The sequence below is a fragment of the Melanerpes formicivorus genome, unplaced genomic scaffold (assembly GCF_026170545.1).
Source record: "Melanerpes formicivorus ecotype bairdi unplaced genomic scaffold, bMelFor1.0.p_v2 SCAF_93, whole genome shotgun sequence".
NCBI classification, from domain to species: Eukaryota; Metazoa; Chordata; class Aves; order Piciformes; family Picidae; genus Melanerpes; species Melanerpes formicivorus.
This window is the reverse complement of record NW_027142445.1, coordinates 1830164-1968566: the sequence shown is the minus strand read 5'-3', so window position 1 is coordinate 1968566 and position 138403 is coordinate 1830164. Positions and strand designations below refer to the sequence as shown.

General features: G+C 53.3%; 2 protein-coding genes and 1 long non-coding RNA gene across 5 annotated transcripts; 2 read left to right on the top strand and 1 right to left on the bottom strand.

Annotated features, from left to right (window-relative positions):
- Positions 1 to 26598: 26598 nt before the first annotated feature.
- LOC137455237 (uncharacterized) lies at positions 26599 to 28019 on the bottom strand. The gene is made up of 3 exons (XR_010990806.1): positions 27952 to 28019; positions 27078 to 27337; positions 26599 to 26950 (listed from the first exon to the last, which is right to left on the bottom strand). It is a non-coding gene; the product is annotated as an uncharacterized lncRNA (long non-coding RNA).
- Positions 28020 to 30213: 2194 nt separating this feature from the next.
- LOC137455211 (spermatogenesis-associated protein 16-like) lies at positions 30214 to 55251 on the top strand. Of its 3 annotated transcripts, none has more exons than XM_068165823.1 (8): positions 30214 to 30465; positions 38019 to 38103; positions 40304 to 40451; positions 43677 to 43820; positions 44307 to 44419; positions 49817 to 49981; positions 51779 to 51859; positions 54747 to 55251. In XM_068165823.1, exons 1-8 carry the CDS (start codon positions 30413 to 30415, stop codon positions 54867 to 54869), a joined length of 912 nt encoding a protein of 303 aa, XP_068021924.1. In that variant the 5' UTR covers positions 30214 to 30412; the 3' UTR covers positions 54870 to 55251. The 3 variants fall into 3 exon arrangements, with proteins under 3 accessions (XP_068021924.1, XP_068021925.1, XP_068021926.1); XM_068165824.1 differs by lacking the exon at positions 30214 to 30465 and adding an exon at positions 36671 to 36743; XM_068165825.1 differs by lacking the exons at positions 30214 to 30465; positions 38019 to 38103 and adding an exon at positions 39081 to 39167.
- An 11428-nt stretch (positions 55252 to 66679) lies between these two features.
- LOC137455230 (hydrocephalus-inducing protein homolog) lies at positions 66680 to 125927 on the top strand. Its single transcript, XM_068165851.1, has 63 exons — positions 66680 to 66799; positions 69640 to 69756; positions 71205 to 71339; positions 72399 to 72598; positions 73956 to 74080; positions 74765 to 74966; positions 75957 to 75968; positions 76294 to 76453; positions 77379 to 77478; positions 79220 to 79338; positions 79997 to 80220; positions 80347 to 80414; positions 81534 to 81769; positions 82382 to 82482; positions 83225 to 83360; positions 84018 to 84182; positions 84853 to 85005; positions 86344 to 86582; positions 87836 to 88091; positions 88707 to 88850; positions 89746 to 89889; positions 90885 to 91198; positions 92090 to 92261; positions 93474 to 93671; positions 94846 to 95055; positions 95664 to 95801; positions 96069 to 96246; positions 96656 to 96786; positions 97497 to 97630; positions 98624 to 98760; positions 99579 to 99706; positions 99815 to 100006; positions 100374 to 100523; positions 101563 to 101802; positions 102371 to 102539; positions 104042 to 104212; positions 104781 to 104959; positions 105442 to 105585; positions 106740 to 106923; positions 107345 to 107486; positions 108069 to 108174; positions 108877 to 109401; positions 109854 to 110036; positions 110301 to 110503; positions 110652 to 110834; positions 111043 to 111162; positions 112353 to 112512; positions 112627 to 112799; positions 113222 to 113420; positions 114021 to 114120; positions 114622 to 114721; positions 115798 to 115966; positions 116527 to 116765; positions 117614 to 117686; positions 117950 to 118154; positions 118508 to 118746; positions 119392 to 119543; positions 120712 to 120904; positions 121734 to 121839; positions 122426 to 122689; positions 123306 to 123448; positions 123981 to 124199; positions 125714 to 125927. The coding sequence occupies exons 1-63, from the start codon at positions 66680 to 66682 to the stop codon at positions 125882 to 125884; spliced, it is 10692 nt and encodes a 3563-aa protein (XP_068021952.1). The 3' UTR covers positions 125885 to 125927.
- Positions 125928 to 138403: the final 12476 nt, after the last annotated feature.

Genomic DNA, 138403 nt, shown 5'->3' with positions numbered 1-138403 from the left:
TCTTTAGTCCCTCTGTAACGAGGCTATTACACAGCATCACTCAGAATGAGGTTGAAAATAATGCAGCTGCTCTTGCAGCTGCAGCAAGAACTCAGAGAAGCCAGGATGCAAAGCAGGCCTTGCTCAAAGTCCCTGCCTTTGGCCTTCTCTTGTGGGCTTTTTCTTCCCCTTATTTATTAGCTTCATTCCAGCAGCCTCTGAGATGATGTCTTGCTGGAAATAACTGAGGGGTAAAGCTTTAATGGCTTTACTTAGCCTCACCAATGAAAAACCTGAAATCTACTGCTTTCTGCAAACTCTGACAGCAGCAAGTGCTGGGTTTGTTGGGTTTTCTTCCAAAATGAACTCATCAGGGTTAGGTCACAATAAGACAGTAATGGTCAAAACTAAAATACAGCCATAAAAAAGGCAGCAAGGTATTTGACAGTTAGGTATACAGGTATGCAAGAGCACCTTCCTGCTCCTGGGATTTAAAAAGACATTTATGCCCTTGGGCAGGAACTGATGAACTGTTGGGCTTCCACCTCAAAATGTTTGTCTGTCAGGTGGCTTGCAGGCAGGTTTGCAGAGAGGTACAAGTGCAGCACTCAGCCTTAGGCTTCCTTTTCCACAACATATGGAGGGTGACAGGAATGAATTGCAGCAGCAGATGGCTGAGCCCTGGCTAAAGCCACTTTGGGATTTTGGTAACCCCAGAGAGATTTACAACAATCCTCACCTTGTTTCCTAACTCTCAAGTTTGGGGTGAATAACTGACACCTTGGTTCTTGTTGGTTCTTTCATGGACAGGTTGATACTGGGTAAAAGCAGTTTTAAATCATTTTGAAACAAAGCTTTGCACATCACTGAAAACCAAGGTGAATAAATGACGTCACCCAGCCTTTCACAGACACCTTGCAAGACCTTCAGAAGCACAGCTCCCAGGGCAATTGACAACAGCAGATGATACAAAGAAGTAAAGCACCATCATTCATCTCCCAAATCTGGATGTACCATAGCCTGTTAATTCAATAGATCTGGTTAGTGGCCCAAAGTGACACATCCTCAGGATACAAAAGCAATGGTAAACCTTTCCTCCTGTTCAAATCTAAATTTCAGAGCTAAGAGAACCCCTTGGAAGGTCTCTTCTAATGGCAAGGTTCCTAACGGGATGTTTGCATCCCAGATGGACCATACCAAACAATTCCCAAGTTTCTCCTGCCACAATCAACTGGATCAAAGGAATTTGAGACAGTTTTCTTTCGACTGATGTAACATCTTCACCACCTTCATACACATCAATATTCAGGGTGCAATACCTTGCATCCATTGGAGCTTTGCAGAATTTTCTCAGGGAGGTCATAAAAGCAAACATGAGAGTAGTGTAACTGAAAGGTTACAAAAGCATGGGCTACAGAATCAGCGTTGGTCTGTGACAGCATTGGCTCCTGCCCCAATGCAGTTTACAGGAAATAAAAGTGAGAAGCAACCACACATTTCATCACATGAACAAAAACATCTCAGAAGCAGCTGCTGGATCAGACTTTTTGTGGTTGTTTTTCCAGGGGCTCCAAACTGCCACTGGGTTTCCCTTAGCTGTCACTGCCCTTACAGATGTCTGCTGTCACATATCAGCATGTCAAAGCCCACATTTGCTCACATATCCTGAATGGGAAATTTGTACCCACAGCAATGGTGCTATGGACCTTTCTATTCATCAAGGGAAGGAAGAAAAACTTCCTTATTGTTCCTGTAGCACTCCAAGGTTAAATTTCATATAGACAAAAATAATGCAGCAGAGGTAAGAAACATTGCCAGAGATTACAATCATTGCTCAAAGGGCAATTTCTTCACTGTAAAATGAAGACACCAAGCTGAAAGAAGAAATTAAACCCAGAAGCCATACTAAAAAACCAAAAGCTGCCAAAGAACTGCCTTGAATGTTAATCTTGAGCTATTTCAGCCAGTCCTTTTTCACAACCTTTTCTTTCCTGCTAACTTTTATGCTACAGCTCTACTGCCTGCACAAAGTTGCTGAATTGAAGCTCTGCCTGTCAGGAGCTCTCATCTGTGCGTGCTTTAGCTCTCAGTTGTTAGTGGATCTGCTTCAGCTTCCACTATTAAACCATTGCATGTCAAATTACAAAGCCATTAGGGTGAAATGCACAGTTGTAATACACAGCTTAAAAAAACCCATCAGAAACCTCTCTCTACATTTTCTAGGTTTGGAATGATGACTTTGGAAAGGAGTAAAATATCTTTCCAATTAATATAACCCTCCAATTACTGACATGTGCTTCACCTGGTGTCACAAGTGTTTTATCTTCCCTCCTTTCTTTTTTTCCCCCTTCTCAGGCTTTTTTAGCCTAGGAATATTTCAAGTTCATCATTCTACATGGTGAGAAATGGAATAAGCTTGAGTATTTGCTAAAGCAGCTAGTGAAATAAGGAGGTGGAGAGATTAACTATCCAAATGACTTAGCATTTATTCTGACCCCAAAGTTTGCCTCATTCTGTCTAGCAGTATGGCAGAAACACTGCACCTAAACTAAAATCTTATCATGCCATTAACAGAAGGCAATCATAGTGGTGGTATGAAGAAGAGGAATGTAGCGGACAGGTCAATGAGAGCTGCCACCATTGTGCTCTGAGTCAGGAGCCAAAGAGGGACTGATGCACAGTCATGACTAATTCCTTTAATATCTCTGCTTAGTATCTCTGTGTCCCAGCGGGACTCCTAACATTTAATTACATATCTAATGGGAAATTCACCCTCACCCTGTGAGGTATTGTGCCTCCTCAATTTCTCTCACATTGTAGAAGCACAGCACTTCACAGAACTAGTCCCTGCCATGAAAATTAATTAGTTTATGCCTAAATGGGGCTTTCAACATACAGATCATTCTGTATGACAGAGTAGCATTAGATAACAAACCAAGTTATTCAACTGAATTATGGAGCCATAAGAAAATTATTGTCTCTTATTTTCAATCGAGCAGACTCCATGCCAGATCAGTCCCTGATGATGATGCTTAGGCGGTTTCAACAGGCTTTACTGCCACCAGAGAAGTTTACTTCTCTTTCTGCTCCTGTGCACTCTGCAGTTTTCACTGTTGTGCATGGATCTGCTCAATAAAGCCAGTTCTAGGTTTCAGGTTAGCCCTTACCTTTAGTGCACAGCAACTACTAAGACAGCTTGCTGAAGGCAAACAGACAGCCTTGTTGGGTTTTGCACAAACATCTGCTTTAACCATCACTCACTGCAGAGATACCCAAGTCTAGAAACAGCTCTGAAACTTTGAGAGAACTAAGCAGCAGCAGTTCTGCACTTTTTTCCCATGGCATCAGAAAAATCTCAGGTTACAGATGTGTGTATGATTTCACAGACTGTGCATGATTTCACATGCCTGACTGCTTCAGTGCCCTCCCACCAGCTATCAGATTCTTTATTAGCATCCATAACCCAAGCAGAAGAATTTCAATACTGTTTTTAAGGGTCACTTCAGCAGAAACTTCAAGACAAGTTGTTGGCATCACAGACACTCTGTAGCTAACTTGGCAAAAGAGAACTTGGTTTTGTTTCCTGAGGTATAGAGGTATATTGTTTGTGTGGTTTTCTTTGCAAAGATTAATTTCTGATCATAGGAACCTGTTTGTAGTCAAAAGCTTAGAAGAGAATCATTGAATGATGAAGGTTGGAAAATACCTAAGATCAGCAGTGATCAGTTTCCACCTTTGCAGACTTGCTAAAATCTTTGGGACAGTGTAAATTTATATCAGTGGAAGATCTGGACTAGGCCTTCAAGATTCCTCATTACTCATTTAGCTGTGGTCTCCACGGACCCCTGCTGCAAGAGCATCCTTATTACATGACATCATCACGCAGAGCTGAAATGCCTTCCCTGCTGTCTCTTTTGTCTCAATAATTTTCTCCCACACTTCTGGAGGAAGTATTTCACTGGGAGGGAGTGCAAGGAAGACAGCTGCACAGTGCCTAAAACAACATATGCAGAAAACAACCTCAATTTCTCTCCATTTTTTCCTTAGTCACTCTAGTTACCAACCACATACTCTGAGCCCTCACTATGTACTGCATTCTCCTTTTCTATCTTCCAAGCCGAGACCACTGATGACTCTTCTGTATTTGCTTTGCCTCACTGTCCTGAGATAGGCTGCTGAGAAGATTCTGTCTCCTTCTTGAGTTTGAATTCTAATTCTAGTTGTTAACCTACTCTCCTTTTAAAGCTCTAATGTGTTGGGGTTTATTTCCCAAAGAACTTGTTAGTAAGATCCATGTGCATCTCTACAGCAATAAATATCTACCTGAGGTGCTTAATTGTGTGTTAAATTGCTTGCAGTTAACTATATTATTATCATCATAGCAAAAAAGTTTTGAAATAATACTTTAAAGAACACATGGAGGGGAAGAACCTCCAAAGAAATGGGGGGTTAGCTCTCTTGTGAGATTGGCTCAGCTGTTTCAGTGAGTACTAAAACCTTTTAAGATGCTGCCTTAAAGCTTCAAACAACTGCCTTCATGCTGGTTAGAGATTGGCAGCCATGTGCCAAAGCCCAGTCTTGACTAAATAAATGTCTATGATGGGATTTCTCCAGAGAAGTCAGGAAGAGCAAAATTTTCCATGTTCTGCCCATCTTTTGCTCCTTTCCTGTGCCTGACATATTGTGTACTCCTGGCTCATGGTACCTATTTCCAGCCCTCTTCAGTGCCTAATGAAATGGATTACCTCAGACCCCAGGTATTTCTGTGAAACTGCTTACCCTAAGCTGGTTTAGTGCACAGAGAAATGCAGTAGGAGCTGGAGAAGTAGAGGAGAAGGGTGGCATGGACCAGCTGGGGGAAGCAGCCTCTTAAATCACTCAAGCTAGATCTATAGGTCCAGGGCTGTCTATATCCTTACTTCAAGAAAGGCAAGCAAGAAGAGTAAGACAGACAAAACATGGAGTGAAGAATGGGAAAAGATTCAGCAAAGCAAGGAAGCAGAGCTCACTACTGTTCAAGACTACCCAAAATTGGCAGATACAGGCATTTATCTATTTTCTTCCCCCTCTCCCCCAAATCAATGCCCAACTATTTCATGGAAGACCTCCTGGACAGAGCAGTGATCTTCATGCTGGTCTTTCTTTCCTGCATCTAAGCAGTGCTCAAGAAGGAAATAACGACCACTTCATTAATGTCTTGTGAAAACTTCTCCTGATTATTTTAATTGCATTTCCTATTTCTTTTTGCACATTATCCCTACAGACATTGTGTCTTTCAACCAAGATTTGTTTCTTACATTGTGTTGCTGTCATATTTGGCCTTCATTCCAGTTAACTTCCATAAGCTATAGAATAATAGAAAACAAAGAGTGTTGTGTTACTCTGAACAACAGCAAGCCAAAGCTTACTGTCTCTGTGTAAGTGCCCAGGGAACTGCTTATCTGATAGCTGTGAACAGTAATTAATAATACAGTTTAAGATTTCTCTTATGTCTATAGCCTAATGAGATTAGTGCTCCGTGGTACTCAGCACCACATAAACAATTAAAATGTTGAGTTTCAGCCTCAAAGAGCAATTAGGACTAGATGGTTAAATCCCTGCAAAGCACTATGAATAAACTGCAATTACCCTTGCCAAATTTCATCCCAGAACCCAACTGATTATGATTGTTTTTATAAACAAGTTAAATATAGTGAGGGGAAACTAGTGTTTAGAGAGGAAGTGCTGACAAAACCTTTACTGCAGCAATGTGGACAATGCAGCTGTAATAATGGCAAGTGTGCCCTTATCACAGCAAGAGAAATGGAAGGAGTTCAGATCTTGCACTGAATGAGCCATTACAGTCAGCATGGCTTTGCCAAGGGCAAATCCTGCCTGACCAACCTGGTGGCCTTCTATGAGCAGGTGACAAAATTAATAGATGAGGGGCGAGCAACTGATGTCATTTACCTGGAGCTGAGCACAGCCTTCGACACTGTCCCACACCACATCCTGGGCTCCAGGCTGGTGACACATGGGTGTGAGGGGTGACCACTAGATGGATAAGGAACTGGCTTGATGGCCACACCCAAAGAGTGGCTGTCAATGGGTCCATGTCCCAGTGGAGGCCAGGGACAAGCGGAGTCCCTCAGGGATCAGTCCTGGGACCAGGCTTGTTCAACATCTGTGTGGGTGACATGGACAGTGGCACTGAGTGCACCCTCAGCAAGTTTGCTGATGACACCAAGCTGTGTGGTGCAGCAGACAGGCTGGAGGGAAGGGATCCATCCAGAGGGAGCTGGACAGGCTGGAGAGGTGGGCACAAGCCAACCTCATGAAGTTCAATAAGAGCAAGTGCAGGGTCCTGCATCTGGGTCGACGCAATCCCAGGCACAAATACAGGCTGGGCAGGGACTGGCTGGAAAGCAGCCCTGAGGAGAGAGACTTGAGGGTACTGGTGGACAAAAAGCGCAACAGGAGCTCTCAGTGTGCACTTGCAGCCCACAAAGCCAATCAGATCCTGGGCTGCATCAGGAGAAGTGTGGCTAGCAGGTCGAGGGAGGTGATCCTCCCCCTCTGCTCAGCTCTGCTGAGACCCCACCTGGAGTACTGTGTCCAGTTCTGGAGCCCCTATTACGAGAGGGATGTGGAGGTGCTGGAAGGTGTTCAGAGAAGGGCCACAAGGATGATCAGAGGGCTGGAGCACCTCTCCTATGAGGACAGACTGAAGGAGTTGGGGCTGTTCAGTCTGCAGAAGAGAAGGCTCTGAGGTGACTTCATTGTGGCCTTCCAGTATCTGAAGGGGGCCTACAGGAAGGCTGGGGAAGGACTTCTCAGGATCTCAGGTAGTGATAGGACTAGGGGGAATGGAATGAAGCTGGAGGTGGGGAGATTCAGGCTAGATGTGAGGAGGAGGTTCTTCACCATGAGAGTGGTGAAGCCCTGGAATGGGTTGTCCAGGGAGGTGGTCGAGGCCCCGTCCCTGGAGGTGTTTAAGCCCAGGCTGGATGAGGCTCTGGCCAGCCTGATCTAGTGTGGGGTGTCCCTGCCCATGGCAGGGGGGTTGGAACTAGCTGATCCTTGTGGTCCCTTCCAACCCTGACTGATACTATGATACTATTACTGATGTCTATCACAAAGAAATAAGAAGACTGAACCAGAACAAAAGATACATTAAGGTTGATGTGGATTTTTTTCTGGTTTTTTCCCCTCAAAAGAAAACTAAAACTAAAAAAGCTCAGATGTGACTCAGGCTTTCAAACAATACAAATAGCAAGAGGAAAGAACTAGGTTGCTTCATTGCCTAAAGAAATGGCTAGAATCTTAAAAAGTCTGACAGCTGATTGTGAGAGACTCACTTTATGGGCTGCTAAGGAGGTGCTGACCTTCCTCATCAATAGATTGTCTGAGCCTTTGTGGTATTCGCAGGAAAGGAAGTGCTTAAAAAGTCATCCCGCTGAAAGATGGCCTGGAAAGATCTCCCGTTCAGATCTCAGCATAGCTGTTGGCACTGGAGCAGGCTCATTCAGAAAGTCTGGCTGTAAATCTAATACAGAGAAATCTTGCTTCATTTTTAAGTGATAAAACCGGAGCATCCTCACCTTAGAGATGGATCAAGATAGCTGGAATTCAATAGGAGTGAAATTATTACAGAGGAGGGCAGCTAATGACCTAGCTGTTGTGGTGCTTTGGCTGTGTTTTGTTATAGTGCTACAGTTCTCTGTCTGGACTAGAGGACATTGAAGGAGTGGGCTAACACTTGTACAAGTACCAGTGGTATAGTTTTCTTAGAGTTGCTCCATAGTTTTGGATGCAGTTTTGCCTGTTCCAACATTGCACTGAAATGAACTGTAGCAGATGACTGCCCTGGGATTTCAAATGGCCTCCTGGGAGAAAAAGACTATTACAAATGAGAGAGTTTGGGTCCTATCACTTCCTAGAAAAGTCCCATCACTGTCTAAGGAGCATATTAATATAGCAGTTGCCATTACATGGATCTTCTAGCAGGGTAAGTTAGCCTGGGTGGAGTACAGGCCAACACAATTCTGTGGTTGCCAGCAGAGCTCACTGAAGGACAGATGGACTATCTGTGCACAAAATGCATGGATGATGCAGATAGTCATGCTCTGGCTGAAAAATGTTGTGATGTTAACCTCTGAAAACCATGCATCCTGGAGAGTTTGATTCAACAGGCCAGCACTGGGCAATCTCTCCTTGAATTCTTTCTCCATAGCCTCTGATAGAAAGGGCAACTGTGATGCTCAGGAACAGTGACTTCTGCATGACTGTAGGGAAACTGGGAAACAGACTTTTTTCCCCTGAACTGCAGCCCCACAGAATTCCTGTCCCAAAGAACTGGTAATGGCAATGTAATGGTCCAGTTTTAATGGAGCTTAATCCCCTCTGAGAAGTACTAGAAGAAATTCCTTTCCTGTCACTCCACTGAAATGAATGCTGAATGTAGCCCAGGGGTTCTGCCTTGCTATATGCAGATTCAGGAAGATAGCACTGCAGCCTTTGGTGTTTAGAAAGGTTTGCTTCACAACTGGAAAGGCAAAAGCTTTCTTGGTTGCAACCAAAGTTTAGATTTTGAAGGAAAAAGGGCTCATCAAAGAACTGGCAAAGAATTTAACAACTAGGTGCCAGCTGAAGTGCCACTGTGATTTATCAGCAGGTTCTTCTCTAATCTGATGTGAGGTAATAGAAGGTGTTGAAAGCAGAATCAAACCAGATACAGAACAAAAAGTGTAAGTACTAGGCTTCATAAGATCATTCACATAAGAAAGTTTACCTTATCTAGCAGGCAGGCCACTCTCCCCAAGAAGGTTGTCTTAGATATCTATGGAAATCAACAGACAAAGGCAGATTTCAAAATAGAAATGACTGATCTTACGTCCCTTTGGCATCTATATTCGCTGTCAGGCAAGCCTCTCCATTGGAAGAGATGTGGTTTCCTTACTGACAGCCCCAACACAATACTGAGCTAGAGTAGCTGGCAGTGCCGTGGACAGACATCTCTTAGCAAAGATTAACCCTCAAATATGCAGAAAGCTGAATCTGCTTAGGACTGATCAGGAAGATCATTCCTGAGAGCTCACAAATTCAGAGCCCCTGACCACAGTGCTGAATTGTCTACCTAGATCCTCCAGCACAGCCATTCATTAGAAGCATTTCACAGTAAATGCTTCCAAAAGAAAACCTAGACATTTGAACCAAAGCCTCAGGAAAATACTTAACTGACAAAGAGAATGATTTTCTAAAAGCTTTTCCCTGCAGGTTTTTTTATTGAGGCAGTGATTGGAGTGAGCCTGCCTGAGTTATAACAGTGCCTCCCTTGCACAACCCAAAGTCACCTTAATCAGTTGGAATACCCAAAAATACAATAGCAGCAGTATGAATCTAGTTGATAGAGCAAAGTTCATTTCAGGTGTTGGTCCAGCAGAGAGAGTCCATAAGTGATTAAAGAATTATTGGTCTGTATTTTACAGTTGGCTCTCTGCTACTTTTTACTCCATGGTGGATTATTTTAAAGTTCTTCAGACAGCCTCACAGCAAAACTCTTTGGTCCAGAAAATTTCCCATTCACACTGATATCAAACACACACACATCAGGCATAGGCCTTTGCCTTTGTCAGCCTTCTGGTAAGGAGAAGAGACCACTTCTCTCCTTCAGGGCTCCTCAGTACTATACCACTGCTCAGAGGAAAACTCCTGCAACTTCTACCTGATGTAGACACACAAACCTCATTGTTCTATAGGGCATTCTGTCAACAGCCCATCCAAGGGGCTGTGAAAATCTCCTCTTCCTCCTCCAGAACACAGTCTGCAGGGCCACATGGAGGGCCATCACAGATCCCCTATGTGACAGCTATGCTGGCATGACATGGCACCAAAATCAGCATGCTCACTCCCTCAGCTGGTGCTGGGGCTAGCTGCACTATGGCTGTTGCACTGCACAGTGAAGAGAAATCATCCTTTCCTCAATTACCTAGTGCTGAAGCCAGCACTGAAAAATGCAGCTTCCAATCTTTAGGCTATGCTATGGTTTGTTTTAACAAGGGATTGAATGTCTTACAAACAGGTAAAATTGCTGCCAGATGCAAGGACATTAGCCTTTCCCAGCTGCTTTAGTGCTGCCATTCAAAAGAGTTTGCTATCAATAGGATTCCTTTGAGCTCTATTCTGACAAGTGCTGAGCACTATCTGGGAAGGGCCAGTGGTTTTCCATCCTCATTGAACTCAGTAGGAGTTTTGATTGCTCAGCACATTGCTGGAAAAATTCTGCTGAAATTCCCTTCAATCACACAATTATCCCCTCACCTCTTGCTCCTTCTTTTACAGGTGTAGAAGCAGGAATAAGTTACTGTAGCAGAACTGCCTGTGGAGAAAAGTTTTCAGCCTGAGGATTGTGAACAAACATCAAAATCAACAAGTTCCCTGAGTCAGAGCTGGAGACAGTCCTGGCTTAGCCAGGTAAGGGGACAAAGCATGACAAAGATTTGAAAGATTTACACTAAAATTCAGTATTGGTGTGGCCTAAAATGCCTTTGCCTCCTCCCTTTACCCCTTTGTATAAATTTCTGCCCACTGCCTAATGTCCCTTGCTGTAACCAGTAAAGGTTCACTGCAAGAAACATTCCATCAGCATCTAGGACACCTTCTGGCAGCTTTTACCAGCACAGTAACACATACTGTAGGCTCCTCAATAAAACTCAACAAGGTGCTTATCGTTTCAAACCTGTTTCTGGCTGAACAGAAATGCATTCCTCATGTATCTTTCCTTTGTACAGTCTGTACCTGTAGCCAAGGCCATTAAACTGGTGCCAAATGGAGGTCTACTGAACAATACCACAAGGTTAAAGGCCGAGCACTTATGCTTAACAAACCATTCTGAAAGATGACCATCACTGACAGGGTGCTTGGTTACATGGGTTAGTTGATTAGGTGGTGTTGGGTGATAGGTTGGACGTGATGATCTTGAAGGTCTCTTCCAACCTGGTCTATTCTATTCTATTCTATTCTATTCTATTCTATTCTATTCTATTCTATTCTATTCTATTCTATTCTATTCTATTCTATTCTATTCTATTCTATTCTATTCTATTAAACTACTTACAATTAAACTTTTTAGAAGTGATGGAAAAACTGAGAATTACCTGTGCCTTCCACCTTTTCACTCTGGAGTCAGCAGAGGCAGATGAAAGTCAACATTTGCTTTGACTCTCAGCACAATTAGGAGTTTAAAATGCAGGTCATGTCACCTTCCCTATTGTACTGGAATGGATGTTAAGAAGAGGTTTATGGACCTAATTCTGCACCTTGATATGCCAGTCTGGATCTGCTACAGGTTCCCCAAACTGAAAACTAGGCTGTTCATTACTAGGGGAGGGTTGCTTCTGAGTAGCAGCACTTCAGTATACTTTGCAGACAGTTTAGGAAGAAATGGCTTTGAACCCAAATTCCCAGCTGAAGCTGGGACTCCACTTGCAGCTCTTGCTACTCTGTAATACAAATCTGCCTGTTTTTTTAATACCCCCCCCCCACCTCTGATGGCAGTTCCTGTGCTTACCAGCTCTCAAACATCAGGCCATGATGTTTTTTCTACACCCTGCAACAACACACAATGCAAGTCAAAGAGTCACAGAGGTGTGGTTGGGTTTTTCCTTTTTTATTAAAAGCCAGCTTTTTCCTCTCTTGTTGCAGGGGTAAGAGACTGGTACACTGGCACTGCTTAACACAAACAAACAGCCAATACCCAGAACTACCAAAAATATTTAAGGGGCTTTAACATTTACACAGGAAAGAGTAATGACAGCAAGTCTGATAATCACTAACTATTGAAGAGCTTTCTCTCAGCATTGTGTCCACAATCTGCATGCTTATTCTGGGCATTGCATAGTAGGAGTATTCTTAATATTCTCTGTTTTCTCCTAGGGCACTTTCATGTTCCAGTGATGGCAGCAATATGGAAATATAAACTCAGAGCTGGTAGAGTAGACATAGATGAAAAAACACTTGAGAATAGAGAAAACACAGCATCAGAGACGGGCAATGAGTCTATCCCAACACATCTGCCTCATACTTCCATACTGCACCCACAGATTGGAGCAGCAGAAAATAAGGAGAGCATGGAAGTGGCAGAGAAGAGGACAAATGAAAGAGGTGACAATGACAGAGGACAAATGAGGACAAAGCAGAGCGATGACACAGTCCAAGTGAGTCGTAAACGGAAATTAGACGACAATGAAACTCCAACTGAGAAAAAGGTACAAAAGTTAAACACTGGCAATGAGTCCATCCCAATACCTGGATCTCATACTCCCATACTTTCCCCTGGATGTGGAGCAGCAGAAAACAAGGCACAGAGAAAGAGATCAAAGCAGAGCAACGATGTAGTCAAAGCAAGTTGTAAAGAGACATTGGAAACCAATGAAAAAACAGCTGAGGAAAGTGATTCCAACTTAGCACAGCTGTCCCATAACCTAAGGTGCATCGAAAAGAGGTTGGTCTACACCGATGAGGAGGACATTTCCCTCGAGTTCGCTGAGGCTAGGCTGTCTACCAGCACACAATCAGCAGGTTGTGATTCTGGCAAAGCCGGTCCTTCACCGGCACCGCATGGCCGCGCTTTGCCCCGCATTAGCAGACAGTTTAAGTTAGCCATCGACCAAGCCCGTGCTTGCTACGGACACAGAAACTATGCAGGAGCCATGGAGCACCTTTCAACAGCTCTGAAGGTATGAGATGAACAAAGTACAATCACCATGGCAAAGTAAATGAAAGGCTGTCATTGTACTGACTAGATACAATAATACCAAAGGGAGCAAAAAGCACAAACCTGGGATGGGGATGGTTTCAGGAGATGTCATTTCACACAAAATCTGAACATTGAGAACCATAAATAAATCACAGCAGGAAGGGGGTACCAGACTGAACAAAAAAAGAGAAAAAAGAATCCCAGGTGATTCTGTAGTTTTCTCCAGATCTTCACCTGCAGTTATGTATGGGGGGAATTTAAGTCCCAGACAGTGAAAACAAACTAACAAAACCCCCACAAACAGAAAAGGCAAAACCTCCCCCAAAGCCCAACCAAACAAAAAAAATCCCACAACTCTGGTTTGTTTGTTCATTTAATCCCAGCTCTACCAGAGACAAATGATATCTCAGTTATCAGGGGAGGTTCCCACTCTACCCCAGCTGTCCATGCACTACTGGACGAAGTGTTTAATCCTTTGATTAAACAAAAGCTCCGGTTCAGTCTCCTTTTTTTTTTCCCCACAGCATTTCCAACATGCACTCTGTTTCCCTTCTTTTCTCTAAAGTCAAAAGACAGCCACTGGATTTGTGTAGAAACCCTTTCATTTCTGGGTGAGAAAGCACAGGTTCAGTAGTGGGGAACCACCTCCTGGACACAGATGTCTTTCTCTCCAGTAGCTGAGAGTCCAAAAGCTGTGTTTTTGTGGAAGGAAAGAATTCTTGCCTGCCTCAGATACTACAAAAATAACATGACCTTGGCTATGATCTTTGAAACTAATCTGTGATTTTCATTACTTCCTGCCTTCAAGTGCTCAAACTTGAGCTGTCTTAAACAGACCTTTTCTTCAATAAGCAGATATTTCTCTGTTTTCACAAGCAGAGGCCTTTCCAGATTCAGGCTGAGCGCCCACCCAAAAGAGCTATCTAAAGACCTTTGACAGTTTAGAAAGCCTTGAGTTTTATCAGTATACTGCAAGAAAAGAGTAAAAGAGGGAGTTCCTAGCACTTTGGCAAGGTTGCAATTCATTTCACAGGAGCAGAGAAGAAAAAGGAGGTGTAGGAAACCCCAGCAGGTAGGTCACAGTTCTATCCACCAGCCTCCTGTTTCCTGGAAGCCAGAGCTAGCAGCATTTACAGTAAAACTGATTGTTCAAACTTGTATCATTATTCCCAGATTTCTCTAGTGCTGCTAATCTCAGTTCATTATATTGGAAATCCCTTGTATTATGGCCATGTAATTCATCATGTGCCAGTAGAAGTCATGGTTCATCATAATCACACAATGGGCAAGGACTTAGACGTAATCAGATTTTAGTTCCCCTGTCGTGTTTCCATAATGCTGCTGTAAAACCAGCATAAGCACAAACAAGCACCACTTGTTTAAACATTTTATCAGATGGATCTACAGTATCTTTCTCCCTCTTTACTTAAACAACGTAAGATAACAAAACATTGGATTACAATTGCTGGGAACTGACTCTGATAAACTGTTTGCTTGTGTGCAGAATGAAATTGAATAATGGCATCAAGCTCTCTCTTTCTAGTAATGTTAAATCTGTTAAATAGTTAAATTCTACAGACAAAGGCTGCTTTCAAAGAGGTACCATTAGGGCATTTTGAAAACAGTGTCTCCAAGAGTACAGCTGTCTTACAGACCTTGAAAGATGCCCTGTATCCCCACAACTAACCCCAACACTAACATTTGCTGTGCAGATGAGGGATTGACTCTTTCCATGATACAGGATGCTAAAAAGATGCTTGCTGCAAAGATTTTAAAAGCCAGCATCTGCTGCTCAAATCAAGTTTCAAAAAGAGAGACACTTGCCACTTCACAGGAATATGGCCTGTGATTAGAATAGAGGACTTGCAAGCTAGGCTCTCTGGGCTCTCCCTGTCTACTCTGACCTCAATCACTTCAGCTATGCACTTGACATCCTGAAAAAGGGTCCAGCTATACTTGGTTTCAGGGCTGCAATGCCAAACTTAATTCAAAAACATTTGTAAAGCACTAGAGCTTTGCAGCTGAAAAGCAGATAACCTCTTCCTACTCCTTTTTCCCTCTACAATATTGAAGGGATTTTATTTGAAAACAATAAATATTCTAGCACTGAGTGAGTAAGATTAGAAAGTGCCATTCTCTTTCGGCTTTGTTTCTCCCCCTACATTCAGGAACGAGGCTTGATGGGGACAAAAACACTTGTCACCTGAAAGGAAAAGAGTACTTGTCTCCTAACAGGAAATGGAAAAGCTAGCTAATAGGCATCCTAGTGAAAGAATAAATAGATATTAAATAACTCCTTTTCGGGTTTGTGGGCAGAGTGCTTGGGAAATCACAGAATTGTAGAGCTGGGGCTCCTCAGCAGAAGCAAAAACCAGAATATCCCTGAAAGACACTTCTGTACTCCATGACTAAAAAGCTGCAGGAAGTAGGACTTCTCACCTATATTAGCAAGCTGACACAAAGTTTTTCCACATCTTCTATGCTGCAAAATAGCCCATACATTTGTTTTGGTATCCTTATTTGACACGAAGAGCCACTAACCACCCTATGCTCTCTGTACTTGCAACCTCTTAGCTTGCCTCTTTTCAGTCTCCTCTAAATGAAATGAATTCAATCCCCTCAGTATTTTCTCCTGGGTCATGTTTTCTAAACCTCTCTATTCTTTTTGTTGCTTTTCTTTGGATCATTTCCAATTTCTCTCTGCTCAGATATAGGCAAATTTGAGATGGTGCAGAGAAAAGCAGAAAACTTAAGCTGCTGAGATTGGAACCCTGGCTGTTTTGCCCACAGCTTTTTGAAAGCTCAAAGATCAGGAAACTCAAAGCCATGGTTTCTAGTGTAAAATGTTTACAGATATTTTTTCCAGATTTAAGGAAATCAAACCTTTAGTCTGATATTGCACCGCTTTGAGTTAGACACTCTGATCCAGAAAAGCGTGTGCACAGCACTGGATGTGAACAGTACCACTAAAGTTAGTGCTACCTTACCCGTTGTAAATATCATACACTGCTTGGCTCTACTCTAAGCAAAAAATGTCTGTTCTAGATCCATCCACATATTCAGGTTGTGTTCTTTAGATCATATTTTTCAGATATGCAAATAACAGGCAATTATGAAAGCCTAGCACCAAAGTGATTGAACTTGACAACCACCATGAAAAAAGGGAGAATTATACAGAAAGTAAAAGTGAAATGTTTGTCCAATTTAGAGACTTTTCTATGTTAGGCAGCATGCTGCTGATTACTGCAGACATCAGGAAAACAGTGCTAGCAGGAAAAGGATTGCTGGCTTCTCGCTATTTCTGCACTGTTTAGCTACCATCATATTAATCAGAGGGACTCAGCATTAGTCAGCTGCCTTGCAGTCGGCCAAAATAATGCTGCTTTAGAGAATTCTTGCCATTAGAGCTTGAGAATTAATTCATTTCTGTTGCTAGTGAGGAGAAAAGATGAAGAAATTGGGGCAATAATCTTCACTCTTCTACCTCCAACTCAATAACACAGTGAATTAGATATATACTACATTCAGAAACTCTACATTTCCCTCAATTTCTGGCAGCCAGCTGTTAAAATGTAAGGAAATAAGACTTCACATCTGGACTGGGAAATGAAGGGTATGAGAAATCACTTTTTAGCATAAAATCTCAGTGGGAACCATATACATGTATCTATAAAATCTCTAGCCAGTTATTAACAGCTTAGCTAAGAAATAACATTAAACCTTCATGAGGATCCAAAGATCTTGTCTCAAACTAATCTCTTAATATCAGAGAGCATGAAAGACTTGAGAAACATCGGCCTGTTTACAACCTGCAACATTTAAATGTTCGGCCCCTGTTCTTCTGAAAATAATCCTCCCCTGTGACATGCTCCCAGTTTTGGATCACTGAATTTAAATCTATTGATCTCCCATTTCCAGCATGCCCATCACTAGGAAATAGAGCTGAGGAACTGCACAGATTCGTGCCCTTGTTCTTCTTACCTGAACTGCTGTTATGTATCTGGCTCATCAAATACTTTTTTCCTACATTTTGCCCATAAACCATTAGATTTCCTTTTGCAAGAGCAAAATCCTGACTTCAGCAAGGACAGGCCACAACTTCCAATCTTTTTGGAGCCAAAGCAGTAGTCAATTTCTAATTCATTCTAATTGGCTTCCTCATACTCTATTAAATTATTACCTGGAGTTGCCAGGTGCTCAAAAGCACCAAATATTTTCTCCATATTTTGTAAATGTTAAGCAGTATATTTGATTAAAAAGAATAGCCCACCACTTGTCACTCACAATCAAAAGCCTCGTTGACCTAAACATGTACAAACCATATCTTGAACAATCACTGAGAAATGGAGAGAAGGTCCATGCAGTAGATACCTCAATAGCTAACACAAGCAAAATAAGACTCCTGATCAACAGTCAACATCATGCTCGGTTTGGGACATGTCAATGCTGTCTGGAGCTATAAAGGCCTCCTCTGTGAGCTGTGTAGCTAAAAAACTTTAGGTGTTTAAACCCCACAGCTTTACTGCAGTAGCAGTAAAGACAATGGAGTTAAGGTACATTTAACTGTGAAAGTTTCATGTCCTCAGACCTGTAGCTGATGGGATTCAATGGAATCCCCCAAAGAGATGAAAGAGAGATTTGCTCACTGTAGGCATGGTGATACCCAATGGCAGATAAACACAAAGGTGCAATGCTGCCTTGCCTCTCTTGGGGTAAAACTACCTTAGAGCCCATCTTGACGTGGAGTTTTGTCTTCAGTTTCTATGGCATTTCTGTGGTCAGGGCCCTAAGAAATTGGAGGTATTTATCCTCTCAGCTGCCATCTACTCCTGGAAGGTGTTATACAAGAACAGGGAGGGCAGAGCCATTTGTGTTTAATTTGTGGCTCTGGGCACATCCTGGCCAGAGCCAACGCAGCGCAAAAGTGCAACGGACAATCAGCTTCATTTATAGCAAGGATATTAGATATTAGGAGAAGGTTCAAACATCAAAAGCAGCTAATGCAGGCAAGTGGTGGTCAGAGAAGGTGTGCTGTTAAAGTATTTTCTATCTGAAATGTCTTTAAATCATGCTGCTGCATACCAACATAGACTGCAGAGGAAAGAGAGGGAGAAGCAGGCTGAAGTGGGCACCAAACTGGAAACTGTTCATGGACTGATTTGAAAGTAACTTTATCCATGAGGACAGTTTAGAGAAAATGTGTTATTAAAGTACTTTATTTCCATTGAGAGATTCACACAGGCATACACAGACAGTAGGTGGTGACAGCTGCTACCAGAACCATTTGTTATCTTACTCCTATTCAGCTTTTGACAGTGTAAAATGAATATAAATGCTGAAAAGCTTCACAGAGGTGAACCAAACAATAACAAGTAGGGGAGAATGAATTCTGGTTAGGTTACTTTAGGGAAGAGCTCTACTTCTGTTTATTCCTGAGGCACAGATATAGGCTGTGTTTCTAATGCTGACAATCGTGTTGAGAGGATTCTTGGTAGAGTTTGCCACCTCCACACCATCCTGAGGTGGGAAGAGAGGGGAGAGCTGGCCTTGCAGCTAACTTTAATGCCATCTGTAGAAATGGCATGTAAATAAGGCTTCAGCAAATTATTGCTTTTCCCTAATAATCCTGTCCATCAAAATGGGAGTGAACCTTTCCCACAGTTTGCCTTAATAAAAGTGCTGGTGAGATAGCTCGTATTTGGACTTAGCAGTAGCCAATCTCTTGGCATCAAAAGGATTATATTAGTAGGCCTGAAATTATATTGCTTTTTCCAAGCAATCAGGACAGCTCTCAAAATCTTCCTACAATATAGTCACATCACACCAGCTGACAGTTGCCTCCAAAAACCCATTCATTTTGGCCAGCTCCTCCTGCAAACACTATCAACATACTGAGGCTCCTGCTTCCAAGTGCAATAGGCATTTCAAACTACAATCCTATGAGGAGGAGGTACTGGTATCAGTTTGGGCTTTTGTCTGATTGTTTGGTTATCACACGGAATATTTACACCATTCTCAGTTTGCTTTCATTTTGGAGGGACTCAGGAGTGGAGGACTGACAAATTTTGTATTACAAAGGCAATCTATGAAGGAGATTTCAGTACACTGTCCAGAATATAGAGTTCCTGGCAAACTATTGCAGTATATTGATTCCACAATAGATGTTTCATTAGAAAGCTTTGGGGCTGGCTGGGTGGGTTTTTTTTCTTTTGGCTGCTGTGACAACTCCTCTCACCCTGGCAGTACTGATAATGGGGACACTCCATAAAACAGGGCTGGTAATGAGAGGCACAGATTTCTAGTGCAGCACACAGATGTAGCTGAAGTCAGACAGCTGATACTTTCCGAAAACCTTTCTTCCCCATTTAATGTTTTCTAAGCAAATTATTTACAAGGAGAAAGACCCCTAAGTTTGCACTGGAGGGAGGTAAAGCCTTTAGCTGAAGTTGGGCACATAAACAGGAATGACTTAGGTTTAGGAGGGCTGCAGGAAACATCGTTAGCTTCCGTGGGAGGGAAAGAGTCACGTCAGGTTTGTTTTTATAAAGCAGCATCCACCCAGAAATCAGCACAAACTAAAATGCTATCTCCTCTGAATTTGGTGGGCCACTTGTAATCTCACTTTTGCAGAGAGATTCAATCTCCAAAAAAGGCCAGAACAGTGATAGATGTAAAACCTGTCGGCCTCCAGGGAGCATAAAACTTGGGTTTGAACCTCTCTAATCTTCTGCCCTACCAGGAACCAAATCCTTTCCACATACCTATGGTTCCTGCAAAAAGGCTCACTGTAGGCAAAGAAGGAATTTCAGCCTAGACATAGACAGATTTGAAGATAAACTCACTGAGAAATGTGGGGAGAGCAAGCTCAATCCCACCCCACAGTAAGGGCATGCAGCCTGGTAAGTTCATCTGGTAACAAGTCAATACTCCCCAGATTCAATGTGTTCTGGCAAGCACTGGCTTTCAGAATAGAAATAAGGATCATTTCTTGTAAGTTAGCATATCTGAGGGATATCTGGCTCTCAGTCAGTACTCTATAACCAGTAATATGCCCAAGATAGCAAATATGCCCTGCATACACATTCCTATTACAGAGCCCAGTGCTAACACTGCAGAGAGAAGCTAACATGCCAAAAATATCCTACGTACAGATTATTTGACTTATCCCCTGCAGAGCACACTGCAGGAAGCCTAGTAAAATTTAGTTCTTACCTGACATCTGCCTTCATATTTAGTAGGGAATTATGTATCTTCAATATGTTTTCTAGCAAGTTATTGACACAAATCTCATGAGCAATACAGACAGGGGGTTTATATACAGTTCCTGCACTGCTGACTGAAACTGCCTACCAGGATGTCAGTAGGACTTTGAATAGAAGCTGGAAAGTTATGCTGCATGAAATCACATCGAGAGAAAATCTTCTTTTATGCTCCATACTGACTTTTTTTCCCTATTCACCAAGACAAACCCACCACTAAATGGCTCTTTGTTGCACTGCTCTCCTGCAGTATTTATGACAGTACCTAATAGCTGCAAGGACTGGATTACAGTGCAATATACAAAGAGCAGTTTGCTTTCAGCCCTGTGTGAGGCTTGCTACCAAGTCTGAAAGTTATTTTCAGTAGTAGCCTTCCTTAGCAGACATTTTCTGGGATGCAGTTAGTATGCAACTTGTCAGGCACCTGATGTGCAATGCAGTGACACTATGAGGCTGATTACTTGGATGGCTTGGTTAGGACTGTTGACTAGTTATATGAAAAGGTGCTCCTAAATATCTCTTGCCTTTTCAGGTCTGTCCCTCTGAGTAGCCACTTTAAAAGAACTAAATAAATAACTCCAGCTTAAAACCACAAAGTTGTCTTTAAACCAGAGAGGTAGGATTCAGTATCGCTCTGCTGACAAACACCACAACAAATCATAAAAGAAGAAACAAAGCAATCATCTCCAGCAAGGCCAGCAGGTGCTCTAGTCAAACTAACTCTTTAATCCCTTCAGCCAGGCAGAGAATAGCATGTGTGATCTTATGGAACTTGCCAAAGAATCTCATTGCCACACACTATCTGACCAAATTTACTTATTCTGCCCAAGATAAATTTGCTATCTCTGTCCACACATGTAGAGAGATACCTCTTGAGCATCTTCTTCGAGGCAAACCATATTCCTGAATTTAATGCACACCAAACCTCTGCCAGTGCTTAGCAAACCCTTACCATGGCCAGTTTCTCACACCTGAACCTTGTTTTCAGTGAAAACAGTGACAACATACAGATCACCAGAGCTCAGATTTGATTCTTCCAGCTTACACACATACTAACTAGGAGCTACCTTAAGGATCAGCATTTCCACTGGTCTTTTCCCAAAGCCAGGAAGGGTTTGGGAAGCATCTTTCCTTCCCTTTTTTATTAGCTACTGCCTAGGAGGTCTTTACTCATAAAATTTCCTTGCTTGCTACTGCCAAAATTTAAGCCCTAGTACTGCAACAAGATCTATGCTGAGTTCACAGTGTCACAGACTTGTTCTGTGACCTTTGACAGAGTACTTTATCACAAGCATTTATACAACTGGGGTTTCAGCAGCATATTTATAAGGTCCTATATGTTTAATTCCTTAGATTGCATTTCTATACATGCTAACTCTTTGACTGGGATAACTCAGCAGTCCACAAAAGGATGCATCTATACAACCTGCATGATGGCCTCCAGTTCTAACAAAAGCCCCTAGGAAAAAAGAAATATCCTTTGCATTGTCATTAGTAGCAGTATATGGTTATTCTCCTTAAAGACAAGGCTCTTAGACTTAATCTATTTGTTTACAGCTGTATCTAATTGCTTACAGTTGAGTTTTCCTAAGAACTGGAAGCTCTTTTTCACTACACTTTGGTAGTACAAGATCAGGTTGCCTGCAGATGAATCAAAAGATTTGAGGATTGAAGGTGGTCCTGCCCAGTACTGGAGCTCTGTCAATACCAAGGACTCTCCAAAACTTCAAGGAGTTGTGGGTTATCTAATTCCAATGATGCACATTAGGAGACAGAATGTTATTTAATGAGAAAGTCACTGGCTGTGAAGATCAGCAGGCAATTTATCTATCAGGAAGAAAGTATTTTTTTTTAGATAGAAAACATGACGTTTCTCTATGTTAAATTCTATACAGCTCAAGGAAATGGGAAAGCTTGGTGATCTTATCCTTTTGATTTCCTCTACCAGTTTTCTGGAAGGACAAGTCCCATTAAATGAGGAGAAGAGTTTCTGCTTTCCTTGCCTTGTGTCACTCTCTGCTGTCCTACCTGTGGGACAAGGGCAGCAGAGCCTGCAGCAGAATTCACCACTGGCTCACTAAAATAAGTAAATAGCTGTCTGAGACTCCTCCTTCAACCATGGTCTCAGCCAGCCACAGATTTGGGGAGCCTGAAGTTGAGCCTTTACCTTTGAAAATGGGGAAAAAGAGTTCCATTCCTAACAGTGGTTTTTACATTTTAGCTTATTATCTGCTCTCTTGGCTACCCCTTCAGGGGAGATGACACTGCACTTTATCTCATGATCACATGCATCTGTGGTGCTAGTTAAAGGCAGGGAATATTTTACTTACAAGTCAGTTTTCTCCATTCATCAGTTACAAAACACATTTCTATCTAACAAAAGGTGTAATGTAACAGTAGTAAATCAGATTTTTGTTTCTTGTACAGCTTTGCAGTAATGGTGCTTCTGTAGAAAATCCCTTGGAGACATCTGCAGATGATATTTCCAGCATTGCCAGTTTTATTGAGACAAAGCTCGCCATGTGCTGCTTAAAAATGAAGAGGCCTAGTGATGCTCTGACTCATGCACACAGGTAAGAATAAATATTGATTAGATACCCTTCTAAGACTGAGATAACAAAAATTAAACAAAAACTATGAAAAATCTTGTGCAGGAAGGATCAGTCTAACATTGAGTTACAATAGCCACCTATGCATTTACTGCTTGCATAACTCAGTAGGTAAGGATGTGCAGCTAAGTCACAGACATAGTTCAGAGCACCCTTCAGATTGAAGCCAGACAAATACGAACATGCTCAGCCTTATACAACAGTAATGATATCAGAAGCTCTTGATCTTTTTCAAGCCAGATTAGGTCAGGGATGGCTTCATTATATAATTCCTCATGGGCTCACTTCAGATCCACATCAAAGAGCAGCACCACCAGCAATGCATAAAGAAGCCAGAAACAAAACTTGGGCATGGTGGAGATGAAATTCCCATTAGTTTCAGATGAGTTAGGATTTTGCTGGGTTTGTGCTGCCTTTAATTACCACTCAGGCATAACGATAGTTTGTTAAGGGCATGCATGTCCTGCCAGCAACACTTCATGAACTGAGGGCTCCGTTAACTTTTGTCCCTTGTATGAGATGTATTAGGATGGACATTGCAATTAGCACAGGGTAAGAAGTTTTTCATACCATCATCTCAAATAGAACTACAAAAGAGGAGTTACAACAAAAGGAGGCGGCACACGCCTCTGCCTAATGCACAGCAGGCAGTGGTGAAGAATAACATGTGGGTAAAGAAATGTGATGCCATCATGGCAGCAGGTTCATTCACCTACATGCAAAGTCATGAGAAGTCTGACTTAATGACAAGCTCTTCAGCTCCTGTCCCCATTCCTCCACACCCCTTTCCCTTGTTTTCCCACACCCCTTGTTTGCAGAGCTATGCCTACCTTGAGTCCACGTCGTGGGGGGGTCCATCCTTCAGATGAGTTCCAAACACCATCTGGGTTGGGGGTCTGAATGCCCATGAGTGGTTAGAGAACAGCATCTGCATTCCCAGAGCACATCCAGTAGGCACACCCTCCTTTCAGCTTGAGGATTCTGTTAGCTGAGCCTAAGCAAACCAAGTAGGGAAGACTATGAGATGCTTATATAAAAAAATAAATCACCACCACCAAAAAACCTGCACATCTCATACAAACCCTAACCCAACCACATTTGTTCAGGGCTTCTCAAAGAACCTGTTAATGTAAGGAAAAAAAAAGAACTATGTCAAGTTTGACTGTACTCTCAACTGTCAGAGAGATGGTAATGATCACTCTCTTTCTAACTGGGATTTCCAAGAACACTAAAATAAGGAAGCTGTTTGGACAGTATAAATATAACTAGAACAGGAAAGACTTTTCTTTACCTCCTTTAAATTATCTCACTTTCAAAATAGGAAGATGTGTTGACTCCAGGGCTACAGAAACAAAAGCTTATTCAGACATGCTTTGGATTCAATTGTCTTAAAACAGGAACAATGACCTACAGAGAAATAAATGGAGTTAGACTGAAATCACTGGAAAACTGATGTAGAGAAAAAGAAAATCTTCACTCCCCTTTCCTAGCACAAAGCAAAATGGCAATCAGTAATGTCAATTTTCAATACAATTCATTCCATGACTTGCAGAATGGGAATACATCTACTGACCACGGTTGTCACGTTGTAAGATGCAAGAATTGATACAACAGCACACCAGTTACAAGAAAAACAACTTTCTGAGGCATAATTAAGAAAGACAAACCTTGAAATAGTCATTGTTCAAAAAGAACAAAGACATTGTGCTGACCTCCCCTACTGAAATTAGCTCACTGGCAGCAGTTAGCTAGTGCCTATAGAATTTTTATTCTCATTGAGTTTTTATGTCATCACCACATTTGAATGGTTTGCTGGTAATCCTCTGGCATGAATCATGAATCCAAATTAAAATATCCATTTCTGCATTTATTTGCATTTACTGAACTATTCTTTCTTTAATTTCATGTAAATTTCACAGCTCCTGCATTCATTTCTGAAACTTTATTAGCCCAAAATCAGCTTTCATATTCTCACCCCCAGTTGTATCAAATCTATGGAAGTGGGGTTTGCTAGAAAGGAATCTTTCCAAGATGTCACAACTAGAGGAAGAGAGAAAACAGAGAACAAGGCCAGCAGCTCATTTTAAAGAGCAGGCATCTTTAGAGGAATAGCTGTTCCATCCTTAAGAAAGAAAAGGGAGTACAATTTAGATCATCAACTTTAGATCGTGGATGAGAAGCCAAGTCTGGGGCCTTCTGAAGAGGAGTAATTGTATTCTCTGGCTTCCTAATATCAACATTTGAGGCTGCCTTTAGCATCCCTGGCACAATTGAGGACACTGGCTGGGTTCTGATCATTTGTCAGACCAATACAAAACATTTCCCCTTTGCAATCAAACACTATTAAAACCACTTCCCATCTGTCACAGCTCTGAACAAACGTGCCATGGATTGGCCTCACCAAGCAACATCTGCAGTAACCTACTTGACCACCACTTTTCATCTTAAGATAGCCCAATCATTTGATGTTTTGATGAGTGGTATTTTGGTTAAAGTAAGTTTTGGTAGCCACCAGTATTGTCTAAGCTTCAGCTATGAACCACACTTGGCTGAGCACTGCAGTGTTTGCCATTGGCATTGTCTTTTCATTACTGATAAAAGTAATTCATCCTCATTAAGTACAACTAATTTTTAACCTCCTGTGCTCTTTTGTACATTGTGATTTAATCCAGCACTTGGATATGCCCCTAGTCACTAAGGCCTGCACTTACTCCAGTAATGCCTTAAGATACATAATTTATCACTGGATTTTCTCCCACACCTTCTTCCCCAAGAGGGGATCCCTGCTGGGTAATGCTTTCTCTCAGTACAGTTTTCTGAGCATTGTTTTAAAGTGTTGGACTGTGAAAGCATGGTTCTGAGAGGTTTCCTAGTTTCTATACCACCTCAAGATGATTTGCAGCAGAACTGCATTTTTCAGAGCACAGAGCAGTTCTGCTCAGACAGAGTAAAGCTTTACTGTGCCAGAACAGAAATGTCACTTCTCAAATCTACCTCAGCACTTTGGTCTGGCACAAGAGTAGGATTGTGATATCCTTTACCCATTTTCTGTGTTTCCTGCACACTAGATTACTCACAAACCTATTTCAGCACTTACAAACTAGACACATTTCAGAGAAAACTACCTGCATCTTCTGCTTGATCTCTGCACAAAACACAAGCAGCACCTAATGAAGGCACTGTGGTCGACCTTCAAGAGAGCTTTGAGCAAGATGTACAGGGACATTTTGTTTGAGGAAAGAAATGAAATCCAGTCTGAAATAAAAGCTCCAACCACCTACAACACAGATGTAGGGGCCTCAGCATTAGCTTTTCTGGTCTACTGATGCTCTGCTTCTATCACAGTATCACAGTATAACTAAGGTTGGAAATGACCTCGAGGATCATCAAGTCCAACCTATCAACACAGACCCCATGACTAGACCATGGCACCAAGTGCCACGTCCAATCCCCTCTTGAACGCCTCCAGGGACGGTGACTCCACCACCTCCCTGGGCAGCACATCGAATGACAAATGACTCGCTCAGTGAAGAACTTCCTCCTCACCTCAAGTCTAAACCTCTCCTGGTGCAACTTGAGACTGTGTCCCCTTGTTCTGGTGCTGGTTGCCTGGGAGAAGAGGCCAACCCCTTCCTGGCTACAATCACCTTTCAGGTAGTTGTAGAGGGCAATCAGGTCACCCCTGAGCCTCCTCTTCTCCAGGTTAAACAATCCCAGCTTCCTCAGCCTCTCCTTGTAGGGCTTGTGTTCAAGGCCTCTCACCAGCCTTGTTGCCCTTCTCTGGACACGTTCAAGTGTCTCGATGTCCTTCTTAAACTGAGGGGCCCAGAACTGGACACAGGACTCAAGGTGTGACCTAACCAAAGCAGAGTACAGGAGCACAATGACTTCCCTGCTCCTGCTGGCCACACTATTCCTAATGCAGGTCAGGATGCCATTGGCCCTCTTGGCCACCTGGGCACACTGCTGGCTCATATTCAGGCAGCTGTCGGTCAGTACCCCCAGGTCCCTCTCTGTTTACCTCTGTCACTTTTCCCTGAGCCTCTCAAACTTCATTGATTCCAACAAACTCTTTGTATCTGTCCCACCAGCTCTTGCATGTTGCAGACATTTTCTGAAGGGAGTTTTTTCCCAGAACAGTCCCAGCTTCTGTCAGATGATGAAAAAGAGCTGTGGCCACTTCTACTGCAGACTTGGCTTCAGGCCTCTTAGGTGCTGGGGAGCAATAAGTCCACACTATGTGTACATTCATTTTTGGACTCCACTTTATCAAGGAATGGTGATACTGCAGACCACAGGACACTGAGGACATGCTTGACATATTTCATTGGCCCCATGTCTTGATAAAAGTGCACTGAATAAAAGTGCTGCAAGGATGAACAAGAAAAAGAAGTTCTTGAACCATGGCTGACCAATACTTAAACCAGCATGTGTACTGAAATGAGTACAATTCAAGAATGGTTAAACCATCACTAGTTGTTCACCATCACTTACCCAGACACCTTTCCACAATTTTCAACAGAGGGCAGTTCTGCCACAGATTCCTGCTTTCCTGTGGTTAGGAATTACTTCCACCATGCTTCTTGTTTACTAATTCACTCGCTGCATGAATAGTGACCATGTGCAGATCCAGTACCAGCAAGAGTGGCTTCAGAGTAATTTAATGCTTCAGCACAGAAGCGATTGCCCTATGAAACTGTGCCTTGGGCATGCACAGTTGAGTTTGCTGTACCATGTCACAGGTACTAACAATTCTGCAAAAGAAAAGGAAAAAAGGCCGGGGGGGGGGGGGGGGGGCAGAAAATATCTTGAAGTGAGAAGAAGCAGGGCTTGGTCATTCCTTTTACCATGCACTGAACAGGTATATGAAATGTTGATGAATGAAATGAGAAAAACATTAAGCACAAAGAGAAAACACAGCAGTGCTGAAACAAACAGAGAAAGTATTCTCAAGAGCTTGCCTACAAAACTGAAGTTTAAGAGCTACAAAACCAGAAAAACATCAGGTAGTGAACACACAGCTGGGGTGACATTTTAAAATGAGCTTCAAATTCCTGCTCTCACTTTTGCAAAAGCAGACTGCTAGTTATGGTTCACTGATCTGTGAAGAAGATCTTAACTTTCTGCTGAGGGTATTGCTCTAAAAAACTCAAGGAAAAGTAGCTAATAGGGGTTTGTATGAAGTTTGAATGTGACTGTATCGGGTTTTGACTAATGCAATATAAAACCACAGACTATTAAGAAAGCTTGGTAGTTGCTGCAGAGATTAGAAAAGATAAATTAAAAGTTTTCCATGTTAAATTTAGGCAGCTAATGACATCAAATATGTGCAAATAAAGGCATCTCCACAGGAAAGGATTTTTCTTACCGGAAGACAGTTTAGCTGGTTGCTGATTCTGAATGCCACAAGTTCATTCCCTTTTAAGTGTTTCTAACAAACAGTAAGCACACAAAACACCAACATGAAAATCTCAATAGTTGTTTTCTAGACACAATACTATGGTAGAGCAAAACCACAAGAACACATAAATGAAACAAGTTTACTCTCTTCACAGCATCATTCACATATTTACTGTTACAACACTCACTCTACACTGCAGTCCATGTACTAAAACCTCAGCTGAACTTTGTCTGCAGGATTTCTCTGTCAGTTGCACTACCACGTGAAGAGTTTTACCAAGTATTCAGGCTACTGAGTCAGTAAGAGAAAAGTTGAGATTTTTGTATGAACAGACAGAATGCAAAGAAAGCAACCACAGTTTGAGCTAATAGGACCTAGGGCAGTTATGAAAGTTTCATCTAAGATAACAATCCTTGTCCACCTCTTACATCCTCTGGTATGAAGCAAAGTTTGTCTGTCTACAGTCGTTGACACAAATATTGTTTCAGAGTTTACACCCCTGTTGCTACCCACACTGGGAACTGCTGGCAAGCCTTGCTTTTAAGGGTCCTGTCTTACTTCGCAGCCTTTTTGTCACTGCCAAAACGTAAAACCTGAGTTTGCGACACGCCACCACACTCCACAGCTACACTTCTCATGCCTCAGGGGGTCAAAGTCTGTCTGTCCCACACGACCAGCCCCTTCCCTCTCGCCACACGCAGGGCTACGAGCCCACGCTCCCAGCACCCTGTGGGCAGCACGACGAGAGCGCCATCGCCTCTGGCAGCCACGCTAAGGCGCGTGCGGCAGCAGCACGGTCTCGCCTCAGCCAGAGCAAGGGACGGGTGGGGAAGAGCGGCCTGCCGCGGGGGGCTCCCCGCTACAGCCCCCGCCTAGGCCGCGCCCGCCGCCGCCGCCAGCGTCATGTACAGCCCGGAGCTCTGTGCGCGGCGGAGACCGGGCAAGGGCGGCCCGAGCCGCTGTGCCCCACGGGGCGGCTGTCCCCGAGGAGCCCCCCGAGGCTACCAGTCTCCGCCACGGTCACCCAGCCCGAGCAACACTTCCTACGTGCCCGGGGCCCGGCCCGGCGCCTGAGGCACACGCCACAGCGGAAGCACTGCTAATCGCTTGCAAATGTAGATGTAACCATGTAGAGCTTTAGGCCTCCTCTGTGAGCCTGGGAGAGTTAATTTAATTCACAAGTCTACAGCATCTCAGAGAGACTTTGAGCTTTAAACTTATTTTGAAAGCTCCTTCTGAAGGCCACAGACAGACAGTCACTGGGTGCTGATGCATACAGAAAAGGGAGTTACTGGGCTGCTGAAATACACTGGGGGGTTCCACAAATGTGCATTTATAGCTGAATGTCTCTATAAATATGTCATAGACTCAGGGTTATCAATAAGCTAATGATTTGGTTATGAAATCAGTTTCGTGGTGATTAGTGGACTGAAATCACAAGGGCAGGAGTTTGAAAGTTCAAGTGATACTCAAAACTTTCAATGAGGAAACACAAGCCAGTTTGCAAGTTTCCTCTGTAACAGAATGTAGTGTTAGCCTCTCTGCTAAGGTTGGAACTAGCTTTAAATACTCTATGAAACATGCCATGATAAATGTTTATATAGCATAAAATGATAAACATTAAACTCTGCATCCTAGAAGACACTAGGTGTAACTTTTCTCCAGACAATGGAAGAAGTGCTGACCAGAGATGCCTGTCACTGGCTGCAGATCTCACAAGTGGAACTAACTAGATGCAGAAGGAGCTCTCACTCTTCCCCTCCCTCTGCTCTCATCAGAAGGCTACCCTACCCTGACTGGCACTCTAACTACTTAGCTTATGCTAGTTTTAGCCTTCCATCTTTTTCTGATACTGACTTGAAGCCTGTAATTTGTTCCAGCTGCAATTGCATCTGCTGAAGTTAAGGGGCTAAGAAACATGCCAAGGTCCACCCAAGTAGAACCTATCATTTCTACAGAAAGTATTTCAAAGTCTCCCAAGTTAATGTTAGAACACATTCTAGATGCACAGTTTGTCCAGGGAGATGAGTCGGACAACTCTCACTCACGTGTGTGGAGCTAGGGGTTAAGAAGAAGTTGTACTGCAGCATTCTTCCTTAGGTTATCTACAACATAGAATATTACCACAGGAACTATTTTCTAGAACAACACACAAATCCCTAATGAAACTGCATTTATGACATAACCTCAATAAAAAAAAGTTACTAATGCTTGTTCACATATCACAGCTGTCAAAAGAGAGAGAGTTCATATTACATTTGAGACATAGAGTGCTGAGTTGTATAGAAGTAGTGTACACAGCATGTGCCAAACCACAGCTTGATTATGAGCAGCTTTTAACAATGCAAGAGAGAGAAATCTCAACTTCTCCATCTCTCTTCTCTTTTAAAGGAGCATTAGCAAGAACCCGACTCACTTCCGGAACCACATGCGCCAAGCTGCTGCATTTTGGCGCTTAGGGAGATACTCCGAAGCTGCAAGGTATGGTGGTGCTTGTGGATTTCTAATGGTTTCTCTACATCCCTTTCATTCCAGCTCTCAGTAGTAAAGACAGCATCTTATATCCAGGCTTGTCCAAAATCAGTGGGAGCTCTGCGTTGGCTTTGTGTATACGATCTCACATGCAGCAGAGCTCCAATCCTCCCAGTTGGTGTAACAGGAATCATTCCAATGATGTCCCTAGCTGCAGTTTAGGCTAATGCCTGTAGGAGCATTTACTTGTTCTTGGGCACAGGGCTGAGCCCTGATCAGATTCCAGGGGTGCTCTGGGGTTAAAAGCTACATGCACACAAGCATCTGCCACTCCCTGATTTCCCCATAACCCTGGGCAGAAGCTCAGGCGTGCTCCAAGGTTGGGGGGAGAGGGAGGAATAACAGTTTAAAACAACCAAAGCAAGCCCCACCAAGCCCCACAATCTCAGGGTACACTGTGGTATGCTGCAAAATATAGCCTGTGTGCAGCTGATGAGATTGCTGGTGTGAGCGGGAACTGCTGGCAGAAGAAAGTCTGCAAGCTCTGCTTGTATGCCTGCATTAATGCTGCCAAAATCTTTAAGGTTCATCATGCAGCAGAAGTTTGTAACTACTTAAAATGCTTAAATGAAAGAAATGCAGGAGGAAATGCAACGGTGACTTATCACCACCACTACTACACTAACATTAGACACTCACAAAGGACTGTTCAGCTGAAGACCACAAGGTACATCGCAAAACAGTTCACAAATCATTAGCTAACCAATGGCAGAACAGTCAGTGTGAATTAGGCAAGAGACTGAGAGGGTCACTTTGCTCATCATTTAAGATGGATGCTAGTGGTAGAGCTCTGGAGCTATTAAAATAGCAGCAAAACAGTTTGCACAGGGAGAGGAAGACGACTGTATCCAAGCAGGGTTGCAGGGAGGATTTGGGAAGATGAACTTCAATTTTCTGTGCTGGACTTCAGCCAAACACTTCAGGACAAGCACTTCTTCTGCAGGACATACATTGAGATTATGTCAAAGGAATCCCCACTAGTTTACAGACATCAGGTCAGGGAGAAGAAATCGGTTCCTCGAGGCACAGAAACAGCTTTTCTGTATTTCTTTAGAAATATGATTTCAGATAAACCTGAAATATTCCACTTGACCATAACCCCACCCACTTTCCAAAACCAAACTGGTCTGAATTAAGAAAATGAAACATTTCATTGAAGAACAGGGAAGTGGTGTGGTATTTCCCAGATCTCCTTTTACATCTCACTGATAACAGTCTCTCATTTATCCTGGTGGTGTGTTGATTGACATAGAAATTGTCACCTGCTGAATAATCATCAACAGTTGAGGTGCACTGATCAGATAGACAGTTTAGAGCTGTGCTAGGATAATGTGTGACAGGGAGGGAATTCTGCCTAGGATTTCAAACCCCAAAACCCACCACTTTCCCCAACAGCTGAAGTGATATGAGTGGAACGGCGTCACTGTCCCTGGAGGTGTTCAAGGAGGGGACTGGATGTGGGACTTGGTGCCATGGTCTAGTAGTCATGAAGTCTTGGGTGACAGGTTGGAGTTGATGACCTTTGAGGTCTTTTCCAACCTTGTTGATTCTATGAATTGGTTTGGGTGCTGGGGTGGGCAGGATGGGTAAGGAAGACTTTCTTCTTGAAGCCAGGCTGAAGATTATTTTTTAAAATAATCTCAGTAATACAGGGTTTGTTTTTTTACAATACATTGATATTTCCTAAGCAGCAATACATATAAATGCCTATACTTGAGAAGACAGTATGGAGCAAGGGGATGTTCATAAATACGAATCCCCCCCAAAAAAAAACCAAAACACCAGTGGTTGGTGTTACTGCAGATAAGCAATCAGTGCATTTACTCCAGCAGCAGGCAAGAGGGAACTGCCTCAGCCTTTTTTTCCCCACACTGAGTAGCTTTCAGGAAACTAGATGATTTTAAATGAGATTATGTATTTTGTAGAGCAGAGGAACATTCTGACAGACTGAATCCAGAGTGGATCCAAAAGCAGTGACTCTAGCAGTGTTCAGAGTTGAGCCTACTTTAACATAGTGTTATAGCAACTGTGCAGAGCTGCTTCTGCAGATTGTGTTAAACTGAGCTTAGCGCTACTTCTGTCAGCTCAGTGAAGTCACTGCTCTTAGTCAAAGCCCACTGATGGTGCAGAATGTACTCTGCTCAGTGCAGACAGACCATGGCATACAGATGTTCAGCTGCAGTTTATGGAAATACAAACTTGTCATTTGTTTACATTTTGTTAAAATGACTTTAAGCCATCATTTATTTCTGCTTGCTTTTTGCCCAAGAACAAGGTCACTCAACTCTTTTTTTCTACTTTCAAGTATCCTGTGCCTTTCCACTCCCTAGTCCATTCAATACATCCAGAACCCTGTACTGGATACATGAACAGGAGGGGCATGAGCAGCATGGATAATCACATTTCACTCAGCCTACTTATCAAGCTGAGATTCCCCTCAGATTTTGTCTCTGAGTGCACACCAGACTGAAGCCTTGATTCAGAGAAAGTCACAGGCTAGAGTAGGGGCAGTTGGCATTTAGGTTCCACTCTGTGTAATTTTCACTAGTACAGCCCACTTTCAGGAGAATAAGCACACGAAGCAGTCTGACTACAAGGACATCTGAATTCATTGAAGGAGTCTGACATGCCCCTATCTACATGGCTTCTGAATTTTGTCAGCTGCATAGTGATTCCTTTGGGATAGCACTGTGATAGGATGCCACTATGCAGAGTGCAGCCTAAGGCCATGTGGCATTGTAAAGCAATCCCAGAAACACCACTGTGGGGGTCACAGCATCTGCAAATGGGGAATTCCAAAGTGCTGCAACCACTGCCACTACAATGTCAGCTAGTAAATATTTTTCTCTCCAGTTGGTATCTCTGATGTCAGAAGATTGCTCTTGACAAATGAGTATTTAAACCTCAGGAGGGAGAAAACCTATTTCAGTTGAAAGACCATCTTGCCCCTTCAACAAATGGACATAAATGCATTATATCTAAATTTAGTCAGGAAGTTATCAGGATGTTTTAAGTATTAGAAGGTATTTAGGCTTAGGATCAGCCTCCAATAGCAGGTACTGGAAATACCCTCCAAAGGACACATGGTCACAGATGATTAAAAGATCATTTAATAATCAGAATGGAAAATTGAGGAAGGGGCCTTCAGCTCTCATCTGTCCCAAAACCAAGAAAATGCCTTTGGAGAAGGCCAAGAAAAACCTCAATCTTCCTGGCAATATAAGGACTGCTACCTTAGGGAAAGATGAAAGAAGAGATATGGATGTGCAAGGGTAACCACAAGCTGCAGAAGCAGCTCAGAGGACCATACTAACTCTAGGGACAAAGCAGAAAACCCACCAGCTCTTTACTTTCAAGGACACAAGTGCTATGAAGGGAACATGCACCCAAGAGTGAGCCTCAGGGTTCCTAAAAGAAGAGTTAGCAGAGCCAATGTGTCCTTGAAGTCACCAAGCCCATGGGCTGTGCCCCCACAGCTGCCTGTTACACGTCTGCAGGAGAAGGTCTAAGCAGATGAGCAATAAGGCATGAAAGCAATTTTTCTTCTTTCCTCATGTAGTGCAGGCTCTTGTGGACACTGAACAGCCCTGAGGCAGTAAGAAGGTGACAATTTTATGTAACTTACAAAAAAATAAGGCTACCCATTTGTTTGAAAACTAGAGTTTGAAGTACAGAGGGGATTTGGCTTCTTTTACTCATTAAGCTGTATATCTCTCATCTTTCTGCTAATCAAAATGCTGTGCTGATTTAACAGTGTCACTGTGTTCTGTGAAAAGCTTAAGATAGCTCTTTTATCACCACTTAGAACACTAATGACTTGAAATTAGTTGTATACATGTAAGGGAAAACAGACTGTCTGTCCCTCTGCCAGAACAAACAACTCCTACTCATCTGACTGCACAGAGGAAGGGTAAGCAATCCTCACAGAGAAAGAAGTTTAAGAATCTTAATAGCTGTGGTACAGCTGACTCAGCTTTTTTACATTCTTATTTATATATATATATAAAATAATCTAAATATTCCCATCAGCTGAAAGGCAAACTAAATCTGCCAGTAAACCTTAGCCCTGTACTTGGCACGGATCAGGCCACATCTTGAACATTAGGTTCAGTTTGGGGCCCTTCACTACAGGAAGGACATTGAGGTGCTGGATCATGTTCAGAGATGGTGAAGGGTTCAGAGAACAAGGCTTATGAGGAGCCGCTGAGGGAACTGGGGTTGTTCAGGCTGGAGGAGGCTGAGGGGAGACCACCTACTCTCTAGAACTACATGAAAGGAGATTGCAGTGAGGTAGGGGTTGGTCTCTTCTCCCAAGTTAAGTAGCAACAGAAAGAGAAGAAATGGCCTCAGGTTGTGCCAGCAGAGGTTTAGACCAGACAGAAGAAAAAACTTCTTGACTGAAAGAGTGGTCAGGCATTGGAACAGGCTGTCCAGGGAGGTGGCTGAATCCCCATGCCTGGCAATATTCCACAGCACATGTAGCCATGGCTTTTCAGGACACGGTTTATCAGGCATGTGAGTGTTGGGCTGATGGTTGGGCTCAATGATCTTAGAGGTTCTTCCCTATCTCAGTGAGTCTGTGATTCTGAGAGGTCAGGCCTGTGTTCCCTTCAAGTCACACTTGAAAATGTAGGGAAAGCTAGGCTATTGATTTGTGTTAGCACGTGTGTCCAGTTTTGTTCTACAAAGCACACAGCTGTACCAAGGTGAGAGTTATGCAGAACTGGGGTGGGAAATACAAGCTCAGGGAGCCTGCCTCTTGCACCCATCCTCATGTCTGCCACCTGCCTTGGCACCTGCGAGATCTTCTCTAGGGGGGGAAACAGAGAGAGAGAGAGAGAGAGAGAGAGAGAGAGAGAGAAGTTTATATCAATTCTCTATTCTATTTGTTTCAGTTTTCCAAAACTGAAATAAACAAAAAAGATCAATTTCTATAGAAACATTTTCAGCTCTGTTGCCGCAGCAACTGCCCTCCCACCCCCATGGACACCGAGAACGCCTCTGGAGCGCTGCGGTTCCTCGGGACGGCTATTTTGTGCCGTTCCGTCGGGAACCGCCAAGCTGAGAGCCTCGCGGCTGCCCCGCGCTGCGGCCCGCGCCAAGCCCTGCCCGGCCCCGCGCGGCTCCTCCGTGGCGGCCAGGCCCGCGCGGGCACGGGGCAGGGCCCCGCCTCCGACGGCAGACGCAGTGACGGGGGCCGGCGCGCTGCCCGGGGCAAGGGGAGGAACGGGATCCATGGCGGGCCCTCACACATGCAAAGGGGCTGAGAGCCTCTGCTGCTCTTGTGACCCCCTCTCTCTCTCTCTCTGTCTCTCTCCAGTGTTACCACTCTGAAAGGAGTGTTTCACAAATGGGATCTAGGAAACGAGCTCTGACAAGAGCTGGGATCAACCAAAGTCCAAGAGAGGGTCCACGTGGCCTGTTACTTAATTTGACATCAACACATGATGTTAGTCCATATCTACAATGACCGGCCCTTAGTTCTGTGCCACACACATTAGTCTTTAGAGTCAAGACTGCCCCAGTGTCAAACAGGAGCTGGCTCAGACAGGGCCATGGCAGAGGCAAAAGAAAGCCTTCAGGAATGTTTTCTTCCACAGCCCCTACCAGAATTAAATCCAGACATCGACACCGGAAGGTTATCTCCCAGACTTGGGAGCATGAGGTCCAAAGAGCACAACAGGCACCAGCTAGAGCCCAGATCAAGCACAGAGCACATACCTCTGGAAGCTGCATGGCACCACTGTTGTGAGCAGTTCATTCCAGCATCCCATCTCTTGCCAGTCAGCTCAGCTGGGAAGCTAACACAGGCACTGGGGCCTCCCACATCTCCTGGGTTTTCTTATCACAGGCTTGTGTGGCTGCAGCGAATGATTTCGTTGTCCCCAGGCTGTTAGTGTCAGCAGCTGTCAGGCAGCAAAAGCTACCTTGGACTCATTTCTTACAAGTCCTAAGCATGCCTGGAGATAGGCTGAGAGAGACGCTGGTGTGCTCCTGGCCTCCACGTATAGAAATCTGTCTTACTGTTCTGCACCACCAAGTGGCCAGATGGAGCAGGTACAGCAAGACACCTTTGGATCCAGGCTGACTACGTTACCCCAGATGGGTTTGGCTATCTTGTGGAAGTTTGTACTGGCCCTGACTAGCAACTAGGAAAAATAGTCTTTGAATATTAAGCCTCATGTTTTGAAAGAAGGAAGTCGTATGTTCTCTGGCATCTGCTAAAGGTGTGTCCGAAGGTTATCAGAAGTACTTCATCTCTCCTGTCTGATAGAGCTCTTTGATGGGCTGCACACCTGCAACTTGGGCATGTTTTAAGTATTTTGAATTAATAACTCAGAACTGGTGGATAGCTCTGTAAATATGAGGCCAGTAGTTTTGAATATCAGTGAAGTGGTTGTGTCAGAGTAGGAACAGACTGCACATATCTAAGGGAAGATTTAGTTCCTGTTTGTAACAACATGTTACCCCCTGATACTGGGCCTGCTTTGGAATGTTTATTGTTAAATCCATGTATTTTTGGTTATATCTCATTAAGAGAATAATACAGCCTTGGAAAGTACATTCTGAAAGGGTATTACAACAGGATTGGGATTACTGTTTGTGAGACACTTTTAACTAGGGGGAAATTTCAAATTCAATTTACAGTAATGTCAAAGCACAATTAATATATAGGCAATGATCAGGGGAACATGCAGAAGTACACAGTGATAGCACTACATCAACAAATAAACTTTTGGTGCTAGTAATTAGGTACACAAGATTATTATATGTTTAATTGACTAAAGTGACAATTTGGAATTACATCTAGTCACATTTAATTGGATTTGGAACCTCTAGAGGAAAGGAAACAGAGAGCAGTGTGGAGAGGCAGCCATAAAAGCAAAGTGATTGTCTAAAGTCTGTTAAAACTCTGCATTAATGTCCATTGCACAACGGTTTTGTAATATCCCTCAGTCTAGAAAGAGTAATGCAATGATTGTCACAGACAGTGGGAGTGCTAAAGCACACTCCATTATGTAGCAAGACAGCTGATTACTTTCCTTTTGGGGACTTTTTTTTTATGAGATATAGTTTAATCAAAGGTGAACTGTGTCTGAGTTTGCCACAGACAAGTGATGTTCTCAGTCTGCACGCTACAGGGTATTTACATGTTGCTGCTGTGATAGCAGAGATGTATATCAGACACTTCCCTCACAAATACTGTAAAGCATAAAAAAACAAGAGAAGCTAAAGTATTCTGTTCCAGTCATTAAATATTTGCTGAGAGTGAAAGGTGATAAAGCTGTTAAAAGAAAATACAGGGCTGTGTGTTCACAGATAGTTTTGCTAACTAAAAAATGTTTACTAATGCTTGTCTTAAAGTTGGACAAAGGCTGAGAGTTATGTGTAATCTTTTGACACAAACCTCGTGTTACACTCTTTTACTATCACCTGCTTTGCATTTTGCTGTATCCATTCTTCTCTCCCCACACACTCATTTATTCTGCTTTTGTCACCAGGAGCGCCATGATTGCTGACTACATGTACTGGCTGATGGGAGGCACCAGGAAGCGCACAAGCAAGTACATCAGATACTATTGGCAGGTAAAAAATTGCTAGCTCAGTGAGGAAGGAGGTGCCTATCTCATTATTAAGACCAAAATGAAGGAGTACTGCTTGAAAGACTGCCGACAAAGGTAGCTCTTGGGCATGTCAATCAACAGGACACCAGACAGCACTACCGTGTTTATCATGAAGGAGATTTTCTTGGACTAATTTTAAGGGCAAAATTCAAGGTTGTTAACCCTTGGCTCATACTTCAATTTTATGGACTGATATAAAATTTAATTCTGTATACTGTAGAGTCCCCTAAGCTATTTTTTGGTGAAGTCTTCCTACCTCAGTGACACTTTCCTTTTGCAATTTTCATGCAATTTACTAATCCTCTGACACCTTTCCAAGCTCTTCAGCCGGAAGGGGAGGACAAAAATGACTGTAACAAATGGTCTCAGAGGAACCTAAAGTGTTCTGTGAAGGATGGCTAGGCAAGACCACATTGCACAAAGACTACTTATGAGGGGACTAGACCATTGACTTCGATGAGACAGGTCTCTTGAGTGATACTTACGTGAGATGGCTGTTCAGCCACATCAGCACAAATGTAAGTTTAAGGGTACCCCCTTCTGCTGAGGAGAGCTCTTAGAAACTTGGAGGTGAATAGATGCTTGATCCTTTGCTGGGAGATGCTTATTGCTGCAGGAACTTATGGCTGCCAGTGGTGTCCCAGCCTTAACCCCCCAGTTTCAATGAGAGCAAAGTCCATTTCAGAGAGAGTGCAACATTTGGGACAGAGGCCCAATGGAAGACCCTTCTGCCTTCCAGCATGGACCTTGCTACCAGGTGCTCCTTGTCCAGATGAGGAATTAATGATCCTAGGAACAGTATATGTCCCTTGTGATAAAATTTCTCAGGGTGCATGCATGGCAGTCTATCCCACTATCTGCTCAAAACAATTACAGTGTTTCGATGCTATTTCTGCACACCCCATACCAATAATCAGGATGGAAATCAACTGCTGTAAGACCCTGTCAGAGGACCTGTTGTCTAAAGCCATGAAAGAGAAGGACACAGATACATAACAAATTGGCACACTCAACCCTCCATTCCAGGTTGGTGGGAGCAGATGTCAGCTCAACAAGCAACCCACAGAGGCACAGTGTGTCTTGGATAATTTTGCATAAGTGGAGGCTAGACTGGAGAACCAAAGTGAGGACTTGTCAATAAAACACCAAGCTAGTCCCATAATGATACCTTCTGTGAATCACTTCAGTGTATAAGGCCATCTGGAAGGTTGATACACCCTGTTAAAAACTAGTATCTTTTCCTCCCATGCTTTTCTGACCATCTCTGGTAACTTTGTGTTGGCATTGCCACTATTAGCCACGTCTACACATTTGCCAACATACAGCAATGAAGCCTTAGAGTTCCCCCAAAAGGACAGCCCTTATCAAGGAGACAAGGCTTTATTAGCAACAGATGTAGCTAAAGCAGTGCTGAATGTAGTCTTACCCAGAGCCCAGCACAGGAGAAAATGAGCTCCACCTCACTTACTCTGACTGATAAGAGTACCTAGCAAGACTGTTTCCAGGCTGGTAGCTCATCCTGGCAGTTCCAGCACCGGTTCATTGGGGTCCACTGAGTGTGAACTCCACCTCTCCACATAAAAGCAGCACAATGCATCATTTGAGTCATGTTTAAGGGATGAGAAGGTTCATAAGCTTCGTGTTGCCCTCTGCACAGGAGTGAATTTTACTCTTGAAGCAAATACGGTTTAAATGCAATATTTTAAGACTAATATTCCCTATAGGCGTAGTGTCTGATTCATGCCAACCCAAGGGGTAATATGAATGCTTAGCATTGTTTAACAAGCTCCCAAGGACCGAATAAAACCCTCCTATGAAAGATGTGACCTTCAGAGAACGTGGAATCACTTTGTTCTTTTCATCTAAAAGATAATGTATCTAATACTTTGCTCCTCATTGAAGACATAGGCTTGCTGCACTGAAGACTGTTTACAAATGTGCTTTCTCCATTAAATGCATTTTCTGACTATAGAGAGGCAGTGCTTTCTGGAAGTAATTTAAATTCCCCTCTAATTAATATTCAAGACCAAAATATGTTATCTCTACATGACTGTGCAATTATTAAAGGGAAAATATCATCTGTGAAAGTAATTATTCTTTTCTTAAAAACACCCTGGCCAGTAAGTGACATGAAATGTATGATCCCTTTGCCTTTTCCTTAGGCTATGATTGAAGAAGCCATCACTGCCGAGACCTCTTATTCAGTCATGTACACACCATTGGAGACAGAAGGAAAGGAGCAAGACATAAACAAGATCCAGCGCGCCTTTGCTAAAAGGAACCCTGAGTACTTGCAGCACCAGTATACAGGTAACAGGTTCACCTGTTCAGAAGCACTGGGGAGGGTTAGGCTGGATGTTAGGAAGAAGTTCCTCATAGAAAGGGTGACTGGCCATTGGAATGGGCTGCCCAGGGCAGTGGTGGAGTCACCATCTCTGGAGGTGTTTAGGAAGAGACTGGATGGGGTGCTTGGTGCCATGGTTTAGTTGATTAGATAGTGTTGGATGACAGGTTGTACTCAATGATCTCAAAGATCTTTTCCAACCTGGTTAATTCTATTCTATTCTGTATGCCCTGTGTGTCTGTGGCTGACTTACAAAGAGTTTGAGAGAGTCTGGAGCTTGAAATCCAGGCATTTCTAACCTTCTGGAGGACGGGTAGTTACCTGCTGGGATTTGCTCTCTAAGCGTACATGGTTTAGGTAATCAATTCAGTCCTTAGGAGAAGTACAGACTTCACACTATAAAGATGATTTTTTTATCCAGGGAGCCTCATGGTCCCATTGTTGGATTTCATTGTTGCAACTAATCTTTTGTTCAAAGGTAGATTGGCATTGTATTGTGGTGACAGTGAGATCCAAGTTGATGCCAATCTCTGTAGACTTCCATCAGTTACCAATGGTCATCCCTGCATCACAGCCTTACTTCACAAAACTGTCCTCTTTTCTACAAACATAAGGGACTGACCACCAGCTTTGAGAGCATCTCAGCTGCAAGGATGGAAATAGATAGCCAGGTTCCCTTTAGCCCATTAAAGACAAGTAGGATCCTAGGATCCAGAGCAAACAAGGGTGTTGCAGAGCCTGTTGTCATCCGGTAGCATGAACTCAAACAGTATCTCCTGGAGCAGACACTGAAATTCTGGTGACTACAGCCATGTTTCAAGAGAAATGGAAATGATATTTTGGCAAAAGAGAGGCAGGGGGATAAAAGGCATTGCTTACTACCATTAACTTGGAACATGGTTGACCCTGGTAACACCTGGCTTTGAGTTGGTGATTGAGAAACACAAAGGGAAAAATGCATTTCTCAGGTCAAAGTCTGGCAAGCCTCTGTCTTCATCACATAAACTAGATGTGCATCTCACCCTGCCAGCAGGGTGGTCTAAAGGGTTGAGGTGCCACCCACTTCTTGCCAAGAGTTACATACTCAGGTCAGAGATGGTGGCTTAGTTGTTGCCCCTCTACTGAGCTCATTCTACAGATCCATAAGACTTCCAAAAGTATACACATTGCATCCTTGGGAAGGAGAAGAAAAACTGTTTGAAAACCACAAATAAGCATTAGGGAAGCAAGCATTATAAACAAACACTTAGCACAAGTAAACTTGTTTGGTTCATTTTGTTGTAGGAAACTGTCATGATTTTCAAGTTGCAGATCACCCATGTATTTAGTTTCTGGCAGTAGCTTTGGGGTTGTTTGAAGAGGGAAAATGGGGACTTGTTTGACACAGAGGTTGTAAAATCCCACTCTCCCATTTACTTGCTTAGGTGACTGTGGAGAACTTCCTGGGACAAAAGTATTGGCATTAAAAGGAGCATAAAATAAAGCTCCTCTAACCTGATTTTCAGAAAGATAAATCCCTATTTCACATACAACTCTGAATTTACAACAAGGGTGAGACTTTCAGGAGCACATAAGCAGCAAAAGGGGCATGGTGTGCACTGAAACCCAGTTGGTCTTCATGAATTACTGAATGACTCTGAAGGCATCGCCAGTCACTTTCTTACTCCTCCCAGTAAGGGAAAGGAAAAAGGGGGAGAAGGAGTGAGAGAGAAAACAACCCAGTCCTATATTCCATTACTCAATTATAAAACAGACTCAATAGAGCAGGTTGAGGGATCACTGAATTTTCTAGGAATGAAATGGGATAGAAAGCCAAGAAAAAACACTCTGTCTATCAGGGGGTTGAGAGTACAGTGCTGTGAAGAGCCTTATGCAGTTGGGACTGCTTCCAGATGACCTCCTTTCTGTCCTGGAAACTCTCAGAGCAGATGTGGCTCTTTTTCTTAGACTTGATGCTGAGATAACTGCTGTCAGTGTTAGGTGAAGTCAACCGAAGCAGTAGGGGTTACTCATCTATTCAGATAGGACCTTAAAATCACACTGCCCCTGAACAAGCAATCCCACGTCAGGAGTTTAGCACATGGTTGGTGGGGTACCGCTGAACTTTCAACCTGCAGGTCTGCATCTCACCTAGGTGAAATTAAAAATGTAAGATAAGCCCCATTTTAGCAGTGGGTGTGAGACACCAGGCATCTCACAACCAGGTGGTTTGAAATAACCTTCCTGTTCTGTAACAATCATCTGCCCAATTCTAGCCCAAGCTCTGCTAGAGTGTAAGGACTGAATCGATTTCAGAGTTTCCCTTATTGCCGAGGAAAAGGAGCAGATACACATTTAAATCCAAGTGTACAATGCAGTTTGTTGCAAAATTGAGAATCCATCAGAGGCAGAATATGCTGCAAGGGAAATATCAGGTCCACTCTCTTTGATTTATATAGGGGTAAGCCCAGAGAGCTCTGAGCAGGGTTCTCCATTTGTCACTGTGATCACACAGCCTGGCATCTTAAAAGCAGAGTACACTGAAAACAGAGCACTCCTTTGTGAGAAGTGACACTGACATTCAATCTAGGTTTATTTTTTTGTGTGGGAGGGAGGAAAGGACTGGTCTGGTTCCCTAAGCAAAGGTGAAGTAGACAATTGTTCTGAGCATCTGTCCTCACTGAGGTCAGGGCGGTCCGACTCAGCTGATCCACAGGTTTTTTGGCAACAGCAGTCACAGACTCTGGACAAGGCACAGCACAGGCTGTCAGATGCCAGCTGAGTGGGTCAGAAAAGACACCCAGGAAGCCTAAGGGGCTGTGGTGGTGATGGTAAAAGCACAAATCTGTAGGAAGTCAAACTTCACAAATTCAGGGGACAATGAACCAGCAGTTAAAAGACCAGAATGTTGTATTACTGAAGTGGTTTTAATGCTTTGGATGATCAGCATTGAAAACTTCATAAAGAGAAGAAACTCATTCTTTCTTATGGATCTGTGAAATTTAAGACATTGATCTAAAAGGTTGCAAAGTCTGGAATTTCCAACCCCAGTTCTAGCTGGATGGGTTGGTTTAGGCATCTTTGTTGTGGCAAGCTTTCTGGATTACATCTCACTCCTCCTTAGAGTTCCTTTTTCCCTTCAAATTAAGTAACTTCTCTTACAACTGAAAAGAAATAGAACAGTGGAAATTATTGTCATTTCCCTCTTCCAGATCCTGAGGCATTTCACATCTTGCCACAGTCAGCTAAGTGGCCTGAACCTCCTGGGCTGCACTTACTAACCCTGGGTTTCAAAAGCAAAGGCATTGGCAGACGCGTGGAAAAGTGGACACGAAGAAGACTGTCACTGCTCTCAGGTACTCCAACTTGCTTAAGAGCTGGCATAGCTCAGAGGTGTCCTCCATGATCCTTGCTAAATGAGGGGGCTAGGGGGGTCCTCGTGTCCCATTTCTCTATGCCAGCAGCCTTGACTGTCCAGACAGCTCTCCCCATCATCCTCTCTCCCCCTCCAGTTTACCCATCACCTTGCTAGATCCATCATGGCAAACCTATCTGAATGAACACAGTTTATGGGCTTGTGATTCTTGCCATCCTGAAGAAACTTTTGGAAAAGCTCTTTCAAGTGTAGGAAATAATAGCTGGCACTAATGCCTGACATTATGAGCTGCCCAGGGAGGTGGTGGAGTCACCATCCCTGGAAGTGGTTTTAAAAAAGACTGGATGAGACACTTGATGCCATGGCTTAGCTGAGTAGATGGTGTTAGGTAACAGATTGGACTTGATGATCTCAAAGGTCTTTTCCAACCTAGTTAATGATGTGATTCTGTGATTTCATTTCCTAGACCAGAAAGCACTTTTCAATACTCTCAAGGGCAAAGAGGCAGAGAGATATTGGAAAATCATTGGGCAAAAGGTCATGTCAGCAATGGATTTTATAAGAAGCACCAAGTTAATTGTGAGTATAAACCTCAGTTTCTGGGGTGCAGTGTGTGTGGTGGCAGAAGCCAGTGCGTGTGTGAACCATGTGTACTTTTGGGTGGGTAATTCATTCTGTACATGTTCCTTCTCTGTCCAGAAGTGCTCAGTGAATTCATTAGGTAGAGTTCTAATGGATTTTAGATACTTTTTAAAGTAGCTCTAATTATTTAACTGTGTACCCAGTGTGTTTGAGATCACTTTGCAAGCAATGTTCTCAAATCTTTATGGCCTCTGATATTAAACCCCTACTGTGGCCCTTTATTTTTTAGTTTAAAGAGAATTCATGTAGCAAATAGTTTTCTGGTGAAAGCTCTTTCTTAGGAGGACCTCCACTTCAGGTGAGACTCCCCAGTATGTATCTAGGCCTCAAGAGAACACCCAATTACTCACTTTTTAACAAAAATTCTCTTTGCAATACCAGACCATAGGAGTGAAGCCTGTCCAGAAAGTGACAGTATCAAAATGTAGTCATTATTGTCTTAAGAAGCAATCAGAAGAGCCAGAGTAGACAAGTAGACAGAGATCAGGTCAAGAAAGCTAAAGCCCAGCTTGATTTAAATCTGGGTATGAACATCAATGGCAACAAGAAAAGCATGTCGATGATAAAAGAAAGACTAGGGAAGATGTGAGCCCACTCCAGAAGGAAACAGGGGACCTCTTCCCCTGGGGTAAGGAGAATGCTGAGGTACTCAACAACTCTTGCTGTAGTTTGCACCAAAAAAGGCTCTAACCACAGTTACAAAAGGTAAAAGCAGGAAGTGAGGAAATTCAAAACCACCCACTGTAAGTGAAGATCAGGTTTGAGACCACCCTAAGAATCTGAAGGTGTGTAAGACCTGACAAGATCTCTATGCAGTTCCTGAGGGAACTGGCAGATGAAGTTGCTAAGCCACTTTCCATCATATTTGAAAAGTCAGTGAAGTACCCAGGGACTGCAAAAGGAAAAAAACAGAACCCCCATTTTCAAAAAGGTTAAAAGAAAAGACCAGGCAGGGAGCCACAGGCCAGTCAGCCTCACCTCTGTGCCTGGCCAGGTCATGGAGCAAATCCTCCTGGATACTCTGCTAGTCATATGAAAAGTGAGGAGGTGATTTGTGTTAACCCATGTGGCTCCACCCTGGGCAAATGATGACTGACAAATTTGGTGGTCTTCTATGGTGGAGTAGCAGTGTTGACAGATAAGGGAAGAGCAATTGACATCCTCTGCCTGGGCTGGTGCAAAGCTGTGCAGAGTGGCGAGGCACTGGAACAGGTTGTCTGGAGTAGTTGTGGAGGCTCCAAGCTGGGTCAAAGCCAGGTTGAAGGGGCCTTGAGCAACCTAGTCTGGTAGGAGGTATCTGTGCTCATGGCATAGGGTTGGAACTAGATGATCTTTAGGGTCTCTTCCAGCCCAAACCATTCTATGATCCTATGGTTAATATGTTACTACATATCTAACCAGGATGCAGCTATGCCTCCACATCCTGAATTTGTTGATTCCTTTGCTACCAACTCATTGACAATGAAGTCTCCATTTAAATTTGCTCTTTACTTAACCTTCACTCTGCCTACACGAGTTTGTTTCATCTTCATATGATTGCTTGGCCCCTTTATTATGGTTTGGTTTGTTGACTGCAGCTTAGTAGCCTCTTGAATTCTGCTGTAGTTCATGTAATTCTCACCATGTGGTTCAGCTCCCTGCAGAATTTTTCTCCTGCCAGCAGCAGTTCTTTACTTTCTCTTTCTGCATTTTTCACTGTCACTGAAACGCCACCTCTGACAATGTTCAGCCTCCTCTAATGCCTTCCAAAAAAGTCTGCTGTGGGTTATTGATTTATTGACTTCCACCCTACTATAAACTTAAACAGCATTGCTCTGTCCACAGAGTGCACGTTGGCACAGATGCCCAATTTGCTTCCCATAGCTACGTAGCATGCCCTCATATTTTTCTGGGCAGTCAAGCAGAGAAACAATTGTTTTCTTTTGGCCTTTACTTTCTTCATGGTTGGAGAAGCCCCCAACAGACACAGGGTGATGAGAGAGGATTTTTCCCTGCTTTCTTAGCTGATAACTCAATATACTCATTTCTTAGTGCTTGCACTAAAAGGTTTGGGGCTGATTTCAAGAATAGCGAAGAAAAACCTTTTGCTGCACCTAAAATGTTGTGAGCCTATTTCATGTTGATCAGAGCTCTCTTTCTCTTTCAGTAACTGAGTGCTTCTTATTTTAATGCACACAGCTCTACCTGGGGACACAGCTCTCTGGCTTTCAAACACTGATGATCAGGTGGAGATGGGGCTCCATTTTGTTCCTTGCTTTAGTGCCATGCTAACTAGACTGTGTCAGACATACAATTTCACGTGTCAGAGATCACAGAAATCCTTTTTTCCTGCTGATGTCTCCTACTAATACTAAGTCAGGTCCTCAGAAAAGGACTCTTCAAGTGATAAAACTAGTTTGTAAGAAGGTTGTCCCAGTCTCCCTTCTTAGAGGTGGCTCAACAGTAATTCATGAGCAGGTAGGCTTGGCAGGCCTCTCCTGGCTCCTCAAGTCAAGTAACATGTTATTATCCACCTTTGTGTCACCCAATATCCTAGTCATAAATGGAGTAAAGTCCATCTAAGAACTAGTTGGGCTTTCTGCCTGCTCTCAGTTTGGTGAAACACACTGTAGACCTTCAGCCTGAGTTGTAAGAAGCTTAATTGCCAGCCTACTCTTATTCCTACCTATTTATACACCATGGCCCTTCTGTTATCATTGTCTTTTATCTCTTTTTCCCTTTTCAGTTGCTTGCTCTCTTTGGACTTGAGCCCTGCATTATGTTTATTGAGGAGAATAATATGCTCTTGGCATTTTCATTAATAGGCTAATCAAACAACACTTCTCTCCAAAGAGGTATCTCCTACCGTGCTGGCTTCTCTGCTCCATGATGCTTGGGTTGAAATTAACCTCTCCAAACACAGCTGACTGGAGCTATCAGCAATACTCCAGAGAACTGCTGACCAGAGGTCTTTTTCCTGTGCAGTGCCTGATTCTCTCCTTTAGCTGATGGAAACACCAGTTCATTGGCTCAGCTCTTTCTCTTTTGGTTATTTTCATGTCTGGAACTCCCAGATTCTAGCTTCATTTCTGCCATCAGTCTCTAGTGCATGGTCTTTCCTTTCACACTATTTTACCATTCTAGTAGATATTATATTCATTAACTGTACCATGAGTATTTGTAGTTTCTCTAGAGTTTAGTTTTCTTCTATTATATATATATAAAAGAGGAACAGCATTGTTATTGAATCCTTAGACTTGATACAAGAGCTATGTTGATAGTCATTTTGGTAACACTTGATCCTTGCCTAGTACAAATTTCTGCACAGTCAAGTGCCAGTGGCATCCTGGCCTGCATCAGAAATAGTGTGGCCAGCAGGAGCAGGGAAGTCAATCTGCCCCTGTACTCAGCATGGGTTAGGCCACACCTTGAGTCCTGTGTCCAGTTCTGGCCTCCTTATTTTAAGAAGGACACTGAGACACTTGAAGGTGTCCAGAGAAGGGCAACGAGGCTGGGAAGAGGCCTTGAACACAAGCCCTGTGAGGAGAGGCTGAGGGAGCTGGGGTTGTTTAGCCTGGAGAAGAGGAGGCTCAGGGGTGACCTTCTTGTTCTCTACAACTACCTGAAGGGAGGTTGTAGCCAGCAGGGGGTTGATCTCTTCTCCCAGGCAGTCAGCACCAGAATTAAGAGGACACAGTCTCAAGCTGTGCCAGGGGAAGTTTAAGCTCGAGGTGAGGAGAAAGTTCTTGACAGAAAGAGTAATTGGCCATGGGAATGTGCTTGCATAAAATGGAATGGAATGGAATGGAATGGAATGGAATGGAATAGAATAGAATAGAATGGAATAGAATAGAATGGAATGGAATGGAATGGAATGGAATGGAATGGAATGGAATGGAATGGAATGGAATGGAATAGAATTAACCAGGTTGGAAGAGACCTTTGAGATCATCAAGTCCAACCTACCATCCAACACCATCTAATCAACTAAACCATGGCACCAAGCACCACATCAAGTCTCTTCCTAAACACCTCCAGTGATGCTGACTCCACCACCTAAAGCAAATAAAAGGTAAGGATTTAACAAAAGAGATGGAGCAGAGCAGCCTTTTTCAAAGCCTGACATTTTGCTCAGCTGTTCTGTTCAAGTAACAACTGGAAAACAATCCCATGGCTTCCCTCCCACCCTTTCCCCCTTTTAGATCAACCTCAGTTAACAATTAATTCAATATAATAGTAAAGAGTTCAATAGGAAAACCAAATGAGCAGCTTCCCAAAAGTAATTGCTGATTTGGCTGCGGTCCTATTCCTTTCATGGCTGTTCTTCAGTAGATCACTGATTAAAGATAAATAAGTATCAGTGAAAATAATAGTTATCTGCCTGAACACAGTTTACATCTGCAGAGAGGCAAATCTAGCAGGTTCCTGATCTGTTAATTTCCTAGACATAACCACAATTTCTATGTCTAGATCACTACAGCAATAGTATGTAAATGGATTCAAATGCTCTCATGCTTATCTATGCTCATAGTGAAGGCATTGCTTTGCATATATATTTTAGTATGATGTATCAAATAATCAATTGGCTGAAGACAAGAGAAACTGGGACAGTAGTAAAGAGGAATCATGTAAGGTCCAGCAAAGCAAGGTAGCCAAATGCTGTCAGTGTGAGTGTTGGCACCGCAGTGGTAGGTAGATGAAGAGGAGAAATATCCTAGAAGAAAGGAGAGGCAGGGGGAAGGGGAGGTACACTCTGGCAGTTAGAAGATGCACAGAGAAGCAAGTTGCTTCTACAATCATGTCTGCAGGCACTTGGCTGAGTCTCTCTGTTCACATGCTTCAAATTTGCCATGTGCCTAGCTGCCTGGAGGATCAGAGACCACCTCTGCAGATTTTAGTCCCCTGAGGTTATGTATTGGAACACTATGGATTTGCCTAGTCTGCAAACAAACCATGAGCTGACACACTGCACTGTCTGCTCAGCCTCTTGGCTGAAACTTTCAAAGCAATCCATAAAAGTCAGGTAATATTGAACAGAGGGGATTATGGAAAAGCCATTTCCAACTGAAACAATTGCATTCCTGTTTGTTCTCTCCTGTCTCCCCTTCACATCTATTATGACTATGTATTTATTTTTCTGGTGCTGCTAGAGAGATTGTGGCGAGAAAGTATTTTTGTTTTCCCCCTCTAGAAATTGTCAGCAGATTTATCTTAAAGGTGCTGAATGCCATATTGTGTGTAGTATTACCAGCACAAATATATGTGTGATGATAAGCCTCAAGGCATTAGGGACTCAAGGGATGATTGTGTTTTCCATGACTCTCTTCTAACTGACTTGCGTTTGTGACCAAACAGGACAAGCGCTGCCCATGCTCACGGGCAGTAGAGAAGCTGCAGCAGGCCAGCCTCTTTGGCCGCATGCAGCACCTCGAGGAACAGGCCCAGCTGCTTGAGCAAGTGATGGCTGAGGCAGCCACCATCCCCTACCTGCAGGACCTCAGTCAGGAGGATACCCAACTGGTAAGTATTGATTTCTTCACCCTGGTTTTGGCTTTCGGAGGCAGGGAGCCAGGGAAGGGATGGGGCAGAACACTGGGCTGCAGTTTGCTCTGGAAGTCATTTTCCCAATGTGCAGACCTGAAGTAGTTTTAAAATCCTCCTGCAGTGCCTTGTCAGAGGAGGTGCTAATCACCTGCAAGGATGATTTGTATAGAACCAGCATGACTCATCTGTAGGCACATTTTTAAAACCTCTTCTTTTCCCCCAGACGTCCCCAAGTCAGTCTGTAAGAATGATTGCAATTATTCAGATCATGCTACTTTAGGATAGCTAACATCAGAAGCCACCTGCAGCAAACAGGCCAAATCTAGACAAAGCTGAGGAGAGGAGGGGAAGGAGAGGAAAGCTTTTCTTTCCTGGCTCTGTCTACAACATACTCCCTGTCTCTGAATAAACCCATCTACCTGCTATGCCTTTGTTTTCCCTTTGTAAAATGGCAAATCACTCTTTCTATGAAGAACTTCTTCCTAACATCCAGCCAATAAGATTCAGTTTACTGGCTGCACAAGCACAGAAGGCAGGCTGGCACCAACCACAGCAGATTGATTTAGAGATTCCAAAGAAGACTCCTGCATCCTTTATCTAGTGCTGGGACACATAGAATTTGAGCTTCAAAAACCTAAATGCAAAGGTAAACTCAAGGAAATACAGATCTGCTCCGTGAAGCTCAAGGCAGTGGTTTTGCATCTTGCACAGATGAGTGCATTTGTCACTTTAGGGACTCATCTTAGACTGCTGCCCATCTAGGGACAGCAAGAAGAGACAATTTCTCTATCAATGCTTTTGCTTATACTGTCCAATTACTTGTAATGAGTAACAAATTCGGGAAGAGATTCCAAAACTATCATCTGGGTTCACTGTAACCAGCTAAATGTTTTGGAATAGACCTTCTAGAGCACAGCTACAGGCATTAAAGACAAGTTTCTCCTAGTTAGTTCTTAAAACCCTGAGACTGATGGCTGCTTGCAGGAGGATATGCTGGACCTGACCCTTGGCTTTCTGATAGTGAATTAAGAGCAACTGAAACATTTTCAAGTGTCTGGGAAGGGTGCAGGGTGAGGCAATGCTATGACTGACCTGGAAGGGTACTGGAGTGAGGAAATGGTACAGATGACCTGAATTTTAGCCTTCCTTCTAACACTGAGGACTGATTAGCAAGGATTTTCCTACAGCTTCTTTTTGCAGTTTACACTAGAAATAGGCAGCCTTGTTTTTATGCTCTGTTTTGCTGCATTATGGGGAAAAGGGATGGTTTGCCAAAGAAAAGGGATAGCAAAAGCAGGCAAAATGAGCTAGATACTTCCAGCTACGGTCAAAGCATCTCAGCTTTAGTGTTGTCCTCTTGTGAGGTTTTACATGCTGCTTTAAATTATGATACATTAGCCTTGGGAGAAAATACTGAAAAGCATTCCTGTACAACACAGAATATCCCAGACAGCTAAAGAATGGAATATGGACCCTTTGTTCTTTACAAGCCAAGCCTTCCTTTCCAAAGTATAAACATTTACTGCATTAAAAACATACAGGCTGAAATACAGAATTTCCAGAGGATTTTTCCCCCCATTGTTAAGTATTTTCTCTCCACAATAACACAGTCATGGCTGAAGCAAAGATGAGGTGGCAGTGCTCATTGTGTAACAGATGAGTAATAAAATCATCAGCGTACAAATGATTTTTTAATGAGGTTTTAATCTGTGTATTTAGAGAAGTTATTTGGGTGTGAATTCCACAGTGATCATTTTTATCTTGGTACCGCAGCTGGAGTTGCTGATGGCAGAGGCCACGGACACCCTCAGAGGAAACACTGATACCCAACGTGTGTGGAAGGAAATTCAGAAGGTAACAACTTGCAGCAAAGGGTAGAAGAGTATATTGTTCCTTGGGGAGTAAATGTCCCCCTGAGTCCTATCTGTTCAAAAGGTAGAAAAGAAAGCAGGTGCCATTTGGAAGCTGACTGTGTGCCTCCAACTCTGTTAGAGCTCAGGCACTAGCCATAGATAGATACTTACTGTTTGCTTTAGCATCTAGGGTTGATCTTTGTTCATATTAATAGTCTCCTGTGGTTATCTAATACAAAAAATGTCCCCAACCTCAAAGGCTGAATTTGTGGTTGATAATCATATTTCTCTTCCATCTTTATCATAGGGACTATTGTGCTAAGTGCAGGGAGAGGGGGAGTTGTTAGGGAATAAAATTCAATCCAACAAGTGAAGTCTCTTAGCAGAGCTCAGATGAGGCTTTGGTGCTGAGAGAGGTAAAAGACATGCAAATGCCTTTCTGGAGTCTCTGCACAGCAGCTGGGCAATTGACTTCTTAAAGGATTTCTGAAGCATAGGGCATCTTGTTTTGGTTCTCTCTGCTGGTGAATCTGGCTCCACCTAATGAAGAGTGGGGCAGGCTGGGATGCAATAGCAGTGTTAGGTTTGGACAAAGTCTTCCAAACCAGAATGAATCACAGCTCTGGGCATTCACACCACCAACATTCAGCTACTGGAGAGGAAAGGGGTAGCAATGCATCCCCAGGAAGGGATAATGGTACTAATGGTCCAAGGCCTTGGCCTTACCCTGTGTCTTATGGCTCCATCAGATCCAGAATGACACACACTCACTCTGAGTTGTGGCTGCAGTGGGAGGCTGGAGAATAGAAAGGGCTTGAGTTCTTGCACTGGTGGGACTTGAAATTGTCCCTCTTTGGGATTTCGGTTTGACAGAGAGATACTGAAAACCCAAATCCCAGCTGCACTAAGTCAGTGTAACTAGGATGGGTATGTCTGAAAGAAGTCACAGAGGTTGAGGGGCAAGGTGCTTTCAGAGTCCATGTGTCCAAGTTATTTGAATTAAATTTCCAGAAGGCATCTCCTCTGAGAGAAAGTCTGAGCAGGTGTATTGCCTCAGCTAGCTGTGAGATCAGTGGCTCTTAATAAAGTTTGCCAAGTACAGGATGTACAGAAAGTAACCAAAACCTAAGTGCACAAACTTATAGACAAAAAAGCATTTCAGCTCTTTCAAATGCTGATGAGGGAAGGGCAGGATAAATATTCACACCTCTTTTACATTGCCCAGGATAGTCTCTAAATCTCTCACACCTGCCTACAGATCGTATGAGAATCTTTTGCACCACAAACACTACATATGATATGAATGATAGATATTTATACAATTACCTAAATATTTCCTGCCAGATAGAGCAAACATTGATAACCAGATGAATGCAAAAAGCTCCCCCCAGTTTCAACAGTGGCTAATATTTCATTGTAATTTCAGTAGAGCAAAGTATTTTCCTTTGGTGCATTTGCATGGATTAATTTCTCTGGATACTTTCAATGTAGTCTTGATAGATATCAAGACTAATAGCATTTAAAAATGGACAGAATCTCTGCAGAATTAAATAGTTGGGACTAAAAGTTACTGAAATGCATTGAAATCTACACTCTTCTGTTGCACAATTTGGGGCTTCAAAATTTGTTGGCATTCTGAACATAGTTTTGCCTTTCAGACAACCATTTGAGCTGAGGCATCCTGTTCCCAACAGCACTCCCTTTTGTTTCATAATAGAATTGTAGTCTTATTATTATTGTATTAGAACAAAGACATGAAAACCATCATCAAATATTTCTGTTGTACTTTACTTTTTTCCCCAACATTTAATTTCAGCACAGTCAGCATGTTCTTAGGAACAAAGGCTTTTTAAATAGAGATGACAGGAAAACACTCAGGGAGTTTTGGGGTTTCTCTGTTGGATTTCTTGTTGGTTTGCATTGTGGGTTTTGGTGGTTTTTAATCAGCTGTAATTAAGAATGTCACACTGGGTTCAAGAGCTCTAACACAGTACTAAAGAGGATGAAATCTGCTGATTCAAAACTGATGTGGTGTGGATTACCACATGTCACTTGTGCTAGAACCATGTGGGTAAGTTCAGGATTTCACAGTTCGCTCGGCACAGAATGCTGATTGTAGGAGCCCTCAAAGAACCATCACCCAGGCCTAGCTGCAAGGTGGTTCTTTGTAATGTTGCTATTGAATTAATTTACATATATTGGAAAGCAAGAAAAAAAAGACCATAAAGGAGTTTATACAACCAGCTGTAAATGAAGAACTCCAGAAAGCTGACAGCTACACTACCACCAATGGAGTTTGGCTTTTGCTGCTGAGTAGTATTGTGCTGGCTGCTACAACAGTTACTTGATGTAAATGACTTTGTAATGTCTTGTAAAGTCATCCAAGCCCATGCCACAGCCACTGGGAACTGCTCTTGTTCTCAGAGCATGCAGGCTTCAAAAGTTGCTGTGTTTTGGTGTGCTCTCTTGTATCGAACTTGGCTATTCCTGAATTACTAGAAGGACACTGGTTCCTAATTTGTTCTCTTTCTGGGGCTGCGATGCAGATACGTGCTTCATGAATGCCTGGAGCCATTGTGAAAAAGGAAAGCAAAGGATGGGAAAGGAACAGGAATTTGCTGGAACAGGGGTGGAAGTCTCATGTGTAACATCTAAGGTGTAATGAAGTCAGAAAAGTGCAGGTGCAAAAGGAAAATAGTATTAGTGGCCCTGATTCAGGCAGACTGAGAGTGAAGGAAACAAGAGCAACCAGATGGAAATGCAATTGTCCATCCAGGACAGCTTATTTTTAGTCACAGTTAGTTTGGAAAGAACTTAATTGCCAAAATGTTTGAAGCTTCACTAGAGAGAAGGGACGAGCTTCTGACACCACTTCTTTCTAACTGCAGATTGGAGTCCTTGAAGGCTACTTACATGAAGTAGAAGACAATTACATCAAAAACAAAGCCAGGACAGAAAGAAGAAAGAAGATTCAACGTGTACAGCAAACTCAAGAGACCTGGAAATATTAAAGAAAAAACCCTTCCCACTTTAGGTTCCCCTGCCCCCCCATAGGATATAGTTAGGATATTGGTATAGAGTTATTAAGATGATTCCCACCATAGGTAGTAGGTAGATAGGTTAAGAAGAAACCCCTTCCCACTTTAGGTTCCCCCACCCCGATAGGATGTATTTAGGAAGTTAGTATAGAGTTATTAAGAGGATTTCCACCATAGGTAGTAGGTAGATAGGTTAAGAAAAAAACCCTTCCCACTTTAGGTCCCCCCCCCGCCTCCTCCCCTTAGGATATAGTTAGGAAGTTACTTTGCTTGTCATTAGTTAGAACTGGTTGGAATAAATGTTTTGGTCAGGTTTATTTGTCTTGTTTCTTTAACTAGGAACACCCTGGCAGGAAGGGTGGGTTGGGGGGGGGGGGGAGGAAAGAGCCCTAGGGGGGTTTGGGTGTACCCCCAGGTGGGAATGGGATGTTCTTGGGCATGTTCTGGGATTTCTCTCTTTGTCACAGTGCTTGTGGTTCTCTGTAAAGCCTTCATTGGTGTTTGTTTTTAAATTGTTTTTCTAATTAAACTTTCCATCACTTTTGCAATCCCTTTGTCTGAGTCGTTGTTTCTGCCCGTGGTGGGGAGGGGGTTTGCCCCAACCCATTACAGTTTACTTTGCAGGAAGATAACTTCACCCCATAAAACCAGCATTTAGCTCATTACCTTTCCTCACTCAAGGGTGACTTTAAAACAAAAAAGGGAAAGGAAAAATTCATCCCCCAGACCTAAGATTTCATTCAAAAAATCCAAGACCCCAAAGGTATTTAGCCCCTTAATTCCCATTAGTTATCAGATAGGAGTCTAAATCCTACAGATTTTATGCAGTTAGAGACCATTTTCCTAGGCTCTCACAAAAGACTTTGACAACTAAGAGCGAGCTGGCAAAAGCTTTGATGGTCCTTTGTTCATTGTTAACAGAAGAAGTATAAAGAAATCTTTCCCAGAATATCTGGGCTGCTCTGAGCTCCTTTGGAGACAGCATTATTTTGCTAGGGAGTTGGTTTTGTCAGATGAAGTTTCATGACACATAGTGGCCATCATCCATCTTTGATGAGCAGACACACAATCAGACAGACTGCTCCCCACGGATCATCGAGTCACAGTCAACACACAGCTTGGTAAATCATCAAGCTCTTAAGCAAATACACTGAATTTGATGCAAGCTGGCTTACAATTCTGCAACATTGAATGCAAACCAAAGTATTTTTTACCTAGAATGCTGAAAAAAGAATGAAGTGCACTGGGAAGAGGTGATGTTTAGGAACATCACCTGCCCCCTCCCTGGAAGCATTCAAGGCCAGGTTGAACAGGGTCTTGAGCAACCTGCTCTAGTGGAAGGTGTCCATGCCCATGGCAGGGGGGATGGAACTAGATAATCCTCAAGGTCCCTTCCAATCCAAACCATTCTATGAATGGAACAAAAAAGCAGCACTGCCATTGAAAACCTCTTGGCTGTGTAACATGAACAAGCTGATCCAAGCACACCGAGGAAGATGAACTGTTCTTGTTGTGGAGCTTGGCGAGAGCCCCAGATCTGAGACAAGATGTGACATTTCACTTTGCAGGTAACAGGGAGGGCAGGAAACCTGCCTTATGCTGCAGATCAATACATCACTGAAAGAGAGAGAGGCCAGAGCCCAAATCCATCTGGAAGGTGTTGGAAACATCTAGGCCAGCACCTGGCTACAGTGTCCTTTAGCCTCCAGAAAGCCACAGACTAAAGCAGGTGTCAGGAGATGAAACCAGCTGCAGAACACAAAGCAAACATGAAAGGAGCCTCTGCCATGGGAAGGGGTGTTGCTGTTTTACAAACATACCCTTCTGGAATGCATAGATTCCCAGGCCCATGGAGCAGACTCAGTCCTGCATTCAGGTCTCTCTGAGAGTCAGCTTTAATCCATGAATAATTTGGCTGGCTAAACATGGAAGAGATGGGAGGAGGATTGGGATTTCTGATGCTTCCTCCATGCAGCAGTTTCTAAACCACAAGCTTTACAGAAATTCTCCCACCACCTGCCTTTGGAAGGAATTTCTGACTAATGCATGTCTGGCCCCTCAGCCAGCCTTTTTCTTGGTGATGGCATACACCACGGGCTCCCTTATTTAGGGAACATTACTGGAAGTTGTACTTCACTCCTCATCCTCTTACTTGTTAAGGGCACATTAAAAACAGTCTGGCTCTTGGTGGCTGTGTCTATTTTCGACCCACACACAAGGACGTACCTGAGCCCACTCCCCAGGAGTACCACTTCTAGGTCATTTCTCTTTTAAAGACTGGTTTCCAAATGACTGATGGGGGATTGTTTCTCTCCAGCAAAGATTTATTTTGTTAGGGGTTTTTGGTCACAGAAATGATTTATCTGTTGCTATAGATGACTCCAGGTAAAAGTTTTTGGTAACAGATTTATTGGCACTAAAAGATCGTAGAAAGGCAATAAAAGCAATAAAAGCAAGCAAAGCAACTGGTTGGGCATGTGAGGGTACAAAACTTCACCCAGAAAGCAACCTTACAATAGTTTTCTTCATCTTATATAGTTCCATCATCTACATAAGCAAACTTATGCTAAATAGAAGGCAGGCATATGATAATGAGTCTTAGAATAGGTGTTCAAATCCCTTCTCCCTACATTCAGTGTGGTAAGGGTCAGAGCATCCACTTTCACGCATGCCCAATTGTGCAGGCTTCTTATCTGAAGAAAAGAAATTCCTAGTTCTGAATGTTTATCTTTAAGACAGCTCCTTCTCAGCCGTGATGTCTCCAATTACCCAGACAGCATCCTTGCAAGTCTGCAAGATAGGTTTCTTTCCCTTTACCCTCTAAACAGGCCTCACAAGATCCTGACCCTTAATGCCAGTGCACTCTAAGTCTTATAATTTTAACACAAATCACCAGTGTATTCATCCCAATCCCCCATTTTCTTTTTGTCACCATTGATTTGTGTGAAAATTTCCAGATATTTCAGAACCTTCTTAATTGGATCATAAGTAAGTTCCTCTATTTTGATCACCTTCAGATCATAACCATCTGCTTGTAACTTATTGGCATAAACAATTTTACCTGAAGGTCTTACCATTTTAAAACAACAATTACAATGAATTACACAGATCAGTATTACAATTATTCCAACAGGTATTGCAAACAATTGTTTAAAGCAACTCATATTCGATAAGCAAGAAGTTAACTTACCCCATGTTTCTTTAAATCCACAAGAAGTATCATCCAAAGAAACTTGATGTAATATTTGATTGTGATCTACAATCACTTAACAGAACTACAGATTAACATAACTACAACAGCTTACATTTATGACTACACATACATGTAAGAAATCCAAAACCATTTTTACCACATATCCAATACCATCCTGACCCAATAGGTATCAGCCATCCTTTAGGTATGTGTTCTTTCTTTCTGGTATGATCATGGCTCCCCATATTTCCTTCTTCCTAACTAATAAATTGTGATCACTTTGATTACTGTCCTATAAAAATTACATTCCCACATCCAGGGTCACTCCTATTTCCCCTTTATTCCTGCCTACAGTTGTCTCCCAACATCGCTGGGTACAAGGTACAGGCATATCTGCAGCCAAGGGTTCTGCAAACTGTAATCTCCCCCTTAACTGAGATTGTGGAATCTTGGTACAATCCTCAAGTTGCTGAGCTTTTGGAATGCTTTTTGTATTTCTGTTACATCAGGAAAGACTGTCCCTATCAAAGGAAACCTGTGTGCTGGATTCTCAGGTAGCTGGGAACATATCCAACAGTAAAAGGACACTACTGCCTGTCTGCTGCAGGCTTGAACCCACGACCCTGAGATTAAGAGTCTCATGCTCCACTGACTGAGCTGACTGTGCTCCCTTTCAACAACTGCAGATCAGTGCTCTGTTCTCATACCTTTACTTCAGATGATGTTATAATCTTAGCTCCATAATGGCCTTTCAACCTACCTATCATTACTAATATTAGAAGAGAATTTATCCACACATGGGAACATGGTCTTTGATTTTGATTGGACTCCTTATACAAAAACAGGGTTAGGATCAAGATTAGGCTCCACCAGTATAAGTTAACTCTGCCTCCTTAGCCTACTGGGTGCAACCAGCAGCCAGGTGTCATGTCTTCTTGGCAGCAGTTGCATCCTTCAGGAGCCCCACAGATTCCTTAACCCACTTTAAGATTTCATTGGGAGTCTCTTCTCTGCTTCCTCAGTTGGCTTGTTTACCATTTCCCATTGTGCTTTTGTTATTTCAATTCCTCTTCCCTCAAAATCCTCTACAATAATTTTTCTTATGTCTTCCTTACTTTTTTCCTTCTACTAACCCTTTCAATTTCAAAAACCTGATCTCTTTTTATGATCAAGTGACTGCCTGGTGGATGTGGGGAAGCCTGTGGATGTAGTCTACCTGGACCTCAGCAAGGCTTTTGACACTGTGCCCCACAGCAAACTCCTGGCCAAGCTGTCAGCCCCTGGCTTGGACAGCAGCACTCTGAGCTGGGTTAGGAACTGGCTGGAGGCAGAGCCCAGAGAGTGGTGGTGAATGGTGCCACATCCAGCTGGTGGCCAGTCACTAGTGGTGTGCCCCAAGGATCAGTGCTGGGCCCCATGCTCTTTAACATCTTTATTGATGATCTGGATGAGGGCATTGAGTCCATCATCAGTAAATTTGCGAACAACACCAAGCTGGGGGCAGGAGTTGATCTGCTGGAGGGTAGAGAGGCTTTGCAGAGGGACCTGGACAGATGGGCAGAATCCAATGGCATGAGATGTAACACATCCAAGTGCTGGGTTCTGCACATTGGTCACAGTAACCCCATGCAGTGCTACAGGCTGGGGTCAGAGTGGATGAAGAGTGGCCAGGCAGAGAGAGACCTGGGGGTGCTGGTTGATGGTAGGCTGAACATGAGCCTGTAGTGTGCCCAGGCAGCCAAGAGGGCCAATGGCATCCTGGCCTGCATCAGGAATAGTGTGGCCAGCAGGAGCAGGAAGGTCATTCTGCCCCTGTATGCTGCACTGGTTGGGCCACACCTCGAGTCCTGTGTCCAGTTCTGGGCCCCTCAGTTTAGGAAGGAGGTTGACTTGCTGGAGCGTGTCCAGAGAAGGGCAATGAAGTTGATGAGGGGTTTGGAACACAAGCCCTATGAGGAGAGGCTGAGGGAGCTGGGGTTGCTTAGCTGGAGAAGGGAAGACCTCCTTGCTCTCTCCAACTCCCTGAAGGGAGGTTGTAGACAGGCAGAGGTTGGTCTCTTCTCCCAGGCAGCCAGCACCAGAACAAGAGGACACAGTCCCAGGCTGCACCAGGGGGGGTTCAGGCTGGATGCCAGGAAGAAGTTCTACACAGAGAGAGTGACTGCCCACTGGAATGGGCTGCCCGGGGAGGTGGTGGAGTCACCATCACTGGAGGTGCCCAGGAGGAGACCTGATAGGGTGCTTGGTGCCATGGCCCAGTTGATCAGGTGGGCTGGATTGGTCGATAGCCCGGACGCGACGATCCCGAAGGTCTCCTCCAACCTGGCCTACTCCATTCCATTCTATTCTATTCTAATTGTGCTTGGTATCCCTAACTAAAAATTTCTCTAGCCTTTATTTCCCACTCATGCCAATCCCTTTCAAGAATTTTCCATGGGGATTGAAATCCTTTTTCGTTACCACACAATAAGATCTCTATATTTATCAATCCAAACTGCCTATTTTTGGGCCTACTTTTACAGTTTTACAGTTACAGCATCCAGGACAAAATACTCCTCAATGATAAGAGATACCAGACCATTTCTTACAACATTTAAAACATTTACAAGTTACCCATCCCCCATGAGTTCTATGCTGCTTTATACACAGAATGGAATGGGGATATTCCTCGATGTTCCCTTGCAACACAGATTCAATGTCACACGCCATTGCACATATTTCAGGAGGTGAGTCTGTCTTGTAAGCTCCGGAGCTTTCAGACGGAGATGTTACAGCATTGCATCGAGTACTTATCTGTCAGCACTAACTGCAGTCTCGGAGATGCTCCCAATCACCTGTATAAGTGGCGTGGGATTCATGCTGATGTCAGTTTTGCTTTCTCTGCAGAGTCACTCTAACCTCTCCAGGCTCAGAGGTTGCTGTCCTTTCACTCGCGACACATGCGGCCACCCTTCTTCTGCAGTCCGGACAGCTGCAATCTGTTGTTGACAAAACAAAAAGAGATCTCTCCCAAGAGAGTGCATTCAGTCTCTGAAACAACTAACAAATCATTTAAACAAATCCTTTCCCAGATTCTAGTTCTATAGTTTCAAGCAGGGCACCTTAAAAGGTTCCCCTTTAGCTTCAATTACTGTTGCTGGGGTTTTTCCTTCTCAACCCTCTTAGGAGTCTTAGGAGTCTTTTGTATAATCGATTTTCTGCTCCCACATCTACCAAAAAAATTACCTCCTCCTTCTGGGGACTCATTTGATATTCTTGTCCCCAGAATATACAGCCCCTGACACCTTTATCCATGATCGATAGTGCCCCAAAGGTCCGAGCAGCTGCCTGACTTCTGACTTTCCCTTACAGCAGTTACAAACAGTTTAGCCTCTGCTCTTTGTTTCTCTTCATCCCTCCTTACATATACTTTGTGAGCTTCCCATGGTAACTCCTCTACTCCCCTGTCTTGCCAGTCCTCGATCTTTTCCAGTTTCTTTCTAATATCTCCCCATGATTTCACCACAAACTGTGTCCTGAGAAGTATCACTCCAACTGCAGGGTTGGGGTCTATTCCAGAGTACATCTGCAGAGCTTTCTTTAATTTTCCCATCCACTCCGTGGGAGATTCATCCTTCCTCTGGTGGTCACTAAAAGCTTTATCAAAACTCTGTCCTCTAGGAACAGCTTCCCTAATTCCTTGTATTATTATAGTTCTCAGGTCACTCATATTCCGGTTGCTTTGCTTGCTTTTATTGCCTTTATTGCCTTTTTATGATCTTTTAGGGCCAATAAGTCTGTTACCAAAAACTTTTACCTGGAGTCATCTATAACACCAATCCACCCTCATTTGTGTCCCACTCTCTCCTCTCCAGAGAGACTGCTTTCCTCACCCACCCCCTTCAGACCCAGTTTAAAGCCCTCCCTATGAGCCCTGCCAACTCCAGTGCTAGTACCCTCCTGCCCTTTCTAGATACCTGCACCCCATCAGGACCCAGCAGGTTGGGTGCAGTAGAAGTTGCCCCATGATCAAAGAACCCAAAATGCCACTGCTGGCACCATCCCCTGAGCCAACTGTTGATGGTGTGGGCTCTCCTGTTCCTCTCAGTGTACTCCCCTGCCACTGAGGGGACTGAGCAGAGCACCACTTGAGCTCCTGCCCCATCAAGCAATTGTCCCAGGGCCTTGAGTTCCTTTTTGATTGTCCTGCTGCCCTTCTTATCAACCTCATCACTTCCAGCTTGGATTCCCAGCAATGGGTAATAGTCAGAGGGCTGGATCAGCTTAGGGAGTCTCCTGCTGATGTCCCTTGTCTGGGCCCCAGGCAGGCAGCACACTTCCCTATGGGATGGGTCAGGATGACATATGGCTCCCTCAGTCCCCCTCAGGAGAGAGTCCCCAACAACTATAACCCTTCTCTTTGTCTGGACAGTGCTGGTCCTTACACTTGGTGGGGACTGCTTGGCCTTAGGCATCTCCTTCAGTGGTTCCTCTTCAGCCCTCTCATCCCCGTTGCCCTCGGCCTGCAGGGCCTCATACTGATTGTGCAAGGGCAACTGGGGGGGAGAGGGCCGGGATGGATTCCCCTTGCTTCCCCTGACAGGGACCTGTACCCATCCCTCCCTGTCTCCAGGGATGCCTCCCTCAACAGGGGAGGGCTGCAGAGCCTGCTCCCACATCTCTAACTGCCTTTGACATTCCCCTGCAGTCCTGAGCCTAGATCCTTCATCCTGCAGCTCGGCCACTTCATCCTTAAGCTCAGCCACCAGGTTGAGGAGAAAGTTCACCTGCTCACACCTGACAGAGGTGTTGTCTCCTTCCCCCTCCATTCCAAGTGCCAGGCTCCAGCACTCTCTGCAGCCAGCAGCCTGGACTCCTGTGTGTTTGTGCACCAGCTCTGTCTGGGCACCAAGTGATTTTCTAATGGCCTTTGGCTGAGTTGTTGCCATGGCTCAGGGGTCTGTTGTTAGCTGTTAAAACAAACTAATCAATACATGTATCTGTTCCACCTCGATACTATCATGTATTTATTTCAGTGCTATAGTTATAAATACAATCATTTGTCTTTCCCCTAAATACTATAAACCAACAGAGGAAGCTCTCAGCTCAAGCACGCCGGTGCCGGTGCCGGTGCCGGTGCCAGTGCCGGTCAGCTCTGGAGCCACAATGGCTGCAGAGTGCAATGGCTGCAGAGTGGCAACTTTGCCTGAGCAGGGGCTCTTGGAGTCTCTGGCTGTGGTCAATGGCTGCTCTCCCTCAGCTGCTCTTGCTGCCGGGAGATGCTCTGCAGGCATCCCCAGGGCCTTGTCCCCCAGGGCTGCACCAGGGACCCTGATGGCTTCTCCAATCTGTCCCTCCTCCAGCTGGACCCAGAAGCCAGAGAGAGCCTCAAGGACCTGCAGGTGAAACTCAACCATGTCCTGGAGGAGCTGAGCAGAATCTTTGCCACCAGGTACACCTGGCTGAGAGGAGGTGGGTTTGGGGGTCAAGGAACTGCAGCTGGGGCCTGGCTGGGGCCTCTGCTTGGCCAAGCAGGTCCTGGGCATGGCTGTGGGAGATGCTGAGCTGACTGAGCACTGTGCTCCCCGGTCTCCAGCCACGCCTGGAGGAGTGCTGAAGCAGCTGGGTGACATCCTGGGCCAGCTGAAGGAAGGGCACTGGCAGTGTCCCTGCCAGCACCTGCAGCAGTGCTGCACAGCATGCTGACAGTGTCCTGCAGCCCACCATGGGCCTCCTGGGCAGCAAGGGAGTGTGGGGCCAAGAGGAGCACAGACATCTCTCAGCGCCCCTGACCCCCCCTGGGAGTGTGGGGGACCTGCAGGCTCTGTAGTTCCTTTGAGCAGTTTGACAGAGTCAGGTTGCTGCTGAAACAAAGCAGATCTTTAGCTGCCAGGGGCAATGCTGCCTGAGCAGGGGCTCTGGGAGCCACTCTGGGCTGTGCATCCTGCAGTGCTCTTCCCTGTCTGAGGTGAGTGGAAAGCAAGACTGCTTCGTAGGGTGAGTTGTGTCTGAAAGAGCACAGAAGGGCTGAGGTTGGAAGGGGCCTCAGAGATGAAGCTTCCCAGCCTGGGCAGGGACAGCTCTCAACTAGCCTCAGCTGCTGGAGGCCTCATCCCAGCTGGCCTTGGACACCCCCAGGGAAGAGGCATGCACAGCCTCCCTGGGAAAGCTGGGAGCAGCCTGCAGCCTCGGGGTGCCGGTGGGTGAGAGACTGGAGGGGAGGCAGCAAGGGGCACTTGCAGCACAGGAGGCCAGTGGCAGCCTGGGCTCAGCCAAGGCAGCAGGGCCAGAGGGGCAGGCAGCCGGTTTGTGTCTCCTGGGGCAGCAGGAGCTGTGTGGGGGCTCCCCGCAGGAGCAGCTTGGCAGCCCTGGGGCCCGAGAGGCTTTCTGGGCCTGCCCTGGGGGAGCTGGAGCAGGGCTCCACAGGCAGCTCCCCTGTGGGCTCTGGGCAGCCCTGTGCCCGCTGGCTGCCGTCTGCTCCCAGCGCTGGGCACTCCTCTCTTTGTGCCGCGGTTGCCAGGGGGCCGCTGGGTGGCCTCAGGCTCTGTCGCTGTGGCAACCAGGCACAGCCCGGCCGCGACTGTGTGGCAGTGGGATCGCTGCTGGGTGCTGCTGGGTCCTGGTGGGTGCTGCTGGGTCCCGTTGGACGCTGGTGCCGGCCCCGGGCCGAGGTGACGATGGCTGTGTCCCCTCCCCAGCCCCAGCCCGGGGGGACTTTGGCTGCTGAGCTCAGGAGGGAGGGCTGGGAGCAGGGCCGGGCAGGGAGGGTGGAAGCCTGAGCGCCGCTGTCCCGCACAGCAGTGCTGAGGCCATTGCCGGCACCCAGCTGCTGCTCGGGGCAGGATGGGAGGCAGGAGGTTGCCCCTGGAGCCAAGCGCAGGTTCTTGTGCTGGGGGAGAGCCCCCTGGAGCTGCAGCACTTGCCATGCTGGGGACCCCCGGAGGAGCTGCAGCCCCTTCTCCCTGCCCCCACAGCTGGACAAACTGCTCCCTGAAACACAAAATCCCTCTGGGTCTTCTTTATTGCCATGGGATGCTGCTGTGTCTGCACCCAGGCTGGGACTAAACGTGGAGGGGAGAGAGGCTGCCTGTCTCCCTGCTGCCAGTCTGATCCTCCTTCCCTTGCACTTGGGCTTTGGGATGTCTTTGCCTTCAGTTTTCACCTGTGCTGCCCCATCTGCAAGTGAGGGCTGAGAGGATTTCTCCTCTGCCTAGCAAACGCTGTGCAGGCTGAGGATGAAAGATGCAGCAGATGCCTAGGTAGAAAAGACTGCAAAGCTACCCCAGCCCAACTCTCCTTTCCTTGCATTTTAAAACCCTAGGGGATTTCCTGAGAAGCAGCAATTCCTGCATCTCTCTCTTGAAAATCCAGAGGCTGGACTGCTTCAGGAGGCTGCAGGTAACTCAGGACAGGTTGTCCAGCCTTGCCTCTGAACTGAGGGATGGGAAACAACTCAGTGAAGTCCAAGCTTCACCAGCACGGGGTCCCAGGCAGTGCTGCAGCAGTGCAGCCGCTGGCAATGTTCCCTGTCCTGGCAGCCAGCAGTGTGTGTGTGTGCTGGGGAGCCGGCATCAGGCTGAGCCTGCCAAGGTCAGGCTGGAGGCTGCATTCCTCCTGCTGCTTTTGGTCAGTTCCCCTTCTGCAGCTGGGTGTCTCTGAGCTGAGTGTTTCTGTTCTTCCAGAGACTGGGCCCCAGTGTGGGAGTGGGGCAGGCACACTGAGAATTATTTGCCCAAGAAGGTTTGGAGGATTGAGATGAAAGCAGCTTGGTTGGGACTGAGGTTTCCTGAGCGTTTCAGAGCTCTCAGGGAGGCTCCAGGAAGGCAGCTGCTCAGGATGTGACCATCAAGCAGCCTGTGCTGGACACTGGCAAGTGGTGCTGCAGAATCTGCAGCTGGCTCAGCAAGGGGGAGAGGATGTTGCTTAGGGCTGCTGGCAGTGCCTCTTGTGCCAGCTTGGCTGTGGATCACTGGTGCCCCTCAGCAGAGTGGAGCTCACTGTTGATAGCTTTTGGTTGATGAAGAGAGGTGGTGGCCATGCTGCTGAGTGGAAGAAGTTCACCTGGACCTGCTTCACTCAGGGGGACCTGTTAAGCCATGCTGCTTGTAGGCTAAGGAGGCTGGAGAGCCTCTGCTGCTGTTAGGATGAAGCCTTAAGTGGCCCTGCTCTCACCCCTGCAGCATTTCTTGCTGAGCTTCTTCCTTGAGTGGTTTCCTGCTTTTCTTTCTGCTGTTGCAGCCTCTGGGGTGCCTGTAGGGAGCCTGGAGTTTGGGTGCCAGGGAGTGAAGAGCAGGGCCCTCATTCTCCATGGAGAAATGCTCCTGGGCACTGTGGTAATTGTGTGTCTGGAAGGAGTCATCTTTGCTGGCTCATTTCTGTCCCTGAAGCCAAGCAGAGCAGCCCTGAGCAGCTCTGCTGAGCAGCTCTGCTTCTTGCCCAGGGAATGGAGCTCTGTGCTCCCCGAGGCAGAAACAGCAGCAGGGCAGCCCAGGTGCTCTCCCCTGGGGAAGGATGCCCCAGCCTGGAGACACTGTGGAGCCTTTGGCTTTGCTGGCAGTGGGCTTCTGGCTTTTCAAAGGTCTGCTGCTGCTCCTTGCAGGTGAGCTGAGCCATGGCCACTGAGCAGAACCAGCGCTCCAGGAGGCCCTCCAAAATGCCTGAGGGGCTCCAGGGCACAGTGGCAGCACCTGGCCACCTGAAGCCAGCCAGAGAGGCAAAGCAGCCTGCAACTGTAAGTAGCTGCTGTGGTCAAGAAGGAGCCCTGGGGCAGGCTGCCCAGAGAGGTCCCAGACATTCCAAACCTACCCAGATGTCATCCTGGGCAAGCTGCTCTGGCTGACCCTGTGTTTGCAAGAGGGTTGGACTGGCTGAGCCCCAGAGGTCCCTTCCAACCCCCACCCTGCTGGGATAGCCTCCATGGAGCACAGATCCAGCCCTGCCAACAGTGGAGTCAGGGCAATTCTTCCTTCCTCTCCATCCATGTCCCCTTTGCTGACTGGAGCTGCCCTGCTGCTGAGGGTCTCTCAAGGAGATGTCTCTGTGGAGGGCTCTGTGAGGCCAGGGCAGAGAGAATGAAGGAGAACTCAGACTTGGAGGCATTCCTCTGCACCTCAGCCCTGGCACAGGGCTGCTTTTCTGCCCTCCTCTGCCTCCCCCAGCAGTGCCATCTCCACAGGGCAGGCTGGGGAGCCTGGGCCAAGGGCAGAGCTGGGGCAGCTCTGAGCACTCTTGCCCTGCTCTCTTCAGAGCTCCCTGCCTCTAGCCAGCAGCACTACAGAGGGAACAAGTGCCCAGAGAGCAGCAAGCCCCAGGCATGCCCCAGCAAATCAGGCAGCAGCTCATGGGACAGAGCCCCTTGCTTGGAGCTGCTCTCTTCTGCTCTGCCTCAGGAATGCTCTGAGGTGAAACACTGCAGCAGGTCCCTCAGGAGGCTCCCAGGACTGGCCTGGTAGCTCTGACCACAGATTACTCCTCAGTGACACTTGGACAAGAGGAGCAGAGGGCTTGCTGTGGCTTGTGCTGGTGGTGTGTGTTTCAGCTGCCTCCCTCCTCCTTCCTGCAGGAGATGCCTGAGCTCATGGGGCAGAGCCTGGGTGGCACTCAGGAGAGGAGCCTGCCCCAGATCATCCAGAGGGGTGGCAAGGCTGAGGAGAGGAGGCTGCCCCAGCTCAAGCAGAGGCTGGGCAACATCCAGAAGATGTGGCTGCCCCCAGTCTCCACCCAGAGGGGCAGCAGCCTGGAGGGGAAGCTGCCCCCAGTCTCCACCCAGAGGGGCAGCAGCCAGGAGGGGAAGCTGCCCCCAGTCTCCACCCAGAGGGGCAGCAGCCAGGAGGGGAAGCTGCCCCCAGTCTCCACCCAGAGGGGCAGCAGCCAGGAGGGGAAGCTGCCCCCTGTTCCCAGGAGGGGCAAGCCTGAGGCCAGGACCCTGCCCCTGATTCCCCAGCCTGCAGACTCCAGTGAGGCCTCCTGTCCAAAGGTAAACTTTTCCTGCCCTGTTCCTTGCTGTTGGATGAGGCATTTGGAGAGGAGCCTGCTGGTGGCAGGCCTGCCTCCAGCTTCTCTCTAGAGCTGGCTGGCCAGGGCCTGCTGTGCTGTGCAGCTGCTGGCAGTGCTGAGTTCCTCCTGCCAGCAGAAAGCTCAGCCATTGCTCCCTGCTGAGATGTTCAAGTCCTGAGCTGTGCTGCAGAAGCTCTGCTGCAGCTGGGGGGGGTTCCTGGAGCTGAGCCCCTGGCACTCAAGCCCCATGCAGGGGGCAGGCTGGGGCAGGACACAAGGGCAGGAGCTTGCCATTTGCCATCCTCCTGCTGCCACAGGCAGCTGCTGCTTGGGGTGGTCGCTGCCAAGGGCCTGGGGCTGGGACTCCTTCGCTGCTGGCAGCCTTGGCCTTGGAGGGCTGAAGGCCTGCAGGAGTTGCTCAGGACTGAGCACACTCAGCTGCAGTGGTGCTTTGGGGTGGAGCAGCAGGTTGGGGCCCTCCCAGGGGGCTGGCTTTGCAGGCTGCAGGCTCCTGCCAGCTGCAGAGGGGCCTCAGCCCCTGGCTGTGCCTTGTCTGGCTCAGTGGTTGCTGCAGCTGGGCCTCAAGCTGCTTTGCTGCCAGAGCTGCTGGCCAGAGCACACAGCCCCGAGGGCAGAGCAGGGAGGGAGGCTGCTGAGCAGCAATGGCCAGCAGCACACCTGTGACATACTGCTTGAGGGTTGCCCTGGCCAGCCCAGGAGGTGGGGAAGCCCTCAGCTGGGCACCCAGAGAGCTGGCAGCATGCTGCAGCTGCTGGCTTCAGCCTGGCCATGGCTTGTGTGGAGCAGCAGGAGAGCTGCCTGGGGCTGTGGAGTGGCAGCAGCACAGCTGGGAGAGGGGAGGCAAAGCAGGGAGGAACTTTCTCCTAGCAGTGCCTCTGCTCTGCCAGCATTTGCTGCTTGTGTGCATTGCCAGGCTGCTGCTGCAGTGGAGTGGAACAAAAGCAGCAGCAGCAGAGCAGGACCAAAGAGCCACTGAAAGCTCCTGGCAGAAGGAGCTGCCAAGTCCAGTCCTCCTCCAGCTGCCCAGTGCTGCAGAGAAGGGAGCTGACCCTTGCCAGCACTCAGCTCTCCTTGTCCTGCCTTCCCTCCTCTGCTGCTGTTCTCTCCTTAGCAGCTCCCAGGTTTAGATTGGCAAAGCTCTTTGGGGCTGTGTGGGCCTCGGCCTCCCTGCCTCAGAGCAAAGATCATCCCCAGAGTGTTTCCCCTGGAGCCTCCTGTCCATTCCTGGCCCTCAGCTGCTCCATGAATGCTGCCAGCACTGTCAGGGAGTGCTCTGGTGCTGTGTGACCACAGCAGCACAGGGCTGTGCCCCGTGTTTGGGAGAGGGAACCTGGAGAGACAGCCCAGGAGCTGCTTAGCCTGAGCCTGCTCAGCACAGCCCAGCTCCTCTTGAGCCACCCAGGAGCCAGGTGGGAGAGCTTCTGCTTGCCCAGGCTGAGCTGGGCAGAGGGACTCGCCAAGAGGCTGGGCTGGGCTGGAGAGCAGTGTAGGCTTCTTGCTCAGGAGTCCTGCTGCCAGCAGCTGAACCTCTGCCTGCTCTCTGTGCACCCCCAGCTGCCAGCTGCCCTGCAGCAGAGCTGCTTTGAGCCTCTCCCAGCAGAGGTGCTCTTCCAGAACTGCCTCCCCCACCAGGTCTACGAAGAGACGCTGGTGCTGCGCAACAAGGGCAGGGTAAGTGCTGGGGGGTGGGAGGAACCTGCCCACTCTGGGCATGCTGTCTCTGACACTGCCATGTGCTGCTGGGAGCTCACCCAGAGGAGCTTGCCTAGAGAGCAGCCTTGCCACTGAAAGCCCTGGCTTGCTGAGAATGTGGGGGGCTCTCCAGTTGTTCTCTCTTCTCGTGCTGGAGCTCAAGTGTGCACCGCAGCCTGAGGGCTCCTTGGTTAGTCTTGGCTTTGGGGAGGGCATCTCCACCTCTCACAGCCTGCTTAGCTGCTTCTGCAATTCACTGGCAGAGCTCAGGGGCTGTCTTCTCCACTTGATGCTGGGACAAGGCCTAGGGAGGGGCTCCAGGAGAGGTGTTTGGAAAGAGCAGTGGAACAGGCTGCTGGAGCAGCAGCAAGGGGAGGCCTTGAGCTGCCACTTGGGGTCCTGCTGAGCTTCATTCAGCCCTGCTGGGGCTTTTCTGGAGCTCTGCTTTCCCTTTGGAGCACCACAGCACATCCAGAGCCATCTCCTCCTGAAGGTCTCCACCTGTGCTTGGAAAGAATTGGTGGTGCTGAGGAGATTCCCCAGAGAAGTGGAGCAGGGAAATGCTGCCAAATGCCAGCAGTTTTGTTCCTGTGGCAAGGGGAACGTTTGAGACTCTCTGGATTTCAGCTGGGGAAACATTTGCTGGAGTGAGGCAGGTGCCCAGAGCAAGCTGGTGGGGAGAGGCAGGAGGGAGGAGAGGAGCTGGGTGCAAAAGGGCTCCAGGAGAGAAGCCTGTGCACACAGGGGGTTCTCTTGCCAGGCAGCAGGCAGGGTGCTGGAGGCAGAGAGGGCTCAGCAACAGCAAAGCCTCCTGGAAGCTGCTGCTCTGCAATGGAGAGCAAGATGTGAAGGGGAGAGGAGGGCAGCTGGGAAGGCAGAAGCAGCCTGCATGAGAGCAGGGGAAGGAGCTCCTCCCCACACCTGCCTCTTGGGGGAAACAAAGGGAGAACAAAAGCTGTGGGGGAAGAGCAAGAGCAGGCCAAGTGTGTCCTGAGAGAAGAGGCTTTGCCAGGGCTGTGGCTGGAAAGAGAAGGCCCTTTGGCAAGGAAGGCTGCAAAGTGTGGTCCCTCTCAGTTACTGCTGGGGAGAACAGAGCCACTCCTGCTCTGGTGCCCAGCTTGGGAGTGTTGGCAAGAGGCCCCTGGGACATTGGTGTGCTCCACACTGACCCCAGACACTGTGCTGCTCTTTCCCCTTTCCTCATTAAAATGGGCCTCAGTTTCTCCTTTCCTCTGGCTCTGCTTCACAGCAGGGCTTGGGCCTGCAGCCCATGTCCTAGAGCTCCTTTGCCCAGGCAGCAGGCACTTGGCTCCAGCCTGGTGCTCTGTGCTGGAAGTGCCTTGGGAAGGAAGGATGCAGCTGGCCATGGCCAGGTTTCTCCTCACAGTGCCACAGGTGGCAAAATCCCAGTTGTGTCTTCCCTGCAGGTTCCTCAGTGGGTGAAGGTCATCATGGAGACCTCTCCTTACTTCAAGTTGCTTGGCCCCATGGGTGTGAGGCAGAAGGTAGCACCTGGCATGGCCTCTACTTACCGCATCCTTTTCACCCCCGAGGAGCACAAGGTGAGGCTGCAGGTCTCAAGAGGTTGCTGCCTTCAGTGGAAGGTGCAGCTGCAGGGCTGGCTGCAGAGCAGGGCAGCTGGGCTGGCCTTTGAGGAGCTGTCCTGCTTTCAGGAGGCTTGCACTGCCTCTCAGACCGGGAGAAAGCCTTTCCCATGCTGGAGATGCTGCTCTCCTGGGCAGGAGGCACTTGGGTGCTGCAGGGCTCTTTCTCCTTGCTGGGGCTCCTCGGGTGACCTTCCTTGGCTTCAGGGTGAGGCTTGGGGGCAGCCTCTCAAGGTGCTGCTTTCTAGGCTGTGTCCACTGCTGCCTCCTCATGGCTTTACTGCCTGGCTGAATCCAAAAGTCTGTTCAAGAGTGACCTGTGGCTTGCAGGAAGCAAAGTGGGCCTGAGCAGAGTGTGGAGCAGCACCTTGGCAAACTGCTTTCACCTCCTGGCTGTCCTGCTGGCCACAGCAGGCAGACAACAGAAGCTGAGCTCTGGAGCCAGCATTTTTCGTGCCTGCTGCTTCTCAGAGTCATGGAATGGTGGGGGCTGGGAGGCAGCTCTGCAGCTCACCCAGCCCAACCCCCCTGCTGGAGCAGGGACACCCACAGCAGCTTGCCCAGGATGGCAATGTCCAGGAGGGTTAGGAAGCTCTCCAGAGGAGGAGACTCCACAACAGAGGCACAGCCTCATTAGCAGGGGGGGTGGACTGGATGCTCTCCAGAGGAGCCTTCCAAGCCCCACTGGTCTGTGGCTCTGGGCAGCTCTCTGGGCAGCTTGGCCCAGTGCTCCAGCACCCTCCCAGCCATGCTGTGGGTGCTGGGCACACAAAGCTCCTTGTTTCTGTAGCTGCTCCAAGCCATGCCCGTGTTCCCCTGCAAAATGGGGGCAGGGGGTGCTCCCACAAGGCTCAGCACACAGCATGGGGTGCTTCTAGAAGCATGGAATTGCTTTGGTTTGGTTGGCAGAGTTCTTGAAGATGCCACAGCTGGCAGGCAGCCAGAGCCCAGCAGCTTCCCTTCTGCCCCGGGGCCGGCACTGCCTGCAGCCTGCTGAGGCTCTTCCTTTCCCTGCAGGACTACTGCCACCAGCTGCTGTGTGTCACCCAGAGGGAGGAGTTCCCTGTGCCCATCCGGGCTGTAGGTGCCCAGGCTGTGCTGGACTTCCCCCAGCAGCTGCACTTCTCCCTCTGCCCGGTCAGGCACAGCACCCAGAGGACTCTGCTGCTGCGCAACCTGGGCCAGCGGGAGGCTCACTACAGCCTCAGCACTCAGAGGTGAGGAGCTCAGCATCCTGCTCTGCTCTGCAGGCCAGGCTTGGCCCAGCCCTGGCTGCTTCCTAGGCTGGCATCTCCTGGGCCAGGAGCTGCCTTGCCCTTTGCAGCTCTGCAGGCCAGGTTTCTGGCTGGCAGGAAGCCAGGGGGAAGCTCTGAGTGCCAGCAGCTCTTCCAGCCCTGTGCTCTCCAGCAGCCCTGCTCTGGTGGCATTGCCAGCAGCTGGGCTCTGCAGCCTCACTGCAGGCAGCTGGGTGCAGTGTGGTGTGGGGGGGACCTGATGTCATTTTCTCCTCTAGGCCCTTCTGAGGGCTGAATCTCCTCAGCACTGAGCCAGGAGCTCTCTGATCCTGGGGGGTTGCTTTTCCTTCTGCTGTCTGCAGTGAAGGGAGCTAACTCCCCTGGGTGTCTGGTCCCCAGTGGTGTTCCCCAAGGCTCAGTGCTGGGGCCAGTTCTCCTGGACATTCTCTCAATGCCCTGGGTGAGGACATTGAGGCTGCCTCAGTCAGGTTGCAGACAGGCCCAAGCTGGGCAGCAGTGCTGAGCTGCTTGTTAACCTACAGAGGCACCTGGCCAGGCTGGGTCAAAGGCCAAGCCAATGGCATGAGGTTCATCAAGGCCAAGTGGCAGGTCCAGTACCTGGCTCACAGCAACCCCCTGCCACACTCCAGTCTGGGGGAAGAGTGGCTGGAAAGATGCCCAGCAAAGACCTGGGGTGCTGCTCAACAGAGGCTGCAGCTGAGCCAGCCTGTGCCCAGGTGGCTGAGCAGGCCAACAGCATCCTGGCCTGGGTCAGCCGTGGTGTGGCCAACAGGAGCAGGGCAGTGTACCCCTGCACTGGGTACTGGATTCACAGCCTGAGTACTGCAAGGACTTTTGGCCCCCTCACTACAGGGAGGACATGGAGGTGCTGGGCTGGCTCCAGGAAGGACAACAGAGCTGGTGAAGGCTCCAGAGCAAAAGTCTTGTGAGGAGCAGCTGAGGGATCTGGGGTTGATTTAGCCTGGAGCAGGCTGAGGGCAGATCTTCTGGGATCCTTCAGCTCCCTGACAGGAGGCTGGAGCCAGGCAGGCCTTGGGCTCTGCTCCCAAGGAACAAGTGATAGGCCACGAGGAAATGACCTCAGTTGTGCCAGGGCAGGTTTGGGCTGGGCCATGAGGAACCATTTCTGCCCCTTGGGGGTTGTCAAGGCCTGGCCCAGGCTGCCCAGGGCAGTGGTGGAGTCCCCATCCCTGGGGGGGTTGGTGCGGTGCTGAGGGCCAGGGTTTGGTGGTGCCCTAGCAATGGGAGCATGGTTGGACTGGAGCTGAAAGGTCTCTTGCAGGCTCCCTGCAGCAGCCCTGCTGTCTCTCTCTTGCAGCCCATTCTCTGCTGAGCCCTGTGTGGGAGCTCTGGGGGTCGGGGACGCCGTGCAGGTGGCTGTGGAGTTCCTGCCGCTGCGGAGCGGGGAGCACCGCGGGGTCCTGAGCCTGCACTGTGACTCAGGTCAGTGCTGGGCACTGCCTGCCTGCACTCTGTGTCCTTGGCTGCCCCCTGCAGAGGCTGAGCTTTGGTTCCCAGCCAGTGCTGGGCCTGAGGGGTGACAGGAGGAGGGCAGGGCTCAGCCAGACTCTGTGGTGCCCAGGGCCTCTGGCACTCCTCTGTCCCCTGCTCTGCTTCTCCCTGGGCTGGCCTCAGACCCTTTTGCTGCACTCTCCTCTCCCCATCTCCATCCCACACCTCACAGCTTCAGGACTAAAAGGCTCTTGGGCTTGGGCAGGAAGTGCTCCCTGCCTCCTTGGAGAGCTGTCAGATTTATCCTGGGGCAGGAGAAGCCCAGCTCAGGCCCCAGGAGAAGTGTCAGCCTCCCCAGGCCCTTGAGGAGTAAGTGAGGAGCCAAGGTGTGACCTCCAAATGCTGCCCACAGCCTTGGCTCAGCAGAGCTGATGCTGAAGCAGAGCCTTGCTCACAGATGCCCTGGGGGTGTGTTTCCTCTGCCTGCAGCAGAGCTTTGCTTTGTGCCTGTTGCTGCCCTTGGCTCCTGGGCAGCCTGATGTGCTCCCTGGGTGCTGCTGTGGTGCTGCAGCCCTGCAGCGAGCACTGGAGCTGTCTGGGGCTGGTAGAAAGGATCCAAATGCTCCTGTAGCTTGCAAGTGAGATGAGCAGAGCCTCCCCTCTGCTTTCTTCCAGGAGAAGACATTCACAGCAGCCTCAGTGGCACAGCTGTGGATGTGAACATCAGGCTGGACAGGAGCTCCTTGGCCATGCAGAAGACCTACCTGTCGCTGAGCACCCGCAGCACCCTGCTCATCCACAATGGCAGTGATGTGAGAGCTCACTTCCAGTGGAAGGCTGCTGCTAGTCAGGAGGAGGAGGAGCAGCAGCAGCAGAGGTGGGTTGGAAAGCTGCACTGCAGGCAGATCCCTCTCCAAGGGTGACACTCAAGGCTGGCCTCCAGGGCTCTGGGTGCTTTGCAGTGGTGGAGGCCAGGAAAGCCCCCACAGCACCAAGGCCTGGACCCCTGGGCTTTGGGGTCCTGGAGCTCAGCACTTCCCTTCCCAGCTGCATCCACACTCCAGCTGAGGATGGTGTCTTGGGGAGGAACTGCAGGGCCTGGATTTCCCCAGAGAGCAAATTGCCTTTGTGGGGGCACAAAGCACTGAGGTGCAGAGATCTCTGGGCTCCAGAGGGTCCACGAGGCTGAGGCAAGGCTCAGTGCTGGGCTGCACTGAGTAGCAGCACTGAGCACAGCTGCAGGCAGCACAACTCTGCTGCTACTCACTGCAGCTTCTCCTGCTGCAGCTGGCACAAGCTGGCAGGCTCCTTTCCCAGCCCTGTGCAGGGCAGAGTGCTTCAGGGGCCCGGAAGGTTGAGGCCATCCTGCTGCAGGCCATGAACTGCCTCCTGCTGTCCCAGTTTCCAGCACCAGGAGCTATTTCCAGCCTTCCTTAGAGGCTGAGCAGAGTTGGGAGGTGGAGGGCTCTGCAGGGAGGGTGGAGCAAGGCAGCCCTTGGAAGCCCCCTTGGCTTCCAGCACCTGTGTCTTTGTGGTGGTGGGAGATGGGGCAGGCTCTCCAAAGGCTGGCTGTGGGGAAGCTGGGAAATTGCCACATCAGGCAGCAGAGGAACACCTGGAGCCCAGGGGCTGAGCTGGGAAGCACACTGCAAAGCCTGGGGGAGCTGGGGAAGCCTTGGGTGTCCTTCCAGCCCCGGGGGCATGGAGGGAGCTGCAGTTAGTCTGAAGCCACAGCTGGGGAGGAAAGTGCCTTCAGCTGGAGGGCTCTTCAGGGGCTTCTGAGCAAGGCAGCTTCAGTGGGGCTGGGCCAGCCCCGGGTTGCTCTCTGGTTTGCCTTGCCCAGTGTGTGGCTGCTGTGCAAGCTCAGGCTGTGCCAAGAGCAGCCCTGGGCAGCTCTAGGGGAGGAAAAGCCACTGGAGGCTGCTGCTGCTGGAGCCTCCATCAGCTGTGGCAGTGGCTGTGAGGCAGGAAGGCTCTGGGGGGGCTGCTGGCTTGCACAGAGCTCTTCAGAGCTTGCAAGCATGGAGTGCAAGTGGGCAGGGAAGAGGCAGGGGTGCTGGGCTGGGGCTGGGAGCCGGGGGCTCGGGGGCAGCCCCTTGCTGTGCCGCTGCTGTGCCTCCCCGAGGCCTTCTGGCAGAGCCTCTGCAGGGCTGCTGCCGCTGCCCTTGCCTGATGGGCTGCTGGGCTTTGGCTCTGGGCTGCAGGCTGCAGGGGCAGTTCAAGCCACATCCCCCCGAGGAGCCCAGGAAGCAGCCTGCTCTCCAAGGACGCCGTTCCCGGCTCTCCCACATCTGCCAGCAGCAGAGGGCGAAGGCGCAAGCAGAGGCCCTGCTGCGCTCCCAGATCTTCACCATCGAGCCGCTGGTAAGCCCCAGCCCAGAGCCCCCATTCCTCCTCCTGCCTGGGGGAGGTCCCTTGGCAGAGCCTGCCCCCGGCTCGCTGTGCCCAGAGAGAAGAGCTCAGGGCTGGAGCCCCGGGGGCGCAGCGCGGTGCCCAAAGCCTTTGGGAGCTGCAGGCTCCCGGCAGAGGGCGAGAGCCTGCTGGCAGCTGAGCTCTGCTGCCAGGGCTCCAACAGAAGGGCACTGCCTCAGCGTCCTGCCAGCCTTCAGAGGGCTCTGCAGGCTCAGCTGCAAGGCCAGCCCCTCCCTGGGGGCTCTGGGGCTTCCCAGAGGCTGTCACAGCACTGCCAGCTCCCAACCCAGCTGAAGAAGGGAAGGAGAGGAGGCAAAGTTCAGCTGAGTCGTGGCAGGAGCAATCCCCTCCTGGAACCTGGGATGGCACCGGCCGGGAACCTCCCTCCCAGGGTCACCTCTGAGCCTGGGCCCAAGGCTGGCAGCTTGCAAGGGGCTTTGGGAGCTGAGGTGCCCCTGGGGCCAGAGAGCAGTTTGCTGCTCTGTCTCTGGCAGGCTCCTGGTGCTCCAGGTAAGGATGGAGGGACACCAAGTGTAGCCTGGCCTCAAGCCCTGGGAGTGGAAATCTTTCCTCACTGGCTCTGGGGATGTTCCACACTGGGCTCTGGGGCTGGCTAGAAGTGGGCTGCTCCATGGCTCTCTGCCCTTCTGCCTTGCCCAGCCTTCTCAGGCTCTTGCTTTCCCAGGCTTCCCTCCCTTCTGGAGCAGGTTCCCATGCAGAGCTGTGCCTGTGTCTGCCTCTCCTCCCCCAGCCCAGCACATGTGGTGTTTGCTCCTCGCTCTGCCTTGCTGCTCTGAAGGGAGGCTGCAGGGCTGTGGCTGCAAAGCTGAGCTGGAAGCTTTGGAGATCAATGGTTTGCTGCCATCTTCTCTTCTAGGAGGGAGAGGTGTGGCCAAACTCCTCAGCTGAGATCCAGGTGACCTTCAGGCCCCAGGCAGCCAGAGTCTATGAAGCAAGGCTCTACTGTGCCATCTCAGGTACAGCTTCTTCCTGCTGCTCTCTGCCCCAGGCTGCAGGCCAGGCCCCAGCAACCTTCCAGCCCCCTGGCTCCTGCTCTAGCTGCTAGGAAGGGTCAGTGGCCAACAGGACCCGTGCCTGCTGTCCCTGTGGCTCCCAGCTGCTCTCCTGGCCAAGGCCAGGGCTCAGGACACTGCCTCTGGATCCCAGATCCCACGGGAGGCAGGGAAGGGCTCAGGTTTCCTGCCCTGGGTTTGCCCTGCTGGGAGGAGGCTGTGAAGGCTGAGGAGCTACAGACCTCAGCAGCTTCAGTGGCCCCTAAGCCCCTCCAGCCCCTTTCCCTCCCAGAGGAGTCCTCCTTGCCTGCAGGCATCCTGGGGCTCCTGAGGTGGTAGGAGCTGAGTTCCAGAGTGCTCCCAGCCCCTGGATCTCCTCCCCCTGAGTGCGGGGTGCCCTCCCGAGGAGCATCTCTGGCCAGCAGCTGCTTCTCCCTGCCTGGGCATTGTCCCCTGGCAGCTCTGAGGCTGTGCTTCCCCTGGGTGGCATTGCTCAGGGCTGGCTCTGCTCAGCAGGAGAAGGCTCTCCCTGGCAAGCTGAGCCCCAGCAGCCTGCTGGCTGAGCTCTGTGCTGCTGCTGTCTCCCTGCAGTGTGCTCAGGCTGTGGGTGGCAGCAGCCATCCCTGCCCCCAGCTCTGCCCTTCCAGAGGTGGTGGCTTTGCTGTGCTAGCCCAGGGCAGGGAGTGCTTGCAGCCAGGTCCAGGCTTCCTTGTCCTTCCTCTCCACCTCTGCAGGGTGCTGCTCAGGCTGTGTCTCAAGGGTGGGAGCTTGCTGCAGGCTTCCTCCAGGGAACCTGATGCTTTGCCTCAGCTCCAGAGCCCGTGGAGGTCCAGCAGCCCAGCTCCCATTCCTGGAGGGTGCTGAAAGCACCAACCCTGCTCTGCTGCTTTGTTGCTCTCCTTCCTGCCCCAAGCCAACAGACACCCATGCCAGGGATCAGCTTTTGACTTGCCCAGCACTTGGGCCTGGTTGCCTTGGCCAGTGCCACCTCCAGTGCCAGCCCAGGGCTTGTGTTCCCCAAATGGCTTCCTGCCCCAGCTGCACTTGTCAGAGCTGGGCAAGGGAAGGCTTGCTTGCAAACCTTGCCAGTGCTGAGCTGCTGCCTCTGGGCCTTCTGCTCTGCTGAGGGAGATGTCCCTCCCTGGCAGCAGGGCTGGATCTCCAGGAGAGGTTTGGCATTGCAGAGCAGTAGGAGAGCTGCTTGCACACAGCCCTTGAGCTGCTCTGGGGCTCTGGGAGGCAGAGCTGGGCAAATGCTCTGTGTTGGCAGAGAGGAGCCTGCTCCTGCCAGGCCCTGCTGGGCCTTCCTCTCCTGGGGCTGTGCAAGAGGAGCATTGCAAAGCAGCTGCTCCCCTGTGCTCTCAGGCTGGAGTCTGTCCCAGAGGCAAGGTGCCTGAAAGAGGAGCCCCAGGAGGTTTCAGTGGGGAGTCAGTTCCTGTTGCTCCTTGATTCCTCCAAGCCCCTTGGCTGCCCTCCTCATCCCCCTAGAATGTTTGACCCTGAGGGTGCTGAGAGCCTGGCCCAAAGTGCCCCGGGAGGGGGCAGGTTTCCCCTGCCTGGAACCACTGCAGCTCAGGTTGTTTGGGGCTCAGAGCCACCTGCTCTGCTTGCAGCTGCTCCTGCTGAGGGCAGGGGGCTTGGGCTGGCTGCCCTTGGAAGGTCCCTGCCCCCCTCAAGGAGTCATCCAATGGAACTCTCTCCCCAGGCCGGGAGGCCAGGCTGCCTCTGCACATCCAAGGGGAAGGCCGAGGGCCCTGGCTCTGCTTCAGCCTGGAGCAGCTGGACCTTGGGCAGGTGTTGCTTGGCTCCACCAACAGCTATGTGGTGAGCAGCAGGGGCTGGCAGGGCTTGGGGGGAAGTCCCACTGTGGGCACAGGCTGGGAGAGTTGGGGCTCTTCAGCCTGGAGAAGAGAAGGCTCCAGGGAGACCTTAGAGCAGCTGCCAGTAGCTGGGGAGGGACTTTGGAGAAGGGCTGGGAGTGCCAGGGTGAGAGGGAATGGGGTGAAGCTGGAGGAGGGCAGCCTGGCCCTGGAGAGAAGGAAGAAATTCTTTGCAGTGTGTGGGGGGAGGCACTGGCACAGGTTGCCCAGGGAGGTCATGGGTGCCCCCTCCCTGGAGGTGTTCAAGGCCAGGCTGGATGAGGCCTTGAGCAGCCTGGGCTGGTGGGAGGTGTCCCTGCCCATGGCAGGGGGCTGGAACTGGATGAGCTTGAAGGTTCCTTCCAGCCCAACCCCTTCTAGGATTCATTCTCTGCAGTTCTGGCTGCTTTGCATGAAACCCCCACAGGCAGAACTGTCCTTTGGTTTCTGCCAAGCAGCAGCAGGCAGCAGCTTCTGCCTCTTCCAGCTGTGAGGTGTTTGACCAGGACACACATCAGCCTGCTGGGAGGGAGAGAGGGAAGGAGGGAGAGAGGGAAGGGAGGGAGGGAGGGAGGGAGGGAGGGAGGAAGGCTCCTCAGGTGTTCCCATTGGATGTCTTGCAGGTGACTCTGCACAACAAAGGAGCCATCGATGCCTCCTTCAGCTTGGTCCCTCCAAGTACAGCTCTGGGCTCCTGCTTCAGCTTCTCCCCCTGTCAGGGCCTGGTTTTGCCAGGTGGGTCCCAGGTTGTCCAGGTCTGCTTCTGTCCCAGCAGCCTGGGGCACTTCAGAGAAGAGTTCAGCTTCCGTGTGGAAGGATCCCCTGAGCCTGTGACCCTGACTGTCAGGTGAGAGGCTGCTTGAAGCCCCCTGTGCTGTGAGAGCAGCTTTGCTGCATGCCAGCAGCAGTGCAAGCTGCAGGCTCTGCAGTGCTCTGCAGCCAAGCCAAGGCCTCCTCTGCTGTGTCCCCACAGGGGCTGTGTCTCTGCACCTTCTCTGCACTTCGATGTCCCTTGCCTGCGCTTCGGGGACGTCTCCTATGGTGAGTGTGGCCTGGCCTTGGAGCACAGCCTGAGGGCTCTGCAGCCCCAGAGTGCAGCCTCAGAGCCTCCAGCACCTGTGGCCCTCCAGAGCAGCCTTCAGGATGTTAAAGCAGGGCTGCAGGTTGCTCAGGCAGTGTTTTGCCATCATGAGATCCAAGAGGCCCCAGGGACTAGCAGCCGGTGTCTTGTGGTGTCCCTCATCAGCCCCAGGCTGCCAGTCCTTGGCAGCAGGATGGCTGTGACAGTCCCAGGAGGGCCCAGGGGCTGGGATTGCAGGAGAAGGGAGTTGAAGCTGTGGACTAGCCTGTGCCTGCTGTGGCTCAATGTTGTTGTCAGGCCTGGACACCATTTCCACCCCCACCCCCCCGAGCTGTAGTGTCAGATGTTCATTGGTGCTGGGAGGGCCACTGGGTTTCCCCTGCCAGGCAATGTGGCCAAGGAATAGCTCTGCCTCAGGCCCTGGTGTGCTCAGAGCCCTGGGCTCCTTCTCCTTGCCCAGCAGAAGCCCAGCTCTGCTGCCTGAGATGCAGATTCTGGTGCTGCAGTTCAGTCTGACAGAAGGCTTTGTCCTGAGGGGGTCTCAGGTGTGCCTGGGAAGCCAGCTCTGGGCTGCTTGAAGAGCCAGGAGCAGCCTGGCCAGGATCCCTCTCTGTTTTCCTCCTGCTGCTGGACTTGTGAGAGAACTGCTGGCCTTTGCTGAGCTGCATCCTCCCCTCCCTCCATCCCTGCTCTGCCTCTTGGTTTCCTTGTGAAGAGCCAAAGCAAGAGGAATGCCAGCAGGCAGAACCAGGGGATCCAAGAGGAGAAGTGTCCTCATTAGCTGCTGGCACAGCTGAGGCCTTGGCAGCTGAAGGCTTCCCCCATGCCCTGCTGGCCACACTCTCCTGAATGCAGCCCAGGAGAGCCTTGGCCTTCCTGGCCAGGAGGGCAGCTGGCTGCCTGATGGGGAATGAGTTGTCCCCCAGCAGTGCCAGCACAGAGCTGCTTGGCTTCCCCAGCAGCTGTAGCTCCGAGTGAGGAGAGCCCAAGCCCCAGTGCAGTCTGAGCATGCCAGGCTCTGGGCAGCAGGAGGCAGAGGAGCTGTGTGCAGAGGTGCAGAGCTGTGTCCTCTCCCCTAGGCTTCCCTCACAGCCTGTCCTGTCGCCTCACCAACGCCTCCCCGCTGCCCCTGGCCTTCGCCCTCCGCCTGCCCGGGGATGGCACAGCAGAGCCCAGCGTGCCCAGCGCTGCCCAGCTGCTGGACAACTCTCTCCCCTCCTGGAGGAGGGCAGCCACGGGGCTCCTCAGGCCCTGTGAGTTCACCATCAGCCCTTGCAGAGGCACCATCTGTGCCAAGAGCTTCGTGGACATCCAGGTAGGGAGCGGTGGGGCCAGAGGGGCTTCGGCAGCTGGGGCTGAGGCTTCCCTGCTCTGGGAGAGGGCTTCAGTGCTGCTGCCTGGGAGGGTGAGGCCAGGCAGAGCCCTGCAGCAGGGCTGGCCTCTGGGACCTTCCTGAAGGAGCAGCCTTTGGATTCTGCAGGCAGAAGCTGCAGCTCCTGCCCCACACTTGGATTGCCTGCAGTCATCTCAGTGGCACTGCAAAAGCTCTGGCAGCTGAGCAGCTTCTGCTGGGCCAAGCTTCTGCAGCAGCTTCCCACTGCACAGCTGGAGTGCTTCTGCTGGAGTCAGCAGCTCTGCCCTGCACTTCTGCTGCTCAGTGAAGAGCAGAGCCTGGGCCCTTAGCTGCCAGGCAGTGCTGAGCACAAGATGGCTCTGCTGGTGCCTGCATTCCTCTCACACAGGGCCTGGCAGCTGCCAAGGACATTTCTCCAAGCAGCTCTTGCCAGCAGCCTTGTGGTGCTGCCAGAGCCTGTGCTCTGCACATGGAGCAGCAGACCTAGGGCAAAGCCCTCCCTTTGCTTCCCAGGGTATGGCAATGGCAGGAGAGCAGCTGTGGGAAGTGTTTGGTGCTTTGCTCTCCCCCCAGGTCACCCTGTGCTCCAACACCCTGGGCACCTACGAGCTGGCACTGGTGGTGGATGTGGATGGTGTGGGCCAGGAGCTGCTCTCACTGCCCCTCACAGCCAGGTACCAGCACTTTCCTTGCAGCCCTTTGGCTCTCCTGGTGCATCCAGCCCCTGCCATGGGGTCTGCTGGCTCCAGCTGCACAGGAGAAGGCTGGCTCCAGGAGCTGCTTCTGGCCAGCCAGAGATGGGAAGAGCAGGCTTTGACAGCAGCCACCTTGAGGAGCATCTGCCCAGAATGGACAGGCCTGGCCCTGAGCCCTTGCCTAAAGGGCACAGCAATCCTGTGAATGATTGGCACTGCCCCTCCCCTGGCACAGCCTGGAGCCATTTCTCTTGTCCTCTCCCTTCTTCCTTGGGAGCAGAGCCCAAGCCCCAGCTGGCTCCAGCCTCCTTTCAGGGACTTGTGGAGAGCCAGGAGGGCTCTGCTCTGCCTCCTCCTCTCTGGGCCAAACCCCCCCAGCTCCCTCAGCTGCTCCTCCCCAGCCCTGTCCTCCAGCCCCTTCCCCAGCTCTGTTGCCCTTCTCTGGCCCCACTGCAGCCCCTCAATGCCCTTCTTGGGGTGAGGAGCCCAAAGCTGCTGCCAGGATGTGAGGTGTGGCCTCAGCAGTGCTGAGCCCAGGGGGCCAATCCCTGCCCCGCTCCTGCTGGCCACAGCACCGCAGGTCCAGGCCAGGCTGCTGGGGGCACTTTGCAGCCTCTCTGCCCCAGGCAGCTGTGTTCTGCTCCCTGCCAGGCCGTCTCAGGAGTCAGGAAGCCTCTCCTCTGCCAGTGTCTCCATTGCCTTTGGCCCTCTCTCTGCCCAGGTGTGTGGTTCCTGCTCTGCGAGTGCCCAAGCCCGTGGTGACCTTCGGCCGCTGCTACCTGCAGCTCCCTGCCCAGCAGCTGCTGACCCTGGTGAACGACAGCGACCTGCCAGGCTGCTATGCACTGCTGCCTCAGGTTGGCATCACCCCCACCTCCTGCCCCCAGGGCTCAGCCAGGCTGTGCTGGGGAGAAAAGGCCTTTGGGAGAGAGAGACCTTGGTGCTTTCCAGTGCGCTGAGAACAGGACCCAACCCGAATGGGACCTTAGGGAGCAGGGCAATGGGAACCCTCCTGAAGGGCAACCTTGGGCAGCCCTTTGGGAAGCACTTTGTGCTCTGGGCTCTGGGCTGCTGTCATGCAGGAGAGCTCAGAGGGTGGGAAGAAGCTGCTCTGCCAGCCCAAACGTGGCTGCTGGTGAGTACAGCAGCTTTGGCAGCCCCTGAGGATGCTGAGACTGTCCAAGGCTCCCTGCTTGTTTTGTGCCTTCCTGCCAGGGCCGGGCTGTGGGGGGCTCTGAGCTGCCTGGGGCCCTGCCAGGCCGGGCTGTGGGGGGCTCTGAGCTGCCTGGGGCCCTGCCAGGCCGGGCTGTGGGGGGCTGTGAGCTGCCTGGGGCCCTGCCAGGCCGGGCTGTGGGGGGCTGTGAGCTGCCTGGGGCCCTGCCAGGCCGGGCTGTGGGGGGCTCTGAGCTGCCTGCTCTAGGTGCAGATGTCCCTGCTCAGTGCAGGGGCTTGGAGTGGAGGAGCTTGAAAGGTCCCTTGCAGGCCATGCCATGCTGTGCTCCTCCCCCTTCCAGGAGCAGCAGGAGGAGGCTGCTGTGCTGTACTCCAGCCCTGTGCCCTGTGGCATCATTCAGCCTCACAGCTCCGTGGAGATGCCCCTGACCCTGGTGGCCCAGGCGCTAGGGAGCCAGGACACTCCTGCCTCTGTGGCTGTCTTTGGCTGTGCAGGACACCCCCTGGTGAGTCTGCTCTGTGCCCCAGGGCTTGCTGGGGCCTGAAGGGTAGAGGGCTGCTGGCAGGGCAGAGGGAACTTGTGCCAGAGGGATCCCTGGCAGCGGGTGGCGGCGAGAGGAGAGGCAGGGTGGTGCCCTCTGGGCTGGTGAGCAGAGTGTGCCACAGCAGGGCACTGGGGACAAGGCAGATGGGCTCATGAGCCAGCAGCCTCCCTGGCTCTCCTCCTCTGCTGTGAGGAGAGCAGCAGCAGCTGCTGCTCCCGTGGGGCTCCTGGGGAGGAGCACCCAGGGACAGCCCAGAGTGCTGCTGAGGCAAAGGCTGCCTTGGGAATGAGCTGAGAAGGCTCTGCAGCAAAGGGATGGCTTGGGGCAAGCCTGAGCAGCAGCAGGGCTGGAAGCAGGCACAGGGCACAGGCAGGAGAGCTGCTGCTGGCACAGCAGGCTGGGCAGGCTGGTTTCTTTCCCCCTGTCAACAGCAGCTTGTGGCTTTCAGCTGGGGTCCCTCCAGAGCCCACCCTTGCTGCAGGCCTCCTGGGTCAGGCTTCCAACACTGCCAAGTGCCAGCAGGCAGAGCTCTCTCCTGTCCAGGAGCAGCCTCAGAGCTGTCTGATCCTTGCCAGCCTTCCCTAGAGTGTGGTTTTTTTCTCTCTCTCCCACTCCCTGCTTGCTGGAGCAGGAAATCCACCTGGTGAGCATTGGGCAGGGCCCAGTTGTCTCTGTGCAGCCCCAAGAGATCAACTTTGGCAGCATCCCAGTTCTGCAGGACGTCTCCCGCAGTCTGCAGCTCTGCAATCAGAGCCCCATCCCTGCAGCCTTCCAGGCAGAGGTGGTGAGTATCTGGAGAGGCTTCCAAGGGAAATGGCTGCTCTGTGGCCACCTGGGGCTTGGTTTGCATCTGCAGCTTTCCCAGCTGGCTGCCTGAGAGAGCAAGCAAGATGTTCCATCCCCAGGTGGCCAGAGGAGCCTGGCTCTGGGGGCAGGTTCAGCTGGGGCAGCCCTCAGGAGAACAGAGCTTGAGGAGATCTTGGAGCAGCAGTGAGCCTGGAGCCTCTTTCCAAGCTCTCCCTTTCCTTTGTGGAAGCTCCCTGGCTGTGGGAGTCATGGTTTTGGAGCTCTGGGATCACAGAATGCCTTGGGTTGGAAAAGACCTTTCAGATCCTGCAGGCCAAGCCTGAACCCAGCACTGCCAGCTCAGCACTGAACCGTGGCCCTCAGCACCACAGCTCCAAGGCCTTGAAATGCCTCCAGGGATGGGGACTCCACCCCTGCCTTGGGCAGCCTGGGCCAGGCCTTGAGAGCCCTCCAGAGGAAGAACTTGTTCCTCATGCCCAACCTAAAGCTCCTCTGATGCAACTTGAGGCCATTTCCTCTTGTCCTATTGCCTGGGAGGAGATGCTGAACCCCCCCTGGCTCCAGCCTCCTCTCAGGGAGGTGCAGGGAGCCAGAAGGTCTCCCCTCAGCCTCCTTCTCTCCAGGCTGAACAAGCCTGGGTCTCAGCTTTGAACTGAGGATGGGGTTTTGAGCAAGCTGCTCGACTTGGAGATGTCCCTGCCCAGGGCAGGGGCTTGGAACTAGAAGATCCTGCAGGTGCCTTCCACCCCAAACCATTCTGTGATTCTCTGATCTTCTCCCTGGGACTGGCTGGAGAAAAGTCAACTTCTTGCAGCCCCTCAGTACTTCAAGAGGCCTCTGAGCAAAAGGCCTCCAAGGAGACTGGAGGAGGAACCAACCTTCTCTTGAGGCTGGGTGTCCTTTGGGCTGGGGAAGTTTAGACTCGAGGTGAGGAGAAAGCTTCACTGAGAGAGTCATTGCTCATGGGAATGTGCTGCCCAGGGAGGTGGTGGAGTCCCCATGCCTGGAGGTGTTCAGGAGGGGATTGGAGGTGGCACTTGGTGCCATGCTCTAGTCATGAGGTCTGTGGTGACAGGTTGGACTGGATGATCTCTGAGGTCTCTTCCAGCCTTGGTGATACTGTGCCATGGGGGGCACTGAGGAGAGTCTGTGAGAGGAGGGGGGCACAGGGGGGTGTAAGCTCCTGCAGAGGTGCTGTTTGCAGCCCCCCTGGCTCAGCTGCAGGCAGGTGAAGCCTTTCTGCTCTGTTCCCCTCAGCTCCTCGCCCCAAGGGCCCCGGTTTCCAGCCTCAGCTGGGCTCTGCCTTGTCTTGCAGGCTGGCAGAGGCTGCTGCTGGAGGGTCGAGCCCAGCCGAGGAGTGATCCCCGCCGAGGGCCAGGTGTCTGTGTCTGTCACAGCCCATCTGGACGACACAGGGCAGTTCCAGGCCGAGGTGCAGCTGCTGGTGGAGCACAGCCGTGGCTACGGCATCCCCGTGCGGGCCCTCGGCGTCGGCAGCACCATCGTCCTGGACAGGCCCTTGGCTCCGCAGCTCAGCCTGGGCACTCGCTTCAGGTAGGTGTCCCTCAGCTCCTGCTGCTGCCAGGGGCTCAGCCAGGGCAGCTCGCTGCAGTGCCCAAGGGATGCTGCCCTGCCCACAGCAGCTGAGAGGATGTGCTGGGGAGGGTTGGGAGCCTTCCTCAGGGGCAGGACCGTGAAGAATGCTGTTGATGACTTGGCTCAGCCAAAAGGCCCCCAGAGAAGGCCAGCACAACTTTGGTACAGCTTGCCCAGGCTCCTGGGCCCGGCTGGGAAGGATCCCCATCCCAGGCACCTTCAGCAGCAGCTGAACGATTTGGGCAGAGGAAGGGAAAAGACAACTCTGAACCTGAGCTCCCCTCCAGAGCCAGAGCCCAGGAGCTGCAGTTTCTGCTTCGGTCACAAGATGGACTGCCTTGAGCTGCTGCCTGCAGCAAAGGCAGAGCAAAGGGGGGGCAGGGGGGAACCCCAAACTCCGGAGGCTTTGCCTGAGCTCCAGAGGCAGCTTCCTCACACAGCAATGTTCAGGTGGGGAACTTCTGCTCAGGGCAAGAGGCTGTGCCGGGAGCTGCAGGCAGGCAATGTCCTGAGCCCAAGCCGCGCTCTGGGTGCAATGGCAGAGGCAAAGCGAAAGCAGGAGCTAAGCTTCCCCCTTGTCCGCAGCGAGAGGGAAAGTGGAGCCGCTGGGCAGCGGCGGAGGGGAGGCTCCAGCAGCACTCCCCCAGCCGGCCGGCAGCCGGGCAGAAGCAAGGGGGGAAAGGGAAGGGTTTCCCACCCCCCCTCTCTGGAACTGCCGCTGGAAACAAAGCGGAGCAGCGGCAGAGCAGCGAGCTGAGACGGAGCCGAGGAGCTCCTGAGCAGCAGCAGCAGCAGCAGCAGCACAGCGGGGAGCGGCCAGGGCCCTGCCCAGCAGCTCTGCTGCTGCCTTGGTGCCGCCGGCGAGGCCGGAGCCAGCTCCGTGCGGAGCCTCTGTCCTCTCCCTGCCGCTGCCGCTCCGGGCCTGCGGCAAGGAGGAAGGGCTCTGGGGCAGCCGGGGCTGGGCTCGGCTGTGCCCCGTCGGGACAGCTCTGCAGGAAGCTCTTCCTGGCTGGCTGCAAACAGAGCAGCTGCTGGGAGGGGAGAAGCTCAGGGCCAGGCAAGGGCTGGCTCCTGCTGAAGCTTTGAGCCGGCTCAGCCTTTCCGAGGGGGTTGCACTGCCAGCTGTGTGGTCAGACGGCAGCGGCACCAGCTGGGGGAGCGCTGGGCAGCAGCAGCTCTGCTCACCTTGTCCATCTCTGCTCCTCTTGCAGCCTGGCTCCCTGCTGCTACAGCTTCCAGGTCACCAACCGAGGCCGCCGCTCCCAGCGCCTCTACTGGACCCTAGGAGGCTGCTCCCTGCCTGCCCAGCGCGGACAGCTCCCTGCCCTCAGCAGCACCGAGGCCAGAGCTCCCCCCCAGAGCCTCGCAGCTGCCTGCCCTGTGTTTCAGCTCCGGCCCAAGGTTATGGAGCTGAGGCCAGGCCAGACGATGGAGGTGATGCTGGAAGCCTTCTCCAGCACTCCCCAGGTGAGCTCCCTCCCGAGGGCTGAGCCTTCCCCATCAGATCACCTCCCCTGGGGCTTGTCCTGCAGTCACAGCATCAACCAGCCTGGCAGAGACCCCCAGGATCACCCAGTCCAACCTATCACCCAGCCCTGTCCAATCCACCAGAGCCTGGCACTGAGAGCCTCCTCCAGGCTTTCCCTGGAGACCTCCAGGGGCGGTGACTCCACCACCTCCCCGGGCAGCACATTCCAGAGGCCAATTCTCTCTCTGGGAAGAACTTCTTCCTACCAGCCAGCCTGACCCTCCCCTGGCACAGCTTGAGACTAGCTCCAGTTCCATCCCAGCAGCTCCTCCAGCTTTCTGCAGCGCTGTGCACAGCCAGGGCAGAGTCCTTTGGGGCAGGGCTTGTCCCAGGCAGCACAGACCTGCCCAGAGCTTTGTGTGGCTGTTGGCTGCAGCAGGATGGCCTCTGGAGCTCAGCAGAACTGGGCTGCAGCAGAGGCTGTGGAGGGCAGGGGCAAAGAGGGAGCAGTGAGTGTGACTTGAGGGCAGTGGCAGGGCCGTGGCTGGCAGCTGCAGGCTGTCTCCTGGCCCCCTGCTGGCAGCCCCCCTGTGCCCTGTGGCTTCTCCCTGCAGGCGGTGAGGGAGCAGCTGCTGTGCCAGGCCGCGGTGGGCGGCGAGGCCAGGAGGAGACAGATCCTGCAGGTGGAGCTCAGCTGCCAGTTCGTTGCTCCTGCCCTGCAGATGTCCTCCACAGCAATCTCTTTCCACGTGGAGAAGGTGAGCCTCTGGCTGGCATCCTGGCACTGAAGCCCTGGCTGCTGGCTGGAAGCTGTGGGCTGCCTGTGCTGGGCTTGCAAGCAGGAGGGGAAAGAGCTGCTCCCAGTCCCCAGGGCTTTGGCTGATGACTGCAGCAGGACCAAGCTTTGGCCATTAGCACTGAGGTCCTTCCTGGCTCCCCTGGGGCTGGGAACAGCCTCAGCAGCTCGACTCTGCCCTCCTTGGTGTAGCACCACTGAGAAGAGTCTGGCCCCACCCCCTGGTCCCTTTGGCTCCTGCTGAGCATTGCTCAGCTGCCCTCTGGGGCTGCTCTTCTCCAGGCTCAGCAGCCCCAGGCCTCTCAGCCTTTGCTCCTCAGGCAGATGCCCCTCAGCATCTTGTCACTGTAGCAGGGGCAGCAGGTGCCTGGAGGGTGCTGGCTGGCTGTGCCTGGTCAAAGGCAACCTTAGGCTGCTGCAGGCCCTCCCCTGCCTCCTGCCCAGCAGCCCTGCTTTGAGGAGGCTCCTGGAGCTGGAAAGGTTGCAAGGGGTGCAAGCTAGGTGACTGGAACTCCTCTTGTGCTGCTGTCCCCAAGAGAGGACACACCACTGGAGTCAGATGCTCTGGGCTCACACTCTGGGCTTGATCTTTTGGCAGCAGCTGCCTCCTCTCGGGGTCCCCTTCCCTGCCTGGCCCATGAGGCTGTGCCCCTGGCCCCTGGGCAGTGCTGTGGTTTGCAGCCAGCAGCAGCTGTGCTGTGCTTAGAGAAAGCCCTTCCAGAAGGGCAGAAACAAACCCAAAGAGTCCAGAGGAGCTGTGCTGAGCTGTGGGGGCTGAAGGCTTGGAAAGGCATCAGAAGGGGAAGGAGGTGCCTGGGCACTTGAGGTTGGTTGATGCTTCTCTCCTGTGGCTGCAGCAAGCAGGGGATGTCCTAACTCCCCTGGCCCAGCCTCTGTCTCTGAAGAACATCTGCCCCCTGCCACTCAGCATGGTCCTGGCCTTAGGGCAGCCCTTCTCCATCTGCGACGTGGAGCAGCAGCCCCTGCCTGCAGATGCTCAGGTGAGCAGCCCTGGGCCTTGCTGCTGCTGGAGTGGGAAGAGGGAGGGCTGTGCTGCTGTGCTGCTCTTGGGAGGGCCTCCAGGAGAGACTTGGCTTCTGTGGAGTCAGCAGAGGGCTGGCCTGAGCTAAATCAGGTTGGGAATGAGCTGCTGGAGGGAAGAAGATACCCTCTGAATGGGGAAGAGAGCCATGGGATGCTTTGGGTGGGAAGAGACCTTTCAGCTCAAGAAGGCCAACTGGGAACTCCTCACTGCCAGCTCACCACTAAAGCATGGCCCTCAGCACCAGATCCCCAGGACTCTGCCATGGGATGGGGACTCCACCACTGCCCTGGGCAGCCTGGGCCAGGCCTTGACAGCCTTTGAGGAAGAACTTGTTCCTCATGGCCAAAGTGAAGCTCCCCTGGTGCGACTTGAGGCCCTTTCCTCTTGCCCTGTGGCTTGCTTGGCTCCTTGCTGCAGCTTCCTCTCAGAGTCCTGGCTCTAAGAGATGCAGGGAAGGGCTCCAGCCCCTTCTGGGCAAGCCAGCGAGTCAAGCTGCCTCCTGGAAGCCATCCCAGCAGCCAGCCTCAGCTCTCTGTCTGCTCCTCAGGAGCAGCTTGCTCCCTTCAAGGGCAGCCCTGCCTCTGAGAGGGCTGAGGATGCTCCTCCAGCCCCTGCCTGCCCCCTGTGTCAGTGGCAGGGGCTGGGCACAGGCTCTGCCAGACACGTGGTGATGTGGGCATGGGCACCACTCCTGTGCCCTGCCGGTGCCAGCCCTGCCAGGGCCAGGCTGCAGTGCTGGGAGGAGCAGGGCAAACAGCCTTGGTGCCAGGGTGCTGCTCTGGGGGGGGCTTTGGTGCCTCTGCTGCAGCCTGAGGGGGGCTGGGCCAGCAGTGGGGTGGGGCTGGCACAGGCAGGCCCTGCTGGAGCCACACTTGGGCACTGCCATGGTTCATGCCCTGAGCCCTGGGGACGGCATCCCACGGCTGCTGGATGCTCTTCCTCTCCTTGCAGCCCATGAAGCTGGAGGCAGGGCAGGAGCTTCAGCTCTGCATCAGCTTTAACCCTGCTCATGAAGAGGGTTTGCACTCCTGGCAAGTGGAGCAGGCTCTGAGGATCCAGTTCCTGGAGCACCCTCACCAGGAGCAGGTCCTGCTGCGGGGAGAAGTCTGCTGCCCCAACCTGCACTTCCAGAGCATGGCTGTGGACTTTGGCTGCATCCTCAATGGCACTGGAGCTGTGCAGAGCCTGGAGATGAGCAACTGCAGCCAGCTGCCTGTCTCCTACTGCTGGCAGCTGCTGCCAGACAGCCAGGGCAGCCAGCTGAGGTATGGCCACCTCTGCCCTCTCCTTGCAGCTCTTCTCCTTCCTGCTGTCCTGCTTGTGCTTTGCAGAGACCAAGGTGGCCACTCCTCTGTCCCCCCAAGCACAGCTGCTCTGCTGCTGCCAAACCACAGGCATCCTCTTGCCCCCTGCCCTTGAGCTCTTGCCCAGCACTCAGAAGATCCCTTCTGGGCTTGCTCTTCTGCAGGCTGCACAGCCCCAGGGCCCTCAGCCCCTGCTCTCACCTTGTCTCTTTAGAGACAAAGCCTCAGCTCCTGGGGCTGCTGCAGGGACAGGACAGAGGCTGAGGGCTCCATCGCTTCCTGGCTGCAACCTGGCTGGTAGCTTCTTTTCCTTCCACCTTCCCCTGACCTGGAGTGGTGCCAGGGATGGGGCATCTCCCCCCTCCTCAGGCACCCTGGGCCAGTGTCTCCCTCTCCTCAGCATCCCAAATGTCTGCCTTGTGTCTGCTCTGAATCTCTGAGTTCAAGCCTCCCCCCACCCTGGGCCTGGCACACCAAGCCCTGCTCCCAAGGCTGTCCCCAGCTTCCTTGTAGGGCACTGGGAGTGCTGCAAGGCCACCAGAAGGTCTCTGCTGGGCTCTGCCCCTTTGCTTCTCAGTCTCCCTTTTTGCACAGTGTGTGTCTGGTTGCCCTTCCTGGTGCCCTTCCTGGCCCCCAGCCCTGGCCTCTGCCCTGTCTGCCAGCAGCCAGGTGCCTGCACTGCCCCTGTGCCAAGCTGGGCAGCCCAGAGCCTGGCCCTGCTCCATCCTGGGCTGGAGCTGCTGGGCCAGAGCCAGTGCTGAGCTCAGAGCAGCAGTGGCCAGCCAGGAGCTGCTGGGGCAGTCTCCCCTGCCTGCCCCTGCAGTCCCTGCTCACAGGGAGCTTCTGTTCCAGGTGCAGCCTCCCGGCCCCAGCAGCGCAGGAGGAGAGAGCCTGCGGGCAGCGCTCGGCCTCTGCAGGGAGCAGCTCCGGCCATGGGGGTGTGGAGGAGCCAGCCCAAGCCCTGGGGGCAGTGGGGGACCCTGCCCAGGAGCCAGCAGATGCCCAGGACTGCCTGCAAGCAGAGGTAGCTTTCCTGGGACACCTCCCAGTTTGCCCCCAGAGCCCTGCTGCTGCCAACCTCCCTTCTCATGGCCCCGCGGCCACCTGAGAGCAGGAAGGGCAGCAGGGCCAGCAGCTGGACACAGGGCTGCTGGGGAGGGACAAACAGGACAGTCTGGCTGGGGGAGGCCTCCCTCAGCTCCTCCTGGCCTCTGGAGAGTTTGGGCTGGGTTGTTTCCCAGTGTCAAATGAGGCTTTTACCTGCATGCTGCTGGGAAGGCTTTGAGCTTCCTTCTGTGCCAAGCCCTGATCCCCAGGGGCCACCTGCTCAGCCCCAGCCATTGGCACATCCTGGCCTTAGCCAAGGGCTGGGATGGCAGAGACAGCCCCAGAGCTGTCAGGGCTCAGGAAGGGACCTGACCCAAGGGGAGACTCAGCCCTGCCCAGTGCTTTGTCTGCCAGGGAGATGTAGCTCTGCTTAGGCCCAAGGCTGTCCCAGCAGCGTTCCTGCAGAGCCTGCTGGTGGCCAGGCCCCAGCACAAAGCACTTCTGAGCTTCCTGAAGCAGCAGAGCCTCTGGAGCTGGAGGAGCAAGCCCAGAAGCCTCTCTCAGAAACAGGGCTCAGAAGGCCAGAGCCAAGGCTCCCTTTGCAAGCTGGCACCTCTGAGGTTAAAGACAAGCTGCCAGCTGCTGCAGGGCAGGAAAACATCTCAGCTGCCTTCTTCAGGAGGGTGTCTGGAGAATAATGACCTGGTGGAGCTCCTCAGCTCTCCAGCAGCCATCAGGGCATGGAATGAAACCAAAGCACCACCTGAAACTGGAGAGCTGGGCCAAGCCCTCCCTCAGTCCTCCTTTGCCTGTGCTGGGGAGTCTCAGGGGCAGCTGTGTCCCTGCTTTGGTCCTGGAGAACCTAAGCTGTCCAGGCAGGAGCTTCTCAACATGTTCTTTGGGCAGGAGGGAGCAGAGCTGGACTGGCACCAGGCTGCCAGCTGCCCCCTTGGGCTCTCTGCCAGGCTCCTGCAAGCTTGTGTGTAGGAGGTGAGGATGGAGCCCAGGCCTGACCTGGGGCTGGCCTTGGAGCCACACTCAGCAGATGCCATGGCCATAGCCAGACTTGATTTGCTCCCAGCTCCCATCTCAGCTGCCCCTGGCTTGAGGAGGTGCTGGAGCCTGCAGCAGAGTGCTCTCACCCAGAGCAGCCACTTGCTCACTGCAGCCCTTGGTGCTTGCTTTGCAGCTGCTGTCCGGTGCCACCCAGCAGGAGGGGGCCCTGGAAGGTGCCCTGGAAGGTGCTGTGCAGCAGGAGGGGGCCCTGGAAGGTGCTGTGCAGCAGGAGGGGGCCCTGGAAGGTGCTGTGGGAGCTCCCAGCCCAGCTGGGATGAGGCAGCTGATGAAGCTGAAGGAGACAGAGCCCCACAGGCTGGGATTGGAGGAGGTAAGTGGGAAGCTGCCTGGCTTCCAGCCTTGCAGTGGGAGAAGCAGTTCCACAGCTGGGACTGCCACTGCTGGCCCTCAGCACTGCTCACAGAGTGGCCTCACATCCCTCCAGGCAGCTGGGCATGGAGAGGCCATGCAGGACATGGTGTAGGGCTGAGCCAAAACACTCCTTGTGCAGCAGCTCTGGGGGCATTCACAGCACCCCAGCATGCTGGGCTTGGAAGGGACCTCTGGGCATCATCAGTCCAAGCCCCTGCTCCAGCAGGGCACCCACAGCAGCTTGCCCAGCAGCACAGTGCCCAGGGGGGGTTGGAAGCTCTCCACACCAGGAGACTCCACAACCTCTCTGGGCAGCCTGCTCCAGGCCTCCAGCAACCTCACACCAAACAACTTTCTCCTCCTCTTCACATGGAACCTCCTGGGCTCCACTTTGTGCCCACTGCCCCTTCTCCTGTCCCTGGGCACCACTGAGCAGAGCCTGGCCCCAGCCTCCTGCCCCCCACAGCTCCTTTGTCTCTTGCTGAGCATTGCTCAGCTCCCCTCTGGGGCTGCTCTTCTCCAGGCTCTCAGCCCCAGGGCTCCTCCCAGAGCTGCTCCAGGCCCCTCAGCAGCTCTGCAGCCTCCACTGGACCCTCTCCAGCAGTTCCCTGTCTCTCTGGAAGTGGGGAGCCCAGCACTGGAGCCAGGACTCCAGAGGTAGCCTCCCCAGGACAGAGGAGAGGGGCAGGAGAATGTCCCCTGGCGTGCTGGCCACAAGCTGCACATCTTCTTCACCCTGTCACTAAGCAAGTGCTGGAGAGGACATTTGCCAGTGGCTTCTGCTGTAGCATCTGGAGAGACAGCAGAGTGCAGATCAGAGAGTGAGGAGCAGCAGGAGTCAGGGGAGCTGGGCTGGAGGCCCCCCTGGCTGCCAGGCCTCTCAGCTTAGCACCTGGTGTGATCCTCCAGCCAGTGAGGAAGGTTGGAAAGCCAAGTTGTGCAGCAGAGAGAATTTCTTGCTGCCAGGATCCCTCCCAAATGACTTTGGTGTGGTGCATTGATTAAGTTCTTCCCAATCCAAGTGCTCAGCCTCTCCCCTGCTCAGCCTCTCCCCCCACTCAGCCCCTCCCCTGCTCAGCCTCTCCCCCCACTCAGCCCCTCCCCTGCTCAGCCTCTCCCCCTCTCCTCCCCAGGTGTTCGATGTGCTGCCACTCTACGGGCTGCTGCAGCCAGGCCAGAGCCAGCAGGTCACCTTCAGCTTCTTTGGCCACCCCAACGTTGTGGCCTGTGCCAGGGCCCTCTGCAGGGTGCAGGGAGGCCCCAGCTACGAGCTCAGGCTGCGTGGGGAGGCCTCGCTCCTCAGCTACCACCTGGACACCACGGAGCTGGACTTTGGGCTGCAGGTAGCGCAGGCTTCTCCTTGTCTGGAGCCCTCTCTGCTGGGGGCTGCCCACTGAGCCCTAGGGCTAGCTGCTGTGCTGGCTCCAGGCCTTGGAAGCACCACCTTGGAGTGATGCATTCTGCTTCCAAGCTGCTCTGGAATGGCCATCCCCACCCCACCCGAGCTGGGAAGTCTGAGCGGGGAGGTCCCTGCTGCCTGGGGGCAGGATGGACTGGCTGAGCTCTGGAGCTCCCTGCTGCCTGGGGGCAGGATGGACTGGCTGAGCTCTGGAGCTCCCTGCTGCCTGGGGGCAGGATGGACTGGCTGAGCTCTGGAGCTCCCTGCCAGCCTGGCCCCTTCTATGCTAAGTCCTCCTCAAGGCACTTGGCTGCTCTCTGCTCTCATGCTTGGTGCTGTCCCTCTGCAGGGTGCCCCAAAGCTCAGCTCCTGTGCAGGGCCCAGAGCTCCCTTGTGGCTGGGGGTCCCCAGGTGAAGCTGGCAGAGCCAAGTGCCCTCCTCTCCTGCTGCTCTGCTGTGCTGCCTGCCTTGGCTCTTGTGCCAGTGCCAGCTGCAGGAGATGCCCAGTGCCAGGCCTGTCTCTAACTGCCCGCTCCTCTGTCCTCTCTGCAGCTGTGGGACTCGCTCCTGGAGGCAGAGGTGACCCTGCAGAACAGTGGGAAGCTGCCCTTCACCTTCGTGGTGCTGAGCCCTGGCACGGCCACTGCCCGCAGCCCCCTGCCCGGCGTGCCCCTGGTGGTGCCCAGCACGGTGAGGATGGGGGCAGCACAAGGGACTGTGCCTGTGCCTGTGCCAGCCTGCACTGCCCTGGCTGGGCTTGGAGGGAACAAATGGGGAGAAAGAGAAGAGGAGAGGAAGATCCCCCAGCAGCAGCCAGGGCTGGGAGCTGCCTCTGCTGAGGGGGATGGAATCACAGGATCCTTGGGCTTGGACGAGGCCTTTCAGACCCTCCAGGCCAGCTGTGCCTCAACTCCAGCCAAGCCTTTCTGCTGCATTCCCTCCCTCCTCTCCCTGCAGGGCTGCCTTGAAGCCGGCCAGCAGCAGGTGCTGAAAGTCTCTTACCTGCCAGAAGTGCCTGGGCTCTTCTGCAAGGCTTTCCAGCTCCAAGTGGGTCACCTGCAACCAGAGGAGATCTGCCTGAGAGGAGAGGGAAGCTTTCCCAGGCTCTGCCTGCACCTGCCCAGGAACATCCAAGGCAAGCACTGCCTGGCTGCTCCTCAGGATGCTCCCCTGCCTCTTCCCCCATCTCCCACAGCCAAGCCTGGAGGCTGCAGGGCTCTCAGAGCAGCACTGGTTGCTTCCTGAGTCTCTGGCAGTCCCTGGGGGCTGTGTCCCGGCAGACTCCCTGCTGCAGCCCTGCCGAGCTGCTGGCCGAGACGCAGGCAGGGCTTTGGGCAGGCTTGGATGGGCATCAGCTGGCAGGGGCCGAGCTGCTGCTCTGGGGGAGGAAGCTGGGCAGGGCTGAAGCTCGGGCTGCAGGCAGGAGGAGCAGCTCCCACTGCCCAGAGCTGCTGGAGGAGCGTTGCTGGGAGAGGCGGTGTGGGGAGGGGGCTGCCCAGCCGAGATGCCCACGCTGCCACCTGAGGGGGGGTTTCTGCCCTCAGGAAACAAGAGATGGGAGCAGATTCTCAGGGAGCTGAGAGGGGAGCTGGCCCAGGACAAGGAGAGAGAGAGAGCAGATGTCCTGGGGGAGGCTGCAGCCACAGAACCACCCCCAGATGACTCGGACGCCACGGTGAGAACAGCTGCTGCCCCGTGTGGCACCTGCCAGCCTCTGCCCCTTGTGCCAGGGATCCCCTTGGAGCCCACAGCAGGCTTCTGGGTGCCCTGCTAACAGGTGGGCCCTCCCTGCCCCACTTAGCTGGGACATCATCAGCTCAGCTCTCCAGCTCTGCTAGTTGTCCCTGCTGGAGCTGGAGGAGCTTCCTGGCAGCCTGGGGGGAATCCTGCAGGCCCTGCTCCTGGGGATGAATTGCTGGGGCCCCATCTCTAGGCTGCTTCTTGCCCCCCAGCCAAGCTCTGCCAGGTGTGCAGAGCCTGAGAGCAGCATCCTGAGCCAGCCCTGGGACTGTGATCTCGCTGCTCATCTCCAAGAGGCAGCAGCAGCAGCTTCCTCCTGGCCTCCTTGGCAAGAGGCCTTTGCTCCAGGCTGCTTTGGCACTGCTTGGGGGCAGGCCAATGCCTGGAGCTCTGGCAGGTCCCTGGCTTGTCCCTCTGTGTCTGGCCAGATCAGCTTGGATTGCAGTGCCTGGGCAGCTGAAGGGGCTGGAGCTGGGAGCTCTGGAGACAAGGTCCTGCCAAAGAGAGCTGGAGGTGTCCCAGGCAGTGGGGCAGGAGGACTCCCTCAGCCCTCCCAACAAGAGCAGGCTGGGAGCCTCCTGGGGAGCTGAGCCCATGCCCTGGGAAGGAGCTTTGCTGAGCAGTCCCTGTCTTTCCTTGCCTCAGCTGGAGCCTGGGCTGCAGGTGCAGCTGGAGGACATCCTGCTCAAGGAGCACATCCTGGAGCAGCAGGCAGCTGTGGCCTGCAGCGCCCCAAAGGAAGCTGCCTTGAGGCTGCCTGCTCGCCGCAGGCTTCTCGAGTGAGTAAGGACATCCCTGGCCGTCTGCAGGTGCTCTGGGGGTGACAGCCAGCAGTGCAGCCCTGCTGCTGAGAGCTGCTGGGCTCTGCAGAGCCTGGAGCAGCTGTGGCCAGCAGCAAGGCTTTGCTCCTGAGAGCTGTGCCCTGCTGCCTGGGAGCAGCTGAGTGTCCTCGCTTCCCTGAGCTGTGGAGCTGCTCTCAGCTCCCCACAGATGCTGGGCTCTGTGCCTAGAGCTGAGGGGACCCAGTGCAGACCATGAGGCCCCTCCAGCCAGCCCAGACACCATCCCTGCTGGGCAGCCCTGAAAGAGGCAGCTCAGAGCTGGCTTCCTGGTGCCACCAGACCACATCTGACCCGAAGGGCAGGTTGGCAAAGTCTCCCTCAGGGACCTTGGCTGCTGGTGGGACTGCAGGGCTCCCCTAGGTCGCTTGGTCCTTCCCTCTGCTCCTTGATGCTGAGCAGTGGGAGCAGCAGGCTCCAGCTCAGGCAGAAGGTGCTGTGCAGAGCAGATCCTGGCTGTGTTTTCCCAGTGGGATGGCTCTGGACAGGACCTTCCTGTGGCTCTCACAGGGGTTGCTGGCTGCGGCCCCTGGGGCTCTGGGGACAGAGCTGGGTGCAGAGTGGTGAAGATTTCCTGGGGGGGGAGGGGGAGGGAGAACTCTGCTGACAAGGTCCTGAAGCAGTTTCAGGGGTGGGCTGTGGGCCAGGCTCAGCAGCTGCACTGAGAGCAGTGGAGGTGCAGTGGACTTGTGTGCAGTGGCCCAGGAGCTGTGGGCAGTGCCCACTGGCAGCCAGCTGTGCTTGAAGGTGCCCCTGGGAGCTGCTAGAAGCTGGGCCCTGCCTTCCCTGGCAGCGGCCAGAGTCTTGGCAGCAGCTGCTCAGGTGTTGGGCTCCAGGGGCTTGAGCTGAGTCGTTGCCCTGGAGTTGCACCTCCCATGCCATGGCAACGTGGCCAGGCTGTGGGCTCAGGAGTGCCCTCCCTCCTCCTTGCAGAGCTGAGCTGCCTGAGTACATCCTGGACTTTGGCTGCGTGGGGCTGGGTGGCATCCACAGGCGCAGCGTGAAGGTCACCAGCCTGGGGCACTTCCCTGTGTCCTTCCAAGTGCCTGGGCAGCTCCTGTGTGGCACAGGTAGGCAGTGCTGGAGACCCTTCCTGTGGCCTTGCAAGAGCTGCCTGTGGCAGCTCAGCCTGAGCCACTGCCACGGAGAGCTCTTGGGGAGCTTTGTCCTGCTGGGGACCTGCTGCTTTGGAGCCTGAGTTCTGCTGGCCAGCAGTGCCCAGGGGCCTGGCCTGCCTGTGGCTGCCCTAACTCTGCCCTGCAGGGGCTGGATGGGCTGCTCACCTTGGGCACCTCTCAGCACCTTCTGCTCTTGGCTGCCAGCAGCAGCAGCTGAGCTTCTCTGGGTGCTCTCTGGCCTTGTGCTGCAAGGAGCTGGAGCCTGGGTGCTGCTGAGCTGCTTGGTGTGAAGTTCCTGAGGTCGTGGCACTTGTGCTCAGCCCTGGCTGAGGAGACAGCCTGGCAGGGGCTGTGCTGTATCCAGACAGGCCTCTGGAGCGGCCCTTGAGGCAAGGCTGCAGCAGCACCAAGCGCTGCCCTGCTGTGTCTGCAGGGTGCCCAGAGGCCTCCCTCAGTTGTTTCGAGGCAGCAGCAGGGCATGGGCAAATCTTAGCTGGGAATTCTCCTTTGAAGAGGTCTGAGTGTCCTTCCCTGGCCTTGCTGCAGCTCCTCAGCTGAAACCTTTTCCTTTCCCCCCTTGGGGCCTGGGCTCTGGCTGTGCCAAGCTTTGGGCCTGCAGCGGTGCCGGGGGAGAAGGAGCAGCAGCAGCTGCTCTGGAGAGGCAGAGTCCTTGCCAGGGCTGCCAGGCAGGACACTCAGGTGGCCCTAGGCTGCTGGTGCCCCAGCTGCTGTCCCCTGTGCCTCAGCTGCTTCCTGTCCATCTCTTGAAGGCTTCAGCGTGGAGCTGGAGCGCGTGGAGCAGCTGCCCTGCTCCCAGAGCAGGAGCTTCACCGTGTGCCTGGAGCCCCAGAGTGCCACCCTGCCGCTGGGCCAGGCGGCCCTGCTGCTGCCCATCCAGGTGCCCTGTGCCTCCTCCCCTCCCTCTGCCCTCACCCCCTGCGGGGGCAGGCTGGGGCCAGCAGCAGAGGCCAGCTGGAGCTCACCTGGCTGCTCTGTGCCTCACCAGGTGACAGGAGGCCCCACGGTTCGTCTGCTCCTGCGTGCCAGGGGGGTTGTGCCCTCCCTCTGCCTCTCCAGGGCCAGGCTGGACTTCTCCCCTCTCCAGTGTGGGCAGTGCCAGGAGGAGACCACTCGGCTCTACAACCAGCTGCCAGTGCCCTGTCAGTGGTTCCTCAGCAGGGAGGAGCCTGCTCAGAAGGTAAAGCACAGACACTCTGCCACTTGCATCTTCTGGGCTGCCTTTCCTGCTTCTCTCTTGCCTCCTCTGCTCCTCTGGCTGCTTCAGCACTTGGGCTCCAGCTGGGCTGAGGAGGCTTTGGAGGGTGCCCTGGGCCTGTTGAGCAGCTGCTGCTTCCCTTCTCTGCCACCTTCAGCCCTTGCTCCTCTCGTCAGGAGCAGCCTCCCCTGCTGCCTGGCCTGCCTCTGGCTTTGGCCACCAGTTCTAGGCCAGGGCTGGCCCCACCTGATTGGGATGGGTGCTCTGAGGCCAGGAGTGCCAGCACTGCAGGAAGCCAGCTGTGTCCTGCCAGAGCAAGCAGACCTCAGCCCCTGGTTTCTGTGCTCAGGTGGACAAGCCTTTGGCAGCCAGCAGGCGTGGGAAGCTGCTGCAGGAGCCCAAGGCCAAGGCCGGCGTCTTTGAGGTGCTTCCCTCAGCTGGAGTCCTGGCCCCCGGGCAGTGGTGCAACCTGCGAGTCAGGTTTTGCCCCGTGGAAGAGGTGAGCTGGGCTGGGGTCCCCCCCAGGAGGTCTGGCAGGGCAGTGTGGGCAGGAGAGCCCAGGCTGGGAGCAGGAGCTGAGCCCTGCCCCCACGGGCAGCTTGCTGCAAGCTCAGCTTCCCCTGCTGCAGCCTCTGCAGAGGGGGCTTGGGGAGCCAAGCCCTGAGCAGAGGACTCCCCTCCTGTCTGGCCAGGGAGAGCTCCTCTGCCCCTCTTGTTCAGCTGCTCCTTGCCCGCCACAGCGCTGCCAGGGCTGGGTCTGGGCACCACAAGCCTGCAGACCTTTCTGCTGAGCACTGCACTGCCCCAGGAGTGGTGCCAGGGATGGGGCATCTCCCACCTCTGGGCACTCCTGCTGCCCACAAGAGGCAGATTGCCAGCAGCCTGCAGAGGGCAAAGGTTACAGCTCCGTGCTCCAGCACTGCCCCTGCCCTTGCTCCACAGAGCCAGCAGCCTTTTGTGGAGCTGCTGGGAGAGGCAGTGCTGAAAGACCTCCTCTGATGGGGCAGGCTCCAAGAAGCTCTGCTCCAGGGCAGCTGAGGAGAGCTGGAGGTGCACAGAGAGCAGGGAGAGGTTCAGCTGCTGGCAGCAGCACTCCTGAGCCAGCAGCCTGCTCTGCTCTCCTGGCAGGGCCAGTCCTTTGGGGAGTCCCTCTGCCCAGCCCAGCCTGGGCTAGCAGCAGCTCTCCCACCTGGCTCCTGGGGGATCAGAGGGCCCTGGGCTATGCTGAGCAGGCTCAGGCTGAGCAGCTCTTTGCTCCAGGTTCCCTCTCCAAAATGCAAGGCAAAGCCCTGTGCTGCTGGGGGGCATCTCCCCCGTGGGGCAACCTGGGCCAGGGGCTCAGCACTCTCAGCATGCCAAGTGTCTCCCTTCCCTGAGCCTGACTCTGCCTTTTCCAGTTTCCAAGCAGCCCTCCTTGTCCTGCTTTCTGTTCTCCATTCAGCTCAGAGGTGCTGCTGCCAGCCCTGGCCTCGGGGCACAGGGTGAGTTTGAGGCCCTGGCACTTCCTGGAGGAGCTTTCTGCCCTTCTCTCTTTTCAGAAGCTCTACAGGAGCACTCTGAAGATCCACATCTGCCACAGCAGCCAGCACCTCCAGCTGCTGGTCTCAGGCAGTGGGCTGGAGCCACGGCTGGAGTTCCAGCCTGAAGTGCTGGAGCTGGGGCCAGTGCTGCCATCCAGCCCTGGGGCACAGGGCACAGTGGTGGTGAAGAACCCTTGCAGCTTCCCCATCGAGTTCTACTCCTTGGAGTATGACCTGCAGTACCTTGCTGAGGAGCAGGTAAAGAGAGGAGCTCTGCTCCCCACATCCACCTTGTGCAGCTTCAGGGCACTGCAGTGTTCCCAGCCTTGTGCCAGGGAGATGGAGACAGGAGGCAGGGCACAGCCTGGGGGGGTGGTGGTTCAGAGTTAGCCTCTTCTGCTGGCAGGCTGTGGAGGGGCTTGGCTGGTCCTGCAGTTGGGAGGAAGGCAAGAGGGGGAAGCTGGCCGGGGCCGAGGGGGGTGGCTGGGGCTGTGGCTGGGGCCGGGGGCGTGGCTGGGTGGGGTGGCTGTGGTTGTGGCTGTGGCTGGGGTCGGGGCTAGGGCCGGGCCGGCGGGGGCTGGGGCTGGGGCTGGGGCTGGGGCTGGGGCTGGGGCTGTGGCCGGGGACGGGGGCGGGGCTGGGGCTGGGGCTGGGGCCGGGCCGGGCTGGGGGTGGCTGTGGCTGGGGCTGGGGCTGGGGCTGGGGCTGGGACTGGGGCTGGGGCTGGGGCTGTGGCCGTGGCTGTGGCCGTGGCTGTGGCCGTGGCCGGGCCGGGCTGGAGCTCCAGCAGTGCCTCCCAGGGGTGGTTTCTCCTCCCCATGCACAGATCCTGAGGGCGCTGGAAGGCTTCGACTGCCGCAGCACCTTGCTGCTGCCTCCTCGTGCCCCGGGGGAGCAGCTGCCTCCAGAGCTGCTGCAGCTGTCTCGGGGCCAGAAAAGGCTGCAGGATCAGCAGGCCAAGGCCAAGCCTGAGCAGCCCACAGCCCAGGACGAGGGTGAGGCTTTGCTCTCGGCTGTCCTGAGTGGGGGCTCAGCAGGGAGCCCAGCCCCCAGCTCTCCAGGGCCTCATTCTCTGGGGCTCCAGCAGTCCTCATGCCCCAGCTGGGTGGAGCAAGGCCCTGGTGAAACTGTGGCTTGGGACAGCCAGCAGTGCAACCAAAGCCAGCTCCTCTCTGCCCTGCCTGGGGAAGCAATGAGGATGGCTCCTGGCAGGGGGGAGCAGGGCCAAGGGAAAGGCCTGGGCAATTTGCCTCAGCTTTGCCAAATGAGCCTCAGCTTTGCCCCAGCAGCTGCTGGGATCAGGCTGATGGGGAAGCTGTGCTAGGCAGGGCAGCACCGCTGCTGTCCTCTCTGGCACTGCAAGCTGAGGAGGCTCTGGGTGACCTCCTGAGGGCTGTTCTGGGGAACTCAGAGCCCAGCCACATCTGCTGCAGTGCCATTCCTCAAGCACCCAGCTCCTGGAGGAGCCCCAGATGGAGCCTCTGCCTTGGGACTGTCTCAGATGCTCCTTTCTGGCTTTGCCCTTCTTGCTCAGCAAGCTTGGCACCACGCTCCCATGAGGGCCATGTGGACAGCTCATGGCAGGAGACCGGGCTTCAGTCCTGTTGGGTGTTGCTGCATGCTCTGCTCTCCTCTTTCTGCCAGCCCATCCACTTGTGGGCACCTGGAGCAGCATCCAGGGCAGAGCCTGATCTGCACAGGCTTGAGAGGAAGGGCAGGGCGAGCCCATGGGTGTGCCATTGGCTTGAGCAGAGTCTCCTCTGCCGGGAGCCGAGGGGCTGGTGAGGATGAGGAGGATGAGAGGAGGGCAGGAGGCTGACTCTTGTACCTGTGTGTGCACAGCAGAGCATCAGCAAAGCACCACTGGCAGCAGGGAGGCCTCAGAAGAGCCGCAGGCCAGCCCAGTCCATAGGGTCCTGGCCCTGGGCAGCGCTGCGTCTGCCGAAGGAGCTGCAGCCCCACAGGGCAGGGGCATCGTGGTCATCGTCCATGGGGCACCCCTGGCAGGTAGCTGAGCTGCAGCCTGGGCTGTGAGGAGGGGGGAAGCAGGGGAGATGTGTCCTGGCGGCCCATGGCGCTGGCTTGAGCGGCTGAGGTGCCGGGAGGTGAGGCACGGCTCTGCCGGGCTGGCCCCAGGCCCTCAGCAGCTGCTGCCAGGGCTGTGGCTCCTCCTGTGCCCAGGCAGCTGGGCTCTCGTTCCCCCCAGGAGGGTGAGCCTGTCCCCGTGGCCGCATGGCCCCACGGTGGCTGCCGTGCTCCACGTTGCCTTGCGGAGCGCTCCCCAGCCCCGAGCTGTGCCCAGCTGCTGCCCGAGGCAAGGGCAAGCAGCCCAGGGCAGGGCAGGGTCCGAGCGGTGCTGGCACAGGGCTGGAAGCGGCAGCCTGGGCGCAGGCTTGAGGTGGGCTGCAGCCCTCAGCTGCGTGGGGGCCTGGCAGAGCCTGTCCCCGGCAAGCCCTGCGGCCGCAGGGGTCCCCAAGCAGCCTCCCTCTCTCTGCAGGCAAGACGTCGGCAGCGGCCGCCCTGGCCAAGCACTACGGCGCCGCCTGCCTGTCCCTGGACGCTGTGGTGAGCGAGGCCGTGGCGGCCGGGAGCAGCGCGGCAGGGCGGCGAGCCCGGGAGCTGTGCAGCGCCGGCAGCCAGCAGAGCCCGCAGCAGCCACAGGATGGCCGTAAGGAGCCAGGCTGGGCCCGGAGCGGCGCTGCGGGAGCCCCCGGGGCTGCGCCTCTGCCGGCTCCAGAGCAGTGGCACGGCCCCGGGGGGCTTGGGGAGCAGGGCTGCGGCACGGAGCGGGGCAGAGCCCTTCCCGAGAGCCTCTCTGGGCACTCAGGCTGCAGCCCGAGGGCTCGGGCAGGGGCACTCTGCCTCCTCTGCACAGCTTCCTTTGCTCGGGCTGGGGGAGCAATCTTCCAGCATCTTCCTGGGAGCTGTTCTCTTGCCTGCTAGCTCCAGCCTGGCCCTTGTGGCCATCAGCTGGGCTCTGCTTGGGCTGCTTTTGCAGTGCTCAGCTGGGAAGCTGCCTGGCCTGCAAGCTGCTGGCAGGAAGAAGGCTCTGGCTCCCTGCTGGGGTTGTCTCCCGTGGAGCTCTTAGCTCCATGGAGATGGGCAGCAGAGGTTGGGCAATGCATCCAGAGCTCTCTGCCTTGCAAATGCACTGTCCCTGCCAGGGTGCCCACTGCTCTGGAAGGTGCCTGGCTGCTCCCCACAGCAGCCCCCTGAGTCCTCTGTGCCCTCTGCAGGCTCCCCGGGGTGGCGACGCTACTCCAAGGCCAGGCTCAGCCGCAGCCTGAGCCAGCCCAGCTCTGGGGACAGAGGCAGCCAGCACTCCCTCAGCTCACCAGGCCAGGCCAGAGCTGGGGCAGGCAAGAGGAAGATGTCTGTGGAGAGACAGCTTGCAGCAGAGTCCTCAGGCTCCCAGGTGAGGCCTGGCCTGCGCTGGCTGATGCCAGGGCCCTTTCCCTTCCCTTTGGGAGCTGTGTTGCCTGGGGCAGGGCTGAAGGAGGATCAAATGCAGCTGCTGAGCCAGCACTGCCAGCTCAGCACTGCACCCTGTCCCGCAGCACCCCATCTCTGTGGCTTTGCAGTGCCTCAGGGGTGGGGACTGCAGCACTGCCCTGGGCAGCTGAAGGTCAGGCTGGCCCAGCAGGACCCTTCCTGGCCCCACGCTGCCTGGGCCTGAGCTCCTGCTTGTCCTTCCTGTGCTGTGGGCTGCTGCCAGCGCTGGGGGCTGCTGCTCAAGGGCTGTGCTCTGCAGGCTTGTCCCCTGCAGCCTCTGGCCCACGCTTGCCTTGGAGTTTGTTGCTAGTGAGAGCTCCAAGGCCAGCAGCTGGGATGGCTCAGGGGGTTCCCAGGGGGCTTTCTGCTCTGGGGATGTTCAGTGTGCTGCTGTTCAACCCCCAGGGCTCCTCTGGCTCTCCTCTGGTCTCGGCGCCTCCGGCACAGCTGCGGCTCAGCCCCAGGGGCAGCGGCGTGGCAGAGCTGGGCCTGGGGAGCTGTGTGCTGCCCCAGGAGCTGCTGGTGGCCATCCTCTCCGAGAGGCTGCAGGTGCGTGGCCAGGGGGGGAAGGAGAGCTTCCTGCTGGAGAGGGCCAGGCAGCGCAGGAGGGCTGGGAGAGGAGGAGGAGTCCTGCTGTTGGAGGGCTCCTGGGCTCAGTACATTTGGGGATGACACCCAGCTGGGGGCAGGAGTTGATCTGCTGGAGGGCAGAGAGGCTCTGCAGAGGGCCCTGGACAGGCTGGGCAGATGGGCAGAGTCCAAGGGCAGGAGATTGAACACATCCAAGTGCCAGGTGCTGCACAGTGGCCACAGCAACCCCAGGCAGTGCTACAGGCTGGGGTCAGAGTGGCTGAGAGCAGCCAGGCAGAGAGGGACCTGGGGGTGCTGGTCGATGGTAGGCTGAACATGAGCCTGCAGTGTGCCCAGGAGGCCAAGAGGGCCAAGGGCATCCTGGCCTGCATCAGGCAGAGTGTGGCCAGCAGGAGCAGGGAGGTCATTCTGCCCCTGTACCCTGCACTGGTTAGGCCACACCTTGAGTCCTGTGTCCAGTTCTGGGCTCCTCAGGTTAGGAAGGAGGTTGACTTGCTGGAAGGTGTCCAGAGAAGGGCAACAAAGCTGGGGAGGGGTCTGGAGCACAGCCCTGTGAGGAGAGGCTGAGGGAGCTGGGGTTGCTTAGCCTGCAGAAGAGGAGGCTCAGGGGAGACCTTCTTGCTCTCTGCAACTCCCTGAAGGGAGGTTGTAGCCAGGTGGGGGTTGGTCTCTTCTCCCAGGCACCCAGCAGCAGAACAAGAGGACACAGTCTCAGGCTGTGCCAGGGGAGGTTTAGGCTGGAGGTGAGGAAGAAGTTCTACACAGAGAGTGATTGCCCATTGGAATGGGCTGCCCAGGGAGGTGGTGGAGTCCCCATCCCTGGAGCTGTTCAGGAGGAGACTTGATAGGGTGCTGGGTGCCATGGGTTGGTTGATTAGGTGGTGTTGGGTGAGGGGCTGGACGTGATGACCTTGAAGGTCTCTTCCAGCCTGGTCTGTTCTATTCTACTCTCTTCTCCTTGGGGGAAGCTGCAGATGCCAGCAGCTGGCAGGGCCCTGGGGACAGCTCAGAGCTGGGGACAGCTGCTTGCTGCCCTCTGCCAAGGGGCTTCACCCAGTGGCCCAGAGCTGCAGGCAGGGCACAGCTGATTTTGTCTTGGCCTTTCTCCACAGCTGAGGGACTGCTGCCAGGGAGTGGTGTTTGATGGCCTGCAGAGCCTCTGTGCAGGCAGCACGCTCTCTGCTCTCCTCTGCCTGCTCCAGGCTGTGGGAAACCGACCCCACATCTACTTTGTCAACCTGCTGCAGGACTATGGCTCTTGGCAAGCCAGGCAGGCAGCTGCAGAGGAGCGGGCAGGTGAGGCTCCTCATCTCCCTGCCTCCCAAGGCTTCTCCCCTCAGCCCTCAGCCCTGCCCAGGTGGAGCTGGCTCACAGCACAGCTGGGGAGAGGTGTTTGTAGGAAGCCTTCAGCCTCCTTCCTGCTGCCAGCACAGCAGGGCTGAGGCTGGGAGACTTCTCTCAGGCTGCAGCACTGAAGCTGGGGCCCAAGTGCAGGCTGCTGGGGCTGAGTGTCTGAGCAGCAGCCAGCTGTGCCCCACGCTGGGGCCTGAGCCCAGCAAGGCAGAGGAGCTGCCAGCCTGGCGCTAGCTTGGGGCTCTGGAGCTGGGAGCAGGGCTGGGAGCTCCCTGCTAGCTGCCGGCAGGGGGCTGGGCTGGGGCTCCTCTCGGCTCCCCCAGCACAGCTCTGCTGATGCTCTCTCCTCTGACCCCTGCTGCAGGCCGGGAGCAGGAAGCTGCAGCCAGGAGGGAGGAAGCCCTGCTCTGGGAGCTGGGGGAGGAGGAGTTTGCTGCCCTCCCGCAGCAGCAGCAAGCTCAGCTGGAGAGCAGGATCCGGCAGCTCCAGCGGCAGAGGAAGCAGAGGTCTGTAAGGCTTCTGTGGGGAGCTGCCCAGCACAGGCTCCCGGAGAGGTGTCCCTGCTCTGGGGAGCTGGGCTGAGCTCGGGGGGGTTCCGGAGGAGAGCCCCAAAGTGGCGATGCCGAGCGGCACAGGGGTGGTGCCTTCCCCCTGCCTGGCTGCCGGCAGAGGAGAGAGCTTCCTGCTGGGGGCTGAGAACATCTCCTGCTCCTGCTGGTGCCGAGGCCTCGGGCTCAGAGCCTGCTGCAGGCAGCTGGGCTCCGGGCTTGCCTTGCCCTCGCCCTTCGGAGGCTCTCTGAGTTCGTGGCCTCGGTTGCCATCCCCTTCAGCCCTCCCTCCCCCAAGCAGGGGGGATGTGCTGTGGGGCTGTGTGAGGCACAGCTGTGTGAGGCCAGAGAGCAGAGGTTTGCCTGGGTCACAGCTGGGCTCCAGCAGGACTCCTGTTTTGCAGGAGGGGAGCTCCTGCAGCCTCTGGGTGCTGTGACTGTGCTCTGGAAGGAGCAGGCTGTGCCCAGGGAGAAGGGCTGAGGAAGCCCAGGGCTGTGGGGGTGACTCTCAAGAGCTCTTTTCCCTTTGCCTCGCTGCAGGCTGCAGCTGGCTAGAGAGCAGCAGGAGCAGCAGCAGCGCTGCAAGGAGGCAGAGGAGCTGGAGCAGCAGGGCAAAGGCAGAGGGAAGAGAAGCCTGGTCAGGCAGGTGGGTGGCTGTGTGAGCAAGAGCCCTGGGCACCTTGCTGCTGAGCTGCAGCACTGCTGAGAGCCCAGCAGCCCCAGGCCCTGCTGGGCAGCCTGCTCCTGCTTGGGGCTGTGCTGGGAGACAGCAGCTGCTGCCTCCTGCTGCTGCTGCTGCTTCCCTGGGGGCTTTGCCACGGCCCTGTGGCTGAGCTGCTCTTCTGGGATCAGGCTGCCTCTGAGTCCTGGCTCCACACAACTGCAGGCATGCCCTGGGAAGGCCTGGATGGCTTTGCTCCAGCGTTTCTCCCTGCCCTGCCTGTGCCCTGCAGCCCTGAGCCAGGTCCCCTCTGGGAAGTGAGGTCTGCTCCTGCCTGTCTGGCAGGAGAGAGCAGCAGGGCCAGCAGCAGGGCCCAGGTGTCTCTTGCCAAAGAGTCAGGGGTGCTGAGCAGCCCAGAAAGGAGCCCCAGGGCCTGCCCAGGAGGAAGGAGGGCTCTGGAGTTCCCTGCTGGGCTTGGAGCAGCTCCTCAGTTGCTGCCTCCTCGTGGGTCTGGCGCCGAGGCCTTGGGTTTCAGTGGAGCTGCAGTGGGTGCCAGCTGCCTTCTGGCCTGGGATTTGTAGAGCACCTAGCACAGGTCTGGGGTGAGGCTTGGGCTGCTCTTGCCAAGATCTTCAGTGTCCTGCAGCTTGGAAATGCTGATGGCTTTCTCCTGCTCCTCCTGCCCAGAGCACAAAGACATCGAGCGGCAGCAGCAAGGAGGCCCCCGGCAGGCAGCAGAGCATCCCCAAGAGGAGGACCGAGAAGGGCTCTGCCCAGGAGTGCTCAGCCTCTGCTGCACCTGGCAGGGAAGAAGAAGAGCAGCAGAGCAAGCTGGGCCTGGCAGACAGCTGCTCAGGGGAGCAGAGCGAGCAGAGCTTGGCCCTGCGGTTCCAGAGCTACGAGGCGTCACGGCAGCATGTGGCTCATCTCTTGTCCTGCTGGGACAGGGTGCAGGGTGTCCCTGCAGAGCCAGGGGTGCTGCAGCCAGCAGGCCAGCAGCAGCCTTCCCCCCGCCTCAGGAGGCAGAAGTCTAGAAAGGAGCTCCAGAAGAGGCTGGGGGAGCGCAAGCTGGCCCAGCTGGAAGGGGAAGGTGCAGCAGGGGCAGGCGGCGGCCAGGCAGTCGGGGTGCCCTGCCTAGACATCGAGGTGCTGAGCTGTGCAGATGTGCTGAGCACCATCCTGGAGAGCAGGAGGCTGCCAAGGCCGGAGCAGGTAGAGCCCCGCGAGGCTCAGCGCCGGAGCCTGCCCCGGGGGGGCCCTGGGGCCTTGTGTCCCAGCGGGTGCCAAGGGCACAGAGCCTTGCCCAGGCTGCTGCTGCTGCCCCACAGCAGCCTTGTGGCTTGGCTGGGGGCAGCCAGGGAGTGCTCTCTGTGCAGGCCTCCTGCCTGCCAGCTGCTCTCCCGCTCTGGAGAGCAAGGTGGTGCCAGGCCAGCTCCAGGGCACTGCTTCCTTCAGCTGAGCCACTCAGAGCAGAGATTCCTCTGCAGGTGCCCCCTGTGGGCCCTGGCACTGCTCTGGAGCCTGCCCAGCAGCCTGGGCTGGGGCTGGGGGTGGGGCTGTGCTCCACCTCCCTCCATCAGAGCTGGCCAACAGCTGAGTGTCTTTCAGGAGGGGTGAGGATGGAGGTGCCGGGAGCATGACCGAGGTTTGCTCTTCTGCCGTAGGTCCTGGATGAGCTGGGCCTGGGTCCCTCAGGGCCCCCCCTGCCCCCCACTGCTTTCTACTCTGTGGCTCACTACCCAGCCAAGAGAGAGCTGCCTGTGGCAGAGGCCGAGCAGCACTTTGTCCTCCTGCCACAAGGTGCCCCAGGGCCAGAAGAGGAGGCTGCTTCTGTGCGCACAGTGAAGGTGCCAGGGCTGGCTGGGGGCAGGGGGGGTGGCAAAGGCTCAGAGTGGAAGGGCAGTGAAGAGGTGCCAGGGCCCCAGGCCTGCAGCCATCCCTTCTGGCTGTCCAGAAGAGACAGAGCTCTGCTCTCTGCCCTGAGCACAGGGCAAGTCTGGGAGGGAGAGAGCCTCCCCTGAGGGGGTGCTGCCCCTGTGCTCTGCTGAGCCCCCCCTGCAGGGCTGGCTCTCAGGGCACATTTCCCTTTGCTCTCTCCCTTTGGGCTGAAGTTCTCAGAGGAGCAGGGAGCCCCAGGCAGAGGCCACTGGAGGGGGGCAAGAGCCTCCAGCAGCCAGGAAGCTGTGAGGAGGAAGCGGAGCTCTGGGGATGGCAGGAGAGCTCTGCGCAGGTCAGCCACGGTAGCCTCCATCCATCCCTCTGAGGAGGGCCGAAGGCCCACGGGCACTGTGCCAGCCCCAGAGAGCTGTGCCAGGTGAGCCGTGGGGGAGGAGGGATCCCTCTGCTTCAGGGCCAGCTTGCCAAGGAGGCTGCTGAGCCCAGCTCCCCCCCAGCAAGTGCCCAGCTCCTCCTGCTCTCCTTTGCTCCTCAGCAGTGCCTGAAGGTTCCTCTTTCCCTGCCAGGAGCAGCAGCTACCGCTGGGTAGTGCCTGCCCAGGGCCAGGTGGTGCTGCAGGTCCACTTCAGCTCGGCGCTGCTGGGCAGCTTTGAGCAGAGGCTGCACTTTGAGCTGCTGGGCACCAAGCGCCCCTACCAGCTGCACTGCAGGGGCAGCTGCCTGTACCCCACCATCAGCCAGGAGCCACGGTAAGGCTGGCCCCTGGGGCCATCCCGCTCTGCTGCCCCTGAGCTCAGAGCTGAGACTCTGCCCCTCAGCCCCTCAGCCCCCCAGCAGCTCTTGCTGTGCTTGGAGCTGGGCAGCGCTGCTGCTGCCTCGGCCAGCGCTCAGAGTGGGGGCTCTGGGAGCAGGTGTTGTGCTCAGAGCATCTCACAGCTCCTCACTCCCTGTGCCCAGGGAGGTGTTTCCTCGCTGCAGGCAGAGCAAGGCAGCTGAGGCCATCCTCTCCAAGGAGTATGTGCTGGGCACCAGGGTGTTCCACTTCGGGCCGCTGCTGTGTGGCAAGGCCAGGGAGCGGTAGGTGCTGCCCAGCCCAGCCGTGCTGCTTGCATGCAGGGGGGGTTGAGAAGGGATCTGCAGCACCTTGTGCTCTCAGGAACCTGCTCCCAGGGGCACGATTCAGGGCAGGCCCAGGCAGAGAGCTGGGGCTTTGGTGGCTTTGGAGGAGCACAGCTCTGGCAGCTTGAGCACCTAGCAGGCACAGGAGGCTTGGAGGAGCTGGGGAGGGATGGAGCTGCTCTTCCTGCCTGGGGGCTGCCTTGGTGGCCAGAGCCACGTGCTGCCTGCAGCCTGAAGGCAGCTGGGGGTCACTTGTCAGCCCCCATCTCAGCTTCAGCAGCTTTGTGGTGGTATTTCAAGTGCTGGGAGCTCTGGGGGCAGCCTGAAGGGAAGGCTTTCTCTGCTGATGCTTTGTAAAGCCTCCATGACTCTGCAGTGTCAGCAAGCCAGGATGGTTGGAGCTGTCAGCAGGGGACACAGACACCTGCAGAGCAGGAGAAATGGGCTTTCCACTTCCCTGATCCTCACTGCTGGATCCAGTCTGGCCTCAGAGTCTTGTCCCTGGAGCTGCTGCCATCTTCCTGCTCTTCACTTCCCTCTTTCCCTGTTTTCAGGGTTAGGAATGAAGTTTTGTCTGCAGGGGGGCTCTGGAGAGCTGGTGGCATTTGGACCCCCCAGGGAAGTGCAATTCCAAGTGTTTAAAAGCCAGGAGAGGATTTGGCCTGGCTGAGGAATTGCCCTTTTTGCCCTTTTCTCTCCACACTCTGTCCCAGCCCCGAGGCAAGAGGCATTTGTTAATGCTGGGACTCCTCTTGGGAATCCCCCCCTCAGCCTCAGGCTCAGGCTCAGCCAGGAGCTGGGCCAAGGCAGTCTCCTGGCTGCTGTGGAAGAGAGGAGCTGAGCTCTTTCAAACCTCCTGTCCCAGCCTTTCTGGGAAGCCTGCAGGGAAGGCAAGCCAGCAGAGGAGGGGAGGAATGCAGGTGCCTGCTGTGCTGCTCTTTGTGCAGGCACCTTTGGGGTCCTGGTGTGCAGAAGGCCTCTGGAGGTGGCCTGTGCACAGCTCTGGGATGGAGGCAGCAAGTGTGGGCTGGGCACTGAGGGAAGCTGGGAATGAAGGCAGGCAGCATGCAAAGTGCCCCTGGAGGTGAGGCTTTCTCTGAGGCTGCTTGTTGGAGCTGCCCTGCAGCCTTTGCCCCTTCTGTGGCCAGGTCCAAGGCTGTGCTGCAGGCTGGCAACCGCGAGCAGCTCTCCATCCGCAACGTCAGCCCCTGGGAGGCAGAGGTGCACTTCTCCTGGGAGCGGGGTGGCAGCAGGGGCACCTTCCTCTTGGAGCCTGCCAGCATGAAGCTGCAGCCTTATGAGAAGCAGGTAGGGGCCAGGCAGGTGGCAGCAGCAGCAGCAGCAGCAGCAGCAGAGGCCAGGAGCCGTTCCTGCTGCTCACTGGAGGCTCTTCTGTGTTTCTCTTTGCGGGGCTGGGGCCAGGAGCTGAGCGTCTGGGCCTACCCCACTGCAGTTGGCCTGGTGGAGGACAGCCTCATCTGCCGCATCAAGGACAACCCAGAGCCAGTGGTCTTCCAGCTGTGCTGCCAGGGGGTGCAGGTGAAGCTGGAGGTCAGCCCCAGGCAGCTGCATTTCGCCAGGGTGCTTCTGCACAGGTCAGTCAGGCCAGGGGCACTGTGCCGGGGGTGGCTCTGCTGCAACTTGCCTTCCCCTCCCCTTGCCGTGTGGCTGCTGAGATGGGAGCCTGGCCAGCAGCCCTCTGGCTGCCAGCACTTGCCAGCCTCTTGCTCAGCCTTCCTTGCTGCCTTGGAGGTGCCAGGGCAGCCCCCAGCGCTGCTGCCCCGCTGCATTTGCATCTCCCCTGCTGGTGCAGAGGGAGCGGAGGAGCTGCTCTGGCTCTGCCTCCCGTGGCATCCCCTTCTGCCAGCCGGCTCTGCCCCAGGGCCTGGCCTCTGGGGCTTGTGGCAAAGAGCCGAGCCCGAAGGCTGGTTTCAGCGCCGCGGGGAGGGCTGCTGCCGGCGGCAGGGCTGCCGCTGTGCCCCCCAGCAGCTGGCACGGAGCCTTGGTGTCTCTGCAGGGAGCAGAGCAGGATGCTGCTGCTGCGGAACAACTGCCCCCTGCCGGTGGCCTGGAGGCTCAGCGGGCTGGAGAGCCTGGGCCAGAGCTTCTGGGTGTCGCAGAGCCAGGGCACGGTCGGGCCCCGCTCGGAGCTGGCCGTGCAGCTGTGCTTCAGGGCCAGCAAGCCTCTGAGCGTGGAGAAGAAGATCCGCTTGGAGGTGAGGGCGCAGGGCCCTGCCTGGCAGCGCTGGGCAGAGTGCTCTGGGCCCTGCAGCCTGTGCCTGAAGGCCCAAGGAGGAGCCCTCAGCAGATGCCTTTGTCCCCACCTTGCCTGGGCCCTTAGCAGCAAGAGCCCCTGGCTGGAGGATGCTGCTTGGCAATCTCTCAGTGCTGAGCAAGGGCTGAAGGGTGGGGGGCAAGAGGCTGGGGCCAGGCTTTGGCAGCAGTGCCCAGCAACAGGCCCAGGGGCAATGGGCAGAAAGCAGAAGCCAGGAGGTTCCAGCATCTGTCTTGTGAGGCTGCTGGAGCCCTGCAGCTGGCTGCCCAGAGAGCTTGTGGAGTCTCCTGCTCAGGCTCTTAAGGCAGAGCAAAGAAATCTCTGCCTGGGTTTTGCTGCCTGTGGTTGAGAGGCTGCCTTGCAGGGAGGCTGCTGTGTGCTGAGAGAGAGTTGGGTGTCATTGCCACCTGCTCTGGGACACCTTGTGGGTGCCTCCCAGGGGCTTTACACACAGCTGCTGGAGACAAGAGCTCCTCAGGTGGTGCCTGCCAGAAACACTGAGGAGAAGGACTCCAGCAGGGTTTGTGTCTTGGTGCCTCAGGTTTCAGATGCAGAAAATGTCCAGGGTGTGGTGCAGGTGGAGAACATCCAGGTCCTGGCCGAGGCCTACGAAGTTGCTCTGAACATCACCCTGCCTGAAGGTCAGTGGCTGGCCCCAGAGCAGAGGAGTTCAGATGGATTGCATGGCCTTGGCAAGGGGGGAGGGGAGGGGAGGGGACAGCAGTGCAGTCTGGCACGGATCCATGACACAGGCCTCTTGCCAGCTGTGTGGAGTAAAGCCCTGTCAGGCCACACAGAGCTTTGCCTCTCTCATCTCTGGCCCTTGCAGTGTGCCCCTTCCTGTTGGTTTGATGTGGGGGCTTTGGAACAGCAGGGGTGTGCAGAAGCAGCTGGCAGCTGCTGAGGGCTCAGCACAGCACATCAAGTGGTTGGAGCTGTGCTTGGAAGCAGGGAGGTGGAGGCTGAGCTCCTTGGCTGCCAAGCCCTGCAGCTCCTCTCTCAAGAAGAAGAGAAAGGGCAGCAAAGGAGCCAGGGCAAAGTTGCAAGGCTGGCAAGTTGCTGAGCAGGGCTTGGTCCCAGCTGAGATCTCCAAATGTTTGTCTCCTCCCCATCCCCTCCCTCGCTCTGGGGGTGTCCTGCAGGTGCAGAGGGCTGCCTGGACTTTGGAGTCCTGAACGTCCTGGGGAGTGCCAAGCAAGTGCTGACCCTGAGGAACCAAGGGCAGTGCAAGCTTGCATACAGGTTGGTCCAGCTGCCTGCTCTGGGAGTGCCTGGGGCCACCACCTGCCCAGGCCTGCAGTCTGCTCCTCTGCATGGCTGGAGGCTGTTGCCCTGCTGGGGGTGAGCACTGGCACTGTCCTGAGCTCCAGGCTCCAGCCACAGCCCAGTTGCTCACAGCTCAGCAGGCAGCAGAAGGAGAGACCCAGCCCCTGGGCTCTGTGGTGCAGGAAGAAGAGTGTGGCCAGCAGGTCAGGGGACATTCTCCTCTGCCTTTCCTCTGCCCTAGGGAGAGCACATCTGGAGTCCTGGCTCCAGGTCTGGGCTCCCCAGTTCAGGAGAGACTGGGAACTGCTGGGGAGAGTCCAGCAGAGACTAGAGAGATGCTGAGGGGCCTGGAGCAGCTCTGTGAGGAGCAAAGGCTGAGAGCCCTGGGGCTGAGAGCCTGCAGAAGAGCAGCCCCAGAGGGGAGCTGAGCAATGCTCAGCAAGAGACAAAGGAGCTGTGGGGAGCAAGAGGCTGGGGCCAGGCTCTGCTCAGTGGTGCCCCCAGGGACAGGAGAAGGGGCAGTGGGCACAAAGTGGAGCCCAGGAGGCTCCATGTGAAGAGGAGGAGAAAGTTGTTTGGTGTGAGGGTGCTGGAGGCCTGGAGCAGGCTGCCCAGAGAGGTTGTGGAGTCTCCTGGTGTGGAGAGCTTCCAACCCCCCCTGGGCACTGTGCTGCTGGGCAAGCTGCTGTGGGTGCCCTGCTGGAGCAGGGGCTTGGACTGATGATGCCCAGAGGTCCCTTCCAACCCCTCCATGCTGGGTTCCAGGGTTCTGTGCCCCTGAAGTCGAGGCCAGTCCCTGCTGAGCTCTGTTGCCCTCCTTCCAGGGCCAAGTCCTTTCTCTTCAGGAGACTCTTTAGAGCAGGATGAAAAGCCTGGGGGTGGAGGGCAGCTGCCAGTACTCAGCACTGCCTGGCTCTGCCAGGAGCTGGGGCTGGCCTCTTGCCTTTTGTTGCTTGTCACTGGTGCCATGCCCAGTGCTGGCTGTGCTGCTGGCCCCTGGGCTGCTCACTGCAGAGATCTTCTCCTCCCTTCCTCCTTCCTTCCCTGCCCAGGTTCAGGCTGCGTCCCGCAGGCCCCAGCACCCAGGACCTGGCCTCCCACTTCACTGTGCAGCCCCAGCAGGGCCTGCTGCCTCTCTCTGAGCGCCCTGTCGCTGTCCAGCTGCTCTTCCACCCTCAGAGGGAGCTCAGCATTGAGGACAAAGCCGTCCTGGTGTGCCAGGTGAGCTGCCTGGGGCGGGCAGGGTGAGCACAGCCGGGCTGAGGGGGGCAGGAGGACATGGCTCTGCTGGAAGGAGAGCTTCAGCTGGGGACTCTTCTCTCCTCTGTGCACAGCAAAGGCTTTCAGAAAGCAGCTGTGCTCCTTCCTGCCTGCCAGGGCCTGGAGGGGCCAGGAAGAAAGCTGGGGCCAGACTTTTGCCCAGGGCTGATGCTTTGGAAGTAGAAGAGGGAGATGGAGCCTGGAGAGGAGGAGGAGGAGGAAATGTTTGACACTGAGGGGGGAGAGAGCCTGGCCCAGGCTGGGCAGAGAGGGGGGAGCTGCCCCATCCCTGGGAGCGTTGCAGGGCAGGCTGTCTGGGGCTCTGGAGCACCTGCTGTGGTGCTGCTCAGCTGAGCAGCTGCTGAGGGCCTGCAGGGAGGTTGAGCAATGACTCTTCCAAGGCCTTCCAGGCTGGGCAGAGAGGCTGGAAATGCAGCTCTGGAGGAGGCCTCCAAAGCAGGGCAGGAGTTGCTGGGCGGCTGGGCTGTGCTGCCAGGACAGAGGCCGCTCTCTGCTTGCAGGTGCTGGAGCCCAGCCTGCGTGCAGGAGGGGAGCCCATGGCCAGCATCCCAGTGAGGCTCTCAGCCAGAGCTGTGCTCAGCCAGTACAGCATCAGCCCTGCGGCGCTGCTCGACTGCGGGGCCATGGCCAGCGGCACCAGGAGAGCCTGCAGCTTCCTGCTGCACAACACAGGCCTCCTGCCCTTCCAGTTCCTCATCTGCAGAGCAGAGCAGGGGGCAGCTGAGCCCACAGAGCAAGGGTGAGAGAAGGCCTGCAGCAGCCTTCCTGCTGGAGGGGGCCCCACAGCAGGGCTGGGCTGTGGCAGGCAGGACACACAACCAGGCTGCGCTGTGCCTCCTGGCCTTGGCTTTGGCTTCCTGGCTCCCAGGCCATTGAGGTGCTGGAGTGTGGCCAGAGCAGGGCAAGAGGGCTGCTGAGGGGCCTGGAGCACGTGGGCTGTGAGGAGCAGCTGAGGGAGCTGGGGGAGGGGTTCAGCCTGGAGAAGAGGAGGCTCAGGGGAGCCCTTCTGGCTCTCTCCAACTGCCTGCAGGGAGCTTGGAGCCAGGTGGGGCTTGGTGATTTCTCCCAAGCGACAGGAGAAGAGGAAAAGGCCTCAGGTTGTGCCAGGGGAGGGTTAGGGTGGCCATGAGGAAGAACTTCTTCCCCTGGAAGGTTGTCAAGGCCTGGCCCAGGCTGCCCAGGCCAGTGGTGGAGTCCCTGTCCCTGTCCCTGGAGGGCTTTCAAAGCTGCTGCTGAGGGCCATGGAACAGTGGTGCCCTGGTAGTGCTGGGCTCAGGGCTGGACTGGATGATCTGCAAGGTCCCTTCCAGCCAAGCAAGTCCATCTCCTGTGAGCCCTGGCTTATTGCCTGCCTGTGCAACTGGCTTGTGAGCAGGGTGTAGAAAGAGGCCCCAGGATCCTCCTGGGGATCCTCCTGGCCCTGGGGCTGGAGCCCATCTGTCCATCAGCTGCAGGCACAGGTGGTGCAGGGGGCATGAAGAGCAGGAGGACTTTCCTGCAGGGGGAGGAAGCTTTGGCTTTGCAGGGGGGCAGGAGGAGCTGAGCCTGAGGGATGTTCTCTGCTCTCCCCTCTGGTGCACCCCAAAGGAAGTCCTCCCAGGCCCAGCGGAGGCAGAGCTTGGAGGGAACCTCTGCTGCAGCCAGGCTGAGCTGCAGGCAGGTGAGTGGCTGCTGCTGCCCAGCACAGGCTCCTCCACACTGTGCCCAGGCTGGGGGCTTGTCCCCATGGCGTGGGACACGCTCTGCATGCTGGGCCTGCACCTCTGCTTGGCTTCTTTCTCCCCTCCTGGGCTGTGCTCTGGGCCACGGAGTCCTCCCTGCCTGCCCTGGGCCCAGCTGCAGGCCGAGGCCTGGAGTCCTCCTTGCTGGGAGGCTGAGGGGGAGGCTGTTGGCCATCAGCCTCTGCTGGCTCTCTCTCTGCAGGCTGGCCTCACCCTGGGCATGTTCACTGTGTCCCCTGCCTTTGGCTGCATCCTTGCTGGGGAGCAGCAGCTGGTGAGAGTGGATTGCGCCGCGGGGCCGCCAGGGCCGTGCCAGGAGCAGCTGCTCATCGACATCAGCCACAGGGACCCCAGGGACAACCCTCTTGGCATCCCCTACACCCTGCTGGCCGAGTCCTGCCTTCCAGGTAGGTGCTGCCCACAGCTCCCTGGGGCCAGGCTGCTGCTGCTCAGCACCCAGCCTCAGTCCTGGCAGAGAGCAGCCAGCCTGAGCCCGAGCTCCCCTCTCAGCCTCCTCGCAGGTTCTTGTCAGCTCCAGCAGTGGGAGAGGCTGGGAGGGCTGCATGGAAGGAGCAGAAGAAAGCCTTTGGTGCTCAGGGTGCCTGAGCTCCCTCCTGACAGGCAGCTCCCCTAGCCAGGGCTGGCTTTGGCAGCTGCCTGGGCAGAAAGGGCTTCTCCAAGGGCGGGAGAGGCCCCCAGGGGCAGCTCAGCAGGAAGCTTCTCCTTGCTCAGCCCTCCCTCTGCTCTGCTCCGCTCGCAGCCTTCGTGGTCGATGACATCGAGGCCATCTTTGAGGGGCACCAGATCTGCAGCAGCAGCAACCTCTGCCCAGGCCTGCAGAGAGGGCAGGAGCAGCAGGGAGTGTTCCTCACCGACCAGAGGAAGTTCCTCTTCCCTGACGTGCTGGTGGGGCAGCGGGCCACGGCGCGCTTCAGCATCTGCAACAGGAACAGAGTCCCCTGTGATGTGCTGCTCTCCATCAAAGCCAGCCCCAGGAAGGTAGGGACAGGAGGCCTTGGGCACTCTGCAGCCTGCCTGACAGCTGCCCTCTTCCCCAGCCTCATGGCTTCCTCTTGCCCAGGCTAGGCCAGCTCAGCTGCCAGCTGGGCTGCATTCAGCGTGTCCCAGGCAAGGCTTTAGCTCAAGGCCCCTGGGTGCTTGGGGGGAGAGCTGGGGCCTTGTGAGCCTCTCCTGGAAGCACAGAGAGAGGAGGAGCTTGCCCTCAACTTTGAGCCAGGGCTCCCAGCAGAGCCTTTTGGGGGGGGCTCAGCCTCTTCTCCCAGGGAGCAAGTGCTGGGACAAGAGGCCATGGCCTCAGGGTGTGCCAGGGGAGGGTTAGGTTGGACACGAGGAGCAATTTCCTCCCCTGGAGGCTTGTCAAGGCCTGGCCCAGGCTGCCCAAGGCATCTGCAGGGGGGTTTCAAAGCTGTGGAGCTGGGGTGCTGAGGGCCATGGTTTGGGCTTGCTGGCAGCCCCCTGGCTCAGCACTGCTTGGGGTTACCCCCTGAGATGGAAGGAGCCTGTCCAAGGCAACAGGCAGGGGGCCAGGCTGCCTGGGGCTGCTCCTCCTCATCCATGCATGGCTGAGGCAGCAGCACCTGGGGAGAAGCTTCCTCCTAAGCCTCCTCTCTTGGCTCCCCCAAGCTGAAGAGCCGCCCTGGCCAGGTGTTCCAGGTGGATCCTGCCCAGCTGTGTGTGCCCAGCTGCTCCCAGGCCTTTGCCACTGTCACCTTCAGCCCACAGAAGGTGCAGAGGTACCAGTGCACCTTTGAGGCCTGCCTTGATGCTCAGAGAAGGTAAGTCACCTCAGGAGAGCTTGGGAGGGAGCTTCCTGACGGCTTCTGGCTCTTGGAGTGGCCTTGGGCAGAGTGCTTAGCACCCCAGCAGGGAGGGGTTTGGAAGGGACCTGTGGGGCTCAGCCAGCCCAACCCCCCTGCCTGAGCAGGGCCCCCACAGCAGCTTGCCCAGGATCCCAGGGTGCAGGGGGGGTTGGAATCTCTGCAGAGGAGACTCCCCAAGCTCTCTGGGCAGCCTGCTGCAGGGCTCCAGCAGCCTCCCCCTCAAGATCCCCTCTGGGGCTGCTCTTCTCCAGGCTCAGCAGCCCCAGGGCTCTCAGCCTCTGCTGCCCACAGGGATGCTGCAGGGAAATCAGCAGCTGTGGCTCTGAGCTCCAGCAGAGCAGGGAAGGCAATGTCCTGCTGCAGCCTGCAGCAGGGACTGTGAGGGCAGTGGGACATTGACCCAGGCTGCCCAGAGAGGTGGGAGCTGCCCCCTGCTCAGCACCACTGCAGCTCAGGTTGGTTGTGGCTCTCAGCAAGCTGCTGGAGCTGCAGCTGTCCCTGCTGCCTGCAGGGGCTTGGGCTGGATGAGCTTCCAAGGTCCCTTCCAAGGCAAAGCATTGCAGGCTTCTGTGAGCCCGAGGAGCCAGCAGGGGGTGGGGGACTCGGGCAGCAGTGGAGCTGTGCAGCTCCAGCTGAGCTGGAGCTTGCCAAGGACAAAGGATTGGCTGCAGTGGCTCTGTGCCCCGGGGCAGCTGCCCTTGCTGCCTCCTTGCTGCTGTGCTGAGGAGGTGATCTGCTGGATCTCCTGGGGGGCACGAAGAGTTCTGGTGCTGAAGGAGCCACTGGCTCCCCTCTAAAAGAGCTCAGCTCCTCTGCCCTGGGCCCCCTGTGTGGCCTGGGCCTGCCCTGCCCTGGCCCAGCCCTTGAGTGGCTGAGCTGGGGCCAGGTCCAGCAGCTTGCTGCCCTGAGGAGCAGCTCCTTGGAGATCAGCTCCCTGCTGGGGTCACTGAGTTGTGCCTCTGGCTTGGCCACTTCCTGCCGCTCCGCTCCTGCTGCGGGAGGAGAGGAGCCAGGGGGAGCTGTGTCCTGGGGGCCAGGAGCCCCAGGCAGGGCAAGGGCAGCAGCTGGCCCTGGCCTCCCTGCTTGCCAAGTGAGCAATGGCTCTGCTGCCCCTCTCCTGCAGCCCTGCAGCAGGCAGAGCACAGAGCCTGAGCTTCGAGATCAGCGGCGAGGGGAAGGTGCCGGAGGTGAGGGTCCTGCGCCCGGCGCGGAGGGACAGGAGAGGGAACCCCCTGCTGCTCTTCAGGAAGCTGCCCCTGGGGGCCTGGGAGAAGCTGCCCCTGGTCCTGCAGAACTCTGGCCCTGTCCCTGCCCAGGTGAGCAGCTGCTGAGGGAACTCTGCTCGGGGAACAAGGCTGCTGCTGGGGAGGAGAGGGCCCAGCGCAGCCGGGGGGGTGGGCAGGTGCCCCACGGCTCTGCAGGTGCCCTTGGAGCCCAAAGGAAAGCCTTGGCTTGTGCTCAGAGCCCCTCTGTGGCAGGAGGACGACCTCCTGAGCCTCTGCTGTGGCAAAGCAGTGGGCAGAGGCCTGTTGCCAGCAGCTGCCTCCAGGAAGGTGCCCTCAGCCCTTCCCTTGTGTCCTCCTCTCCTTGGCCTCGGCTGCTGCTGGCCTTGCCGCTCCTGAGCCAGCCCTGGGGCTTGTGCTGCTTCCTTGCTCCCTGCCTCAGGGAACAGCCTGGGAAGGGGCCTCAGAAAGTCTGCTGGAAGCCCCTGGCTGCCTTCTGCTTGCCAGGAAGGGAGTTCCTCTGAGAGAGGCTTCTGAGGCCTTCTCAGGGCAGCACAACTTTGGGGCAGGGCTTCCCCAGGCTCCCTTCTCCCCTTTTGGCTGGGCTGGAGGTCATCCTCCTGTCCTGCTGGCACTGGCTTGGCTCTGCTCCTGCTTTACCAGGCTCTGCTGAGCCTCACATGTGGTTTAGTCCCCTTGTGCTCCTCACTTTGGGCCCTCCTGTCCTGCCTGCTGCTGTCTCCATCAGCTCCCAGGGGCTGTGGAGCCTTGGCTTTGGTCTGGTTTCACTCCAGCCTTGTGCTCAGAGCTGTGTTGGAAGGGGGGCAGCACCCTGGGCTCCCTGTGGTGGGACAGCAGCAGCGTGGGCTCAGGCCCTGGGCCATGCTGTGCCCACCCCAGTGTGCTCCTGCTCTTTTCCCAGGTGCTGCTGGACCTGCTGGATGAGGAGGGAGCTTTCTTCCTGAAAGCCAGGCCCAGCACCAAGTGCCTCTACCAGGCTGTGGGCATGGAGGACTCTGCTGGAGAAGGTGAAGTCCTGGAGCATGAGATGTGCTCACCCCCCCAGGGAGAATTCCTCTCCTGCTGCTGGCTTGGCCAAGCAGCAAGCAGCTGCTGGCCCTGGGCTGTGTCCTGGGGCTCTCTGGGCTCTTGCAGAGGGACTCTCTGCAGGGTTGCTTTCCTTCTGGCAAGCTCTGGGAAGTGTTTCTCTTCCTCTGGACATGGGGGCTTGAGTCCTGGGGGGCTGTCAGCACCTCAGTGGAGCATCTGAGCTCTCTGCTGCTGCAGGTGGGGAGTCCCCAGCCTGGCAGGAGGCAGCCCCTGAGCCCACAGCCAGCCAGCCAAAGCCCAAGGCACTCTCTGAGTCAGCTCTGCTGAAGGCAGGAGCTGGCTGGCTGCAGCTTGAGCCAGAGCTGAGTGCTGAGCTGAGCTGAGGGCAAGCAGCAGGGAGATTGCTGCTGGGGTCCCAGCCTTGTGAGCCTGGGAGGAAGGTCTGGGAGCATTGGTGAGGCAGGCTGTGCCTAGAGGCAGCTGGGCTTGGAGCTGGGCTTCCTCTTGTGCAGCATGGCAATGTTTGCAGTGCCTCACCTGTCCCTGCTGTCCATCTCTGTGCAGAGAGGAAGCTCCACACTGCTTCCCTGCTCCTGCAGTGTGGGCAGGCAGCAGAACTGGAGGTGCTCTTCAGAGCCAGCCTGCCCCAACGCCTGGAAGGGAAGCTGCAGCTGGCAGTGCTGGACAACCCTGCTGGGGCCAGCACCATCAGGCTGCTGGGGGCAGGCTGCCAGGAGGACTTCAGCCTGGACAACATCCAGGGGCTGGTGGCAGACAGGGAGGAGGAGAACCTCCCTGAGAGCAGCCTGGAGGAGGACAGCCTGGAGGGTAAGAGGAGAGGCTGCCAGGCCGGAGCAGGGCACAGGAATCTGCAGGGCTGGGCTCAGGCTGTGCCGGCGCAGGGCTGGCCCAGATTTAGCAGCCAGCTGCTGTCCCCTGCTGGAGCCTGCAGAGCAGCCTTGCTTGGCAGCCCCAGGGAAGCTGGCCTGCCCAGGCAGGAGCTTGCAGGCCAGCAGGGAGGGCTCCCAGAGAGCAGCTTTGGGCTGAGGACCTCTGCAAGGAGGCCTGCCAGCCCCCAGGGTGCTGTGCAGAGCACAGCTGATCCTCTGTGTCCTCTGGGGGTGGACTGCTGCTGGCTAAGGAATTGCTCACAGCCAGAGGGCAGTGATCAGCAATGTCCAGATGGAGACTGGGGACGAGGGGTGTCCCTCAGGGCTCCATGCTGGGCCCAGAGCAGCCCTGCAGAGAAGGCCTTGGGGGTGCAGAGGGTGAAAGTCTGCCCAGGAGCTGCCCCCTGAGCTCACAGCCCAGGCCCAGCCACGTCCTGGGCTGCAGGTGCCAGAGGAAGGAAGGCTTGGAGAAGGCAGAGCCCTGAGTGGCTGTGGTGTAAGGGGGCAGCTGGGTCTGCCTGCACACTGAGACCTTTCTCTCTCCTTGCCAACAGCTGCCCCAGGGCACCACATCCAGTTTGGGGCCTGTGCCCTGGGCACCCCCTGCTCCGTGACCTTCAGCCTCACCAACCGCAGCAGGGAGCAGGCCCTGCGCTTCCAGTGGCTGCCTGAGGCCCCCTTCCACTTCTGCCCCCAGGTGAGCCTGGCTGTCTCTGCCCCCCTGCCTGGCTGTCTCTGCCCCCCTGCTGCCCACCCCCTGCCTGGCTGTCTCTGCCCCCCTGCTGCTCACTCCCTGCCTGGCTGTCTCTGCCCCCCTGCTGCCCACCCCCTGCCTGGCTGTCTCTGCCCCCCTGCTGCCCACCCCCTGCCTGGCTGTCTCTGCCCCCCTGCTGCTCACCCCCTGCCTGGCAGCTTCCCAGGAGCTACTGGGGAGCCACCAGGGAGCAGTGAGAGCTCCTTTCAGTGCCACCCAGGAGCTGCCCTCCCTGGTTTGCTGGGGCCAGAAGAGGCTCCATGCTGTGGGAGGTGGCATCCTGTGGTGCTGTTCCTCTCTAGCAAAGCCCAGATGAATACTCAGTCAGATGCAGTTTCACACAGTCCCAGCATGCTGGGGTTGGAAGGGACCTCTGGGCATCATCAGTCCAAGCCCCTGCTCCAGCAGGGCACCCACAGCCTGCCTGGCCTTGGCAGTGATCCCAGGTTGGTCTTGGCTCTCTGCTTCTCCCTAGGTGGGGCACCTGCATGCTGGCTGTGCCAAAGATGTTACAGTCACCTTGCAGTCAGCAGTGGAGGTCACCTTCCAGAGGCACCCTGTGAGGTGTCTCCTGTCCAGGATCTGCTTCCAGCTGCCCCCAGAGGAGGTCCCTGACTGGGACGACCGCCTGGGCACCCTCAAGTGGGTGGATACCACCAGGGCCCCAGGTGCCAGCTGGCCTCTCAAGAAGAAGGTGAGAAGCACAGCAGCCAAAGCTCCCTGAGCTGCCCCAAGAGGAGCTGCTGCTGGCAGCAGATCTCCCTCTCTGCTGGCCAAGAGCTGCTCTTCCTCCTGGCACTGACTCCATCCCTGAGGGCAAGCAGCAGAGTGTGTGAGAGGGGAGGAGGCTGCTGGGGGCTCTGAGGGCTCAGCCAAGATGGGGAAGTCTCTGACAAGAGAGGCTTTGGCCACAGGCAAAGCCTAAGCCAAGAGCTGAAGTGTTGCAGCCTGTGTTGGGTGGGAGCTCACAGTTTAGAACACCTTTGCCCAGCCTGCTGCAGCTTGGAAGGGCCCTCTGGAGCTCAGCCAGTCCAAGCCCCTGCTCAAGCAGGGCACCCCCAGCAGCTTGCCCAGCAGCACAGGGGCCAGGGGGGGTGGGGAGCTGTGCAGAGAAGGAGATTGCACAACCCCTCTGGGCAGCCTGCTCCAGGCCTCCAGCACCCTCACACCAAAGCCTCTTCTCCTCCTGGGTGCCAGTTTGTGCCCATTGCCCCTTGGCTGTCCCTGGGCACCACTGAGCAGAGTCTGGCCCCAGCCCCTTGCCTCCCACCCCCTGCCCTCCACCTGAGCTGTTGGTCAGCACTGAGCAGGTCTCCATTCCCTGGAGGGCAGATCTCTCTCTCTGGTTCAGTGCCTTTGCACTCCCAAGGAGTTCAAGCCCCTGCTGCTTGCTTTGGGGTGCAGAGCAGCAGCAGCAGCACTCTGCTGTGTGTGCTGAGCAGCTCCCTGGCCCCTTGGGGCTGAGCTCTGAGCCTTGTCTGCACCAAGCAGGGCAGCAGAGCTGGCCAGGCCTCTGGAGAAGAGGGCTGATGCTTGGCCTCCACAGGCATCCAGGTCTTTCCCAACCCAACCCTCCTCTGCTGTTGGCTGTGGGCTCTCTGCTGGGGGGATCTCAGCAGCAGCTCCTGCTCTGCCTTTCCTGCTTGTCCAACACACTGCTCTTGGCTGCTGCCTCTGCCCCAGCTGCTGAGCCATTGTCAGACCTGGGCCCCAAAGCTTCTTGCCCAGCAGAGGGACAGCACTCAGAGACTTCCCAGAGGAGTTGGTTCCCAGCCCCCAGTGCCCTTTCCCAGCCCCCAGCAGCGTGGCTGATGCCCCACAGGAGACTTCTCTCTGGGAAATCCTTGCTCCTAGGACAGGAAGGAAAAGGAGCTGCTGGAGCTGCTCCTTCTTGGGCTGCTCCAGCCCCAGAGCTCCAGGCGGGAAACTGACTCCTGCAGGAGAGGCTGCTGGGTTTCTAGGGGCCAGGAAAAGCAAGGTCAGGCCCTGGGAGCCAGGGGCAGTCCCCAGGGCTGTGTTTGCAGCGCTGGTGGCTTTGGCCAGCAGGTGACCCCCAGCCTCCAGCAGTAGGCTCTCCTGCTGCCCTCTCTGGGGGCTGAGGCCTGGGGATGGCCTTGGTGGCCCCTGGGTGTGGCTGCTGCTGGAGGCTCCCTGCTCAGCCTGGCTCTCTGGGCTCTGCTCAGTGACTCTTCCCTCTTCTCTTGGCAGGTGCTGGAGCCAGAGGCAGAGCCAGCTCACACTGTGCTGGAGGGCAGCAGCCGCGAGGTGCAGCTTCTCCTCAGCGCTGTTGTCACCGGCGCTGAGCTCCAGCTGCCCCCAGAGGAGCTGGGGAAGCCTTCCTCTGCATCCAATTCAGAAGATAAGGCTCCTCAGGGTTGAGAGGCAGGATGATAGAAGGAATTAATTCATTTCATTCATCATAATTTCCCTGCTCCAAAGGTTAATAAACTTCGTTCTCATTTGTTTGGGCTCGGGGATCCGGTGGGGAATCCCTTCCCCAACACCTTGGTAACGCTAACGATGTGAACACTGTAGAGAGAGGAAGGATTCCCTCTAGAGTGACTGCCCTCCTGCTAGCAAACTCAAAGCTGAAGGGAGAGAGAGTGGTGGTGAATGGTGCCACAGCCAGCTGGCAGCCAGGCACCAGTGGTGCCCCCCAGGGATCAGTGCTGGGCCCCATCCTCTTTAACATCTTCATTGATGATCTGGAGGAGGGGATTGAGTCAGGCATCAGCACATTTGCAGCTGACACCAAGCTGGGGGCAGATGTTGGTCAGTTAGAGGACAGAAGGGCTCTGCAGAGGGACCTTGCCAGGCTGGACAGATGGGCAGAGGCCAACAGGATGGCATTCAACAAGTCCAAGTGCCAGGGGCTGCACTTTGGCCACAGCAACCCCATACAGTGCTACAGGCTGGGGTCAGAGTGGCTGAGAGCTGCCAAACAGAGAGGGACCTGGGGGTGCTGATTGATGGTAGGCTGAACATGAGCCTGCAGTGTGCCCAGGTGGCCAAGAAGGCCAAGGGCATCCTGGCCTGCATCAGGAAGAGTGTGGCCAGCAGGAGCAGGGAAGTCATTGTGCCCTGTGCTCAGCACTGCTGAGGCCACACCTTGAGTCCTGTGTCCAGTTCTGGGCTCCTCAGGTTAGGAAGGACATTGAGAGACTTGAAGGTGTCCAGAGAAGGGCAACAAGGCTGGGGAGGGGTCTGGAGGACAGCCCTGTGAGGAGAGGCTGAGGGAGCTGGGGTTGCTTAGCCTGGAGAAGAGGAGGCTCAGGGGAGACCTCATTGCTCTCTACAACTCCCTGAAGGGAGGTTGTAGCCAGGTGGGGGTTGGTCTCTTCTCCCAGGCAGCCAGCACCAGAACAAGAGGACACAGTCTGAAGCTGTGCCAGGGGAGGATTAGGCTGGAGGTGAGGAGAAAGTTCTTCCCAGAGAGAGTTGTCAGCCATTGGGATGTGCTGCCCAGGGAGGTGGTGGAGTCCCCATCCCTGGAGGTGTTCAAGCGGGGATTGGATGTGGCACTTGGAGCCATGGTTTAGTTGTCAGGAGGTGCTGGGTGCCAGCTTGGACTTGATGATCTCAAAGGTATTTTCCAACCTCACTGATTGTATGATTCTATGATTTCCTCAGCAGGGCTGGCAGGTGGCAGGGCTTGGCACTGCCTTTGGGTGCAGCCCAGGCTCTGTCACCTTGCACAGAGAAATCCTTCCCACTGCAGCACCTTTGGCTCTTTCTCCCCTTTCAAGGCCTGCAGTGAGAGATGGAAAGGAAGGAAATTACTCTGCTCCTGCCCTAGTCAGGAGCTCTAATGTCTGCACTCTTTTATAATTCAAAGTGATGCTGGGGATTATCTTGTATTCCCTTTCTCTGGGAGATACATTCCCTGCCTCTGCTGCTGGGTGAGGGGCAGAGGATCACAGCTCACAGGATGCTAGGGGTTGGAAGGGACCTCTGGAGATCTGCCAGTCCAAGCCCCCTGCCAGAGCAGGAGCAGAGAACCCAGCACAGGTCACACAGGAACACATCCAGACAGGGCTGGGAAGGCTCCAGAGAAGGAGACTCCACAACCTCTCTGGGCAGCCTGCTCCAGGCCTCTGGGACCCTCACAGCTCCTCCTCATGTTGAGCTGGAACCTCCTGTGCTGCAGTTTCCATCCCTTGCCTCTTGTCCTATCCTAGGGCACAAGTGAGCAGAGCCTGTCCCTGTCCCTTCCTTCCTGACCCCAGCCCTCAGCTGTTGGTAGACATTGATCAGATCCCTCTCAGCCTTCTCCTCTGCAGACTGAACAGCCCCAGGGCTCTCAGCCTCTCCTCCCCAGGCAGTGCTGCAGTCCCTTCAGCATCCTTGCAGCCCTCCCTCAGACTCTCTCCAGCAGATCCCTGTCCCTCCTGAGCTGGGCAGCCCAGAGCTGGATGCAATATTGCAGGTGAGGTCTCAGCAGGGCAGAGCAGAGGGGGAGGAGAACCTCCCTGGCTGTGCTGGCCACACTCCTCTGGATGCAGCCCAGGACCCCCTTGGCCTTCTTGGCCCCCAGGGCACATTGCTGTCCCATGCAGAGCTTGCTGCCCACCAGCACTCCCAGCTCCTTCTCCTTGGGGCTGCTCTCCAGCAGATCCCCTCCCAGCCTGTGCTGCTGCAGTTGATTCTTCCTGCCCAGCTGCAGGACTCTGCTCTCATCCTTCTTGACCCTCCTTAGGTTCCTCTGTGCCCAGCTCTCAGCCTGCCCAAGTCTCTGCACACCACTGTGATCCATGCTGGAACCTGCCAAGCAGATATTTGCCAGAGCAAAGAGGAAGTTGGGTGAAAGGGAAGTTGAGTTTTCCACTTCCTGATGTGCAGAGGGTGCTGCAGCACTCCCTGATGTAAGATGACCTGCAAAGACTCCGTGTCACTGTGTGTCTGCAGGAAAGGAGGCTGGAGCCGGGGGGAGGTTGGTTTCTTCTCTCTGCTATCAGGTGATAAGACAAGAGGAAATGGCCTGGAACTGTGCCAGGGGAGGCTTAGGTTGGGGATGAGGAACAATGTCTGTGCTGCAAGAGTGGTCAGGGACTGGCACAGGCTGCCCAGGGTGGTGGTGGAGGCCCCAGCCCTGGAGGTGTTCAAGGAAGCTGTGTGGCCATGGCACTTGGGGACAGGGTTTGGTGGCCATGGTGGGGTTGGGTTGCTGACTGGACTGGGTGATCTTAGAGGCCTTTTCCAACCCAAACAGCTCTGTGGTTGTGTGACATTGTGGCCCAGGGGAGCAGGACAAAACTGCTGCAGGAAATTTGCTGTTGTGGGGCTCTCTCAGCCTACAGCTCTGTCCCAGTCTGTAAATAACCCTCCTGCAGCAGACTGCTCCACCTCCAGCCAAAGAATCCAGAGCAAACCCACTTTGCTAAGGGTGTTTAAGTACCAACAGCTAGGATATTATCTTCTTATCACACCGTAGAACAGGGGGTAAGACAACAAAAGCAGCAGCAGGACGACAGCTCTTGTTCTCGCTTCGACACAGCTTACTGCCTTCAACAGCCTGAGCACTCTCTGATGGCTTTCGTTGCTACTTCAGTTCATCACAAAACAGAGGTGTTCAGCCAAATCCTGCTTCCCAGCACACTCAGTATGATTATCCTCAGTCTCATTTTTCTTCCCACAGTCTGCATATGATTCACATGAAGTATTCAGAATAAATGGGATCTCTTTATATGCACCTAAAGACCCTCTAATGATTTACTGCAGCACTGGTTTGGGAAGGTCGCTGCAGTCTGTAGCTGCAGTCTAAGCAAAGCAGTGTCACTTATCAAAAGGAACTAAGAAGTGCTCCTCTTTAACCCAGCAGTGTGCACCAGGAATGAAGAAGGAAGGAAAAAACAGAAAGAGAAACAATAATGAAAATAAAGAACTAAACCCAAACAAGCCCACAGCAAACCAAACACCCAACCAGCACTTTCAAACATGGCTACTCAGCTTTTGGCTCCCAAGCTGCAGTTCCAAAGATGCAGCAGTGGGCTGCGTGTTACAGCTGCTGAGCCCACACAAGTCTCAGTGCAGCCAATGGAAATCAGGAGCTTTGAAAATCAGGGCCCTGAATCATGGGATCTAGTTTTAAACCTTCATTTCTATCATCCACGAGTCTCTCACTTGTCAGGTGCCTGCAATAACAGACATGCCATTTCATAAGTGTCCTTTGTTTCAACTAAGCCAATGGAAACAAGGAAACAAGTAGGAGAAAAGGTCCCAAGGATCCCAGTGCTGCTCTGTCACCAGCAGCAATGCTCTGTAGAGGCATCAAACACACTGCTGCTGGAAAAAATAAACCAGCCTAAAAAGAGCCTTAGGTCTGCAGGAAGTACGAGAAAGTTGGTTTGGGCACTGATGGTTTCAGACCTCAATTATCTCTGTGAATTTACCAGCACTGCCTGAGCCCACTAAGGCTATGGAGAAATGGAAATATTGCCACTGTGGATGCCTGTGCTGGAAAGAAATATTTCCTACAACAATTCATGCTGGGGAGGGGAAAAAAATCATCCTCTTCATTTCAAATGTACAGAACACCTAATCACATTCCCTTTGATATTGATAACTGCCATAAGATATGTTTCCATTGCATGCTGGTGGCTTTTTAATACCATAGCTGTTAGAGCCGAAATCAACTGGCCTTCCAGAAAGCAAAACCAGCGTCAAACTCAAATGGGATTCCTTACAAAGGTCAGCACATTTACAGGAGAAAAGAGCTTGCCCAGATTGTGTCCCCTGAAGCAGCAGGAATGCAGCCCTTTGATCAAGCTCTTCCTTCTTGTATTGAAACAATTATGTTAATGTCATTGCTGTAGAGCCATATGGATTCTTCAAACGAGCCCAGGTAATATCCTGTCTCCTGATTCCAAGGTAACTTTCTGGCTTTCATTATAAGTCAATTAATATTAAGTAATTTGACTGATTAATTTTAATTAAACCTGTTGAAAACTGATTTTCCTTCAGCAAGTGAAGATGAGGCTCGAGTGCGATCGTCAGGAAGAGAGGAACGGGGAGGGGAGAGACAAACCCGGACTTTACAGCCAGGCGAGAAGATGTCTGAAGAAGGGAAAGGGGAAAGGCATGGCAGCCTCAGAGAGCCTCGGCACTGCGCGGAGGAGGCGGCATCGACCGCGCAGCTCCGTGCCCGGGCCGAAGGCGAGAGCTGGGCCCGGCCTGCCCGGGGGCACCGGGGCAGGAAAAGTTCGCTTGGGCGGCGGCGGCGGGGGCAGGAGCCAGCGGGCGGACCGCGCTTGTGGGGATGTGGGGTGTGCGTGTGCGGGGCTGTGTGTGTGTGTGCGCGAATCTCCTCCCAACACCCTGCTCCCCCACCCACCCCCCACCCCTCCCCGCAGCGATTCCTGCCTCCCGCAGGTCCCCCGAGGCACAGCTCGGGCTCGCCGCCGCAGCCGCGCAGCCCCCGCGCAGCCCCGCACCCCGGGCCGGTTGCAGCAGCTTCAGTGGCATCTCCCTGCCCGCGGACACGCACGCACATTCACACACGGATCCCAAACCGGAACCGCAAAGCGTCCCCGGGCTCAGCCCCGAGCCCCGGCCCCGCGGCCGCCCTGCCCTGTTCGGGGGTGCAGGGGGGTGGGGGGTGGCTCAGCACCCCGGGCTGCCCCCTTCCATCCCGACCGCCTCCCTGCATCCCGGCTCGGGCTCGCCCCGCACGCCGAGAGCATCAAAGGAGTTACCAGTTCACGGCCGCTGTTCTGCAGCCGCAGCTGAAACTGGGATTCCCTGGATTCGCCTTCTCCGGCTCGCTCCCAGCCGCTGCGAGCTGGAGGTTTCCCAATCGTGCCCCGGACACTTCCCAATTAGATCCATTTGTCTCTATTTTTCTCCCCTTTCCTCGGATCGGGGCGAGGGGAGCGGGGAGCTGGAAATCCCCATCCGGAATTCAGCCTCATCCGTGCCGAGCCACCTCCATTTAAATCCGACCATCAGGCAAGCAATAGAAATGATCAAACGCTCCTTCTCTCCGTCCGCAAGCAGATGATCCTACTAATCCAATAGATCTCCCCCGAGCCGAAATTGCCCTCCAGGCGAATCCCTTTCGCTTGATGGCCGGCGGGTGATCTCGGCGCCGCGACGGTGCCCCGAGGGGTGCGTGTGTGTGTGCGTGTGAGTGTGTGTGGGGAGGGGGGGGATGGAGGGTGCTCATCTGTTTTGGCTCCTGGATGCACGGCTCGCTCAAACCGCCGAGAACCCTGCTGCTGGATGGAAAATGGTACAAAGACAGCCCCAGTGGCAGCGCGGCGAACAGCGCGGCCAGCCCCGGCCCAGCTCCGCACCGCCCCTGTCCCCGTTCCGCACTGCCCCGGCCCCGTTCCGCTCCGCCCCGGTTCCCACCAGACCCTGCCTCCGGGGAGAAAGCCACGGCAGAAAAGTAGGTTTGGGGGTGCCCCTGGGGTGGTTCCTTACAGCCGCAGGAAGCCCATGCACCCTTGTGTAGAGAGTGGGGGTGTAAAGTGTTGCCAATGGGGGATCAAAAGGCTGCAGACACACCTGCATGCTTATTAAATGATACCTGTGTGCAACACTCGATTCTTTCACACAGGTATAATTAAGTAAGAAACCATGATCTTACTTACTAGACTGTCACTGTCTGCACACAAGATATGTGACTCTTACTTTTTTTCCCCCCATGCAGCTGCTTGAAATCTTCAGATTATTTTCACTTGCCTGCTTTCTGGCTTTAATTGAGGAAAAAAAACTATTCTCAGACCCTGGCCTTCATGTTTTCCAGGAGCACAGCAGAGAATGAAAGTTGATGGCTCAGGGTATGTGGGGAGAAAGAAGGCCACATCAGAAAGGAAAGGAAAATAGTCCTCTGAATTCTGAAAGGTCTATGCATTTAAGAAGAGCCACAACCAGACACTAAAAGATGATAAGCATCCTAAGTTAAAGCCCTTGCAGAGGGCTCAGTAACATCTCCTGTTCCTTTAGGAGACACTTCACACTGTGTTCAAATCTGTATTTTGTTGTGTTAATATCCACCTCGCTTTAAAACATTGACACTAACCAAGCAGAGAACACCCACTCCTGTTTCCAGGCCCAGAGCCTCAGGCAAGGTCTGCAGGTTCCCAGTAATTTGCTAAGCTTTTACACCCCTCACCTGACAGCACATCCCAGTGGAGCCAAGGCTAGTCCCAGCCACACCGGGCAGGATATTTACACGTCCCGCAGTCCCACTGAGGATCTCTATCTACATGTCCATGGCAGGAGTGACAGGGCACAGCAGCAGTTTATCCTGTGACATTTATGTCTGCTGCAATAATAGTGGCCTGGGCAGATTTTTCACCTGCTAAATATCAATAATTATGATAGCCTATGATTAATTTTCCAAGTCCAGCATCCTTCAGGACTGTGACATTTAACTCTCTCACTGCTACTGAAAGCATATGGCTCTCAGGGAGATGGGAAGCAAAGTCAGAACACACTCTGCTGACAGAGCAATCCTGTGCATATGGCTCTCAGGGAGATGGGAAGCAAAGTCAGAACACACTCTGCTGACAGAGCAATCCTGTGCATGTTGTTATGTTATTCTCAGGGGAACACTAGAGGGGAAAAAAGGGTTTCAAAACAAGAAAGAAATATCAATCACTTGTGACCAGCCACAGATCAACCAACAGCCTCAAAACTATCCCCAAAGAGGGTGGTACCAGCTGAGCTGTTCTGCCATTCTTCATCCACATAACACCCTGGAGTAGTTTCACCTTTGGGCTGGTTTTTACTCTGAACAAAGACATAACCACAGGATCACAGGATGTTAGGGGCTGGAATGGACCTCCGAAGGTCATCAAGTTCAACACCCCCCCCGCCAGAGCAGGACACAGAATCTAACACAGGTTGCACAGGAACACATCCAGAGGGGTTTTGAAAGTCTCCAGAGAAGGAGACTCCACAACCTCTCCAGTGCTCTGTGCCCCAGTGGTGACAGCTAATAACTTACTATCACTAGGTGAGCCATGGAAATCCTGGTGTGTACAGTTTTCTTCTCACTCCTTCAAGGATACATGTACCTCACCCAGGTTCCCAAGGCACCATGCCAAAACCCCTTTGGAGTGCTCCAAGAATCATTTCAACAGATTGCTTCCTGCTAACTAGGTGAAAAAAAATCTACCCATTTAGTCCTTCACCTTTTGGGTTTGTTTCTTTTTTTTTGGGGGGGGATTTGGAGGGGGCAGGGCTGGGTGGGAGCTGATAATTTCCATCCAATTTGCTCCAATCCCACCTTTGGCATCAAGCCTCCACCTGATGGTAACCCATCTTCACTTGTGCAGAAATGGCACAAAGCTGTGGTTGGAGCACATGAAGTTTTTCCTTAGCTCTCTCTCACAGCAGTGATCTGTGAAATCAGTTCATACACAACATCATTTTTGTTCTGGCCTGTCCCCAAGGCTGAGATCCCTTTCCCTACCTTTCCTATTGTCTCTCACTCTCCTGCCTTCCCTTATGCTTCAACATTTCTCCTCACTTCTTCCGTCCAGGGACCTCAGAGGAACATCTATTCATCCAAACTGTTGCTGGGGAAAGAACAGTACTGGCTTGTGGGTTGGGCAACAAGATTTGTCTTCAGCACCAGAAAGGATTGTGCAGGTTTAGAAAGGGATGTAGAGTTGGGAGAACAAAGTACAAGACTTCTCTCTCTCTACTGAGATGTGATAGTAACAGCTGTGCCTGAACATAAATGTGGTAGCAATGCTGCCCAAGGCCTGCTGCTACTGTATCACTAGTATAGTTTCTGACACTGATGCAGCCTGCATCCAGTATGGCCTAGCTTTGAAGACCTCAGTGGCCTATACACGCATTTATTTGTGCATAAGCACACACACATATAGCTATAAAGTGTTTGGACTCATGTGAATGAAGGGGAAAATAGTTTCAGATTATTAGGATGTCACTCAATATGTTTTGACATGCTGCAGATCAAGAAGTTACACTTGTATTGAAATCTAAGACATGCAAAACTGGTTTAAAGGATGCCATTAGTTACTGTTTAGTTTGGCTGAGTCTTGAGAGGGATGTGCTATCTGCATTTATTAAAGTAATGCAAAGAAAGATCAATTTCCATGGACAGAAAAGCCATGGAAATGTCAAAGGCCAGCAGTTGGCAATACCATGACATTGAACTCTGCTCCATTTGCTCTGGTTTAGGAATATAAAACCCTACCTATAATCCTTACCTAAGCACTTAGCTTCTAAAAAGAGCAAAACACACAATCAAAAGCTGGAAGGAAAGAGGCTACCAATCAGCAATCCAAGCTAAACACTCAGCTGAGGTATAGAAACTATGTACCTGAATCATTAAAGAAAGGTTTCTATGAGACACAAGTTTCATGAGCTATTGAAAGATATAACTTAAGATAGCAAAATGCTTTCCTTTGGAGTATAGATTTACCTGACCAGCAGATCCAAGCAGATGAGGCCCTCCACAGGCAAATAGAAGCGGCTTCCAGGTCTCAAGCCCTGGTCCTCATGGGGGATTTCAACCACCCAGACATCTGCTGGAGGGACAGCACAGCAAGGCACCAGCAATCCAGGATGTTCCTGGACTGCATAGAAGATGACTTCCTCCTCCAAATGGTAGAGGAACCAACAAGAAATGGTGCTATGCTGGACCTTGTTCTCACCAACAGGGAAGGGCTGGTAAGCAATGTGAGGCTCAGAGACAGCCTTGGCTGCAGTGACCATGAAGCAGTTGAATTGAATCTCCTCAGGGCAATCAGGAGGAAGTATTCCAAGCTCACGACCCTAGACTTTAGGTGTGCAGACTTTGATGGCTTCAGGGATCTGCTAGCCAAAGTGTCCTGGGACAAAGCCCTGGAGGGAAGAGGGACCCAGGACAGCTGGTCAGTATTCAAGGACCACCTCCTCTGTGTCCAGGAGCTCTGTGTACCAACAAAGAGAAAAGCAGGTAAGAATGTGTAATGGGTTGGGGCAGACCCCCTCCCCACCACGCGCAGAAATAACGACTCAGACAAACGGATTGCAAAGGTGATGGAAAGTTTAAACAGAACAGTGAGTGCGTGCAGGAAAAAACCAAACTAAAAATACAGTGACGAGAGAGAGAGACCCAAAAACAGACCCAGAGAAACCCATCCCTACCTGAGGGTACACCCGAGACCCCCAGGGCTCCTTCTTCCCCCTCCCATTGCTAGGCTAGTCTCAGCTGGCCAGATCTGAGACTGCCCATCCCCCCGTGGCCTTGGGCCTAGCCAGGCCCAAAGCCAGGAGATCTCTCCCCCATGTTACCAGCTGACGGAGGAGGAAGAAAAGAGGAAGTGCCAGACCCCGCCACAAAACTTATAGTGGTGCAAGGGATCATGGTAGGAAACAACCTAATTTCCTGTGTCCACCCACTGGGCTGGACTTCTGGACACAGGAAACACCCCTGTAGCAGAGGGCAGCCAGCCCAAACTACGACAGGATGCTAGGAGGCCTGCCTGGATGGGCAAGGAGCTACTGGACACACTATTACTTAAAAGGAAACTCTACAGGCAGTGGAGAGAAGGACAGCTAGAACAGGGGGGAGATAAGGAAGCTGCCCCAGCAGCAAGAGTCCTGGTTAGGAAAGCCAAAGCAGAGTTTGAATTGAATCTAGCCAGGGAGATTAAAGGGAACACTAAGAACTTCTGCAGGTATATGAATGGGAAGAAGAAGCCTAGGGAAGGTGTGGGCCCCCTCAGAAAGGAAACTGGTGACATGGTCACAAGTGATGAGGAAAAGGCTGAGGCATTTAATAACTTCTTTACCTCAGTCTTCACTGCAAGGGCCTCTAGCCACACTCCTGATGTTATGGAAGACAATGCCAGGGACAGGGAGGAAGAACTGCCCATGGTAAGTGAAGATCAGGTTGGTGATCACCTGAAGAACCTGAAAGTGTTCAAGTCCATGGGACCCGACGGGATACACCCACGGGTGCTGAGAGAACTGGCAGAGGAGGTTGCTAAACCCCTCTCTATTCTATTTCAAAAGTCATGGCAGTCTGGGGCAGTCCCCACAGACTGGAAAAGGGGAAACATTGCTCCCATCTTCAAACAGGGTAAGAAGGAGGAACCAGGGAACTCCAGGCCAGTCAGTCTCACCTCTGTGCCCGGAAAGATCATGGAGCAGATCCTCCTGGAGGCACTACTGGCTCAGAAGAATAGTGAAGAGGTGATTGGGAACAGTCAGCATGGCTTCACCAAGGGCAAATCCTGCCTGACCAACCTGGTGGCCTTCTGTGAGCAGGTGACAACATCAATAGCTGAGGGGTGAGCAGCTGCTGTCGTTTGCCTGGAGCTGAGCAAAGCCTTCGACACTGTCCCACACCACATCCTGGGCTCCAGGCTGGTGACACATGGGTGTGAGGGGTGACCACTAGATGGATAAGGAACTGGCTTGAGGCCTGCACCCTAAGGGTGGCTGTCAATGGGTCCATGTCCCAGTGGAGGCCAGGGACAAGCAGAGTGCCTCAGGGATCAGTCCTGGGACCAGGCTTGTTCAACATCTGTGTGGGTGCCATGGACAGTGGCACTGAGTGCACCCTCAGCAAGTTTGCTGATGACACCAAGCTGTGTGGTGCAGCAGACAGGTGGAGGGAAGGGATCCATCCAGAGGGACCTGGACAGGCTGGAGAGGTGGGCACAAGCCAACCTCAGGAGGTTCAACAAGACCAAGGGCAGGGTCCTGCATCTGGGTCGAGGCAATCCCAGGCACAAATCCAGGCTGGGCAGGGACTGGCTGGAAAGCAGCCCTGAGGAGAGAGACTTGGGGGTGCTGGGGGAGGAGAAGCTCAACAGGAGCTCTCAGTGTGCACTTGCAGCCCACAAAGCCAATCAGATCCTGGGCTGCATCAGGAGAAGTGTGGCCAGCAGAGCAAGGGAGGTGATTCTCCCCCTCTACTCAGCTCTGGTGAGACCCCACCTGAAGTACTGCCTCCAGTTCTGGAGTACCTATTCCAAGAGGGATCTGGAGGTGCTGGAAGGTGTCCAGAGCAGGGCCAGGAGGATGAGCAGAGGGCTGGAGCACCTCTCCTGTGAGGACAGACTGAAGGAGTTGGGGCTGTTCAGTCTGCAGAAGAGAAGGCTCCGAGGTGACCTCATTGTGGCCTTCCAGGATCTGAAGGGGGCCTGCAGGAAGGCTGGGGAGGGACTGCTCAGGATCTCAGGGAGTGATAGGACTAGGGGGAATGGAATGAAGCTGGAGGTGGGGAGATTGAGGCTGGAGGTGAGGAGGAAGTTCTTCCCCATGAGAGTGGTGAGGCCCTGGGATGGGTTGTCCAGGGAGGTGGTTGGGGCCCTGTCCCTGGAGGTGTTTAAGCCCAGGCTGGATGAGGCTCTGGGCAGCCTGATCTAGTGTGGGGTGTCCCTGCCCATGGCAGGGGGGTTGGAACTAGATGATCCTTGTGGTCCCTTCCAACCCTGACTGACACTATGATACTATGATAGGAGGAGGCTGAGGGGAGAGCTGGCTCTCTACAGCTCCCTGAAAGGAGGTTGGAGCCAGGTGGGGGTTGGTCTTTCTGCAACACATAAGGTGAAGCAACCCCAGCTCCCTCAGCCTGTCCCTATGGCAGAGCTGCTCCAGCCCCCCCATCATCTTTAGGGTCTCCTCTAGACCCTCTCCCTCAGGTCTGTGTCCTTGTGTTGGGGCCCCAGAGCTGGACACAGCACAGCAGGTGAGGTCTCCCCAGAGCAGAGGGGCAGGATCCCTCTCTCCATCTCTGGCCACACAGTTTGGATGCAGCCCAGGCTGCCATTGGCCTTCTGAGCTGCCAGTGCCCATTGCTTCAGTCTTACCAACCACCCCCTTCAGCTTGGCCTCACTGCAGGTTTGCTGAAGTACTTAAGCTACTCCAGCCCCACTTTTTTCACCACTCAGTGAAGAAGAAAAGAGACAGAACATGCAGGACTA

Coding starts and splice junctions, on each gene's coding strand:
- LOC137455211 (XM_068165823.1), top strand. CDS start 30,413: ATGCGCCAAGCTGCTGCATTTTGGCGCTTAGGGAGATACTCCGAAGCT. Junction 40,452..43,676: donor CTTGCAGCACCAGTATACAG/GTAACAGGTTCA, acceptor TCCCTCTTCCAG/ATCCTGAGGCATTTCACATC. Junction 51,860..54,746: donor TGTGGAAGGAAATTCAGAAG/GTAACAACTTGC, acceptor TTCTAACTGCAG/ATTGGAGTCCTTGAAGGCTA.
- LOC137455230 (XM_068165851.1), top strand. CDS start 66,680: ATGGCCACTGAGCAGAACCAGCGCTCCAGGAGGCCCTCCAAAATGCCT. Junction 71,340..72,398: donor TCACCCCCGAGGAGCACAAG/GTGAGGCTGCAG, acceptor CTTTCCCTGCAG/GACTACTGCCACCAGCTGCT. Junction 104,213..104,780: donor GCAGCAGCCACAGGATGGCC/GTAAGGAGCCAG, acceptor TGCCCTCTGCAG/GCTCCCCGGGGTGGCGACGC.